The 109,915-nt window shown below is 40.5% G+C and overlaps 4 protein-coding genes and 1 long non-coding RNA gene across 10 annotated transcripts; 4 read left to right on the top strand and 1 right to left on the bottom strand.

The window, feature by feature from the left end:
* The first annotated feature begins 4,435 nt into the window (after window positions 1-4,435).
* Window positions 4,436-6,216, top strand: LOC121954926 (cystatin-like). The gene is made up of 3 exons (XM_042502671.2): window positions 4,436-4,892; window positions 5,834-5,941; window positions 6,091-6,216. Exons 1-3 carry the CDS (start codon window positions 4,683-4,685, stop codon window positions 6,178-6,180), a joined length of 408 nt encoding a protein of 135 aa, XP_042358605.1. The 5' UTR covers window positions 4,436-4,682; the 3' UTR covers window positions 6,181-6,216.
* An 18,415-nt stretch (window positions 6,217-24,631) lies between these two features.
* Window positions 24,632-48,690, top strand: efemp1 (EGF-like fibulin extracellular matrix protein 1). 3 transcript variants are annotated; one of them, XM_042502689.2, is made up of 11 exons: window positions 24,632-24,860; window positions 25,445-25,548; window positions 25,725-25,770; window positions 25,943-26,209; window positions 41,123-41,245; window positions 41,337-41,456; window positions 43,425-43,544; window positions 44,177-44,296; window positions 45,149-45,275; window positions 45,364-45,556; window positions 46,778-48,690. In XM_042502689.2, exons 2-11 carry the CDS (start codon window positions 25,468-25,470, stop codon window positions 46,937-46,939), a joined length of 1,359 nt encoding a protein of 452 aa, XP_042358623.1. In that variant the 5' UTR covers window positions 24,632-24,860; window positions 25,445-25,467; the 3' UTR covers window positions 46,940-48,690. The 3 variants fall into 3 exon arrangements, with proteins under 3 accessions (XP_042358623.1, XP_042358622.1, XP_087942779.1); XM_042502688.2 differs by having other exon boundaries at window positions 24,633-24,870; XM_088086653.1 differs by lacking the exon at window positions 24,632-24,860 and adding an exon at window positions 24,940-24,962.
* Window positions 48,691-51,803: 3,113 nt separating this feature from the next.
* Window positions 51,804-59,146, top strand: LOC148187686 (uncharacterized). The gene is made up of 3 exons (XR_015778407.1): window positions 51,804-51,933; window positions 53,081-53,150; window positions 55,207-59,146. It is a non-coding gene; the product is annotated as an uncharacterized LOC148187686 (long non-coding RNA).
* Window positions 59,147-60,481: 1,335 nt separating this feature from the next.
* Window positions 60,482-99,014, top strand: LOC121954220 (serine/threonine-protein kinase MARK1-like). 4 transcript variants are annotated; one of them, XM_088086124.1, is made up of 19 exons: window positions 60,482-60,666; window positions 63,748-63,948; window positions 70,571-70,624; window positions 83,760-83,808; window positions 85,118-85,183; window positions 86,147-86,217; window positions 88,060-88,116; window positions 88,262-88,498; window positions 91,028-91,147; window positions 91,852-91,951; window positions 92,291-92,403; window positions 93,316-93,469; window positions 94,258-94,439; window positions 94,781-94,872; window positions 94,999-95,139; window positions 95,341-95,592; window positions 96,194-96,220; window positions 96,847-96,891; window positions 97,304-99,014. In XM_088086124.1, exons 1-19 carry the CDS (start codon window positions 60,616-60,618, stop codon window positions 97,647-97,649), a joined length of 2,358 nt encoding a protein of 785 aa, XP_087942250.1. In that variant the 5' UTR covers window positions 60,482-60,615; the 3' UTR covers window positions 97,650-99,014. The 4 variants fall into 4 exon arrangements, with proteins under 4 accessions (XP_087942250.1, XP_087942249.1, XP_042357500.1 ...); XM_088086123.1 differs by having other exon boundaries at window positions 93,316-93,520; XM_042501566.2 differs by lacking the exon at window positions 96,194-96,220.
* A 165-nt stretch (window positions 99,015-99,179) lies between these two features.
* LOC121954221 (leucine-rich glioma-inactivated protein 1-like) lies at window positions 99,180-106,572 on the bottom strand. Its single transcript, XM_042501567.2, has 8 exons — window positions 105,831-106,572; window positions 105,561-105,632; window positions 104,949-105,020; window positions 104,794-104,865; window positions 103,203-103,274; window positions 102,613-102,782; window positions 102,341-102,505; window positions 99,180-100,894 (listed from the first exon to the last, which is right to left on the bottom strand). Exons 1-8 carry the CDS (start codon window positions 106,025-106,027, stop codon window positions 100,077-100,079), a joined length of 1,638 nt encoding a protein of 545 aa, XP_042357501.1. The 5' UTR covers window positions 106,028-106,572; the 3' UTR covers window positions 99,180-100,076.
* Between the last annotated feature and the right edge of the window lie 3,343 nt (window positions 106,573-109,915).

Genomic DNA, 109,915 nt, shown 5'->3' with positions numbered 1-109,915 from the left:
TACATATTTCAGACATGAGCCCAATACAGCCCTATTAAGGTAATAACTCCTTTTATCTTTCCATAATGTTACTTTATCATGCGTGCACAAAGAACATATTTCCATTATCTCATGTTCTCCTCATGATGTCATGTTACCACAAAATTTTTTAAAAACAACCACAGCAACCTACACATTTGGAAATTTGGATTTATTTCTGTACCAAATTCGGTCTGTTCTGTAAATGTTTGATACCTGCCACTGGTGGTGAAAAATGATGCTGATTCCTGTGTGTCCCAAACCTCAATGTAAACATTACTAGTGTGACTTTTAAGGGTATATATCATTCAAAAAATGCTGAATTAGTAGTGAGCAAGAGAGACTTTGGGGGCGCAGTTCAGACTGCTGGTCGGTTGGGGGCGGTATTGTACCATTTGCACTGTGCCAGCTGCCGTAAAGAAGCGCAATGAAGAAGAACCGTGTTTGCTCATGGCTGTTGAATGTTTACTGTCTGCAGCTGGTATGTATTTCGTTATTATAACATGAATTGGAAATTATTAAATGAATGCATATAAGTTTAATATTCATGAACAAAAGATTGCCCTTGTACAATCTCGCACAACAAACCTAAAAGTTTAAAGGTCGGTAAGAAAACACCGGAAACAGTAACGTTAGCTTTAGCAAAGCTTTTTTTTTTAGCTTAAAAACAAATTCGTTGAAGAGATAAATATTTTGTAATTTGTCGCAGTTATGTTACTCTTTGTGCTTATGTGCTGCTGTCGCTACTACAATATTTTAGTTACTTATTGTACTATTTTTGACCATTTTATTACGTTACTTCACTACATGTCAGAGTGAAATACTGTGGCGTTACTTTTTACATAGCTATATTTACAAGTTAATTATTTCAAAACTGAATAGTTTTGCATGCAAAATCAGATTGTAAATTTTGATTGATACATTTACTTTGTTTATAATGCTGTAGTATTTTTATTGAAGTAATATTGTAGTCTTTTACCTGTAATTGTGTGTGTGGTATTGTTACACATACCCGTGTAATAGGCTACTTTTCCCCCCAGCTGCTCTTATGCAGTGACCTGTCATTGTTGTTTACTGTCAACAATCCTGACAAAGTCCTTAAATTTAGTTAGCTACATGAGTTATTCGTCTGCCTGTTTCTGCAATTAATTGAAACCAAACCATGGTTATTAAAACAGTAAAATACAGAGTATTTTTAATGGTAGTACCTTCATATAATGAAGATTTTTTACCTCATGAACAGTACAGTGTCTATCAATGTGTGTTTGTCTGTGACACCATATTTTGTATTTCTGGAAACTGTACTTTCTACAAGATTTTTTTCAACAATCAGCTGCACTTTTTAAAAACTTAAGGGAATATTCATCAACATATACAGGTCAAACAGTGAGACGCTAGAGAGGACAAAGAGTTACATTACAAGTGAACAACAAAAGAAAACCGAAAAGGTTTTTGTAATTGCAGGTTCTGTAAAGAGGCTTATTCAAGGATGATGTTAGATATTTCTATCTTTAAACAATATTTGTATACCCGTATGTTAATATAAAGTGCTGTTAGCTGCTGTAATTTAGAACTGGTCCATTAACTGATTAGTTGTTTGACAGAAAATGATTCTGCGGCCATTTTAATAACCAATTAATCATTTAGTGTTTATCAAGCAAAATTAAAAATGCAAAACCTTCTTCGGTTTTAGCTTTTCAGATGTGAGGCTTTGTTGGCTAAATCTTTCCTATATCCTTAATTATTTTAACATTATAAACTATTCACATATTAATTAAGAAAATCATCCCTAGAGTTATGAGCATGATCATTAGTTTCAGCCATATTGTGATTATTCCTCCTGTCCATACTGGTCATGAAGAGATACCTTCCAAGCACACAAAAACAAACAGAAACTTGCACCCACCTTCAGTATTCTGTCTCCCACCCACGCTACACAATGCGTCAGGATTCTGGATAACAAATGCTTTCAAGTGCAACAAAGGAATATTTTGAATTTTTAACATGAAAAACATCCAAAGAATATACTCTGTAATTGCTTCCTTTCCAGTAATCCCCATTTCTTCCTGTGTCTTGCAGAGCCCACTGCCCATCCACCAGCACCATGCTTCTCCTGCTTTGCCCACCGCTGCTGCCTGGCTCTTCTCATCAGCGTGACTCTGCAAATTTGAGCTCAGGACGTTACTCGACATTTGAATGCAACTAACATAGAACCCACAGAATATTACGTGATACAATTTACAAAGACACAAGTCAAAAATCTAGCCAGAATAGATGAAAACAGACCCTTTTTTGTTGTATGTACAACAACTGTCAATTCATAATCCAAACAATCCTTCAGAAACTTGTTAAACTTGCTGTCGCTCAAATTTGAATTCAGTGATTAAAACTAGACAAGATGTAAATCTGAGTTGTTAATCTTATCTGATGCTTATTCCCATTCATTTCAGAGGCAGTGATATTTACACATTTCTTGTAACCTTGCTCAAGAGTGATGTGTGTTACTGGGAGGTACAGAAATTGGCAGCTCAGAAAGAAATCAAGATCCTAAATTACAAAATAAGAACTCTAAAAAAAAAAATTAAAAACGCTACCTAAAAATGTATTCACCATCCCTTGATTTTAGCATATTTGTTTTGAACATAACCAGTGGAAGAATTGTTTTTTAAAGATGTATTTTTCTTTTTCTTTTTTTTTTATTTTTTGCTTAATTAAAAGCCATTTATATCAGATATCTTTAAATTGTTACTGACTGGATAATGAATTCAATTTAATATTAGAGGTCCCTTTTGGCAGCAGTCACAGGCTTGATTGCATAGGGATGAATCTGCGGTTTTACCATGCGTCTGCTCAAGCACTATTAAAAGTTGCATTTGGGAGTAAATGGCCATTTTCAAGTCTTGACACAAATTTTTAAACATATTGACATCTAAACTGTCTTTTGGCTTAATGTTTGGGGTTGTTATCTTGTTAAAAAATAATGTATTACAGACTGAAGCAGGCCTCCATCCAGTATCTGCATTCCACTGCATTTATTTGACCCTCTACCTTCACGAGCCCTGAGGGCCTGCTGCAGAGAAGCATCCTCACAGCGTGACGCTGCAACCAGCAGGCTTCATAGCATGGATAGTTTTCTTCTGTTAATGTGCAGAGTTTAGCTTACTCCAAATATTACATTACATAAGTATGATGATTTTGTAGCCTGTTAAAACGTCAGTGTAGGCCTTGTGGTGGCCTGCCGCATAAGTGCCCTTTTCACACAGATTCAAATTTTTTTTGAGGACGGTCTGCTCAAGACAGATACAGCAGTGCTATTAAATATCCATATTTCAAGTGATATCAAATGTCCTGGGAATTTTGTTATATCATTCCCCCCACTGATACTTTCAGTAGCCTTGTTATGTAATGTTTTAGAATATTCCTCTGGCTTCATTTTATATTTTTCCATTAAATGCTCTTGCCTGCTGCTGGATTGTAAGCAGTGCTGGAAAGTAACTAAGTACATTTACTCAAGTTCTGTTTTTAAGTGCAAAATTGAGGTACTCATACTTAATACTACCATTTTCATTTTATGCGCATTTACACCTCTACTGCTTTAAATTTGGGGGGTAAATATTGTACTTTTTCCTCAGCTGCATTTATTTGAGATCTTAAGTTAACTGTGGATGTATGTTGTTAATGAAAAATATAAATCAACTAATAAATTATGATGTATTATTTTAAGATACCACATAAGATATAGATACCCAGAAGTTAATAAAATAAATAAATAAGTTCTGCCTTTACCAGCTGCAACACGAAAGTAATGAATGCATCAATAATCCTAATCCAGTAATATATTCATTTAAAATGGCCATTCCTTGTATAGAGAGTACTTAGTACTTACTACTTACTTTTGGTACTTTAAGTATATTTTGAAGCCAGTACTTTTGTACTTTCAACTAAGTAAAGTTTTGAATGCTAGACTCTAACTTGTAAGAGAGTATTTCTACATGTTGGTATTTATACTTAAGTAAAATCACTTGATCACACACAGGTGTCCTTCATTCATCTTAATTATTTGGCTTCAGAAAAACATTTGCCAACACCTCTTATGTAAATAAAAGAGAGTAGACACCTGTGATTTTTCTATCCGTATATTTATAACTATATTTTGATATTAAAGTGTGGAATTTTATTTTTGAAATGAGGTTTAAAAATATAGGGTTATGAAACAATGATATTATTGTTGCGAATGTAGTATTTTATTTTATTTCAGCCTTAAAATGATTATTCCCATTAAATTTAGGCTTGTATTGGGCTGACAAAAATGAACAATCATGCTGTCTTAATGATCAAATGAGGTCACACCTGCGTTTAATGATGTATTTTCATGTGATTATTGTTCATGTTGCCTGAAAAAAAGTTCACTGGTCGCCGAAACGTTGCTGTATTTCTCTTAATTACTAAATAAGACCTATTCCCATACTTTTAACTTTGTGTATTTTATTTTTTCACTCGTGCGAAACGGAAGTTCGGACATTCATATTTTAATCAGCAGATGGGAGGCAGGTGTGAGTTTCTAGCTGGTGTGTTTTAACCGGACTCTGAACGCGGACTCAGCCACCCAGAAACGATAACTTGGACTCTCTTTAGCGACCTCAAAACAACTTGTTGGATTCGGGATGTCCGCCTGGTTTTGTATTTTAGTTTTTGTTTCGGCCGGTCGCTTTGAAACCACCGGACAAGTAATGACCGGTCAGCCACTCGAGGTCCCGGTTAACAGCAGCAAGGTTTTAACTGCAGCACGGTTTGCTGTGGTTGAATTCAACAAAGCCAACGTAGAAGATCAGTTTGCTTACAAAATTGTCAACGTAACATCGGCTAAAATGCAGGTAAAACTTAATTCTGTAGTGGGGGCGTTTCTAGGATTTGAAGACATTGGGGGCTTAGCCCAGACCTCAGTAGGAGGGTCCAGGGGGATGCTTCTCTGTTTTTGTTTGTTTGTTTGTTTGTTTTTCACGATGAGGATACGTTTAATGTTCATGTTTTTCATGCATCCTGGCACTTAATTTACCCATAAAAACATGTTGTCCCATGGTCATGGAAAAATTACGTTTTCCAGGCCAGAAAAGTCATAGAACTAGTAAAAATCATGGAAATGTGTTGCGTGTAATACATTAGATCACATTAATGTAACATCAAAATTTTTGTATTTCTTTTTTTTTTTTTTTTTAATTTCTTTGTAATTTTTCTTTTTTTGGGGGGTGGGGTGTGAGGTGGGGTGGGGTTAATGAAAATTTCAAAAAATATTTATCAGATTTTTTTTCACGCAATCTACAGAAAACTTGAAATTTTAAGCATTTTTCTCTTTAACTATTGAAGGATGTGTTTGCTAAAGTGACACCATTTATAGTAGAAACTGTGATATCAGAAATTATGATTGGATTGAACAACATCAGGTAGGATTCTGAATTTGTTCCTTAAAACGTAATTTGATCCATAATGTATTGACTAGAGCTGTAAAATAGTTAAATGTAAGTATTTGTGGTTATAGAGGTGGAAAGGTAGTAAGTACATTTACTCAAATACAATTATGAATGGAATGACCAATTGGATCCAGGGCTGTTGTTTGTTTTTTTTTAAATTATTATTAGGCCAATTTTTATATTGAAAAATATATATAGCCAACGCTACATTTTCAGATCTGGAGCTATGGATCTACATTTGGTACTGAAGCCTCAGACACAGAGGCCTAACGAAACCACGGTACTGGAATCAACGTAAATTTTATACCATAAACATGACTTTTAATGAGCCCTGCTGTTTCGTGTAGGTGGTCGCAGGAATAAACTACATCCTGGATATGCAGCTGGGACGTACATCGTGCAACAGAAGCCACACTGTTGACAGCGAGCCATGTGTTTTCAGCTCTGAACCTAAGGCAAGTTTATATTTAAGGTGGTGCCTAACGCTCTCAGAATAAAGGGCACTTAATAGCCCCATACAAATGAAACTGTGCTCTTATTTTTAAGCTCCAGTGCATTTGTCCGCGTGGAAATTGTCTAACTAATAATTTGCTGTTTATTTCAGGAACTTCAGTGCCACTTCGTCGTTACAGAAATCCCTTGGAAAAATTTACGTGTGCTTACTCAAAAGAAGTGTCACCCACCTAATTACTGACTGATTCTTGTTGACAAGTAAACAGTTATCACTGAACAGTGTAGTGTGTTTCAGAAATGGAGCTTATTAATATCCTGTCCACACCCTGCATTTATGCTCATAAACCAATGGTTTCATTGGCTCCCAGAGATGCCACTTGTTCTAACACTGAGCTGAATAAGTTCAGTGACCTGCACTCACGCTGCATTGTATAGGGCGAAAAATGGCATAATTATTCCAGTGAGTGACCGGGGCAGCTTTACTGTGCCTCATCTCTCAGTGTGTGTCCTGGCAGCTGTAAGGCTCCGGTTGCGTGTCAAGCTTGGTCAGACACATGGCTGCTAAACGGAGACGAGGCTACACCTCTCCGCACTACAACCACGGTCTCCAGAAGGGCTCTGCATGGAGGATTACAGGCATTTTCAGATTACTGCTCAGCAAGACTGAACTGTCTGCTGCTCTGACCCCCTTTTTTTTTTTTTTACAGGGGGAAATAGCTCACTGATAATGTGCAGATAAACACACGGCATGGGGGGGAAATTGTGTCAAATACTGTATGAGGATGTGTGAGACAGGGTAGTTTGTTTGGGGCAGCAGTTGTGTGTTTGTGTACATAAATATTTGATCTTGTAGCATTTTGTTTTTTTTTCCCTTCTCTTATCCGCATTTTTGCATCACTCTCACAAAAGAAGGAAATGGAAAAAATAGGATTAGTGACTGATATAATGTTAAAATAGCAGATATTGCTAAGTGGTGTGGGGGCAAAAGGGTCTGCGTCTGTTTGGCTTTGATTACAGTAAACAGCCGCATGGATAAGCGGTTCACACACAGACACACACCCTCTCACCCAGCCCATAATGTCTCTAATCATGGATGTCTTAATCAAACTGAGCAAAACATAAAGAATTGGCTGGCACTGTGGATTAGGTAGCAGGGGTTAGGAATGTGGGGGAAGGGGGACACTCCTTAACGTAGGATGACTAACATCGAGGCTCTGGTGCCAAGAGTATGCCCTGTCCATCTGCCATTCCACTCACCCACCCACCCACTGACACACTAACAGGTGCGTGCACGCAGATACACGTGTGTTTTCCGTGCACGTGCTCACATACTCCACCCTGCACTCTGGCCCTACCCCTGTCCTCACTTAGCCTGGGCAGCAGATGGTGAGGGGCAAGGCTTGTAGCCCCCCCCTCCCAACTCCAAGCCACCAGCCCATCACCCCCTATTTTTTTCCCCCCGCGAACACCACCCCACCCCTCTTTGTGTTGTTGAAGAGCCTGAGTGTTGAAAGGCGAGCCCCAGCTTGTCTCCCCCCCCACAAATCCTTGGCTGGCTGCCATTGGCGGGACTCAGTCAGGTGTCCTAATGCTTCAGTTAGGGGAGGAAACGCTGGTTAATCTGCCCATCGCGTGCCACCGGCCATGGCCTGGCCTCTTTGTGTCTGGCACCCCTCTGATCATTCCCTCCACCCCTTCATCTGTCTTTCCCCCTTCTCTTCCAACCCAGTTTCCCTACCCCAAGACAGTGTCATCCTTTCTTTAAGATCATCCCCTCTTCCTCCCGGGATATGTTTTAACTGCACTCTCTGTTAGACAAATCCAGTAGTTTTGGCAGTTGTATCACATCGTTGATGGGTTGAACTGTTTAATCATCCTATTAGTCATTAAACCAGTCTCTATTTTGTGCCGACTTATCACAGCCATCCAGTATACCTGCAAATAGGTTTGCAATATACCAGTTTTAAGATATACCCTGGTATGAAAGATTGTCATATCACGTACATTCACTTATCTAGGATATTGAAAAAAATGCATCTGGACGGAGAATCTCATCTTCAGTATAGTTTTTTTTTTTTCCAAAAGAGACTTTTACTCATACTTTCATTAAAAATGGCTTCCAGTCTTAATTATAGTGATGCATTTCTTCAACTAAATCTAACCCTTCTGTTTTCATTCCTAGATGGGTCAGTCTAACTGAAAATAATCAGAATTCTGTAATACTGCAATGTTTTCTGAAATGCTATCCTACCATGAAACTCTTATACTGATGCAACCCTACCTGCAAAAGCACCTTAAAGGAAATTTGTTGCTATTGAATATTACACCATTTTTCTTTCTCTGTTGCTTCTCACCTACATTGTGTAGTCAGACCTTTCAGTGCATACCATGTGTATCATTACACCAACCATGACTACGACCCTCTTTGTCAATCCCAAGTTATATTACATCATTTTGGGTAAAAAAAAAAAGTATTCTTTTAGAGCTTCTTCCAAAGGAATACTTGACGTTAATGCAAAATTCTCCTAGTTACTATCCTAAAGTATCCTAAATCCTAGTTGAATCAAGGTATTAACCAGGGTTGGATATGAGCATTGTGGTCCACTTGCCACTGTGGCTTCAACAGAGTACCCCAAGAATTAGTCCTGAACCTGAAAATTAGTTTGCGTTTCAGCACTCACAGTTCCCTTGTCTCAAAGTCAATGGGTGTTTTGAATGGGTTGCTGGTTAGATGCCTGAAATAAGGCATAAGGTTAACAGTTTGTTCAGTCAGTACATACCGCACATTGAACTTTGAAGCTTTTATGTGTCTTAAAAAAGGCAGCTGCTAACAATTGGCTAAACGAGACAACAAAATGTCATCAAGATGAATCGCGCTGAATACGGCTTGTTGTGGTGGCAATGTTAAATCATGTTACTGTAGTGTAGCTTGTTCATAGCCTTACATTAGCCTTTTACTTCTGGTGAACCCATGTAGGTATCAAAAATCCTGAAAGTGGTATTCATATGTGGAGATTATCTTCCTGTGCAAAGTATCATAAACATTTGTTTACTGCAGAGCTTATTTTCTGCAATGATCCAAAACCCAATGGAAAAATCCCATAGGCTTTTTGACGAGGGAACAAGGGCAATGCTAACTTCCACACTGGCCTACAGAAGAAGGTCATCCCTGTGGCACTCTATAGATTACTGTCATTTTTTGGCCAGTGAGCGCATATTTTACCAGCATTTACCTTAAGCTAATTTCCAGTTATAAGAATGGACTGAAATCCTTCATCTCTTGCGTAGCTTTATCACCTGTTCTTATTTCAGTGTTTCATATTTTGCTATTTTGCTCTCCATTTTTCATGCATCATCACATTGACTTTCACCTATCTCATTATACAGGGGCAGCATCACCCCGTACCCCTGGAAGGTGCATGGCTCTGATTAGGATGAATGATGCTCGGATGCTACTCGGAGGAGGCTGATTCGGAGGCTGCGGTTGCATAACCAGAGAGGGGTCATTACCATTTGACCCCTGCTGACCTTCTTTTTGATTGACCCTTGGTTTGGTCACCGCTTCAGAGCACAGGCAGGAGTATAAGGTCAGAGTTCAGAGTATCCTCAGCTGTGCTGTCATGGAAACAGCAGTGTTTGCTCCTCTGATGGTCAGTTTTAATTTTAAGGACAGTGGTTCATTTAAAGGCATAGTTTACTTTGCTGTTATTTTGTTTCAGCAGTTTTGGTGTTGTTTAAAGTTCCAAAACTGCTCTTGTTTTCATGGTGCTATGGCTTAACATAATCTATTCTTGTTTGTGAACTGATATCAGATTTGGAAATACTGAACACATGTATTTAATGGTTCATGTAGTGCTGATGCTGGTGTGATGAGGTTGTTGTGGTGATAACATGGCTGCACGTTTTGCCCAGTTGAAGTGGCACTGTGATCTGCTTTTTACGTTGTACTGATTATTTCTTGCACTTTGCCTGCTATTACTGCATTTTACATGCCTTCTTGGTGTGCCATGTGCCACAAAGCATAGATGTCCTGTCTTCAGTGTTGTGACCAAAGCTTCGGGATCCGCCATTGTGGTCAATCGAAACACACCCGTGGTTTGTTTTTCCACTTCCTGTTTGTGACCGTTGTGAAGGGTTTCCTTGCAATCAGTGCTGCGGCAGGGGGGGGGAGAGAAAAATCAATACTTTCAATGTAACGTGCGGCCAATGGAATAAGGGAATGATTTATGTAGGGATGGCTACTCCCCGAATCAGATGGGATTTGTGTTTGGTGGCCGGATGAGTGGAGGGGAGGAGGGGTGGTGGCACCAGAGACCCGGAGCAAGAAGAACTAAAAAAGGTTAAAAAAAAAAAAAGTGTGCTTCACTGCTGTTGATCGTGGCACCGCCGCTCTCCTTTTCCCTGCTGTCCCTCTCCTCTCTTTTCATCTCTCAAACACACCATGCTCTCTGACTGTCCCGCTTAATCTCAGCGCTGTAGTATTATGAAGCTAAAGACCGACGGGACACACACACATACACACACCAGGAGTTTAGCAGGTTGTGGACCACCAGCCAGAAACAGCATATGCCCCTCTCCTCTCTAGATTAATGGGAGCATGTTAATAAAACCGTACAGTCAGAGAGGAAGGGATGGGGGCAAGGGGTAGGGAGGGGTAGGAGATGAAAGGTAGAGGGAGAGAGTAAGAGCCTTGCAGACAGACTGAGATTCAGAGGGAAGCGCGAGGCAAAAGGAATGAGAGCAAGTCTGCAAGGGAAGGAGGTTGAGAGCAAGTCTTGGAAAGAGACAGAAAGATGGAAGTGTGGAGGCGGGAAAGAGCGAGAGAGGCGAGGACATAACAACCATAGAAAAATGTGTGTATGTGTGTGTGTGTTTGCTTTATTGCAGTGGCCCCACCTACCCCTCCATCCTGTTAAGGAGGCACAGTCCTAAGGAGGAGGGGTAGGATCCCCTCCCTCAGCCACCGACACACACACACATACTCTCTCCCTCTCTCTCTGGCTCATACACACACTCTGCTCCGTGAGGGAGCAGTCGCTGAAGAGCTCTGGATAGACCATGCGAGGTTCTGCAGGTGTCCCACCCTTCTCTCATCACATGGATGCTTTAGAAGGTACTATTTCCATTTGTTTGTTTCTCCTCTCTGCCTTTTAACCCAATTCTTCTTCAGTTTTCTTTGGTTTGCTGTTCCTTCCTCGCTCGAATATTTCCTCTTTTTATTGTTGAGAGTAATGTGTGAGCCTCTGCTGCTTATGTGTTTGTGTTAGATGTGCGTTTGTGTGAGACTGAATGCATGCGTGGTTGTTTACAAGCTCTACTGTAGCCGCAGGTCTGACAACTTTAGGACAGTGGATTCTATTAGCTGCATGTGTTTCAGCTTTTATTTTATCATAACGTTAAGCTTCTTTTAAAACTAATTGTATGGGGGTCGTGGCTTTGGCTCCGTGTTGGATTATTTAATCTCACATTTTATTATTTTTATTGGCGCTCAACTCTTAAGGGTGGAGGGAGACAAAGCGCATTATGAATGCTCTGTGTACACCCGCCATATGCGTATTCATGATGTTTGGGTCGAGGCTTTCAGTCAAGTTAAGTCTAGTAGAGATACATGGCAGCATTTTTACAATATCAGCAAAGTATTGCGGTTTTTGGGTGTGATAGTGATGATGGTGCGTGTGAAAGAGTTGGAGATGAACAGTGAGAATTTTAGTTTTTCTGGGTGGTTAACGGTTGTCACATTGCCCAGAATTTGTTACAGTAACAGCAACACAATTAAAAGACTATAAGTCGGTTGAGTTGTAGCCTTGCCGCATATTGTTTGTCTTTTTTTTTTTTAAAGTAGATTTGTGTATCTTATAAAAACGTAATAAATCAAAGGTCGAGCCAGAATATATGCTTTGTTAGAAAGAAATAAGGGAGATGGCAGCGAAAATGGCTAATAATGCTTTAACATGGTGTGTGAGTGAGGGAGTGAGTCAGTGAGTGAGTGAGTGAGTGAGCACATGTCTTTCATGTAACGTGCTGTACTGGCAAACACCCAAAACACCCCTTTTCTGCTCAACGAAAGGTAGAGGAGCAACATTTCTCTAATATATTGATAAAAATATTTATTCTAGACATTTTATTTCTATATGCAGCATAATCTTACGATCAAATTTGTTCTACTTCTGCATGTATCATATCTTTCACTTTATGTGACATATTTACAGAGATGACTAGGCTAAAATGCTTGCATATTATTTAGATTACACCCCTGAGAACTTCTTAAATTATCTAGACACTTGCCTCACTTTTGTAGCTTTTGTTCAGGACACAATAATGACCACACATTCTGTAAATGACCTTTTTTTTTTTTTTTTTTTTTTTTTAGCGATGTTGAAGTTTTCAGGACAGCTGCACTCTCCGTGTCTTTCAGTGGTGTTCAGAATTTGTCCAGGTTGATTGCATCCCTGTTTGGAAATCAAATTGGCGACCATTTGTTCAAACAGACCTGACAAATAACCCCAAATCCATCCTGCAAATCTGTTCCTTCCACGATATCTCCCCCTCATCCCTTTCTTCTGCTCATCCTTTTTGGTTAAAGCAGTGTTCTCTCCCCCCACCTGCTTTTTTTTGGGTTTGTATTGACCTGTTAATAGTATTATCCACAGAGCGTGTGGCAGGGCCAGGGTCACATCCCTGTAGGGTTTGGATGGTCAGCCCTCTGGCCAATGTTTGGTCCGAGAGTGGCCAATAGGACCTAAGCTGTGGTCATCCTTCAATCTAGCTCCTTTCACAGCAGAGGTCACACGAGTCAGAGGGTAATAAGTTTAACCCCTTGAGGGGTAAGGAGTCAGAGGTCACAAACAAGGCTATAGGGAGAAGGTTTGCATCATCAATCAGTGGCACTCCTGGTTATATCTGTGCATATTGATGACACATGCTCGTTCCTGCCAATCTCATTTGCATGGCTTGCTAAACACAAAGGGCAGCCATTATGGTCCTATAAACGTGAACAAAATTAACATGGGTGTTGTGAAGAGGCTGACTAGTGTCAGTTTTTGTTTTAGCTTATACAGTGTTTTTTTAACCTTTCTTTGTGTAGTTTTAACACACTTTATCAAGCAGACATTTTAATAAGGTGCTGATTAATGATTATAAATGCTATCCACCTTTATAAATGGTGACGCCGCTCAGTCGATTTCCCCTAAAAATGCCTATAAAAAAGAAAATAGCAATAAGGTTTCTGTTGTCATTTACACCTGCCTTGAATATTTGTTTACGCTAAGAAAAACACATTACATTTTTTAATATAACTAATCTGAACCACTAATGTACCAATCTATCCAATACTTAGACTGGTTATCTGTGTCGTGTGTGTGTAGCTTTTGCATGCTACACCCTTAATGCTGCATTGAATGTAAACCGCTGAAAACGAGGACTATATCAATATCTTGATCCGTTTTTCTTGTTGGGGAACAGTAGTGATCATTGTTTTATGATGGCTTTATGTGAACGATCATAGGTTTATTTGTAGGGGTGTGGCCTTTTTAGTGCATTTCCACTGTCAATACATAATGTCTCCGCCTCACGTGTGTCTTTAAATACACGTAATTATACACCCCTTAAAGGTGATGTTATTAAAATAATGTCCCCCATAATAGTGTGACATTTTCTTAAATTCTACCGCAGATGAGCAAGTGTATCCCTCCCTGTAAATCTGAAATGGTGCTGTGCTGATGTTTCAGCATCTCCCAGAGGTCTCCTCTCCCTGGCTGATGTTAGCGATGTGTCAGCATTAAGCTAGGCCTGCCTGCTAGGCTGCTGGGGCCGTGGTGGCGACCAGCCCAGCCTGGCCAAAAGCCAGACCAGACATGTCTTGGCACCAGACAACAGAGACGTGACAGGATCAAGGATCGCAGGGAAAATATGCTCATACAGCATGCAGTATTGTTGATCCATATTTCTAACAAAGTCCATTAATGTGAATATTATGCACATTCCTGGAGGATTTTAAAGATTTTTTTTTCTTTTTGATTCAACAGTGTATCGTGAAAGGGGGAGAAAGAAACGATGAGAGGGATGAAAGAAGACATGCAACAAAGATCCCAGGTCGGACTCCGCACGAGGTAGCTACATGGTACGTTCCTTCCACCAAATGAGCTACCATGACGTTCCTGATGTGTATTACTTTAAGAGGGGGCTCCGCATGCACATTATATATATGGTTTGTGGGGCATACATGTTAGACGGAGCACACTATAGGTTGTGTGCATGCCATTAAGTGTGTGAATAAGAGAGATGTACATGTTGCTCAGTCAGCTATTGCACAGACAGAGACCATCAATCACCAATGCATGGTGAGCCGCATTGCTCTTTTCCTGGTCCCTCAAGTCCTTTCTCTGGGCTGGAATTACACAGCACTTTACCTGCAACACTGCATTTTCCTGGACTTTGTCTTAACCCCGCACCGTAACTCAAGCAACACATTTGTGCGGCGCCATGTCTTTTTAAACTATGACGACAGGTAAAATTTTATGGCGTAACTTATAAATCTGTCCCGTATACACTGTTTCTATCAGGTTTTGATTCTCTAGTTGCAGTAAAATGTGTACAAGGAGAAAGCCTGTAATGTCCGTGGCTTCCACACTGTCTTAAAATAACGGTATTAGTACAGCATGTCTTATTAAAGGCCCTTTTCTTGCTGCCACTACTGTACGCCTTTATTAGCCTCACAGCAATGCCGCTCCATGCTTGCTTGACATCTTGTTTCCCTGCATGTACCTGATGTCAGTTGTTAAAGAGCTCTGCGTGCGCCTCACCCCCATATGAACTGCCCGTTTCTTTTGTCCTCATGTTTGACCAATAACATCTACAGGCACATTCTTGCTATGCCTTGTGTTTTCCCTCTTACCACTTAATTTGTTACTTTGTACTGTCTAACAAAACTCATTTTGCTGTTTTGATTCATGTAGAAAACTTTAACAACACGTTTTATTAAACCCAGCAAGTGCACCAAAAAATTAGGTGTAGCTCCATGGTATGGGCAAACACCAGCTGTGTTTGATAGATGAGCATAAGGACCTTGGGTTTTGGATAAGAAATGAGGGTGAGTAAGCTGAGGGCTCTGTGCATTTTGCAATACTGGCGACAGTTTTTGGAGAGCGCGTGTGATAATCAGCAGGTGGACTGGTTAATGTGATAAGAGCAGGTGATTGATCGTGCGGTCAAGGTCTTGTCTTGCACACATAGTTTGATCAGCTGAAAGGTTCACATCATATTTATCCTCTGAACTAAAACGTGAACAACTTTCTATGTGCGGGGGAAAAAAAATCCTTATACTTACATATGGTAAAAACCTTCTTGCATTTCTAAAACTACTCCTATAAATTTAGTATATTCTGTCTCCAAGTGGGGAAACTTTATTCTGTTTCACCACTTGAAATGTATAGAGTTGTGAAAAATAAATAGAGAAAAGTTTATGAAGGAATTAAATCTTTCGCTTCACTGTGGATGGGGTAGTGGTGTCTATTAAGACACCTGCAGAAGTTTTTTTTTTTTTTTTTTCAGGAAGATTATAGAAAGGAACTTGCCCTCTGATGGGGCCTTACTGAAGTGATGCGGTGCCTGCGTTGTCAAGAAATGCTCTTTGCAAAGGTCACATATTACTGCTTGCTTGTTGTGATGCGGCCAATAAAACAGCCAATAACTGACTCGGTGAAACATGCACTAATTAGAGTGTTTTGTCAAGGGTTTTATCCTCACAATTGAAAATATGCCATTTAAAGAAATATAAAATAATCCTACAGAGCCTCATTTATGAAACTGTGAAACTGCGTACATAGATAATGACTTAACAGGGAACTCATAACTGTGTGGTTAAAAAGCATTATTTAGATTAGATATGAATTAAGTTCATTTTGTTTGTTTTGGTCTACAAGTTTGAAAATGTACATCCCTGTAGCCTGAGGGGAGCCACGTGCTAACATTGTGCACCCCTTCATGGGCATACAGTAGATAACAGAGTAGGTTACCACACTTTAAAAACTACAGTATTTTTCCTTCAGCTCACAGAGGAGCAGAGAAGACTCATCATTAGAGAAACTTTTTTATGGTCCATTTTAAACATGACTCAGCATTTTAAAAAGCAATATCTTTTACATACGCTGCGATCTCCAAGTGTTCAAGTTTATGAGGCAAGATGATTTTATATATATATATATATATATATATATATATTTATATAGCTGGAATTTAATATTGCATGATCATTTTGTTTGGTCTGTGTATTTTTCTGAGACAAAAATAGTCATACCACAGAACCAATTACATTTAAGTTGCATTCAGAGAACTATTTTACATATATGGCCCTTCTTTAAGAGCATACATGAAAGTTTCTTTAGCGAGATGCTTTGAGTTAACGGCACTCTGTTGTTCCCCAAAAAGTTTTTTTTTTTAATGAGTTGCTACTTAATTTAAATTTGGTAATATTGTATTTAGGTAAGGCAAGAAGTTGATAAAACGGAGAGGCCTCATTCAGTGCCGTATGATAAATCAAGGTGATGAACGGGAACCTTGAAATGACCAGAGGCCGATAACAGAATGCTCCCTGGGAAAAGGCCAGTCCTCCACTGGGCCTAAATCGACTCTCCACTCATTTACATGAGACATAAATTCACATTTAAATGGCAGAAAATTGCTCGGGTGGCTGATACACTGGGGCATATGAAATTATAATTGTAGTCAGTGTGTGTGTGCGTGCATGTGTGTGTGTGGGGGGGGTGATAAAAGATTGAGGAGATGTGTGGAGGAATTAAATGTCCAATAACGGAGATGGGATGTAAATATGGTCAGGACAGTCAGGAGTCTGATGTGCTATCGGCCCATTTCATCTGAGACTGCAGTGCAGGGGCTAAATGGCAGCCAGTCCCACAGCGAACGAATGGCAAATCAAAACCCCTCTCTACAGAACTATAGAGAAGTGTTTGATATGAAATTAAGAGTCCAGTCTAAATAGAGTGGTTGGCTGATTATAGATTGTTTTTGTAGGGCTGCAACCAACAATTATTTTATTAATGATTAATCTGCCAGTTATTTTTTGTGATTACTCATTTGATCTGTAAAATGTAAGAAATATTTGAAAATATTTATGCTCAACAATGTCCACCAGTCTCTTAAAGTTCAAAATGACATCTTGTTTCATTAACAAACAGTCCAAAAACCAAAGATAACCACTTTACTATAGAGCTGTAACTAACGATTATTTTTATTGATGATAATCTGTTGATGATTTTCTCGATTCAGTGATTAGTTGTTCAGTCTGCAACATGTAAGTGATTGGTGAAAAATGTTAATTGGTGTGTCCCAAAGCGCAAGTGGACATCCTCAAATGTCTTGTTATGTCTGCAACCTTAAGATAATCAGTTCACTGTCATAGAGGATTAAAGAAACCATAAAATGATCAGTTTAGGTGATGGAATCAGAAAATTTTGACTTTATTTTCTTTAAATTTACTCAAATAGATGAATCAATAGTTGACAACTAATCAATTAATCATTGCTGCTCCACTTTACAGTGATAAAAGAGAAATGCAGCACATGTGAGAGGCTTGAACCAGAGAATGTTTGCCGTTTTTGCTTAAAAAGTGGTGTAAATGATGAATTTCATGTTGACCAACTAATCGAACAATCAACCAGTCGTTGCAGCTGGTGTATAATAAACGCACATGGCCACTGACAAAAAACATTTAATGCAAGACTAATTCCTGGAACAATGATAACATGTTCACTTAAGTTTAATATAAAACATATCCTGCCTCCTTATATTTGACATGGCCTAAATGGCTGTGTGTTAATATGAGAGTACTCTCTGTTCAGCTTGTACTGTTGCAATGTGAAGCCTTTTACTCTGCCAAAGACCTCGTTGTGCCCCCTCCTCATCCTACTATCCCTCTCTCTCCCCCCTTTTTCAGTGCAGTTTTTTTCCTTTCACCTCTACAGTAGGGCTCCTCTAACGGAAAGCCTGGAACAAATACACATGTCACATCAGTTCATGGAGATCCCAATTGTTTTTAGTCAGTGTGCACCTCTGAGAGGTCTACGGGTTGCGTGTGTTTCTCAGCATGGTCTCGTATACACAACCCCACATTAATTTCACACAACTCATGCACACCAGGCTACATATGCACTCCAATTTACAGACTCATACATTGTACATCTGCATTTCTCTGCATTCACTCTCACACACCGTTTTCTATCTGAATCCCACCACATGTCATTCAGTCCAAACTGGACCATCAACAAACAGTACAATATAGCTCACCAGGAGGCCCCTTACAGACCTGGTTCATAATTTGGGCTGCTCTGTCAATTGTATCGGCTGCCTTTGATAAATTTACCTCCAACTGATACAATGCGTCAGTCTTTTTGTTAGAGGAAGACAATTGCTTGTACAGCGAAGGTCCAGGGCCTTAATGAAGTGCTAAAGCTAGTGGGCACAAAGGTCGTTTTTTGCTCCTAATATTAGATGACAGCTAACGGAGCAGACAACACTGTGAAAGGATGGAGACTAAAGTTCATATGGTGATATCATTATTTTATTGTTCGGTGCTGTATGTGGAAGTCAGTAAAGCGTAAAACGAATTTGCTCAAAAACGAATTTGAAATAGCCATTGATGAGTCACAGTGAGAGACTAACTGAAGAAAACAATGAGTGGTGGTTTGAATAGGTCGTCAGTGTCAGGTCAGTAATGTGCAGTGGGATCTTGACCTTCCCAACATGATGCTGAAACCTTACGCCATCTTCTTACTTAAAAAAGACATAAATGGTAAAATATAGGGTTTGAGTTGCATTATTTGCAAAATCATAACCTAAGTGTAGATAGATAATTTAGGTTTTTACGTTTTCTTTGTTTTTTTTAATAGGTCATTAGACTTGTAAACTTAAAAATGTATTTACAGCAACTTTTATTAAAGTCTTCAAAGAAAGCTGTTTTGCACCTTGTCTTTTGAGAACCAAATTATGTGGATTATAAGCACAGCTATTGTTTGTAAAACATTCAACCTGGACATGCCCTAAAATGTTTGGCTGAAAGGTGAGCCTCCACTGAAAATGATATCAGATGAGTAGAACAATCTTATATTCTTCCTTAATAGCAGCGTTGCATGATTTTTATGCTAAACTGTTGGGGGACAGGTTGGGGGGGCCTCATGATGTTGGGACAGATGGCATTTAGCTCTAGCTGTGCCGAGCTCAGTGGGACCCGAAGCTTAAGAGGTTAGGCCTGTCAAAACCACTCTGTTCATTCACTGCCTAACAAAGTGTGGACTGTCAGCCTGTTCCGTTTAATAAACTTAAGATTTTTCTTTTGTCAACGCCCGAGCAACACTTTGCAACTCGATGACCTGAATATCCCAACATGCATCGAGGCTCAATGGAAAAGATAGCACCTCTGGGTAAAGACTTTACAAAATGTGTAGACATATGTCTAATTTGGTCAGTTAAACTGCAGTAGCTGATAGTGTTTTGTTAATTAAACACAATAAGGTTGGGTCAAGGGGCTTTTTCAGCAAGATCTATGCATGACCATGATGAATATGTGGACATAATACGTTTACAATTACATGTTTTGTTAGAATCCAGCATGAAATGACCTTAAGGATAACAGGCCGTTCACTATAATGTGTATCTTATATTTTTTACGCAACAGTGCATCAAGTCTCAGCATAAATACGACGTAAAATGCATTTAGCCCCTACTTTGCAGTGCAGATGCTGACAAGAAACATTGAGAAAGAAAAGTGCACGTAATGAATTAAAGGTGTTTGAATAGAATAAAACCACGTCATCGTAGTTATATGATATTAGTCTTAACCCTGACGCCACTGGGACACCCCATATTCTACATTTTTGTGCCACTCTTCCACATAAACTGTGAATGTTGAAAGCATCTTACTTCACCACAAGAGGGCAACATACTGTAACATGCGGAGTGATTCTCCATCATACTGTACATTGCCCACAGAGGCCTACACTGCTAATCTGCATCCAAAACGCCTAAAGCACAGCAGTTACACAAGTTTGTCAGAATGTTTTTAGCAGTTATGTGATTGTGCAGAATTATTGAGAAAATATGTTTGATTTCACCTTCTCATCCTCCCCAATCTCCCCCATCTCTCAATTTGTTTCAGTGTTTGTTGGGGTCAAAGGCTGAAAGCTGGTGAGTGGTGACCTGAGTGAGAGGCCTGGGTGACATCTGACCTCTAACTGGGTGTGCGGCTGACCCTGGAGGATACGGCTCAACAATGGGAGGCACGTGCCGTGGCCTTATCACTATGGTAACACGGGACCTTTTGGACCGGTAGGGGGGTAGGGTCAAAGCTTGGTCTTTATCCCGATCGGTGTTAACCGTCTGCTGCCAATTTACTCTTATGGATATAATACGTACTACTGAACAGCGTTTGTATGTGTGTTTGAGACGGGTGAAGAATCTGAAGGCTGACTGGGTAATCTCTGCAGGCAACTGTGATGGTGCTTTATATTCTCACAATCACCTGGAGAGATTCTGCAGTTTGTTTAATATGCCTTATAAAAAAATCCCTAAATCACAAAGTCTTAAGCTGTCATTTTCATCTCCATTCTCTGGCTCACAACCACAGAAAGTTTTTGCCATTACCCAAGCAACACATTTTTAGTTTTCATCTTAGTGTTTTCTGCGGCTTGTTATGAGGAGACCAAACTGTTTACCAAAGGTTGGCTCAAAAACTGTCTGCCTATGTGAAACGGTGATCAAAGAGGATTTCACGCTCTAGCTTAAGGTAATGATCATTGCACAATAGCAGAGATGTTACCGGGGCACTTCTGTTTAATCTTTTTATGCCTCACTATTACAAGTCAAAACAGTTAGTGGTTGTTTAAAAGAAGAAAAGGGGGCATATTATTGAATTACAGTCCTGAATAAGGGCCAACAGGTGCAGTCCACCTGGAAGAAAACGTGTTTCACACTCTGCTTCTTTGATGCTGTGCAAGCTGCACGCTCACCACAGATCTCCACCCTGATCCTACAACCATCTAGTCACACCCAACACAGTAGCATTGTATCAAAAATATTACTCTGCAGATAAAATGTAATATTTGACACATCTGCATGTTTTTTCTTCACTGCTACTACCAATCCTCCTGTCTCTGGCCTGAGTCCTTTTCCCCACTCGTACCCCTCCTCCAGCTCTGCTTTTCCTGTCTCATCCCCTTCTACTTGTGTTCTGCTGTGTTTTGGTGAAATCTCAGCTGGCAACTGTGAGTCGTTCACTAGCTGCTCTCACAATGGCCTCTGGGATTATGCTAAACACAGCGCCTCGGCTGCTCTCCCCATCGACCGGCGTCAGCGACGCCCTTTGGAGCACACAGGAAAGAGATGGAGGGCTCTCAATGAAGATGTCACTGCAATTACACAAGCGCGTTTCACAGACACCCTCTCTGTCTGCTCTTCCTTCTCTCGCATCCCCCTTCCCCACTTTTTAAAAATTTCTTTTCGACAGTCTTTTGAAGTGCAGCCTCATCTCTTGCAGCTCTTTCATAATGCATGCCCATTTTGAATTTGCATGAATTCACTTTCCAGATGCTTCTGCTGCCATCTTGACTTACAATGATGTGTACTGTACAGTATTGGCTATTGAATTATTGTAGCATGAAAAGAATAATAATGGCTTGTTTTTATGAGTTTGGGTTATTTTTGTATCACCCCTCTCACCATTAAGAGATATTGCAAAAGGATCAAAATGTGTTTAAACTATTCAGCATTTGTGGCCCCTGCAGTGATGTTGGGGTGAAGGAAGAGCTTTCTGATGTGGATGATACTGCATCAGGAACTGATTGGCTGATGCTCAATAGCCAACAGTACCTGATGCATTGCCTTCAGCATCGAAAGAAACATCACAGCGTACTGGCTCCTTTTTAATGCTCTGAAAAAATGCACTTCACCAGTGTATTAGCTCTTTGTGTATGAGTTTTGCTCTGTTAGCAGCCGTAATGAACAGATTCTCCACATTAAACTGTGAGTGCATGAGTGCATTTAAGTCACTAATGTAGGCTGGGGGATTAGGTAATAGTGATCATGGAGATGTGAAACTCAAAACTATATTTATGGTAAGCCGAGGTCCAATCTATCACTCTTATATTTAAATGTATCTTCATGCATACTGGTGTATTATATTCCCATCTTGGAAATGGGATGCCTTGTCTTTTGAGGTGAAATGTTAGTGTGTTTTTCTTGCAGGCTAATTTTTTATGTGCACACAAAATGCATTTTTGCACATTTGTTTAAATGTACTGTATTAGTTTGACCAGGTCTTTTGCAACATCACTGTGAAAAGGATCATCTGCTTTGACTTCAGTAACATTTCTGCAGAGACTTTCTCACACCTAGAGGTGCACCCGTGGGGGACACACCCACCTCAGCCACTCCTCTGTGATTTGCAAGCATGACTGTCTCATTTTGGTTCCAGTGAGGAATAGGACCGAGGGGAATGTTTTCTCATCCTCTCTTTCATCAGTCTTGGATAAAATTGTGTATTAATCTCTTTAAACGGTTTCAAAATGGCTTTGATTAATCAAGTGCTTTATCTCAGTGTCTCTGCCTTTTTTGTGCATCTGTTAAAAAGCTTGCCAAGTTAAATAAACTCTTAGTGAAGAGTCAAGTCTTTGCATGTTTTTTTTTTTTTCTTTTGGGTCCTCCATGTTTGTACGGTATGGTACTGTACGGTTTATTTGCATATTCTGTAGTATATTCCTGTGCCATATTCTATATTAGTTTATTCAGTGATCATATAAACAGACCTAAATAATCCTGACAGTGCAGGACCAGAATTCTGCTCTAAAATTCCCAGTTTTAATGTGTTAAACCTGGTTAAACTCTCATTGATTACAAGTTTAATACTCACATTGAAGATTAAACACTGGACTTGTGTATTGGAAGAGACAAATCCGATTTTTGCCAGGAAAAGTTTGAGTTTGAATTTGCACCTGAAGGGTATCACAGCATGCAGAATCTATCTGCAATCCTCTTGTCATCCACACCCTGTGAGGAAAGGTCAGAAGGTCAGCATTGAAGAAGGTGGTGCCAAGTCCATTTCTATCCACTCATATCAGCAAGCTGTTGGCACACACACATGCGTACGTACACACAATCGCTTGCTGTCTCTTCACCCATGGGAAATCCAGGAAGCCATGCCAATTCCAGCAGATGTTCCTGAAGCGCAGGCATCTTGTAAACACCATGAAATGTATTAGAGGCTAATGTAGTGGTTGCTGACAGAGGTCTTCAACACATGATTTGATTTTAACACCTGCTGCACACATACTGTGCATATACAGTAGATATAATACACACAGCATGACAGTGTCTGCATGTTGTAACCCCCAACATTATGAAGGCCCATTCTGAAAATAATGTACATGAATGGTGTTGGCCAGGGGTCTTCAATGTTTTTTAGGCCAAGAACCCCTTAAGTGAAAGCAAGATGGCAACTCTCTACTACATATGTAAAACTGAGATTACCAAACAATGATTGGCGGACCCCCTGCAGTCACTCTTAGGACCCCCTGTTGGAGACTCATGATGTAGGCCTAAAAATTAAATGGGGTATGGCTTTATATTTTCTCTTAGAAAAGTTTTGAAATCACACAAAAGTAAGGACAATATCACTGCAAACTTACAACAGGGGCTCTAAAGAACAGGTGGGGATTCCAGGGGGTATGCAAAGGACACGCCCCCTCAATATTTAGTAATTTAGTAAAACATAAAATGAGCAAAAGTTTATTTTAACAAAATTAAACATAATGATGCCATACACGGATTTGTGTTTTTGTATTTAAGTGAGGTTGACGTTGGGACGCAAAACAAATTTCTGAATTATTTATAATAATAAAGTGAAATAAAAAAGAAAAGGCACAAACTGGTGTATACAAATTCACCAAAGCGGACCAGAGGACCCAGCAGAGGACCCCAAAAATCCCATTTAACACATGTTTACTTTATATCCACACATTTTAAGTGTTAAGCTGTAGTATTGTGAAGTTGTTACAACTTAAAAATGACAACTTGTTCAGTGTTAGCAACCTAAGTAAACCAAGTTTGTCTGAATGCACTTGTTCATGACAAAGAGGCTTTTGCCAAAGATGAAGTTAGGGGATTTGCGAGTTCTGTTTTCTTACCATGTTTAAGAAAATACAGATATGACTGTCTTGTGTGCATCGGCATTATACAGATATAGCAAAGTATACTTGGTTTACTTATGTTGCTAACACTTAGAAAGATTGATTTAATTACACCTGTTACACCTGTATTGTTACAACTTAACAATTAGATATAAAGTACAAATATAGATTGTTATATTAACTTATATTTTTCATGGCAGCTGGTTTCCTTTTTTTTTCTGTAAAATCAATTTGTGAGATTTTATTGTGTATAATGTGTTACATTATAGCAATAAATTATAGCTTCAGTTTACTGCAAAAGTCAAAGTCAAAGCAATTTGTTTAGGACTGATGGGAGTGTTTTTCTGTGCAGAAAAATAACGAGTAAGGCGTAATAATGGCTTGTTTATGAGTTTAGTTTTTTTCCATTGATAGCCGATGATGATTACACTGCCTTTTTTTATGACTTGTTATCAGTCTATAGAGGGAGCCACTGCAGCCTGCTGATCCTTTACTGCTCCGGTGAGAGAGAAACCCGGAGCTCAACCTGCCCGGTACACCGCCCCCAGCATGTCATACTATACGAGCCGCATGTTCATCACAAGTGCTGCTGAGTCTCCGACAACCATCTAACATCCACTGCACCGTCTGCAGAATAACTTACGGCCAGCCTGCTCCGCGCGCACACTCGGATCTGCAGCAAAACATATAAACCGGGGACGTTTTCCTCAGCACACCAGGAGATCCGCAGGTAATTGCAGGTACGTCTCCACGGCGCCACTGGACGAAAAAGCTGCTGCATGCAGCACAGCTCTCAGATCAGATAACAACGACAGTGTGAATGTTGAAACAAGTAAGAATCGGCAGTAGCACTTGTTTCTGATCGTTTGTTTCCGGGAATTGTCCAGTAACAAGTGTCAGTATCTTGAACCAAGGCTGCAGAGTAACATCTGACCGGGCAGCTTGTTAAGTTGGACATGTTTTGAGCAAATGCGGAATTTTAATCAACATGCATGGCTGATTAACTCGTTCATTTTCCCTGACACTGACTGACACAGGAGGGCATGTTTACGCACGATCTTTACGCGTATTACGCACTAATCCTTTTGGAGAAAAACAGCCGAAAAAAAAAACCCACTTCACTTAGTCGAAGTCGCAGATTTAGCTGGAGCGGTGCCAACATAAACATCACGCCAGCAGCGGGAGAAGTTGGGACTCGTTAAGCAATGCCATCAATGATGTAATAACTGGTATTAAACTTGTAGGCTTGTCAAGCGAAAAATGATCTTGCACGCTCTATCCATTTGGTTCCTCTGCTCCTGCGTCTCGTTACAGTGCTGCTCCGACGTTTGGTCGACATGCTGGGTATCTGCGTGTGTCTTTGTGCGGTTTTCACACATGTCCTCTCTCAGGAGGCTGAGGAGCCTGTCCTCTACACAGTAAGTGAGACATCTCTGCCAGCTTTTGTCTGTGTGGGATTAACATTTTGGCATGTTTGAGATGCTGTGTACTTTTGTTTGCTGATGGAGAATTCATGGATGTTTTTATTTATCTGATGATGTTATAAAAGCACATTAAAATATGTATCATGGAAATCAATATCTGTCTTTCACAGTGCACAGAAGGGTATGAGTATGACAGAGTTAGAGAGCAGTGCAGAGGTGAGAAATGACAAATTGCTTTTAAGAGTTCATCATTACAGATGTACAGATTTTCATGCTAATTAGTTTAATTATATATCCATTGTCCATACAAGTTGGTCTTTTTAACCAATTTAAAATAATTAGAGTACAGAAAATGCTACATTAAATGCTCTTTCTCTCCCTGTGTCAGATATTGATGAGTGTGCCTTGCTAGATGATGCCTGCAAAGGAGGGATGCAGTGTATCAACCACTTTGGTGGGTACCTCTGCCTCCCCAAGAGCGCCGTCATCTACATCAGCAAGGAGGGTGAGCAGGTGCCACTGCCAGACCCTGTCCCTGCTGTCCCGGTTGCACCATCAAATCCACGGACTTCAGGCAACCAGGGGGGCTCTCAGCCCACTCGAACCATCCGCTGTGCACCCGGGTACACTGCAGATGAGCAGAACCTCTGCAGAGGTAAGATCAGCTGCCCATGCAGGCACTCCTCCTCTCTCTCCCCTCTTTCTGTTCAGCTATAAAACGAGACAGAGTGCCTTCAAAGTAAGTTGAAAAACTAGCCTTTCATTTTTTACGGCTTTGAACCAACACATGGCGACGGATCTTCTTATCTCGGCGAGTGGTGTTGACAAGCTCCTCAGGAGAGAAATTGGACTCTGTCAGCAGGAGAGGAGGAGGTGTAACCACAAAATATGACCTAGAAGTGCAAAACGGATGGCTGACACACTCTCTCAATAAAAAAGTTGGCTTTTGTGAGACAGATTGCACCTTAAAAATGTGGGTACAGATAAAAAACTTACTGTACTGACCACTTTTTACTGCAGTATGCTGCTATGGAGAAGTTTTTTTGTTTCCTGAAAATCAGTAGTATGCTTTTGTTGCACTTAGCCAGATGCTGCTGCTTGGAAGAATGTGTCTGAATGTGTCTCTAGCAGGGCTACGTAGGTATTTGATAATTGCTTGCTAATGACTTCAGAGTCTCTAAAGCAGCACTCCAAAGGTGAACCATTCATCCATCTGCCTGACAGTCATCAACAGCTAAACCATGCATATAGCTGCCAGATGTGTTGCAAGCTTCTTTCTTTTTTTCTTTCTCATCGTGATGTCATGCTTTCTAAACTCTTCGGTCGCTCGCAGCATGATGTTTTTGGCCTGAGTTCAGCTTTGCCTTAAAATGTAAGAAATTGTTCTTGTTTCGGGTGTTGAGGTCCCCCGCTTAGAGGGTAAATCAAAGAGATTTTATAATAATATGGCAAGCTCTGCGCTCACTCACAGCCTCTTACAGGAGATATTCCCTGGGCTGTGACCAGCCTGAGATTTTGGTTGCTGCGCAAGATTGTGTGGGTGTGATCCTGTGTTTGGGCAAGACTCTTTGATCTTTACGAATGGGGAGTGGTTTAAATATTCATTTTTTTCATATTTTCTGTGCCAGATGTTCACAGCTGCACCTGAGAGAGAGAATCTCTGATATGACTTCTTATAGCTTTCACGTCTCTCCTGGTCTGTGAGAGATCAGGAAGGTGATAGTGAACATGTAGAGTGAGCTGTATAAATGTAATGTAAGGCAAAGTGCATTACTGTAAATTACATGTGTTCAGTGGTTAGGGGCTTGCCAATAGGCAGAGGCCTGTGGTGAGTGGCTGTGTGGTGAGGCCTGCGGTCACAGAGCTCCAGTGAAAGTAACAGATTTGATTTTACACCTGGGGCAAAGATATGTGTGAGGTGCTTTATGTGTTTCTCTGAATTGGAACCCAATTAGGTTTTATTAGAGTGTAAAACATGGCAGCATATCAGCTAAAGTAACCACATAAGCGAGCTGGCATGGGTAAAATACTTATTCATTCGCTGGCGTGCCGTTTCAGTGCATGGGCTAAACAAAGATAGGCTGTTACTGTCACAGCTATTGCTTTGAAATGACTGGAGTTTTAACTGGAAGGCGTCTCGTGCCGTGTCATGGGCGTATATTTCTGCTGGTGGAGTGATATAATCTTTGTTTACATCAGTCTCTGGTTTCTCTGTCATTACCTTTAACTCGCTACAATGAGCCAATTGTTCTTGGACACAGAATTGTCTTTTCTTTTTTGTGTGTGTGTTCCACAGTGGCTGTTTCGCACAGCTACGTATCTTGCTAGCGAAGGAATTCCCATTAACTTTCATTGGGGGGAAACCTCAATGTATCAAATAGCGCTTGCATCAGGCTCCTTCGCTGCTAACTCACCACTCTGCGGAGGAAACCTAGAGTGCCGAGTCAGGTAGGGCAAAGGGGAAGATGAAAGGCTGACACTGACTAAAAAACCACAAAAGTGCCAGAGCTCTGACCAAGCCAGGTTGTACCAACGTCATGGGTTGTGCCACTGCTGCTGCTGCCGAGTTGTTTTGGTGACTTACTGCTGAGTGTGTGGCGAATAGAGGAGAGATCAGCTAAATGCCCTGGAAAAAAAGGAAGCCAATTTTCCAAAGCACAACAAAAAACAGTTTCTAAAACAATATAGCTTCTATTCTATCATAATTCTTTATGCTGATTTAAAGTGAAACAAACCACAAATTATATAATACACTTTGCCCTGATGTTTTTCCTTTTAAATGTGGTTTTGCAGGTCCAGTGTGTAGGATTTAGGGGGATATATGGGCAGAAATGGAATATAATATAATAAGTATGTTTTCTTTAGTGTATGATCAAGTGAAAAGCAGAAAATTCATGTTTTGTTACATTAGAAAGAGACATTTATATCTAAATAGGGAGCGGGGCCCTACATAGATAACTCAAACACTGACTTTAGATAGGGCCATTCCCTTTTTTTGCGTCAGTCAGCCCTACAATGAGCAGCATCAGAAAAACTTAGATTTTTAATATGAAACTGCTTCATTCAGCATTTTTACTGTGGTCAGCAAACTTCTCATTTTTTAACTTTTTTTCATTTTTACATGTTTGTGTCAATTTTTTTATCATTCTGTTTCCCCTTTCTAAGTTCAGACATTTATTTTCATCTGTGAACACAGCGCCAGCTGAGGTCTTTTTTTCCCTCAGCAGCACTTTTTAGAGTTGGAGTCAAAAGGTGGATAATTGTTCTGTTGATCTGGTCAGAGCTAATCAATTACAGCAATGGATGAGAGGAGCAGCTGCTGCAGAGGTGGTGAATGCAGACTTTTAGAGAAAGCACATTAACAGCTAATCTTCACTTTCACTGTGCCTGGCATTTGTGGTGCAATGTAAAACCAAACAGTAATTTATTCCAATAGTGCTCCCACTGAACACTCTTGTTGTTATTGTAGTGGCCTGCCGCAGATAAATGAATGTGTAGAAAACCCTGTCTGTTGTTTTGGCAAGAAACGGACCTCTGCGGCTAATTTGGCTCCTGGTTAAAACCACCTGAAAACTGAAGGAATTCTAACCAGGAGTTCACATTGGCGAAATCTCAGCTGTTTGCGATCTGCAGTCCTCACCACTATGCCACTGAATCCTGCACACTGCTCCTTTAATATTCTTTTCCATATTGCAAATTGGCAAGAGAGCCCTTTTGCCTTGAGTGTGAACTCGAACTTAAGTGTGTGTTGTTCCAGTGACACATACAGGAAGTTGGCGACGTACTCCAGTCCCGGCCACACAGAGACACTATGAACCCTCACTGTATGTGTGACAGCTTAATGATGCCTCACATTTCCATGACCTCCCCCACCCTCCAAACATACACATACTTACTCTGTTTACTGCCGGGAGATGCCTACAAATGGCCTGCTGTAGTCTTGTGTATGCATATTAACTCTTAGTTTCAGCAGAGGTGAGATCACTTCCTCTGAGAAATGAAGGTTGTCCATCAAAAGTAGTCAAATCAGTTGTTAAATCTGATGAAAAGTGGAAAGCAGAGATTTTATGATCCTCATTTACAATGAGTACTCATGCTAATTTACTTGTAGATGTGCTTTCAGTGGCTTCAGGCATGAATTACTGGCCAAACATGCTTTACATTTTCTGATATTCTGCTCACAAGCCTTGAGTTTATATATTTATTTTTCATGTCTAAATTAGATACTTATGTGCTGCAGTATAGGACATGAAAGCACATGCCACTCCTGTTTACCTGTCTGGTTTCCTGAGGTCATGCAGGCCACATTACCACCTACATGCCTGACTGATTTCAGCTTCGTCTGGACGCTCCTCACCTGCAGTGGCTGGAAATCTTTCCTAAATATGTTCTATTAAGGCCGTTAATCCCTGTGTGACAGAGAACTTGTGTACTTTTCCGAACAAGGCCGAGCGCATGCAATAACATTTTTCCACACAGATGCAATGCACTTGGGAGGAATATCTCTGGAATGTCAGCGGTGGTTGTTTTTTCCGTTTGCTCCCATCTTTTGTGATGGTAGGAATTACTCACCACCTTTGACAGATAAGCATCGGATCGATCTGCGAGCGAGCAGGAATGCAGAGAGCAGAACAAGCAGAGAGAGAGCATAACATGACGCTGCTGCTGCACCATTTGACCTCTACGGTTTATACTTTGCAGCTCTGCTTGTAGTCATCTCATCCTGACATTTGCACTTGAAGAAACAAGCTCCGGTCTTTGCTCATTCACAGACAATGTAAAAAGATGTTAGGATGCACAGAGAGTGATTATAGTCTCACAGGAAATTCCGTTCAGATGTTATCCTGTTGGTGTTTGCTTTTGCAAATATCCATCAGAGATAAGCGACACGATTTGGAAAATGTTGTTAGAGAAGGAAGACTTGAACACTGAGGTGATACAGGATATACAGGATGTTAAATTAAAACATTCTACAACGATTTTGTGGAGGAAGTGGGATCAAACACATGAGGACCAACTTTGTTTAGGGTTACTCAAACAAAAAGACACCACCTTTGTGCCTGTTGAACCCTCCTATTACCAGCTAAGCTCTTGTCTTCCACCTGTCCGTAGACTGATGATTTGCACTGTCCTGCATCAGTACATCACTATGCAACTGTCCTAGTGCCCTTTGATTTTACTGTCCAGCTCACTGAACCTGTCTCACTCCAGTTTCAGCTGTACTAGCACTGCATCTTCGAGCCTTCTTTAGGGATGACAATGTTAGTATCTTAACAGTTTATGACTCAATACTTGTGTTTATGTTAAATATAGAAAAAGGAATGTCAGCTGTTAAATCACCATTACAAGATGTTTAAAGTACTTACTGGTGTCAGTATCAGCCTCAAACATCCAGTAATTGTCATGTTCTAAAGTCAATACCAGCGAATCAACATCTCTGAGGTTTCTGGCGTTCAAAACTCACTTTCCATTTGCCAGAACACCTGTCGATGTTGCAACTCTTCAGCTGCTGATAAAGAGGTCTCCAATTCTTTAATGCTCCTTTAATTACTGGATGTATTTTGACATCACTGTCTCTGTGGCAACAAACAGTTTTTAAGCTCTTTATTTTAGAAACCAAAAAATCAAGATTGAAGATATGATTCAAATAACTTTGGCAATAACTTCCTAAAAAAAAAAATCTAACACATTATGTGAAGGATCTTAAAATCAGTCTCAGAGAATGACATTTGCCCCCTTGGAACCTAGATAGAAATCAGTTTTTTCAGAAATCAGTCCTTTCACAAGCGTGTAAATCTGAAAGAATTGGTTTGATTTCTTTGGAAAACACAGGGAAAAGGCAATGAGTAACATGACAAGAAATACCCTGCAAAATGCAAACAAAAAAACAGTAAAAGGTGACAATAAATTGACTTTAAAAAATGGCTTCAGTGAGATTGTTAGATTTCATCAAAAAAAGAAATAAATAAAAAATAGGGACAAATGTCTTAAGACCTATATTCATAAATATTTTAATTATATATTTAAAATACTAAATTAAGATGCTACAGAAAATATTTAATTTTATTTTTAGCACTTTCTTACAGTAATTTTCTTCTTTCTTTTTTTCCATTTTTTCTTTGTGGCTTATTATGACATTTTACTAATTTCCTGGTACATTTGCAGCCATTTCTTTTTGGTCATTACTTAGGGTTAAAATAGCTGTATACAATATTGAGAGCAATACTGTAGCAGCAAACATCTATTTGCTATGTAAAGATATAGTGGAGTAATGGTGTCCTGAGCAGAGAAAGTTACGTTCTTTGTGTGTGTGTGTGTGTGTGTGTGTGTGTGTGTGTGTGTGTGTGTGTGTGTGTGTTGTAGTCTGAGCTTCTCTGTGCATTCTGAAGACGTTCTGGCCGCACGTGCATTTTAGTCAGGCTGTTCTCATGCACCATTTGTACAAAAAGTAGGCTAATGTACCACAATTTTTATGTCACTCACATAATCATAAGCCACTAATTTGTATATAACTTGTGTTATTGGGAAGGCTGCAATTAAGTGACCAATGCACTGACGTGAGTGAAGAAGGAAGTAGAATAAAAATCGAAAGTCCACATAGGGAGGCAGGTTGGGGTTGTGGATGGGACAAACAAACACAGGACTTTCCTCCAGGAGGCTTGTCTTCGGGACTGTGAGAAACCAAGTGAACTTATTTTACGGTGCGTTGTCACCATGTTTCTTTTCCTAAACCTAATCTGCGTAGCTTTACGTCAAGTATGTAATGTCACTCCTGACGCACTAATTTGTTAGAAATCATACAAACAGCTGTATGAGGATACATTGATGTTTGTGCAGGTGAGTCCCTGTGTGTGCCTCTGACTTGCTAGTTAATCCACTGACACCTTGATTCTTCACTTAAACCTCTGAAAATGGAATGAGAAAACTGATTTGATTTTTTACAAAAACTCGGGGGAAAAAATTAAATTAACAGCTTGAGAAGAAATGTCCCTTATACTGCCAAAAATGAGTTGAGAGGGATTACCATCATATCATATAATTTCATATCATATCATATCATTGTTTGATGATTTTAAAAAAGTGGAGGAAATGTCCAGAAAATTATATTAAAAATGTTCTTATTTATATATTTTCAAAATTATGTTACAGAAAAAAATTATTATTTTTTGAGCACTTTTCCTGAGGTTATTTTCTTTTTTATTTATTTTTTCTTGTTGATTATTTCCAGGTAATTTTCTCATAATTTCTTGCAAATTTTTCTGCCATTTCTTTCAAAGCTGCTCATCGCGCTCCCATGTTTTTGAAAGAAATCAAGCCAAGTTGCTCAGGTATTAAAAGGGTTAATTGCCACTGCTCTGCTCGGCATTGTGCTCATACGGTGGTTATTACCGCTGATAATGTCATCCCTATTCATGGTGGTGAAACGGTCACAGAAGCTTAACGCCCACCCTTTGGTTCCCCCAGATGTTAACGCTGTTAGCTCTGTCAGAAGTGTTGACATTATTAACACTTTGCTGTTATCACTGTTACCTGCAAGCTGCCAGCTCAACTACCTCCATGTTGAGAGCCATGTGGATCCAATACCGTCTCAGACTCTGAATCATAGATATGCTCTGAATGTTGCATGCTACTTCTACAGTTATAACATGGTGACAGTATTTCATCAGCTTCGTAATGCTGCCAGAGAAGACTGGAGTATCTTTCAGACTCCATGAATCCGACCATCGTGCAGGCAGTCCCTCCTCTGGCCTGTGCGTTGTTGCAGTACGCTGTTATTGCTTGTGTTTTTTCTGCTGGCTCCTCACTGCCATCACATCAACGATGGCAGAGAGGAGCAAAGGGGGAAGCAGCTTTGCCGTGCCTCCTCGGTGTAAGTGCTTAATGTTGTTGTTATTATTCTCCCTGAGGCCGGTGGCTGTCCAAACGGCCAGCTGCTTCCTCCTCTGATGTGCTTACATGTGTTGCTCTTTCCGTTTACCTCATGATGGAAAGGGACACAGGGCTGCTATAAATCACTTTTGCGCTCAGCTGGGTGACACTCGCATGCAATCGCAGGGTGCGTGTTTCTCACACTATTTCTCCTTTGATTTTATATTATCACACTTTTATTTTGACCATGATTTCAGGTTCCTTGCACGATACAGATTTGCTTTTGCAGGTTGTACATGGCTACAGTGTGACTACAGGCACGTCAGGTGGGCAGAGTGAATAGCAGGAGAGTTGCTCAGCACTTCTTTTTTTCCAGACATTTTCAGGGTAACAGGAAGGATTATTATCAGCCGGGAATGTAGCTGGCACACTGGACGGATTTTCAAGAATGTCAAGACTCTGCCCGACCTTTAGAAGAGTGTGGAACAAACTCACAAATCAGTTAGTAAGTGTCAGCATGACTAAAACTCCTGTTCCTCCTGAACAATGAGAGCGATGAGAGGGGGAATCTTGGGAGTGGTGCGAATAGCAAGAGCATGGAAATATTTCATGCCCTAATACGGACGGGAATACACGGAATATACAGTTAAGAGTGTCTTGAATTCTTTGATTTCTTATCTGCTTTGTGTTTGGACTTGCTTTGAAAGGGAAACACCACCACTCCCATTTGTCCTGAGGTCGTGTTCAAGCCAGTGATAGCTGCATTTCACACTGCATTGCAGAGGGAATTATATACAAATGAAACAACATGCAGTGCAGTGTTTGCCAGGAGGGGTGATATTAAGGTGTTTGAGGTTAAGCAAAACCAAACGCTCAGGGGCTGGTGTATGACATGCTAATAAATTTGACATTGTGAAATTTTATGGGCTATTAACATCGCACATCTTGCCCCCTGCTTTCCCAAAGATTGAATTATCCAATAATCAGAGGGAAACAGAGACGCTGTCCAACAGCAGGATGGCTCCAACTGTTCTTTGGAACAGCTCCTGCTTTCCATTGCAGCGGTTCAGTGAAAACAAGACTAAATGCTCTCAAGTGATAATTACAACAAGCCCTATCATGTCAGTTTAAATCTGGAGCAAATAACACATTGTTCTGAATTGTGGCCAAAAGATTTTTAGTCCCCGTTTTGGACACATATGCTGCTTTTTTCTTACCCGTATTGCACGCACTAACACATGGGCAAACACTCTTTATAGTGGATCACCCTGTTCTGTAAAAGGCCATTTAATGTTCGAGCACCTCAAACAGGACCTCTGATGCACACACACCCACTCGTTCATTACACACACACTCACATTCTTTGAGCTGCCGCCATTCCCGTTACTCCCCCAACTCCCACAAGGCATTTAGAATTAATCTCCCTGAAAAGCAAGGAGTTTTAAACTCTGACATCACATATGCACACACGGCCGTAAATCTAACTTCAAATCTTAAAAAGCCCTTTTTTGTTTAAAAAAAAAAAAAGCCCCCACCCTTTCTCCTCATTCTTTCCTTCCACATCTTCTACTCTGCTGCTGGACAGCCTTATCTTTCCCTGTGATGTTCAGGCTCACTCTTTAGAGGAAACTTGTAAGCTGTTTTAAATAAATTTTCAAGAAAATAAAAATCTGACCTCAGAAAACAGAGTCACTTCTCCCCACACGCAACACATCATCACATTTGATGGTAAAATCTGTTTTTCTGTGTAAACTCTATGGACTGAACTGCATGTGGTAAGTTGTGGAGTCTTTATGGGACCTGAGAGCCAGCCAGTGTGGGATGCCCTCCCACTCCACCTACACACACACACACATACACACACACACACACACACACTTGTACGCACGTCACACGCAAACTTCTGTGGAACTTTGTATTGGCAGCGTCTTAAAGGTTTAGTGACAAAGTAGCAGTTACCACAAGATATTCCCGTGAATGAACTTTTGGACTGCGTTCAGCACATGTGCTTTTATTTAGAGCTCTCCGAGCTTTCTTAAAGGGAATGAGGATGACTCCGAGAGTTTTCCGTACACAGTCCTCCTTAGGAAGCATTGCTGCATTGTTCACATTTAAACAATTTACAGTTAGCCATGTGCAGTTATTTCAAACTAACAGTTGGGTCCTACACTTAATGTAGGAGAGTGTTGGAACATGATCAAGCTGCAGATTTCTCCCCACACCACCGACACTTTGCTTGACACTTCCTGTAGTCTCCCAGGTAGCTACTGTTGCCAGATAATTCACCTGATGTCATTGCAGCAACAATGGTCCAAAAATACAGCAAATTCTGCCACAGCTGCTGATTCTCAGCCCAAGTCTTGAAACCATATGTGGACCAGCTCTGGCTCTGATTTGTCCTGAATTTCATCTGAACAAAGTCACATGTTGGTCAAACTTTGCTGCTTATCTGATCTGGCACGAATCCTGTCCAAGAACATAATTGCTTACACCAATGGATTGCTCACTTTTCAACCAGTCACAGCAGCAAGGAAATGAAAACAAACTAAAGATTGAACAAAGATAACATTACCTATTAAGAAACCTTTTTGACTACTGTTGCTAGGCCACACTGGTTGCATAGCTCTTGGAACAGCAATGCTGGTCTGTCAGAAATGCCTCTTGTTTCCTGTGAAATCTTGACTCAAGAGGCTGATCGTAGTATTAACTGTTTTATTGCCACCGTCTGTTTACATTTTGTTACATTTTGCTCTTGTTTATAACCAATATACCTGCGAAAACAATGACATTCCCATAAACTTGTGTTGACTTGTGTGAAGCAAATGCTCTAAAATAAACTGGTAAACATTACAAACAGAAGCCTACTTTTGCTACATACTACCATGCTGAAATTATTGGATGGATGGATGGTTTATTTCATTCATTCTTGAAGGGAAAATTAAGTCGTCGTAGCAGCCCAATACACTAAAATACAACAAAACATTAAAATACAATGGCAATAATTAAGATATTACAACACAGTGTATAATTGAGAGCTCTGTGTCAATGGATCGCAGAGGCAGATGAGTTTTAGAGCCTGAAAGCACCAGGCGGGAATGATCTCCTGTGTCGTTCCTTTGAACACCGGGGTTGGATTAGTCTGCGGTTTAAGGAACTTTACAGCCTGCTCAACATGGTGTGTAGTGCGTGGGAGACATTAACAAGAATCGTCACCAGTTTTACCAGCATTCTTCCTTCCGCCATCTCCTCCAGTGCGGCCAGCTTTGATCCAACAACAGACCCAGCCTTTCTTATCAGTTTATCCCGTAAACATTGCTCAGTGGCACATTAAGCCAAAAAAAATTGACTTCCCACATGTAAAATTACCTGGATCTTCTTGTATCATTTGACCCATTGAGCAAGTGCACTAGAGACTTCCACTACTTCCAGTTTGACTCTCCACTAACTTGAATGATTCAGTTGTGTGGCTCTTCTAGACTTTCAAAATGTTATCCGGCCAAATAAATCAAGTAAAAAAAGTGATAGTGAAATCATTTTGCAGGGGTTGTGACACTCAAAAATGTCAGATGTATCTTTCCCATAGTAAGTCTGTGAGAAAATGTCTTTTTGGGCTCCAAGGCATCACGTGATGGATGTTGTAGTTACACAGTTTGGCCTCTATGTCATTTGTCATATTGGTTTGAATGCCTGAAGCACAGTCAGACCAGCTAACGTGGCTGTAGACTCTAAAGTCTGTACCAGTGCAAAGTTGCCAAATTTCAGTTTCTGTCACTAAAACATCATCACAATTGCACCACGGTTTTGTTAATTGGTTTTTGGCATCGCGACAGAATCAACACACAGGACTTTATTTTATCAGGAATTAGGAGTCTCAGACTTGTGTTGTCTGAATCTATTGCCAGAAGGCAGGGCATTTCCAGTCTCGATGAATCACCAAATACCTCCAGTAAGTGGGCGTGGTTGTGATTCACAGGGGCTCGATCCCTGCTTCAACTTTTTGTTGACATTCACTCAGATTTTTCATTGGTACAGTACATTATTTAACTGTTTGTTTCTCTAACAATCACATCACCCCGTTATTCTTTAAAGGGTTAACTTGTGCTTTATCTTGCTAGCTTGTAGGGTAGCTGCTACAGTACTGTTGCTTCTGAATTGTTTTCTATTGCCTCTAGGTGTTGTTTTTAAAGTTGCTTCGCCTCACTGTGTTTAGAATAAAAATGTCCATGCTCTGCTTGGTAATATTAAACCTTCGAAACCAGGAGTGACATCACTTTTCTTGGGCTGCTTTCAGATGCCTTTCACGAGTATTTAACCCCTTGAGCCCTGAGCAAAATCATGGGGAAAAAGGCATTGAGCAACTTGGTAAGAAATGTTCCGCAAATTTCAAAACATTAATAGTTTTAAAAAATTATTTTTACAAAGCTAGACAAACGGGGCACCCAGTAGCTCAACTGGTAGAGCAGGCGCACCATGCACAGAGGCAGTGTCCTTGCCACAGCAGCCATGGGTTGATTCCAACCTCAGCTATTCGCTTTTTCTTGTTTGTTTAGGTTTTTTGGGGAAAACATTTCAGGTAATTTTCCTGTAACTTTTTACTATTTTTTTGCAAATTTTTGCAAAATTATGTTTTTGAAAGAACTCAAGCCAGTTTGCTGAGGTTTCAAAGGGTTAACCTAAGTACACTGTATCATTAACTGAAGGAATGAGGTTAGACTATCACCCAGATCAATACAACCTGACTCTACAAATCATGCGAAAACAAATACGGCTGAGTGAGGATGCACTTGGGTATCAGAGGCCATACATACCACATAAGGAAATCTATCATCCACATCCAGACTGAGTCGATCTCTTGACCTTAGGAGCTGAATCTCGATGCTGCAGGTCTACCACCCAGCAGTGACAGAGACTGTGTATACACCATGGCTTTTATAAGCCATGTGATGAAGCATTTGGGCTGTTACAGCTGGGTCAGTTCGGTTTCTAATTGACACTTGGTGCAGGTTGCAGATACACTTTCCCAGATGCCTTTCAAGACACATCAGAGCGTTGGATTTTCCCAAACAACACTGCTTTTATCTTTGTCCTTTACTAAGCGGGTCAGTGAGCAACAAGCCTTGACTGTGCATTCCTCTCTGAATGCAGTTCGCACCTGTTGTCTCTCAGGTGCACCTTTTAGATAAGCCCTGCTTTTGTGCCTAATGTACTGAGTACATCTTATCACCGTGCCCCCATAGAGTTTTGCACAATTTAGCCCTCTTCCCTTTTCTTCCTTTAAGGAGCGAAGACAACCTACCTTCTGTGCACCTTTTTGTTTCATGGGATCTTCTGCAGCAAATTAAGCCAATTTCTCACCGGCGTTGGTCTCACTGGATGATGGAGGCTGTGGGACTTGCAGACATTTAAGGCACTCAGGGAGGGGTGAGATCCTTTCCAACTTAGACCTCATCTCAAAAAAATCCTAACAGTTGAAGATATCTGTACACTTGCAAGTTGGTCTTTCCTGCACTCATTTAAACCCTTTGAAACCTGAGGGAATTGGCTTGATTCCTTTTAAACTTAAGAGGCAGCTCAAAAATTTGCAAGATATTAGTATAATGTATAATGTAATGTATGTATAGTATAATTTTTTAAAAAGTAAGATTTCTGGTAATTTTCTTGTCACCTTTTTCCCCCATGTTTTCTAAAGAAATCGAATCCATCAGGTTTAAAAGGTGTCTGAACACAGCACAAAAAAGTGATGTCGATCCAGGTTTTGAAGGGTTAAAGGCTTGATTTATCAGTTTTAGGCTACATGTTTGCTCCATGCTTCACGAGTATGCATGTCCTTGTCTCAGGTGCATCTAAACCTTGCAGGATGGATAATAATTATGTCTGTCAAGACTTCAGCTCAGACTTAAACTATAGGTTTTCCAGTCACTTTCCAGTCAAGTTCTTCTGACCATTGTTAGGCTGCACGTGTCAGATTACAATGCAGTAATAGTGACCCCCCCTCCTTTCCTGTGTGTGCATGTGGTATTGAGGATAACTGTCTGTCACGCTGTTACACTGATGCCCACTGGCTGTCTGCATATGATGGGTTGTGTCAGACCACCCAAGAGGACTGCTGGTGGGCCCACAGGGATGAGAGTATACAGTATGGGCCTATTTGTAGTGTGTGTCTGTGGGGCGGGAGAGATGGAAGATGAAGTTCAGAAAAAAAGCAGGGGACGAGGGGAGTTAAAGTGAGAAAATCCATTTTAAAAAAGGCTCTGAATCCAAACAAACCAAAATTGAGAATGTGTTTGTAGGATCAAGATAAAAAGGAGAATCTTTCCACTGCTATGTCATGTGTTTTATTCCAAGCTGGAAAATTCACATTTCTGCTGAAAACTTAAAGGAACAGTGAATAATATTTAGGGGGGTTTCAGTGGCACCTGTCGGCGATGATTGCAGATTGCAACCAGCTGAAACTTCACTCAGTTAAAGTTCCTTCAGCGCTCATTGTTCAGGAGGTTTTGAACTGGGAGCCAAATTATCTGCAGAGGCCTCTTCCTCTCCAAAGGAAACAGACCAGATATTTTAAAAGTCCAGTGTGTAGTATTTATGGGGAAATATTGGCAGTAATTGAATATAATAAGTATGTTATAACCTGAAAATAAGAACCATTATAGTTTTTTTTGCCTTAAGCTTCCATCAACATATGGAGGAGATCCTTGTCTGTGGAATTCACCATGTTGCACTGCCATGTTTCTGAGTAGCCCAGAATAGACAAACCAAGCACTGAGTCTAGATAGAAATACTGATTTTATTTTATTTTATTGTATCTTTATTTTTATTCATGACACTACTTTATGTTTTTACTGGTTTTAATCGCTGGGTCTGTTCGTTTTACATAGAAAGAGACCTCTGCTGATAATTTAGCTCCTGGTAAAAACCTTCAGAACAATTAACACCAAAGGAAATCTCACCAACAGAAGTCTCAGCTGGTTGAAATCTGCAATTCTCACCGCTTGACGCCACGAAATCTCCCTAAATCTTACACACTACTACTTTAAAATTTAAGTCTGCAGCTGTTGAGTTTGCACTTTGAAATCATGTCTATCATTAAGACAACCAGTGATGCAGTACAGATATTTTTCACTGCTGTAAAAACAGGCTGACTTGATTTGGAAAAGTAGCATCTTTTTGGCAGCAGCTTTATATTTTTAAGCTTCTTTTACCAACATCAAACTCCGTGTTATATAACTTGTTAATGATGGGGCAAGGGATAGAAAGTGGATCTGTGTGCTTTTGGGTTGACGGATGAACATTGCGAGGAGGCATTATGGTAAAAAGCACATGACTTATCAGTTGAGCTCTCTCTCTTTCACTTACACACACAAGCACACAAACCTCCCCCTTCAATGAGCTGTCCTGGTAGCAGAAGATATGATCTGTGTTTTCCCCTTCACCCGGAGCTGCTGAATAAAAGCTTTCTTTATTTAATCGTCGACTCTCTGTGTGAACATGTGTGTTTATGCCGATATGTGTGTGATGCGATGGTGTTAGTGATCACAGATTTTTACTGTCTGTGGAAAGCAGTTCACACATCACAGATCACAGAGTACATGTAGTCCAGACATGTTGCTTTGCTTTGTCTGCCACGTGTTCCTGCGTACAGTAGGCATTAACTTTGTGCAGCTTCCTCTCAGTGTCTGTGCTTGTGTGTTTACTGCAGACATAGATGAGTGTGCGACAGGTAGACACACTTGTGGTCCTGAACAGACGTGCTACAACACCAGAGGCTCCTACACCTGCCAGTGTCCCCCAGGCTACCAGAAGAACGGAGACCACTGTGTAGGTGAGTCGATGCAAAACACACTCCTCTTAACTGATTTTGCATTTTGCAATGCACTTTCACAGCTCTCCTGTATGTGTGTGTGTTTCTGCAGACAGAGACGAGTGTGCCCTGACCCACTATTGCATGCACAGGTGTGTTAACACACCGGGCTCATACTACTGTGAGTGCAACGCAGGTCACAAGTTGGCCAGCAACAACCACAGCTGTGTTGGTAAGTTGCTGACAAGCCACATGTACTCTATAAGCTATGTGTCAGTGTGTATGACATCAAATTATAAAAGTATTACGCTTTAATGCATTGTTAATCAGAGGCAGCTCAAGTCAAGGGGGCCTCCCCCAGCCTTGACTTTCAAAATGTCAGTGTCAAATAAAACAGTTTCTGACCAGAGAGAGACTTAAAACAACCATAAAGAGACACAAAAAGACCACAAAGAGATGCAAAGGAACTACAAAGAGCCACAAACAACTGTAAAAATGGGCCAACAAACTACAAAGAGACATAAAACAGCCACAGGGAGACACAAAATGACTACAAAGTGACACAAAAGGGCCAAAGAAATACACAAAATTACCTAAAAGAAACAAAATTGCCTCAGCAAGACCCCAAATTACCCCAGTGTGACACAAATAAGACCCAAATTACTACAAAAGACATGAAATGACCACAAGTAGACAAAACAGCCCACAAAGAAATGCAAAGTTACTGCAAGAGACACAAAATCAATACAAAAAATGGCAAACTAACCACAAAGACACACAAAACAACCACAGACACAAAATGACTATAGGTAAGGAAGCTTTATTTGTACAGCACATTTCATACAATAGGGCAATTTAAAGTGCTAGACTAAAAAGCAACACAAAACAACCAAAGAAATATGCAAAATTACCTCAACCAGACAAAAAATTACCTCAATAAGACAAAAAATTACCTCAATAAGACACAAACAAATACAACAAAACACAAAATGACGACAAGCAGACACAAACAGTCCACAAAAAGATGCAAGACGCAGGAACTGCAAGAAAACACAACATAACTACAGAAATTAGCTAAACAAGCAGAGAAAGACACAAAATAACCACAAAGAGACACAAAATGACTACAAAAGTCCAAATAATACATAAAATTACCCCGAAATGACACATATTTACCTTAATTAGACACAAAAGGACCACAAGAGGACAAAAAAACACCACAGAGACACACCACACAAAAAAATGCATAACGATCACCTAGAGATGCAACGCCACCATAAAGTCCGTGTTCCTGCTCCTGTGTATGAGAGATGCTGGGGCCCCTCGGTATATCTGTTTCCAGTGGCCCACGGTCCCATAATCCTCCCGTGCTCATCAGACATTTTGTATTGGTGTTGCCAGGCTCACTCTTAAAAGATTTGGGCATCTGTTGTGACTTGTTGTGAGTTAATTATAATAATCAGAATTACTGCTTTAGTGTGCATTTACAAGTTGAGGAAAACCACACAGCAGAGCATAACAACATTAAATGTACACATGATAACAAAGGGTAAAGAAAGGAACAAGTGCAAGTAATAAAAATGCATCAATAAATCTATTAAATCAAAGTAGATGTACTATCAAGAGCAAAGTATGTCAGCTCAGTGTGCGCTCACCAAACACGAGTGTTAACCCACACTGTGTTTACTCTCATTCCTCAGTTTTCTCAGGATGTAGATATTTTAAGGTCAGGAGCAGCTTTATAAAAACAAATGGTGCACGAGGTGTTGTGTTTTATGCCTGAAAGCTCAGAGCTATCATGAGATGGATCATGCAACCTGAACCCACACAGAAAACCTCCTGCGAAAGTCAGATAAAGTTGAAAATGTTTTTGTGTTGTGATAGAGAGCCATTTATCTCTGAAACAAGGTTTAAAATCAATCAAAACCCATGATTGGCTCCCAGCAAGGTGGAAAAGTGTTTTTGTGTGTCTAGTTCATTCCTTAAGCATAATTTCAGGTTTATAATAGTGTTACCCATTATTGCTATTTGCTATAACATTACTCACAACAGTTAATGCTGAGATCTGAGTTACTCTTGTGAGTACAGTGCTATGAATAACAGATTGATGGCCAATACTACAATTAGAAATTCCAGTTTGTAATGAACCAGAATTATCTGCATTATATTCATGCATGTACAACATCTGCCTTTGTTCCAGATGTGAACGAATGTGATGTTGAGAATCCCTGTCAGCAACACTGCTACAACCTGATTGGCTCCTTCCTCTGCCAGTGTGAACAGGGCTACGAACTGGCACAAGACACAGTCTCTTGCCAAGGTGGACACACACAGGAACTCAAACACACACAGATATACAACGATCAGCCACAACATTAAAACCACTGACAGGTTAAGTGAGTAACATTGATCATCACGTTACAAACTTACAAACTTTGGCTCCTGGCATTTCTGACACGCACCATCCACCCAAACACTGTTGCAGACCAAGTTCACTCCCCACCCTCCACGGTACAACATGGAAATGTGTGGAAAAAGTCTTCAATTTAGTTTACCTTAAGCTGTAGGAATCCTGGTCAAGGCATGGACACATGACCTCTAGGGGTGTCCTCTGGTGTCTTGTGCCAGGGCATTGGCCGCGGATCCTTTAATTCCTGTCAGTTGTGAGGTGGGGCATCCTCACATCCCACAGATTTTTGATTAGATTTGGATTTGGGGAATTTAGAGGCCATGTCGATGCCATGAGCTCTAGGTCATGCTTCTGTCAGGACCTAAGCTTTCCCTGCAGAATGTTTCATTGTAATGAGATAATATTCACTTTAATTTGTACATGGTGGTTTTAATGTTGTGGCTGATCGGTAGAAATACAGACACATAAATACAGATGCAGTTTCCAACGTGCATTACCTTTTTCTCATTATCTCTGTTTGTGTGTGCCTATTTTCTGCACAGACATTGATGAATGCAGTTTCTCCAGCTACATGTGTCAGTTCCAGTGTATTAACAGCCCAGGAAGTTACTCCTGTGAGTGTCCAGATGGATATCAGCTCCAGGGAAACAGGTTGTGTCAAGGTACTGCAGTCTTTTTTCCCCTATTTCCTCAAATCATTTTTTTTTATCCCTTCTTAGTCTGTTTATTTATCTATCTTATCCTCCTCTTTGTTTTCACACAACATCCCCCCTTCCGTTTCTTCCTCAACTCTTTGAAGATATCTGTTAAGAGGAACTCGATCATTCGTGCTATCATCCACTATTCTACCTCTCAAGCGGGAATGAAAGCCACTCTCACCCAGTACTGTCACGGAAAGAATGCAGAGGTTAGGCAACACAAACACACCAACTTTGTGTTGCCCCGCAAAGCCACCTCTGTGAATTTATATGCATGATGTTGGTTTCTTGAAGTGGATTTATTTGAAGCTCCGGCGCTCGCTCAAAGGGTGAGCTGTTATTTTTTCCTCTCCCCCTCAGTCAGGTGCAGGCTTTATAGGGGGAGCCATGAATCCGGCTGGTTGTGTCAGAGGGACCGTACGGTGATGAATCCAGGTTGCTGTGCCAGAAATAGCCCCTGTGGTCTGGGGCATGTTTGATGGGGTTATTTTCATGGTGCTGCAGGGGAAGGGCTGCAGTAGGGCCTGTGTGAGGTTGCATCGGGGGCTTCCCTCGACTACAGATCTGCAGGCTTCCCTCTTGTGTTTCTTTTCACCTCCACAGCTGCTGGAGACGCAGCTGCAGCCCTGAAACACTGTTCCCAAACTGTGCACGTCCTGAACTTTGTGTTTTCACAGCTCTGTTTCATGAAGCGTGTAGAGTTTGTGTGTGTGTTTTGGAAGAGGGGGATCCTAGAGTTGTCATCCAGCTATTTTTGACTGCTCAATACTCTCCCTCTCTCTCTCTCTTTCTCTCTGTCGCTCTGCCAATCACAAGATATAAATGAGTGTGAGACAGGGACCCATAACTGCCAAGACGATGAAATGTGCTGGAACTATTACGGAGGCTTCCGCTGCTATCCCAGAAACCCCTGCGAGGCGCCTTACGCCAAAACCTCTGAAAAGTCAGTAAACATCATCCAGTAATTTCGTGTCATTATTATCAGTGAATCCAGTTTCTCAGATTATTTTAATTGTTGTGTTTGCTTACAGTCGCTGTGTCTGCCGGTCCCAGGCTGAGTGCCAGGGTCTACCGCCGTCAATTGTCTACAAATACATGAGCATCCAGGCGGACCGGACTGTGCCAGCGGACATCTTCCAGATTCAGGCCACCAACATGTACGCCAACACACACAACACCTTCAGGATCAAAGCTGGGAATGAGGGAGGAGAATTTTTTCTGCGGGTAAGTCAATAGGAATTTGTTGTTCTCTTTGTTGTGTTCTTGGAGGGTGATACAAGGATGCTGTCAAAATCTTCAGTTTTACTCACATTTTCACACTATAATCATCCTAACTCTACTCGTACAATTACCCAACTTGATATTTTACCAGCATATGGTGCCTTTAACACAGTTGCTATATGCTTATTTCAAACCGTGAGACTTAAAATCTACAGTCGTGCTAGTGGCTTTGTGAGGCTGCACCAGTGACTGTTTATAAAGATGGACGAAATCTCTCCACTTCCTCCAACTGTACAAAAAAGAAGCAAAACTATTCTGGATAAGGCTACTGTTAACTTGCGCTGTTGACATCATTTGGAGTCTGCGCACTATTAATCTCTGCAGTTATTGAGTTTCCGCTGTCTGACCAATTGCAAGCATGACATCAAATTCCCTTTTCATAGCATCAAATATGATAAAAATGACCTAAAATGACAAAATAACATTTTTTGGACAAATAATCCGATGTTAGTAGTTTGGCCCATGTCCCATCCGCTAACATGAAGACTTCATAGAGTTACATTGGAAAACCCCAGGGAAATGATTCATTTTACTATGAGGATTTGACCCATTCAGTCTGACAGCAACCCCGAAACTCTTAAAGAGCCACATGATTAAGACATTTTTAACCTTCCCTACAATATTCTTTCAAATCTTGACCATGCATAACTACAGTTAATCTCCCTACTTTGATTTTACCTGTGTAATTAACTTGTACCCACCCCTACCCCCTGTCTGTATGTCATCCCTGTGCCTTTGTTATTGCAAATTTGAAAAAAGGTCCTCAGTGCTCTACGGGCCTCACAATGTGGAAGATGCGGGTAATTAAATACTGCAGAAATTGTTTTCTTTTGGCTTCATGCACCAGTGAACAACTTTCGTAGGAAATAATGGGCTTAGCTCCAGTGATTTATCTGGCTCTCTTTGTACATCCATTGAACTGTCATGTCATCCATTTTTGTTACACAGTCTATGAGTTTCACATTTGAGCTAAATGCTAACATGATGTCAAGCAGATATAATGTTTATCATTTTCACTATCTCATCTTGTTTGCCTACCAACATTTGCTAACAGGAAGTAAACACAAAGTACAACTGAAGCTGGCGGGACGTTAGTATCACGCCAGTGTTCCAACTGTATTAAAATCTGTATTTACATGCTCATACGATCATATTTTCCTGCAGCGTTCCAGCAATGTGAGCGCCATGCTGGTGCTAACCAAGCCTCTGACAGGCCCCAGGGAGTACGTTGTGGACCTGGAGATGGTCACTCACCATCTGACCATGAACTATCGCTCCAGCTCACTGCTGCGGCTCACCATCATAGTTGGGCCATATGCCTTCTGAGCACCGCAACTCCCAGCAGTCCCACATATGTCTGGTTCAGCAAACATTAGCAGTGTAACACAGCAGATGCCTGTATCAGCGTTAACATACTGTACATTTTCATACAATACAACTTATAACATAGGCTGTCCCAGATTCACACAGCAGCACAACAGTTCCAATAGGCTTTCTCATGACAGACACTGTAACGTGACCACTGGGCATCTTTTTCTCTCGAGGTGCTGGGAAACATTGGAGTGAGGGGTTTAAGTGTCCAGAGAAATCAAGTTTTAACAACAGCCCTTAACAATAAAATAGTTTTGATATGTTTTGACTGTAAGTGCCTGAGGTGGACTTAAGAAAGACAAAAAAAAGCATTTCCACTTGTAGTATTTGTTTGCTGCTTCCATATTAGAAAACAATTGGACACAGAGCAGTGGCACTCAGGAAAAGAGGCCTAGTGGACACACATCCTAACTGTGAGGATCTATCACTTTGTTTCAGACCAGATCTGCTTACACTAACCTGTGTGTGCATCAGTGTAAGAACGAGAGAACAATCCTATTTTCTATATATAGATGTACACTAAAAAAATAATCCAATATGAGCAGCTTTGATACAAAAATAATTGACCAAGCTTGTAAATCACAGCTTTTGTTGATAAATGCTGTAGGGGTTAGTGCTGCTGCGCCACGCTGTTTGTGCAAGTTTCTGTATAGTTTTACTCATGAGTAATAATTTCCAGAAAAGTCCAGAACAGTTCAGAAGTGTAAAGGGAGGGAATTTGCCTGTTAGTTGAGAGAGTGCTAAACTTTGCATGACAACAGGCTTGATGCTCGAAGACTTTCCTCACAGGAGTTAAGTCATGTACATACCAAGGTAACAAATCTGTGTGTGTGTGTGTGTGTGTGTATGTTTGAGTGAGAGTGTGTGTGTGTGTGTGTGTGTGTGTGTGTGTGTGTGTGCGTGCGCGCCTGGCTTTGTTTATGCATGCAAGCAAGTGAAAGTGTGAAACATTAGAGAAAGGGAAAGAGTGAGAAGGAGCTTGTTCTCTGCCCCCAGATTCGGTGGATGTGGTTGAGCTGTTTATGCGTTTCTGTGATGCCATCCTCGCAGCCCTCGGTCACAGAAGCAATAACAGAGATTTTTTTTTCTAACTCGAGAACACGCACAGGAAATGACAGCTTTGCTAACACACCTCGGCCAGTCGACGGCTCACTGGTGCCACGGCGATTCTCCGAGGGAACAGCTGGGCTTTCTAATGTTGGTCCCAGTCAAGAAGTCACACTGGCACCAGGCTGGCTTGCGTGATAAACATAATTACAGTGCTTTGCCCTTAGCTGGTTCATGTACGACACAGGGGATTATTAAAGTGTTAATACAATGCCACCACACTTTTTTGACAGAAATCTTTCACTACCTGCTTTGCCTTTCGTGACTCCACGTGTCTGCTCTGGCTTATTGCTAAAACACTGTATACTGTAGACACACAGCACTGAAACCACATTAAAAATGTTGTCACCACTCTATAAGGGGAGAAAGTTATCCATCTTTTATGTGGTTTCAGCAGCAATCATGCCATAGTGCCTTAGAGGTATAAACACACAAAAAAATGTAACATTCATCTTATCATTCATGCTGTCAGGACCTTCCTTCACTGAAATGCCTTAATGTTTTTCTCTTCTATTTAAAATATATTTTGTCATATGTATCTTATATTGATTGTACTCTGAAGAGCTATATTGTTGAATAAAATATGATAGATAAATGGGGCTAAGTTGTTCTGTTTCTTTCTCTCTGTTTTTCAATGCCTCCATGCTGGTGATAGCCGTGGCCAGAAGCAACATGTGTTTGGGGTGTCTGTCCATTTCATTCTCATGAATGAGATATTTCAAGAATACCTTGGGCGAATTTCTTCAAATTTGGTGCAAATGTCCACTTGGATTTAAGATTAGATTTTGGAGGTCGAAGGTCAAGGTAATTATGATCTTGCAACTGTCTCATTCTAGTGAACATGGTATCTCATGCCATTAGGGAATTGCTTCAGATTTGGCACAAATGTCCTCTTGGATGCAAGGATGAAATGATTATAATTTTGTGGTCAGAGGTCAAGGTCACTGTGACCTTGTGTCTGTTTAATTCCTGTGAACCTAATATCTCAAGAACACCTAGAGTGAATTTTATCAAATTTGGCACAAGCATCCACTTGGACTCAAGAATGAACTAATTAGGTGTTTTTTAAAATGTTTTTTTTTTAACTCAGTTGCTGATTATGTGAACAATTCACACAAATGTCTAATGGGATAAAAAGATGTAAGAAAATGGTATATCCAAAAGCCAAAAGGTCAAAGGTCAACTTTACTGTAACATCATAAAGTTCTGCAAAAACACTTTTCCGGCCATTACTTAACATTATAACTCAAGAACAGAAGGTTAGAAACTTAGTCAGATGCTGAATTGATGACACTTATCTTGGGTTATTCAACATGTTGCATGAAAAAGTGTGAAATGTGTGAAAAAGATTCTGCTCAGCAACAAAATGAAAAAGATCTGACTTCATATACTGTATAATGGAAAATGCAGTGGTTATGTGAAATGCTCCGTTGCTCTTCCAATGCTTTTGGGGAAAAACGTAAGGATGATTTCATCTGAATATAACAATGATAAATGCAGTGAACATGATGCCCAGGCCATCATATCTATCTTATTTAAAGAGATCCAGAGGGGTTATAGTTGTAATATAGTATGTTGAGTCAATGTGTGCTGAGGGACAAATGTGAAGCCTGCACACACACACACACACACACGCACACAACATATTACATGTGAAATTGGTTGGGAGGGGTTTTATGGTAAGTTGTTACTCAATCATTCTGCTGTCTAGGGCTTTAGTCAGAGCAGCGTTGGGACATGTAAGATGATACACGATGTGTCATTGTTCCCCTAACCCCATCTTCAGCTCGCTGCTCATTGGAGCTCTGTGTTTTTGCTGTCCATGCATGATTCAACCCCCGCGAGAAAACATTGCTCACCCACTTTTTCTGTGACTCAACCATGTGCTGAACTCCCAAAAAGGAGCAACATTTTCAGGTTATGTTCTTGATTAATATTCCACTCAGGGTAATGGTGGAGATAATTTACTTAATCTCCCTGCACGTAGCTCAACATTTCATTAATCATTGTTAGATTTATTAAACAGATCAAAGCCAAAGTTACTGGATGAAGATCACAGAGAAGGAAAAGAGTCTTAAAAGTTCAGTAAGTTGAATGTTTGTTACCCTCTGTCCTCTCCTCACTACAGTATCTCGGTGATGCAATAACTGCCCTCAGTTTCTTACTGTTTTTTTTTTTTTTTTTTTACACTAAACTTGTTTGGGATCAAATCTTCGAGAGCTGTTCATATTGAACAGTCACGTCTTTACACAGTCAAATTTTCCAGAAAGCAAGCAGACATTTCAGAATCAAGGAATTTAATATAAGACGATCAGTAAAAATGAGAAGTTGGTGGAGGTTAGCTGATCCTTAAATTCAGTACTTAAGTAGGGGCTTTTTTCTAATTAGGAAAGAAATACACCAGCATTACAATTCATACAGTATACAGATAGTTTTTCACCAACAGGGCCAGATTAACCCATTAAAGGGCCCTGGTGTAAAAATGAGGTGTGAGCCACACGCTGAGTCCCCCATTTCTTAGTCATTATTGTGGTAAGTTGATCTGAAAACAAATTGTTTTACAATATTTTACAGAACAATGAAGGCCTCAAGATCAAATATTTAAGCACATACTATTTTACAGGCAAACTTCTGTATTTTTCAACATGGACCATATTTTGTTTTGGTGTTTAAGTGGTTAAAGAGAATAATAATTTTTGAAAAACCACTCAGGATATGCACTGTCACTAAAAGTGCTTGTTTTTGCAACAGTCAGAATCTGATTTTTATTGTAAGTTGTTGTTGTTGTTTTTTTAACAACATTATGGAAAAAAAATCTTTACCTTCTTGTCGCTGACTGAAAATTAGACTTCTCCTTGAGCCAGACTTTGTAAGACACAATAAAAAAAATGACAGAATCAAGTGAAGGGCAAAGAAAATTGCTTAATTTCTTAATAAAGATATTTATTTGTACTTTCAGAAATCCATTATGTGTTGTCAGACAAATGAAAAGACAACTATGATAACAACACACCAAAAAACAAAAACCTCAACAAAAGGGTACCTCTTATAGGCCACAATATTATTTTTGTGGGACACTTCCAATTCTAATCTGAGTCTGTCAGTGGCAAAAACAAATACTTTAAGTGAACATATTGAGAGTGTGCTATTGCTCTGAAGATTTCACTGCAGCCTGTTTCATAGCTGTCAACTGCAGCAATCTCTCTTAGTAAAAGAACCACTTTCCTTTTTTAAAAAATGTTGTTCCCATTGTGTCCCACTTAGACACAAAAATGCTGGAAAATATGGTCCAGGTTGAAAATACCAAAATTTCCCTCTGAGGTAACCTATAATTTCAGTTTATATCATGATTTTGTGGTTTCTTTGGTGCATTCAGTGAAAACAAACAAATTTGCAATTGATTTAGTCACCACAAAATAATTGCCAATGAGTCTTTGGGACCCCTGAGGGCACCAGAGCAGTTTGGCTGCTTCTCCTGTTTGGTTACTCGGTTTGATTACACACATTTGCAGTATCAAGAAGATGGAACCTCTCACATCTTACTGTGTTTTGTGATGTCTATTAAAAAGGTAAAAACACAAAACTGACACGGTCAGCTATGTCAGACAGGTCTTGTTCATTTGTCTGTTTATTTTGTCATTTCCTGTTTTATTTTGTAGTACTTTACCTTGTCTCTGTCTTCCAGATCCTGCTCTTTGTGTCTCAGCCCGCCCTAATTGGCCTCACCTGCATCTTGTTAACCCTGTTTGTCTGTTTGTATAATCCCTCTATCCCTCTTCTCCCTCATGTTGCCAGCTGTAGTGCGTTCCCTAGTGTCGCCTCGTCTTTGCATTCCTTGTCTAGTAAGTCTCCTCATGTATGACCTTTTTGATCTCAGTCTTAAGCTTGCTCCTTGTTTGGATTTGTTTGCCTGAACTTTTTGATTACCTGTGCACCGACTTGGACTAATGTCAAATTCGGCCTAATCGTATCTGCCCCTGTGTGAGCTGTGCCTTTTTGAGTCCACCATTCTGTACCTGACTGGTTGTGTCAAAATGCCTTTTTTCAGAAGTCACCCAAGAGGCTCTATTAGGCACAGTGGTGCCTAGGGCTAAATGTTAACATCAGCATGCTTACAGGCAGTGACAAACATGTTGATGTTTAGTAGGTATAAAGAAATTTACCCTGCTGATTATATTAAAATAACATATTAGCTTGCTAATATTTGGAGACATTTCACTGAAAACCACAAAGTTCAACCCAAGGGCATTGGGGCATTTTTTTGCATAAATGTGTTCCTTTTCTGCATGAATTTATGATGTAGATGTCTTTAGTTTTGTCAAAATGAAAATCCTCTGTTAGGTCCATGTTTCAGGGATGGAGATAATGGTACATGTTCTAAGTACCAAGATGTATCTTTACCTATCATGGTGGCACTAGAAGAAAAGTCATAGGATAACCAAATTATTAATATAAATATATTTTCTTGGATCAACAAACGCTGATACAAAATTTAATGGTAATCCATCCAGTAGATATTAAAGTATTTGAAGTTGTGAAAACTGTGACCTGATGGTGGTGCCACTGGAAAAATCAGTGGATCACCCAGGTCAGTATGATTCATCCTCTGAGGATCATGACTGATGTCTGTACAAAACTGCATCCTAATCCATGTTATAGTTGCTAAGATGTTTACATATTTTGATCAGGACCAAAGTGGTAGACCAGCTGAGTGACATCACCATCCTTACAGCCATGCATCTCTGTGTGACTACAAACACACAGAAAACAATTAAAGCAAAAACTGGCGAGTGAGATGGTGAAACTGTTTAAGGTTCAGCAGAACTCAGATATTTACTGGTCTCTAAATTCTCGAGTTTTAACCCCAGGGCTTACATCACAAAAATGCTGTTGAAACTCAAGTAATTAATCACTTCTCACCGGGAAATCACTCACGATCACTTCATAGCGTGCCTTGACTTTATGTTCTCCTGTCTTGAACTCTTTCAGAGTGGGTGTCAGTGAGAGAGGTAAGAGGTGTTTTAATGGCGCAAGAGAGCGGGAGAGAGTGCATGAAGAGGTGAGAAATGAGTAGTTTATTGGATGGCATTTGAGATCGGAAAGACATGATGGGATGAGGTCACTTGTTAACACTGGCAAAAAGTGCCACACGAGGGTGGCATAACCACACAAGGGTATTCACAAGGAGACACACTCACACATGCGTGCCACTCAAGAAATCACTCTCAAGGCAATAAGAATATACACCCGTCAAACAAATTAGCAGAACTAGCCATCCATATGTGCATGTTTGTGTATGTAAATTGTGAACTTTGCTGGTATGGTATGCTGCCCGGTGCCACTGCATGTGGCAGTTGAACATGTGCCAGGTCGTAAACACTCCCCGCCTGGTGCCCAACCACAGATGTCATTTCAATCAGCCTTCAGTCAGGCTGAAAAAATAAATCCTGGAGGTCCATACCTGTGTGATTACATTCCCTAATTATAGTTTGGAGCAGTAACTCTGAGATGACTAAACGAGACGGGCCCTCGGGGTGTTATGAATGTAATTATATACTGACAATTAATAGGCCCGCTCCTCAGAGAAGAGTTTGTTACATGATGACGTACCCAACCGTTTTAAGCTCGCCAGGGAAGCCTTTGAATTATGACATAATTACAAGGGAAAACATGATATACAAGGATGATAATTATCCCCAAGTACAGTAACAGTAAGTGGCTTTGCCTTTTATGATTCAAGTTCATATAAAGGAAAAAGCTGATATTTCTCCTCTGAGAGTCCCTCTACATAGTGGAGTGTTTATCATAAGCTGCTTGGTCAAAAGAGGAAATACCTTGGAGCTGGAGTGCATCATGTTAAGCCACAGCTAGTTCCATGGAAGTGTTGCTTAATTCAGCGGACGTTTGATGTGTTGCAGTACTGAAGAGTATGCACACACTGGCAAAGCAAACATAATAGTTGCTGAAACAAAAGAAGAAGTTGAATGCCGACGGGCCATGCATACAAATAGTGACACATAAGTCACACATAAGCATGTTTGAAAAGGCCAGAGTGCCAGAAAATGTATTGAATTTTTCTTGTACACTGTTGTACTTTTTACCAAAATCTTCTCTGGAAACCAAAATCTTCTCTTTATCAACCATCTAGTCAATCCATTGGCAAAAACAACAACAAAAAACTGCTGGCATTGTATGTTTCCGCAAACCATGGATATTTTAAATGTTAGTTAGTATGTGGTGGAAATGTTGAAACTTTACATGTCAAAAACCCTGTGGTTGCCATGTGGTTATGTTTTGGCTTCAAATACCCAGCTTTGGGGGCACAATCCCAGCACAACTTGTTTGCTGCTTGTTGGTCTCAAACAGTGGTCTGCAGCTGTGCAGTATCTCACCTATAGGTGACACACCATATGCTATCCCTTCAAAGTCCCTATGACAAAGTCAGCTCATATATTACTTAACGTCACTTGTGAAATGTTAATATGATATGTATGACAGATGTAAATGTGACGTATTTGCAAAAGCGTATAATGTCAAGATTTTCTCCTGGTGACTGGGCTGATCTAAAAATTACTGCAATTCATTCAGTTCTTATCAATAAAGCCCTTATTTATAACTATTATAAGAAATGGCTAAAGTGTTACTGATTCTGTAATGATGGAGGTTGAGTCTGCCAGCTGGGCTTTGATTGGTCCAAAGTCAAGCTGAAGCAGGAAACACAAAGTTCAAGGGGGATAATCCTAAAAGGAAGGTCACTGCCAGAGTGGGGGCCCCACACACATACATGCTACCCTCTCCCTCACACCTGCATTAAAAAATAAGTTCACAGTATTTTAAGTCCGTCTTAAAGGGACGGTTCACCCCAAAATCATGATATTCTTCCTCTTACCAGAAGTGCTGTTTATTAGATTACTTTGGTGTGAGTTGCAGAGTGTTGGAGATATCAGCTATAGAGATGTCTGCCTTCTCTCAAATATAATGGAACTAGATTGAACTCAACTTGTCTGAAACACAACAAAGTCACTTTCCATAAATCATGACCCTGTTACTCAAGATAATCCACAGACCTTGTTGTACGCAGTTTTTAATATTATTTTTTTGGCTTTATTTGACAGGACAGAGCAAGCGTGGAAGAGGGGGTGAGAAGGGACGACATGCAACAAAGGGCCATGGGCTTGAGGTGAACCCACAGCCGCTGCAGCAAGGACATTGTCCCTAACCAGCACCCATGTTCACTAACCTACTGGGCGCCCCGTTGTGAGCAGTTTCATGTACTACAAGTACGAGGAAAAGTATTTATGACTTTGGGATTAACTTAAAATATTATGCTGTAAACATTCCTTTTGTTAAGAGATACATTTCTAATGGGCTTTTAAGGTACAAGTAAGTGATGGGGGACAAAATCCTGTTTTTTTTAAGCATAGAAATGTATTCAAAAGTTTATCTAAAGCTTTTGTGGCTTCAGCAGTCTGAATTAGACAAATCAAATGTCTTTCTTACAAAATTAACCCTGAAACCTGGACTGATATCGGCTATCGGCTAAGCTATTTGACCATTTGAAAGCTGAGCAAATTGGTTTGATTTCTTTCAAACACAGGGAGAAAAAAGCAATGACCAGACAAAAAATGTCCCGCAAACTGCAAGAAATTAGTCTAAGGTGACAAGAAAATTACCTTAAAATGTGTTCTAAAGAGGAGGAAAGGATTTTTAGAAAATTAACAAAAAAGGAGGAAAAATAACCCAAAAACAATATTCATAAATATAACAATTCAATTGGTAAAATTAATTAATTTAATTAATTTTAATTAATTAATTCATTCATTTCTTTAATTAAGTTCTTTTTTCATTGTCATTCTTTTTTTCTCTTATTTTCACATGAATTTCTTTTTTACAAAATTTTTTGCTTCTTTTTGGGTAATTTCTTGTTAAGTTTCTCATTACCTTCTTCTCATGTTTTTGAAAGAAATCAAACCAAGAGTTAAAGTCTTTTTAGTATGAAATTTCCAGCCTCGCTCCCAGAGAGTGTCAGAAAACAATCTAACAAAACATGCAGAGAAGACAAAGTTTTGCAGCTAAATCTTGAGATTCTCACTTACACCCGTTGCTCCCAGTCAACTTCCATCTCTCCCGCCCTGTCAGCTCACATCTGCCCTGGATTTTCAAGCCTTTTCATAGTTTCCACTTCCCTGCCATCCCTCCCAATACAACTTGGGAGAAATCGAGACAGTACATGATGTGTATGCAGCGTGTGTGAGCACATGCATGTGTGACAGCGATGAAGACAGGCAGGTGGAGGGGAGGCCAAGGGTGGGCGCGGGCTGTTGACGTGCCAGTCAGTAATACTTTTCCTCAGGTTGAGGTGTGCTCACCGGGAGGGTGTGTTGCTGCTGGAAAGCTCTGTAATGAACAGGAGGCTGGCTCTCTGCCTGATCAAATTCCACCACAGCCTCATATCTATCTTGCCTTCCAAAAATGTTCAGCATACCAGTGGGTTTTATTGACTTGTCAGAGCAGACAGCGGAGTGCAAGCTCTGCCTTGTAAGGTGTGCACTTAACACATTTCTAAAGCAGGAATTTCTGCTGATGACTTTGTGTCTGTAATACCTTCATGTTTTTAGCTCAAATTGATGAGAAGTGATTAGAGCCACAACATGTGTAAGAATAGTAATATATAGTAGTAATCAGGAAAAGAGACTTTGACCGCATTTATCCAAACCGGACCTAATCCTGTTGGCACATGTTCCTTTAAAATGAATAAGACCATGAATCCAATGTGAGCTAACCCCAGTTTGTGTCTCACATGTCACCATTACATTTCATTACCAGAGTAAAGCTATCAGTTTTCAGATAAAGAAAGGCAAAAAATATCATTTAACAACACTTACAGCGTATTTCCAGAATCCCCAAAGACTTTAAGCCATCTAGATGAAAAATATTCTGTCAGTTGCATAATGAAAAAGATTTTAAACCTGTTTCCCAAGGTGTGCATACAGTTAAATATATATATATATATCTCAGGTCCAGCTGCATCGATTTTGATATTTTGAGTACTCTTTTAATTTAAAGTTAGTGTGTAGGATTTGGGGGGCTATATTAGGAGAAATTAAATACCTCCAACAAGCCGTACAGCCTCAGAAAATCACTGGTGTTTTTTTAAACTGTGAAACTGCCTTATTCAGTGTTTTCACCAGTTTAAATCACCAGGTCCATGTGTTTAGCAGAGTAAAACACCTCTGTGGATAATTTGGCTTCAGGTGAAAACCTCCTGAATGTCTGAATCTTAAATTATCAGAGACAAAAAGGTGAGCACACATAATATCCGACATGCCAAACAGTGTTGGAGAAACTGCATGAAGCTCCCGATACAAACCTGCTGAACGAGGAACACTGAAAGGATTCTAACTGGGAGTTCAGGCTTAGCACATGGGAGAAGTTTCAGCTGGTTGCAATCTGCAATCCTCACTGCTGCCACTAAATGCTACACACGGCTCCTTGAATATGAACCAACAAAAACAATATTTTTTTTCATGCAGTATCTAGAATATTGTTTCATTGAGATGGTTTTAAAAGTCTTTTCAGAACAGTAGGAAGGCTTAAACAACCTTTTCAAACATCACTCTGTATTTATTTTTAAGATGATTGGGTTTGCATGAGAAGCACAAACTGGGACTGAATGTAAGAATGCAAAACTCCACAAAACATCTTCCTTCCTGAAGAGGCTCTTCGTGATATTTCCCACACTTCTGCAGGATGTGTGCAAACATTGTTACTGACTGGAAAGCGTGGCTTGACTTTCACTGGTGAAACTGAGTCAGGCGAAAAGAGCTGTGGTAAAGTGCCAATGCTGACAGATGCTACTCCACTATCTGTCTCATAATGAGTTTAGTTTCTCCCCCTCTTTCTCTCTCGCCTTTCTACTCTTTCCCCTCACCCCCTGTCCTGCAAATACAGTTAACTGCATGACCATCCGCGATGAATGGTGGTTAACAGCTGCCTACTTTTTTGATGGTTGCCTGTGAGAGCATGTAATTGCATTTGGCCCTGGGTGTACATGCACTCATTAAACCAGTGTCAGTGCCCATTACATTCCACAGCAGTGCAACTCAGGTACAGAATGCAAATCTCAGGCACGAACACACTGCTCTGTGAATACCTCAGGTCGGGAGCACTAAGGGCCTCCGCTCAATACAAGGCCACAAAAAAAAAAAAAAAAAAAATTGCATTTGTTGGTTTAAGGATAAATTCACCTTTCTAAGTGTTTAACTCTTCATCATCTGGATCAACTGTTTTCTTGTGCTATATTCAGATGCCTTTTCCTAGCATTTAAACCTCTAAAACCTGAGAAAGTTAGATTTACGTCAAAATCACAAGAAAAAACACATTGAGCAACTTGGCGAGAAATATCTCGCAAACTGCAAACTGAAAAAAACACAGAAAAGACAGACAAAAAAACGTAAAAGGTGACAAGGATATAATCTTCAATAATAAATAGCACTTTATTGAGGTTTTCTTGAGGTCATTTTTCTTTTTTTAATTTTCTTTTTTATTATTTTAGATATTTGTCTTCTTTTGAAAAAAAATGTTTCTTGCATGTTTTTCTCATTAAGTTGCTAGTTGCCCTCTTACCATGTTTTGTAGGAAATTAAGCCAATTTGCTCAGTTTTCAAATGGTTTAGATACATTAAGTCAGATGAATACAAAGAAAAAATGCATAAATGTTATCAAATCTAAAAAAGATATGAGAAAAACACAACCAACTGTCACACTATTAGTAGTAAGAGGATGCGTCTTACTAGAATAATTTAGCTGGTCCCAGTTGTTAGGGCTCAGTGAGGATAAGATCTGCTATGTTGGGACCTGATCCATACTGGGATCAGATGCAGAATTCCAAAAATGCCCATCTACATGCCAAGATTCAATGTTGGACCCCTTTTGTTTGGTTGAATCCATCTTATCTCTTTGCATATTGTTCTGGTATCTCCACCGAAAAACATTATGAAGACAAAACATTTTTCAATGAATGTGAGCACTCTGACCTGATGTGAAGGAGGTCTCCCTGAGAGGATGTTGTGGAGCTGAGATTGTCAAAAATAAACCAGATTCCTCCAAACCACAAAAACAGACCTAATGTTCTCAGTGGCTTTCAGCTCCTATATCCATCAGTTATTGTGATACGTTATGTCATGCTGTGTCCATTGTTATGGTTGGGGCCTCTCTGCTGTGTTAGACAAACCATCAGTCATGTAACACCCAGGAAGGTGCAACTGTCTGCCTGAAACTCCACTATAATACTGCAGGGACAAAGAAGATGTGACATCCCATACAAGTGATTCAGTAATGCACATTAACTCTTGTTACACTGCTTGTTCCTGATCACAATATGACATGTCAGTGCTTCCATGACTTATGAGAGAGAGGATAAAAGCTGAAGTTAATTCATGCACAAAAAAAAAGATAAATGATGGCATTATTTGCTTGGGCCCCACATGTCAAAACATGCAGATGTGCAATATATTGAAGGTGCAGTGTGCCACCTAGTGGACAAACTTTGCATGCACAACTGCATGCATGCATGCATGCATATGTCACATTATCATAACTACACCCAGAAAAGAAAAAAAACAGGTAATGATTTCATGCATGACAAACACAAAATCTGTCTCTCAGTAGCATATTATCACTCAGAAGAAAAAAAAAAAATCATAATTCATGACTGGAGGGAACAATGAGGGGTGTAATGCTGTAATTGTCCAACAGATGGCAAAGTATGTCCAGTTTGCAGAGTGACACAGGCCTCACCCTTGAACTAGGCCTCTCTGTGGACACTGTGTTTACCACATTGTCATATTCAAACACTACATGAAATCACTGTTAAACCATATTTCCGCTCTCAATGAGTTGACACATCCAAAGAGTATTTATTTGATTTCTATTATTCCAGCCAAAATTTGCAGCTGTATTCAGTCACACTGTAAAACCACCTTGTCATGCTGCATGATGATCTTCGGGTTTTGCAGGCTGTTGCAACACGCCCGAGCTGGTCTAAATGTGCCGGACACTGCTTTAATTGTGTGCTTTAACTGTTTTGTGGTGACTTGAATAATGAGCTATAAAGAGGAGACAAAGGGAGAGTGTGTGTAGCCTAGAGGCAGAGAGAGAGAGAGAGCGAGAGAGAGATCCCTCCATCCTTCCTGGTGGGAGGTTTGAGATGCGCTGCGCAGACCCGTCCGCTACCGACGCATCTTCCTGGCCTGCCCCCCTCTCTCTCTCTCCCTCTCTCTCAGTCTCTCTTTCCTCCTTTTCTGTCTGCCACTAGCCTACCTGAGGGGAAGTGCACAAAGCCAAAAAGAAAATCTGGCGTGTCTGGTGGGCCCTGCGCGCGCTATGCTGCGGTAAAAAGGGCCGCTGTTTGCGGTGTTTACAGGGGATGTAGAGAGAGGGACGGAGGCACCGACGGACCGCGCCGTGTCTGCTCTGCTCTGCCCAGCCCGCTGCATCGCTTAGCGGCCTGCGAAGCACACAAGATGTCGACCAGAACGCCATTGCCCACGGTGAACGAGCGTGACACCGAAAATGTAAGTGCTTGTTATCCAGAGACACCGGGTGTTATAACAAACTGGACGCGGAACAAAAAAGCGACCTAGCTATGAGGCTATTTTGCGCACTACTCGGTGCAGGTTTATGGTTTTGGGGCTAGTGTTGCAGAGCGACCAATGAGCACTCCGGCTTTTTTTCTCTCTCTTCTCTTCCCCTCCGACGGGTATAAAAAAGCCCTGAATAACCTAGAATAAAGGTGCAGTTTGGTTATGTGTGCTCAGTTTCTCTACACAATACGGCTAGCCTAAACAACGCACTGCGTCAGTATGCTGGCTTTAATGATACACGCGGAGCTTGAATGTTAATGTTGAGAATGAAAATGTGGCCCTGTGAGAAAATGGTGTTGCTCCACTCGTGCTACTGGGGGTATTTTCTAGTCCACAACGTCAATATTTAGGGAGGGTGGGGGAGGATGTTGCCCTACTTTTCAATAGCAACGCTTGGTAGCATCGCAATGTGACATCCATCACCTATTGGGCCCTGTTGTAACTGCACGCTCAGTGCTGGAGAGGAGGAGGTGGAGGAGGAGGGAACGTGTTATTATTCTCCATTCTGCTGCCACGACACTGATACAGACATGTTTTTATATATATATATTTATAACAGGCTAAGGAAACGGAGATTTCTCATTCACTGTGTGACGGAATGTTTATGAACGAGCTGCTCGCGCGCGCACACTCACGCGCTCACAAAGCACAGCATAATAATACAAATCTTTTGAGATGAGTCCAGATGAGAGCTGCTGTATGTATGCTGACAGGCTCTGACATATCTAGGTTCGTCAGATTTTTTTCCTGGAAACAAGACGAGGCACAGACTCGTATTATATTGTGTTACAGGCTGTGGAAACAGCTGGAAGCAGTCTCTTAAAGGTTATTCCCACTTTTACAAAAATAGAGCTTTAATTTGGGCTCTCTGGATTATTCATCTTCAGGTGATAAAATTTAAATTGAAAAATGCATTTCCAAAGTTATATAACTAATGATATCAGCCCTCTGATTGTTCTCTCAGAAATGCATCAGCACTAATGTAACTGTCTAATGCTGCTTTAGGTCTCATAGACATAAAGCACTGCCTCAGCAGCACTGGCAGTAGCCAGCCAGCCTCGCCTGCCTCTGTTAGACTCCATCATGCAGCCCCAGGGCCCACTAGCAGCTGAACTGCATTGCATAACAGCTTATTACTCAGAGAGACGAGTGGCTTTAAGTGCAGCAAAATAGAAGAAGCTCTCTCCTGGCTTTCTTATTTTTATGTGTGTGTGTCTGCGCAGGTGTGTGTTATTTTTTTATGTCTGGCCTCCCCAAAGGACATAACGTCAGTGGAAGGGAGTTAATGGATGGACAAGTGAGACAAACTTTGTGTATTTAATTACCTGCCTGTCCAGATGCTCCTTGGTTAATTTGCAGAAATTGGAGGCAGGCCAAGTGTGTGTTTGTGTGCACATGCATGTCTCTGAAGGATGAACTGGTTTTTATGACAGATCTGATTTAAAGTTGGGTGAGCAGGGTTCCCATGGGTCCTTAAAAAGTCTTAAAAGCCATTTAATTCAATAATCCAAAAGTAAGGCCTTGATTGGCTTTAAAATGCCTTAAATGCATCTGTCAAAAGACTTAAAATGCTAAGATGCCTGGAAACAGGATTTCTTTTAATCATTTTTTTATGATGTTGCATTTTAAAGACTTGAGAAATGAGTGGTAACTACTTTTTTTATGTTTAATTCTCTGAAGGCCTCTTGCGTCAGCGTCACACAGGTCAGGACAGTTGAACCAACAACACTCATTATTTTGTTTATAAGGCAGTGAAATGACATGTGGGAAAAACACAATCACCAAGTCATGTTATATCTTACAATGCACATTTGGGTAAAAAATTGTCCTTAATTCTGAATAACGTATTTTGATTCATGTTTAAAAAAAAAAGTTTTTGTCATTGTAAAATTGGTCTTAAATTTTGTGCAAAGAGGCATTTAAAAAAGTTTTTAAATGTCTTAAATCTAACTTGCTTTAAGCTGTGGGAACCATGGGAGAGTCACTTTTCTGTGGACATTTACAGACAACGCACATATTGCTCTGTCATGGAGATTCAAAATAGAGTTGTGGTGCATTAGAAACAACGATGCTGACTTTGACTGGTATCTAATCAAAAATTCCTCCTGTCCCTCCACACACACAAACCCACACTGTGACACTGTTTGAGTCCTGCAGTGTAGCTCTCTCCCCGTCAGGGTGTATGCTAGCTGAGGTGATGCGCACCCTGCAGGGTGTAGCGTTTCCCCGGTGAAACGGGAGCAGGGGAGCCTGGGTAACCAGACCAAGGCTTTATTCTCTGGCTGGGTGTGGTGCTCAGGAGCAGAGGATCATGGGATCTCTGACCTGGACTGACATCAGCAGCTGTCGTGGAGGAGACGAAACAGACCAGCAGAGACTGTGCGTAGCCTGTGCCAGCGCTGTACTTATAGCAAGCTGCTCCTAATTCACCTTCACATGCCATATCACAGGGACACTTGTTGTTATTGGGTTTGGCTTTGGAGCCAGTAATATTGCTGTCACTCTTGATCTGCACTGCACATTTTATAGGTATTTCTCAAAGGCAGACATTCAGAGTTTGCTTTCTTTTGTTATGAAGTCTTGTCTTGTTGCTGATTAGGTCTTTTTGAGGTTAAGGTGTCACAGAGCGAGAGGAGGGAACCTGATTCTCTCCCACACAGTTCCTCTTTGAGCTTGCATGCAGTGTACTACTATGTGTGTGTCTGTAAGTGTCGTTACAGTATATGCACATGAAGAACATCGGATCCCTTGCTTGTATCTGGGTTAATAGGTTCATCTCTGTTTGCACAGCGAATATCCCACCTTTGGCACACACACAAACCTCCACTGCAGCACTTTGCTGCATTGTTTGTGCGTGTGCTGCCAGTGTGTCGAGAGAAAGGGTCCTTTTGGGATCACTGAGTGTGTCATAAAGTGAGAAAGGTTTAAGGACTTGTATTGGTGTCTGTGTAAATCAGAGTTGCAGTCAGGGAATGAGGATGTTGCTGATCTCAACGTGTGACTTTCCTGCAGCACTCGTCAGTGGACGGCTTTGTTGAACCCCCAGTCCCCCCGACAAAGTCCGCGAGTCGCCACAGCTTGCCACGATGCCGCAACTCTTTCACCTCCACAGAGGAGCACCCCCATATTGGCAATTACCGCCTCCTCAAGACCATTGGGAAGGGGAATTTCGCAAAGGTGAAGCTGGCACGACATGTCCTGACTGGACGAGAGGTGAGACAAGTTTGTTTTATATTTTATAAATCATCTTTATATGACTGTTTTGTCCATTTACAATCCATTCTTCATCCCAAAACCTGCTTTATCAGCATCAGTCTTGTATTGCTCCATTTCAACAATAAGGGCTGCAACTACTTACTTACTTATTATCATATGAGTTACAATTTTATGCATCCTCCAGGGAAACAAAAGTGCAACAAGAACATGGTATAACATATTTATTTGCATCTTTAACCGTTTCACAGACAGATTTTGCTTTTATGGATGAGACACTGATTCTGCTCTGACTCTCAGGAAAATGATTGATCTCCCATCATGAATATAGTGTACTTGACCATGTTAGTTCCCCCCGCTCAGTCAGGTTAAGCCCTCTCTTTTTCCGCCTCTCTCCCACACTCACACAAACACACACAGTCACACACTCCTGACCTGTCAGAGTGATAGACATCCTGCTTTGGTTTGCCAGTAATTAAAGCTCCTGTTTCCCTGAGGAGAAAACGATGACCTGCGATCTGTTTGCTTTCTTTCACTCAGCAGGACCCACAGCAATCAGTGACAGCCCTGATCCACCTCAGATATCCTCTCATCTCTGTTTCTTTTAGGCACTGGCATCTTTTTATCCTCTAAGTTTCATTGTGTGAGTATGGAGGGCATCCATATTGTCCCAGGTCAAACCAGTAACAGTGTGAGCCACTCTGCGTCCTTTAATGCTAATGTTAAACAGGCATATTGGGTATGCTGCCCACTGTTTGCAGAGAAGGTCAGGTGCTGCTCGCTGTGCCTGAGTGCCCTTGCTGGCTCATCAGAATGCAAAGACATGGATCAGAGTGAGAGAGAGAACAGGTGGAAAGAACATAACCCACTAAAAACTGACGCTATCTGAGTTTGAGTCCAGCAAGACTCATACCGGCAAACATTTTTCTCACAGCTGAAGAAAAAAAAAAAAGGTTTACCTCTGTAGAAACACATAAGTGAGAGCTTTGCAAAGGAAAATCAGCAGTCACTTCTAGGTAACAGAGTGTCCTCTATGAGCTTGAGAGGGTGGCTACAGGATGTAGACACATATCATATACACACACACACACACACACACACACACACACACACGCTCAGCTGCACTGATGGAAACATTTGCCTCTACCATATGCCCTCATCTCCTGCCCACTGGGGCAGCGATAATGCATTATTATCTATCAATTTAATTTGTCAGTTTTAAGTGAAATTCTATTGTAATGATAACACCTCATCATGGTATTGTTTAACTGAATTTTGTTGTCTAAAATAATTATTCCAAGATGCAAAAAAGTTCTTATTTGAGAGTGTAATGCGCAACAGTGGGACAGAGTTAAATACTGTGACAATCAATTTGATGATTTTATGGTTGATTTTGGGCTCAGCAGTCATATTTTGATAAAGAGCAGTGTCAGATTAAAAAAACTAATGATTATGTTTGGTTTTTAAAGAAGTATTTCAGAGGTGGAGGGATGGTCTTTTCATAAAACTAGGTCGTCTATGCAGTAGACAGTTTGGAAATTGGTGCCACAGAGAAAATAATTAAAAAAATGCTGTGGCATTCATTTTTGCTCAAGAGGTAGAAAACCTGTAACGACCAGAATGCACTGCACCGCACCAGTCCAGTAAATGCTCACATTGGTGGACGAAGCAATGCAAGTTGCCTGTCTGAAAAGTATATGGTGAGCGGTCGGTAACAAATAATAGTTAAACAGTAAAATTATTTAAAACATTTAAAATGAGAAATAGGCAATACAGTAAAAGAATCTTCATATTTGACACTACTTAGTTTTACAATGTGAGTTTGTTCTGAGTTTGAGAGAGAGAGAGAGGTGGCTTTTCTCTCGATCTGCCTCAACACTCTTTGAGTCTGTGGTGGTGGTGAGCATACAAAAGTAAGGAAGTTGAAGCTGTAGTTTGAGCAACAGCCCTAGCACTAGCAAACATGTGTCATGGGGTGGGGAGCAGGGAGTTCTGGATGCTGGTTAGATGCAGGGAAGTTTACCACAGTTCATTTACACAAATCTGGTTGAAAAATATCCTTGTAATCATTAGTATATAAAGCATAAGAAAATTCATGGCTGTCACCGTTTCCTCGAGCTCAAGATGATTTCATCAAATAGCTTGTTTTTTCAGACCAACATGCCAAAACACAAAGATTTTCATTTTATTATCATCAACAACATAGAAAAGCACCACATTCTCACAGTTTAGAAGTTAGACTGGGAGGATTTTTGGTATTTTTGCTGACAAATTATGATCAATACATTGCCAGAGTAATAATACTCCTTTTTTTCATAATCGATTACTCAACCCATTCATCTCTAATGCTGACACATAAAATGAACTTGACTCTAGTTTTCAGTAGCTCTTTGTGAACTCACAGCGTAGGGAACAAATGCACTGAAAGAACCAACTACAGACATACTGTACTACTAAAGGAGGACACCAGCGCTAAACAAAGACAAGCAAACATGAACATACAGTTGTTATGTGGCGAGCAGGTATAAAAAAAACAGGTGGATATAGCTAATCAAGTCGGTTTTATTTTTACAGAATTTAAAGTTGCTTTTTAGAATTTAAAAATCTAAAGGACACACTCTACCTTTAGACCCTTAACCTGAATAAGACACTGAACCGCCAATAGATTTTGTACAAACAGAATAGACAGGAAACAAATATAAAACTTCTATTGTATGAACAGGTGAAACTGTTACTGTATATTGTATGTGCAGATTGTGTATAACCTGTATGGTTGTTTAAAGAATGATGGAGTATGTTTTTCTTGGGTTAATTTGATATTACTCTATGCAGAGAGAGAACACTTGCTAAGAAGTAGGGTTGACAATAAAAGATTATTATCTACAGTCTTATACATGTTATGTACATTTCGATATAGTGGCAACAGTAATCCTTTCTCCTCTGTGTGAAATACAAGCTTACACTCTGCTACACTAGTTCCCTTCAGCGCTCAGAGATCATGACCCTGTGATTGTGTAAAAAGAGCTCAAGGGGAAATAAAAGTGTAGAGGAACATGTAAAGCTCTTCAGCACACAAGAGATGCTGTAACTATGTTTCCCCTCTGTGTCCTCTAGCTGAAAACTCACGTGTACGTGTTTGAAATGCGCGCGCGATCACAAGACCCACACGGCGAAGAGCATATGGGCCGTGTGTTACGAACGCGCTGAATAATTAACAGTTGATGCGCGTTGCCCTTCTGTCACTGTGGAACTGAATTATTCACCCTCAAATCCATTAGACAGCGAACACACACACCCACGTGCACACAGACGCTGGCATATGATGTGATGCCATCTTCATCAAATCTCTCAATCTGAGAGCAAGAAGAAAATATTGGTACAGTGTAGAGGAAATGTAATGAATATCTCTGACTCACGCAAAGTCGGAACAATAGGAAGACACGCAAGGACAAATCCGACACCTGCAGGCAAACATCGACACACATGCATACCTCCGCCTGAGTTTTGTCCATGACAGGAGGAAGCAGAAAGGAGGGGAGCGAGGTCTGTCTGTGCACCTGCCCACCTAAGACAGGCTGCAAATAGACACCACCTGCATACTGCGTGTCTACACACTTTGCAGTCTTTCACGCCGCTCTCTCTTCTCCCTGCTAGACTCTTTTCCTCTCACAGCCACCACATTGCTGTCATTATGGAGTCTAGTGTACAAGTTTGGTTGAAATTAAATGCCGCTTGTTTTGTAAGTCTTAGGGAAGCCCTGCAAGGGCTGAATAACCTGCATTCTCTCCACCGTGACTCAGCATTTGCTTTCTGGTTTTCCCCTTAACAGGCTGCTTGGGATTACAGCCAGAGTCTGCATCCACTGAAGCATGCTCATTAAGCTCTCACAAGGCAGGAGTCACAGCAATGCCGCTATCATAAATTGTAATTAATGCTTTCATGGTATCATTAATCTCCAAAGGCAATTTCTCCCCCTCCTCCCTTCTGAAGAGAGGTCAGGGTTTCAATCTCAGTGTTAGAATCTTAATGAACAGTTGGACATACAAGAGGACAAAAGACAAAATTAGAAATGTTTACTCCAGTCTGAAGTGCGTTCTCGATTGTTTCACAGTGCAACACATTTTAGAGATGGAGGACAGTGTTGGGAAAGAGAGAAAAAGCAGCAATCAGTGGTGCAGTGGCTCCTGATTCAGCTGAAAAACAACAGCCAATACCTTGAAAGAACATTTCACTAGGTATTTGTCGAGTTTACAGTTTTTAAGCAACTGTAAGTCAGATTTTTTTGAATATTTGTGGGGGGGGGGGGCACTAGCTCACCTGCTGGAGTATGCGGCCCATATGCCAAGGCCTTTGCAGCGGCCCGGGTTCAATTCCAGCCTTTCTCTTTAAAAAATGTGTATATATATATATATATATATATATATATATATATATATATATATATATATATGTATATTTGCTGTTAGTATAAAAGGTATTTTACGTTTTATACTGACAGCAAATATAAATTTCAGTAATTTCCTGTGTTTTTTTTTAGTTGCCAACTTGATGATTAGTACTAAGTTTTTCTTAATGTCAGATTTGTATGAAATGGAAATCTCTTAACACTTTGCTGAAGAGCGCTTCATCGCAGCCTTCCATTGTATAGAGTCAGAGGTTTGTAAGAAAGAAAGAGGGAGGAGATGACGTATAACAAAGGTCCCCAGCCAGATTTGAAATGTGGACGTTTTTATTTTAGCTATACTGATACTCTGTCCCATTCCAGATTTTTACTTAGTGTATAAAAAGACATACTCCATGCTAATTGATTACATAGTTAATATAAATTAGTGATGGAATATTTGGGCATGTGTAAGGTTCCCTGTGGTGTTTCAGCGCTATGGAGCTATTTTTCCTCTGAGTGACTCCCACAATGATGCACAGTCCTTCTGATAGCTTCACACTATTCTGCAGGTGAAAAGGAGGCGTTAACATGCCAAGATATGCTGGAATGCACGGGGAAAGGCCGGGAAGCATGAGGGTCCGAGCTAGTAAAGATGGATGTTTAAGAAAACTCTGGATTTAAATGTTGTTTTGTGTGAGTGGACACATTCGTTTGAGCTAAAAAGTGCAGTCTGTGATTCTAGTCCACCACATTTTTTGTCAAATTCATTGAAAATCTCTTCACAGTATGCTAGCTGTCCGTTCTGTGCACGCTGTAAATAAATAAACACACAGTCCTAGCTCTGTGAATGGGTAAAAAACAAAGTGACCACACAGTACTATAGCAGCTACTCTTCCTCTTTCACGTCCAGATAGACCATGATTGTAATGAAATGTAAATAGCATCTGAGATATTGCTGGAGCATCTTAAGCAGCGCTTACTGAGGGGCGCATTTGTTTGGGTTTTCAAATTTCAACAATCCTTTAGAATCAAGCTTTAAAAATTGCTGACTCAGCCTTTAAGGATAAACGTATTCATTATGCAAACATTCAATTCTGAGCAATACAATGCAAAATAATATAACTGAAAGCACGAGATTAAAATTACAATTAATTGTGATCAGCTATTGAAATTCTGTGTTTAATCACGATTAAAAAAAAACTATTCATTTGACAGCCCTCTTCAAAACACATTAAAAATCTTCATGCAAACACTTCTATTGGAGCTGCATTGATATAAAACAGCCTGGAGTTTATTTCTTATCAGCCACTTCCATTAACATACATTACAAGAGAGAATAAACACATTTAAAATGTGTAATACTGTGAAATGGTCTGTAGGGCCCCGGTGGCTAATCTCCCCTTGAGGCCCATACAGGCCACGCGGCTCCTTCTCGGGCCGTCCTCACAGCCCTGCGCTCTCTTTAGCAAGGCTGAAAAACGTCCTGTGGTTAGACTACAGACTGGTGACATTCATATTTATTCAGCCAATCTTAAGTCTGTGTAATAAAGCTATAATTATTGTTGAACCACTTCGTGCAACAACAAAAGGTCGTGTGTTTTATTTCAGTGTAATTACATTATATTGTAAAACTGCTCCGTCAGTCACTTATCAGCATAATGTGCGGACTTATTGGTGGTGAGTCTGCAGTGCGGCTCAGCTAGTTGTTTTGCGAAAGCTGCTGAGCTCTCAGAAAGTGAGGGGAGCAGGTCTGTTTCAGTGTGCACTTTGGGGTGATTATTGAGATGGATGGTTCAGACTGCTGCCTAGCAAGATCTGCCGAGCCAACAGTCGATCACTGACCCGCAGAGTCAAACACGGGGACAGTTGGACAGACTGTCTGTGTATGCACTTACATGTATAGTGTGTTATGGGTCTTATTTTACATTCAACGTCATCAACGATTACATCTTTTTATCTTATCTTTGCCAATCATAGTTTCATCTCCAAACAAATGACTGAATAGTAGAGCTTTAAGGTGTGTTCACATTAAACTGATTCAGCTGTGACATGTTTTGACAGAGCCGCCTCACAGCAGAATAGTGAAATAATGAGGATACGAGTTCATTTCAACGCAAGCTTTCACTGTACAACCACAACCCAAATACAAAACTAGAATTAGTTTTGACATCTTGTTTATCTTTTATCTTTACGTCCCACTCTCTCCCTTTCTTCCTCCTGTCTTCTCTCTCTCTCTAGGTGGCGGTGAAGATTATAGACAAAACCCAGCTGAATCCCACCAGTCTACAGAAGGTGAGTGTGTGTTTTTATGGCCACATGGTAACATTAATGTCTTGGTTACAGCGCTCATGGCTTTTCCATTAGTCATTCCTGAGTTGTAACCGCTCTGCTTGTTTGCTCTTTGAACCCAGGATGTGCTGTTTTACATAATGTAATCAGATGTAGTCAGGAGAGACCACAAGGCTTGTTTAATCCAGCCCCCCTCCCTCTTTTGACTTTCTGTTGGTATGTGGTTAGGAGCAGCTAAAAATACCCCTGCCTGCCTGTTTGTTTGTCACTTACCCTTGTCTAGCAGTCATAACCAATTACAAGGAAGGGTTTGGGACCGTTTCCTGATTACTAAGTCCAAATCCAGCTCTTTCTGCTGATTAAACGCACTCACACACACATTCATACAATCCTCATGGTAGATTAAATCATGTGGAGGGAAAGCGGACGCTGCTACAGTCGCATCACCTACTGTGAGTCTCAAAATAATGCAGGTGTCCAGCTGAACAACAGGATTGTGTTTCGGTGTTTATCATGACAGTATTGTAACAAAACGTAATCATGTCTTTGAAGTGGTGGCTCTGACGCTGAGAACTCTTCACAATACTGTCATTGGCTGGTCACAGTTAGGGGGTGTTGTGAGGAAGTTGTCTAGGTTGAAGCAGTCCTTTCCTTTAGCCTATAAATGCTGGGAACTTGCCTTTTTTAAACTCTCATAAGAGGCACTATTACATTTACTCATGGATTATTGAACAGGCCAACCAGATAAAGGCCCAGGGGTCCAAAGACTCAGCAGCCCCGCCAGCCTTCACCTGCAAAATGTCACTCAAATTAACATGTACCAACCATGTACTCAAAATGACTGCAAAGGACCTGCAAAGAAACACAAAATAACTACAAACTGGGCAAACCAATACATATATCTTTTGTTATTATGTCCTTTTTATACCTATTTTACGTTGCCCTGATTTTTTATGATGTTATATTGATGACAGATATTGGTTGATATATGTCTGCAAGTTGTGTGGAAAATAAATAAAAACAATTGGTTAAAAAAAAAAAAATCTCACAATTATAAACTAAATGGAAAATAAGTTCCCCCAAAACTCAAAATTATTTTAAAAAATTGAATGTTTGTCAATATAGTTGGCAATTAATTTTTTCTGTAAACTGACCAATGGATTGATCAACTAATTGTTGCAGTTGTACTATTATTAACTGTTTGGTAATTCAGTTTATAACAAACACCATATTTTATGTCATTTTAGTTGTTTTTAGTTGTAGCTGTTTTTAATTGTAAAGTAACTGAGCAGTCAGATAAATGTGGTGAAGTCAAAAGTCCAATATTTCCCTCTTAAGTGTAAATGTAAAAATGTAAAATAAAAAACTCAAGATTTAAAAAAACAAGAGCAAAACAAACCCCAGGAGTCACAACATGGCAGAGCACCAAACATTATGTGTGTCCCCTTGTATCATTCTGAGTCTCCTCTCTAAAGTTGGAGGAATTATTGGGTCCGTGAGCACAGTCAAAACTCTTTCTGAGTTCTTTATGAGATTGAGTCACTGGGTGGATAATTGATTAGTTGATCAGATCAGAGCTGATCAGATCACACTGAGCAGCTGCTGCAGAGGCAGGTGAAAGCAAACTTTACACCCACTGCAATGAACGGTTGAGTTTTGATTTCACTGTTTCACTGTGTCCGGCTTTCTGCTGCTTAGTCATTGCACAGAATATGCTACAAGACTGTCGTGCAATTAATAACTGAACAGTATATATATTCCCACAGTGCGCCTAATGAATGATCTAGCTCCAAAACTAAAAAATCAGTACGTGCCGGCACATGTTGTCATTGTGGTAAGCCGCTGCCAATAAATTAAACTGTGGGAAACTGTGTACAAAATGACTTTAAAGAGATATGAAAGTACAACAAAGAGACACAGAACCACAGGAAATGCATAAAGACTATGAGGATAAACATGCAAAAGAGGCAAAACCACCAAAAAGTTTGTGTCTTGCTCCGATAGTGGAGGGATGGTACCGAGGGACCCACTGTCTCATGATCCGCCCATGTATTTACCTTAGATATTATTATTTAAACTTATCATAATATCAGTTCTCTACAGCCATTAACAATATGATGTGACAGACCAGCATGTTTTAGTGATGCCATGCACATTTAGAGACTTTTGTTAATCTTGTTTTGACAATGTGCAGAGGTGCACCATCTGGAGAGGCAAAACAGGTTAATGTTTGGGGCCCACAAATACTTTTTGGAAAAGGGGCCCCTGATGGCAACTCATATTAGTAAATTTTGGATACTCACTGGATACTGTCAGTTCAGACAGCTAGCTGTCTGTTGCTGTCATACATATGCTGAGTGTAATCATCAGCACAATAAAACAGGCATATCTTTCTGGAAACAAAAGAAAAAACAAGAAGAGGAGTATGAAGACAGCAGTAGCTGTCGGGGTCCCTGAAAGGCTTCTTTTCCTGGGGCCCAACTAGAGTCTCAGATCGCCGCTGATGATGTGCTGTAACATTATCACGCAGGGATTTGCAACCTCAAGAGCCACAGAGCCTTTGAGACTCACAACTTTTTTTACCAGTTGCTAAACAACCTCCCAGTGTTTGGATAAAGTGTTAGATCATTTTAGTTTAACTAGAAACAGATCCAAAATTGTCATCACCAAACTCTTTAAATCAACAGTCATTTAAGTATGTAAAGAGAAAGAAAATGTCACATGCAAGTGGGTGAATCGAGGGTTAATGTAAACCAAACCAGATATGGTTGTTGTTAAACTGTGAAAAAATGAACTAAGATGGTCTGTGAGTTTTATTTTGTTTCTGTCAACTCTGAATGAAGTGTGTTTTAAGATGATATAATGTTTTGTTTGTTTTTTTTTTTTAAATGGAGTCTGGTGGGTTTGACAATAAAGATTTTGATGCTGTTCCTTGTTGGACAAAAAGGATCTTTCTCTCCAACAAAATTGTCTCTCTCTGTAGGGATCATTTCCCTAATGTTGCAAGACACTTATAATAACAATCTGAGCCTGTCAGTGCAAAAACCAACACTTTAGTGGATGTTCACTGATGGTGCAAACATGTCCTGAGTGTTTATATTGCAGCCTGGCCACTGCTCTCACTGGAGCAATTTAAAAAAATGTTGTTCCCGTTAGTCACTTGGAAACAAAAACATGGGAAAATAGGGTCCAGACTGAAAAATATCCTTTAACTCTGGATGTTTACATTTATTGAATGCGCAAAAAGCCACACAGCAAATCATCGGCATAGTAGCAAATGCTTTGTTTTCCCTCTCTGCAACAAAGGATGTGATGTTTTGTTAGCGTTCCATACGTATGGAGTGTAACTATAGATTCTGCGGTCCCTGTTGACGTCTTTTAAAGCATCTGAAGACTCTCTTACTCAAACTCACATCATGCTGTCCCATGATATATATAATAATTATATATAATTTGTATGTGTTTTTAAGGTCTGATGTTGCTTATGTTTTACAGTTAGTTACTTTTTACTGTTTCTATGGCCTTTTTTTCACTATTTGATTTCCGTGAAGCACTTTGTGACCTTATTGTGTGAAAAGTCATATACTAATTAGTCCTAAACTTTACTCACTCATTTATTTACATTTCTCACCATAGCTCCTCTTTGGTGTCTTGGTGTTTTTTTTTTTGATAGTATGACCAAATTGCTAAGCAACCGTTGCGTTGACTCATTAGCCTGTAATAAAGGACCATTATACCTACCAGACCTCCATAAGCAGCAGCTGATGTCTTGAAGTACCTCTTGTGCTCTGTTGCTCTGTAAGCCACTTGGGTGAGAAAATATTGCTGCAGCACACAGTCTTAATGACAAAATAATAACGACAATTAGCTTCCCAAAATGTCTGCTATCCCACATTGTTATTAGTGGAGTGAATGTAATGAGTGTTACTAGAGGAAATGAAGTCTGGGCTGCTCAAACTGAGTGTAATTGTAAAAGGGCTGATGTGAGAGACAAATGACAAATTTAGTTCAGGTCTTGAATCCTGCTTGTAAATCTGTAAAACAAGACTATTGGGGCATTTCTGGAGTTATTCTGCTCTCGACATTGTTCTCCACGAGCAAATCTGTAATTGTCTTAGATCTTAATGGGATCCGACTGCAGTTCTTCAGCCAATCAGCACGAAGACGCTGTGAGAATTTCAAGCCTCAAGTTCTGTATTCAAATAATCTGACTGAGATAAATTTCATTGTGCTGGCTCTTTTGTTAAGAAGCCTATTGTGTGGTTTCTAATCTGCACACGCACAGTCTGATAATGAACATTTAGAGATGTCGTGTGTGTGTGTGTGTGTGTGTGTGTGTGTGTGTGTGTGTGTGTGTGTGTGTGTGTGTGTGTGTGTGTGTGGCGTTTAAAGTACTGACTGACTTCACCGACTTGGGTCTTGTCTAGGTCATGAGTGGTTACATACCCGATGGGTCGGGTTGTCCGCTGCCTGGTGATGGGCAGGGCAGACATATCATGTGAGACTGCAGACCAATCAGGAACCCTCTGATCAATTATTCAGTGAGCCTTTCAGATGTCAGCTGCAGTAGACCTGAGAGGGTCAATATGGAGAAGTCTTATGGCTTTCCATGGCATGAGCACGGCAGGGCATGAGCTAGTATTGGTGTAATATCATGTATGTAAGCTGATGTTTGCGTTTGCATGTTTATGTGCATCCATGTGTTAAATCTGGCGTGTCCTTGTGTATCTGTAGCTGAGTGTATAGACATGTTTCTCTGTCTGTGGTGCTTATTGGTATATTTATAAGTCCTCTGCTCTGTTCTATAGATTGCCATAGAGTAGAGTGCCATCTGCAATGCAGAAGCTGGTCTTATAATGCAGCAGTCGTCTCCTGGATTTGAATCGATTGTCTCATTGACTCAGAGCGTCCTGTGCTACCCTTGTGAAAGCTCTGCTATGGATGCATTAAAGGGAACATCCACCTTAATGCAGTTTTTGCTTGGTTAGTCCCATGACATTGAATCTACCTGGGAAGAATAAAGTCAATCACTGGTACTCATTCCTGGCATTTGGGAATCATAGTGCTGCTGGTTGGCCAAATATTTGCAATTAATGGCAATGATTTTCATATTTCATGGCTAGAGTAATAAGCCTAAACAAGATACAAGTCCAGCAGACGAGAGTTTTAAACCACCAGAGGCCCACACTTACATCATGATACATTATTGGATATGAAACATGTTGAGGTATGCTAAGTTTTGTGATAACATATGTATATGACAATCACAACGATATGTTGTGATTTATTAGAAAGTAGGTCCCTAAACACAAATTGGTCAACATCTGTTTTACTTTTTTTTTTTTTTTTTTTTTTAAAGATTATGTTTTTGATTTTTTGCCTTTATTTGATAGGACAGGTTAAGCATGAAAGAGAGGGAGAGAGGGGATGACATGCAGTAAAGGGCCGAGGTTAGAATCGAAGCCGCGGCCGCTGTGGCAAGGACGTTACCTCTGTACATGGGGCGCCTGGGCACCCCTAAACATCTGTTTTATCTAATGAGAGAAAAATTTTAGTTTGTTCATCTCATTTGAGTCATTTTTATTGCACCATAATGTATCCAGTGAACTGAAAAAACAATTGATTTTTTTATCCTAGTAGGGTACTAAAAGGTGTATATGTATTTTTAATGTGAATAATTTGTGTCTTTGCATCCATGTATGGATACAATATTGCCATGCAAAAATATCGCAATGCTATACTGTATCAACCCCCCCATCCCCACCCCTAGTGTATGACATTCAGAGCAGTAATATATCACAGAAAACAACTGTTTGCTATATAAAGATGTAGTAGAGTAATGGTGTCCTGACCAGAGAATGAAGTCATGCTCCCTGTTAGAGCCTGTGAGTCCCCGTGTGTGAATCCTACTGGCTTGCTACTTGCCCCCACTCTGCACTACGCTCATACTGGAATTACCGCTGCTTTCGTGATTTAAGCAATTGTCGAGAAGGTTTATCGCCCACTGTTAGGTTCCCTCAGGTTAACACCATTATCTCTAACTGTTGCCATTGTTAGCACTGTTTGCTGCTAGCCGCCAGCTCAGCCACCTCCATGTTGACAGCCGTGTGCAGACAACCTGAATCAGACTCTGATGTCGTATGGAGCTCCTGTTACAAACAGACTTTGGGGATCTACAGAAGCACTGTGGATCATTTTACCCACCAACAAACTGCAAAGTATTTAAAATCTTAAAAATATAAGTATAATAAATATCCTCCCTTTAACTGTAGTATTTGTACTTGGTACAAATTTGTTGCTCAGTGATGTCAGCGTCTCTGGCCGATGTCAGTACTTTTGTTTTGGCTGCTTGTTTTGTTCATGTTAAGAAGTCTAGACTGAGATACACTACGTTCCCTGAGGGTTTCATGGGCCGCTCTGCTTGCTCTGTTTCCATTGTGACATTCGGTCACCCTGTGTAAGAAGCAAGACAATTTAATATTGAACAAATTCATCCAACACAAATTCTGTCTTAGGAGGGATATTTTCCCCCCTCGCACCCATGACAAAGTTTTCATAGTAAAAGAGTTGTTATTCTTTTGTATTTTCCTTTGTTTTTATTTTTATTTTGTTTTCAATTCAGGTTAGTTTCAGGCAGTTTCCAGAGTGGGTTTGTTCGCATCAATTTAGTTTTTTATTATTTAAAAATGTTAAATTTGGTTTTTATTAGTCTCAGTGGTTTATTAGTTTTAGGTGTTTTTTTAATCATAAGATGAGGATAAGATCTGTGACTCAGACTTTTTACATGTATGAGGAGCAAAGGTTGAAGGATCCTTTGGTGCATCTGAAAATCTATTGTCTCCTCTGACCTTGTCTCTTTCTCTTCAGAGCTGATTAAACATTTTGGACAAAATGCAAACTTGGGGAAGGATTAAACCATGCACACAAGTCACTGTAAACTGTTAATAGGTCTGTTTTTTATTTGTGACTGTTTGTTTGTCAGTGTGGATGAGTGAGGATTCAGAGGTCTGATCTGGCCACATCAATCCTCCACTCACTGTTAGCGGCGACTCTTTCATGTTAGCCCGTCAAAATGCCACTGATCTCTCTCTTTTTATGGTCTCAGAGGAGCCAGGCTGTGGGCTCACCATCTGGCACTGTAGGCAGGCACAGCCAGTGCTCTGGCAGATCCCATACACACACACACACACACACACACACACACACTCACAGAAGCCTGCATGACACATGCAGACATACGCCGGCGATCCTTTGGTTTATGCAGAAAGCTCTAGCTGGCAGAACCTCTGTTTTTTGTGTTTCAGTCACATTTGGACACATTTCACACATGCATGCACTCCTGTACCTGTGAGCAGCCATTAATTAATTCACTCATACGTGCAAACAGCTTCTGATTTATCTCTGTGTAAGATTTAGAGCAGGGTTCAAATTGTGGAGACAAAGAGATAAAATCGATCTTAAAATTTCCATTTTTATCACTAACTTTCTTGAGTTTGTCTTTGTCCGTCTGGTGTTTCCCTCCCATTATTTGATTCTAAAAAGAGGCTTGTAGAGCCCAAAGTGAGTCATGAGGCTAGAATGAAGCTCTGGTCTGTTCCTTTATGGCCCATTGGCGCTCTCTGCCCTGGTGTGACTTTGTGGTGGTTTCAGTGTAACAGGAAATGAGGTCAGCTGAGCTTCCAAAGCACCTCCTTAGATCCGCCACAGGAAATGCATCACATGTCATCTGTGGTCAGGGATGTTGACGTTGTCAGGGTTTTTAGGCATTTTAGCCCTAAAATAGGCCTCTCCGTTAATCCCGTCTTTCACTGAGCAAACACTGCTCTCATCCCACCGTCCCATCGCTCTCTGTCTCTTTCTAATCTGTGAATAAGAGTTTTCATCGCTGCAACAATGACAACATCTACGAAATATTGAAGGTTATATAATCGACAAGTCAGACATGATAGATGTGCCGTTTCAGACTAAATTAAAGCTTGTGCTGTTAAAATGCAATTTGGAAAAGGTAGAGCCGTTTGGTTTGTGACGTGAAACAGGCCGCAGAGAGTGAAGAGAGTAAATGAAGCGACAGAAACATTGGCAGCTTCTCTGAAAATTAAAATGTCTTTTTTTTCCTTCAATGTGGCTGAGAGCCACAGTGCTAACCCTCAGTCTCACTATCTCATATCTGAGTGTGATGCTGTGATGTTTTCTGTGTTTCAAGGCAATCAGAACAACATATTCTGACTCTGTTTATGTGGTTTCTGTCAGTTGCAAAAAGCCCACCATGGGGTCAAGCTCTCTTAATGGCTGCTGTTTATGTCTTTCTTGCGCCTGCCACTCTGCATTAGCCAATGAAATGCTGTGGAGCCCATGGCTACAGGAGCTATGGTCTTGTTCAGATGGGTGGAATATGATCAGACAGACAGCACTGTTGTCTGAGGTGAATCATGGATCAAATCAAATATTGAGGCTGTTAAGATATGCATAGATTTACATGTTCAGGGATGTATGTTTTCAGGGCTTTGATACAGAGTTTAAATAGGTAAAAAATGAAGTTGTGGATAATGAATATGAGGTGGCACATTTTTGTAGAAGCAGAGAGAGAGAGACAGGAGGGTTATTTTCAGCAGGAGTTGAGGGCAGGACAGGAGAGTTTGTTCGAATGTCCGTGACACTTTTGATCCTCCTGTGTATGTCTTTGTCTTTAACTGTCTTCCTTTTTCAAACAGCGGTTATTTACTGATGCGTGGTATTCAAGTACTGTTTGTGCATAGGAAAGCATGCACATACACACACTCATTAGAGGGATGAGGGCTTCCAGGCTACACGTCCAATCAATAATCTCCATGTTGAATGAGCAGCTGTGCTGTTGTGACTGAAATAGTCCAGCCAGTTCCTGTAAGTGTTCCCAGTCTGATATCTGCTGTTCTGCTCCTTCTGCATGGAGACGCTGCTGTAATTAAGGCTAGTTTGGGAGTCTGGGTGCCCCTGGGTGGCTGGAAGTAGGTCACTGGCACAGACATCTGAGATTCAGGCGCATTAGAAACGGTGTGTTTTTATGTTTGTGATACACATTTTGCTTTTGCAGCTTATTCTTGTAATCATTTTCTTCAATCACTGCCTAAAAGCATCCCCTTAATCGACCATTTTTGTTCATTTCAGTTTGAAAGAAAGTCATTTTGCCTCAAAATATATTTGCCCAAATATTCAGTACTTGCTAATCTTCTCCAGAACCACCTTTAAAAACTGCTTCATGCCATACTGTGACTCCCCTGTGTGCCTGTAGATATTATTGATATTAATACCAGACTGGATCAAATATCCCAAACTCATTACCTCCTGTCAGCCTCTATGGTGCCTACATCTCTATCGAGCTTTTATTGACAGGGGCTGTGTTTGTTGCCGTCGTTTTCCGACCGCTTTTCTCAGATTTGTTCTAATTTTTGTTTCCAAGTGGCTGCACGCGTGCTTCCCATGTGAAGGGCTTTAGGGCAATGACGCAAACAAGAGAGAGAGAGAAAGAGGCAGAGAGAGGAGGAGATGAGATAAAACACCGAGTCCTCCGTCCCTCATTCAGAATAATAAAGTCTCATCTTGACAGATGCGTCATATGTTAAAGCACGTGAGGGGATGGATGCATATCTGAGGCTGTGACTTATGTGTTTATTCTTGTGTACTGCGGGACATTTTCTGGTTATTGTGTCAGTGTGTTTCCACTCTAATTGACTTTGTTACCATGAGGGAACCTCTCAGGCCGACGCAGCAGCTGATGAATATGGAGCAGGGTTTGCTACACAGGAGACGCTCGTTATTCGGAGCCGCTCAGGAATGGAGGACTTATGTTGACGAAAAAATTGTCCCACAGCAAATTATATCTGTGAAATCTGCATGCGCGCACAGTCCTTAAAAATGTCAAATTACTTTATTAATCCCAAATGAATGTTTCAGCTATTGAGCTGACAAATAGGGCTCTACCAGATAGTTTGAAGCATTATTCATAATGTTAACATTTATAATCTAAATCAACATTTGAATGTTGTGCAGCATTTTTCTGCCTGTCTGTTCATTCTGTTTGAACTTATTATTTCTGCAGAGTCTAAAAGTCTAAAATTATTGAAAGATAGATGTAATCAAAAAATTCACAACATGTTTTTTTTTTTTATCTAAAAAGAAACATTTTCGTCTCCAGTCCATATAGTTGGTGTTTAGCCTTTCAAAAACATTTTCACTGTGGTCAAAAAATTGTTGGTGCTCCGTCTTAAAGAAGCTATCAATACATATTTTTACCTCTTATCTGGACTACTGTTTATCAGTCTAGATTGTTTTGGTGCGAGTTGCCGAGTGTGGGAATATAAAGAAACTAGATTGTAACTATACAGCATTCGGCTTGTGGTGCTCAAAGCACCAAAAACATAGCAATGTCTCTTTCCAGAAGTCATACCCTGGTTATTAAAGATAATCCACAGACGTTGTTGTGAGCAGTTTCCGGAACATGCATCTACTTATGGACATGAACCTCATAACAGCGTGAGATGTAAATATTAATGGTGTCCTCCTCGGCTGAGGTGTAACATTCCCACATAATTCCCACATATTGGAGAGAGGTCAGACATCTCTATGCCCGATATCTCAAGCCAAAACTATTTCAGCTGCTAATTAATACACATTTGGTGCTGTAGTGAGTACTTTCAGCTGTGTATGTTGTGAAAAATTCAAAATAAACTACAATGCCCAGTTTCACTGTAAGCCAGTGCAACAATGTGGCTCATGGATGTGTTTTAAATTGTGTTTGGAAAACAATGCAGCTCTATGGCACAGAGGAAAAAGCTAAATCAGACTTTGGCTACACAGACAACACTTGTTAGAAGGGAAAAAAATCTTTGTTGCTTTTCTTACTCTTGTCTTTTTCCAGGGATGTTTTGACAATAGGCTGTACGCTGTGTGTGTGTGTGTGTGTGTGTGTGTGTGTGTGTGTGTGTGTGTGTGTGTGTGTGTGTGTGTGTGTGTGTGTGTGTGTGTGTGTGTGTGTGTGTGTGTGTGTGTGTGTGTGTGTGTGTGTGTGTGTGCTGGGTCTAATGAGATGAAAGGTGTCAGAAAGAAAGAAAAAGAGAGGCAGGAGAGCAAGTAGAGACAGAGGAAAGAATTAGAGTGAGAGGGAGTACCTGCATGTTGCTGAACCAGACTGTAGCTGAGAGGTCCCACAGAGCCGGGCCAGCTCACACTGGTATAATAGCTGTGTTTGATGACCTAGAAACATAGACTATCCCAGCACTTATGTAAGACCTAAAAGGCCATTAGAAAAGCTGCACGCACACTGGTATACACACATGCATAAATACCACCACAGAATCCATTCTCATTTTTTAATTTGACATGTCCGATAACGACATATAGAGTCCATTTTTAAAAGCGACCAGAGATGAAAGCAGCATCCCTCAGGAGGATCTTTTTGCTTTATAATCAAGGCGGTCAGCGGTCGGCAAAATCTGTGTTCAGTCTCAGGTAGCAGTAGATGCTGAATCCCAGTCGAGCGTGCGTTGAAATTTAACACTCAAACACAGCCTGAGCACGACTGAGAATCAGCAGAATGTAAATGATTCAACAGCACCTCTAAGTGGCTGCATGAGCTCGTCTGACATAAACAGCCAAGCAGAGAGTGAGGAGACAGTTTTAAATGATAATAACTCTGCATTCTGACTCTGCACTCAGCTGTTTTACATGATGCTTGAGAAAATAGACTGGAAGATGTGATTTTCCTTTCAGGGGTTTCTTGTCTGACTGGATAGGAACTTTTTCCCAACTGCAGGAAGGACTGCTTATCATAATAAATCTTGTAAAAGGAGCTCAAATTCTGCTTTGTTCTCAAGAACTGCAGCACTAAAGCATCAACATGCTGCTTTTTTTGCATGTTCATGCAAAGATGATTACATCAGGTAGCAGATGCCTAACTCCCCTAAGCCTGTGTACTGCTGCTCTGTGATAGAGCTGAATGATTTTGGAGAAAAAAAAAATCAAATTACGATTATTATTTTGTCTCAATCGTTTATTTGTCACATGGAATTACAACTCAAGTGGCATGTGATCTCAGCAGCTCCTTTAGTTTGCACACTTTAAAATAATCCTCTTTTGCATCTTCTGACAGTGTTGGCTTCTGCTTTATAATTGTCCGCGTCTCTGGATGGTTTTGGTAATCCATGATTGCTCTGTCATTTTTCATTGAAAAATAGATTAAAATGATCATGGTGTAAAATGCTTTCTTAAGTCTGTCTGGGAAAACAACAAAACCAGAAAATGTCATGGACTTAGTCAAACTCTGAAAATTTTGGAAAAGTCATGGAATTTTCTTGCGTATAATGATATTCTGTGAATAAACATCCATGACGTGTAACATAATGGCATTTTTTGCCCCTTTAGCTGTCAATGCAACATAGCTTGTTTTTGTTTACCATTACCTTTGTTTTGTCATTTTCTCCCTGGTTTTGTCTCCGTCTTCCTATAATAATATTATAATATAAAAAAAAAACGATGATTTAAAATTGCGGTGGCCATCTCCCATTTTTAATACAATGTTGATTAATGGTTCAGTCCTTCTCTATGCATGTAAGCATTACTTTACAAGTATGTGTGTATATGTTTCTAGTTATTATTATTATTATTTATTTTTATTATGCTTAGCCATAACTACTTGTTTTTTTAATTTTAGATGATGTTTGTCTAAATTCTTCCTTTTACTCAAAAACATTTGTTATGTTGGATCGGAGGGATGGGGTTTGTGAATGTTTGTTCTGTTTTTAAAAAATAAGTTCAGCCCTGCTCTGCAGTGGCTGTGTGGGTGTTTAGATGGCCGACTGGCCAGCTGACTGGACTGCAGTGTGTCAGTAGATTTGTAATTCTGGTCCCTATCTGTGTAGGGCAGGGTTTAGTGCAAGGTTGCCGCTGCATCAGTCATATCGCTTTACACAGTAGAGAAGTCCCATGATCCTCAGGTCCTCTCATCCTGTCACACTTTGATGCTTTGGAGTTTATTGTAGCTCAGTTCCCTTCGCTCGGCTCCCTAATCGGTGCTTGATAAAATTTTCTGACAGTGTCTTCCTGGCAGAGACACAGCAGACACTCAGGGTCACTGCATGTAATGTCCCTTTCTGTGTCTCAACAGCTCTTCAGGGAAGTCCGAATAATGAAGATACTGAATCATCCGAACATAGGTGAGTTCAAAAAGGAGCCTGCAGCAGCTTGATTACGGCTTAGCAGCAATATTCCCACATAATTTGGACTAGGATTACCAATTAAAGCAACACTCAACAGCAAGCTAAACCAGTATAACTTGCGTCATATAATATTATTCTTCTATCTGAGCTCACAGTAGTAGTTTCCCTGCTGCTGCATTTTTAAAGTGAATGAATTCATGTATTTATATAATGTTTGAGTGGGATCCACTGATATGTATTTTTAAAACAGCAAAATTTCCACCAATGCAATATTGAAATCGATGTTTGACCCAATGGTTTGAAGATTTTTTGAAGTAGGGCTGTGTGAGGTACAAAATCCAAGTCTCACCTACAGTAGATGGTGGTTGCCACTACCCAGTTTGGAGAAGTAGGCTGGAGTCCGACTCAGAAGCCAAGCAACGCACTACTGTGGATGGGGTCAGAACTTAAACCTTTTTCAGCCACGTAAAAAAACATAAATAATATCAGTTTAAGTGGATGCTATATTGAGAGTATTTTTACCACTTTATCTTTCCATCAGACAGCCTGTTTCAACTGGGAATCTGCTGACAGCTTCAGTTCCACATCTATGATCTCATGAAAACCATCAGACTTCATTGACAAGAGCAGTAATTTGAACACAGAAGCTGCGGGTCTACCACTGCTCCGCTCAGTCCACAGGGACTTGACCTGGGAACCGGAGGGTTGCCAGTTCAAGTCCCCGTCTGGACCAAGTAAGGTGTGTGGACCGGTAGTTGAAGAGGTGTCAGTTCACTTCCTGGGTACTGCTGTGGTGCTCTTGAGCAAGGCACCAAACCCCCAATTGCTCAATTGCCCCAATTCTCTCAATAAAAAACACTTTAACTGATACTGATTTTTTTTTAGGAGGGACTTTTTTAGGTGGCTAAAGTATGTTTTAGTGCTGACCCCATCCAAAGCACTTCATTACTTGGCGTCTATGGCTGTGCTCCTGCCTGCTTCTCCAAACTGGGGGCGTCCCGACTGACATCTGTTTGTAATACACTGACCATGACCAAGTACCTGATATAACCCCACTTACAAAATCCAAACTATCCCTTTAACGGCAGCTTTAGCTACATTAAAATGTTTCTCTTCTCTTTATATTTTTTTACACATTGGCTTCAGACTGAGATATTGGTTTTAATGCAGTGGCAGAATTATAACCAGACTAGTTATCTCTGTTAGCAGTAATGTAGAAACTCTATTGGAAAATGATCTTTTCTTAACTGCTAATTTATAATTTATTCCGCCTCCTTTTCTTTCCTTTCCCCAATTTCTCCTGCAGTGAAATTGTTTGAGGTGATTGAGACGGAGAAGACACTTTATCTGGTGATGGAGTACGCCAGTGGGGGTGAGAAAAGCAATAATGCACATGCACTAAATGTGTGGCATTTGGTTGATTTTATCAACGTATTTGTGTTTGTTATTTCCGCAATATCCTCCTTAGAGCAATTTAATAAACACACATACAGACAGAACTTGTAAAACACAAGATCATATAAGTTAAAGCTAATGTAATATCCATGCACAAATCTTTAAACTACTCAAGTATAAAACACACCATTTAGATGCTTTTATGTAAATGACCTCACAGTGTGAGTGACTACATGATCACAGTAGATCACTGTATGTGATATAAAGGCAATATTAACTTAAACTGAACTGAAAATTGTTTCCAACATGTAAAAAAGGAAAGAATGAACATGTAAATATACACAAACATACAGACATGTCCGAAAAAGAGTGGGGAAAAGTGCAAACCCTTTTCTCCATCAGTTATTGAAAAATAGTCGATTTGCTTCCATTTTTAAGTTAAATAAGTTGAATTTTCTAAAACTATATATAAATATATGTGATTTATACAGAACATATATTACTATATGTAAACTTATATACATTGTTATTTACAGAAAAGGAGATAGAAAAAGGAAATAATATGAAATAGTACAAAAAAGTAATTTTTCAGTAATTAACACCTATTGAAACCTCCTCTTCGCCCCTGTACTGAACATCATGAAAAGAATATCCTCGTACATCTTAAATTGATTTATGTTTGAACATTGCTTCAACTTAACCTTTAAAATATTCCATGATTTTACACCACAGATTGAAAAACAAGAACATTTCATAGTTGCCCGCACCCTGTGAATTTAACCCTTAAATTATTACCTCCATCTCGATCACAGAAAGCTCTCCTAACATTAGTCTGCAGTGAATCTATTTTTAGCTTTAACATAATTAGTGCAGTTAGCAATTCCATAAGATCCATGAGAATATACTGATTGATAAATGTTTTTTTTTCTCTTTACTCCAGGAGAAGTATTTGACTATCTAGTGGCTCACGGCAGAATGAAGGAGAAGGAGGCCAGGGCCAAGTTCAGACAGGTGAGTCATCAGTATCGCAGCGCTCACACCTCTGTCGTCATTCCATGTACTGTTTTCAGAGGGGAGACTGCATGCGCCAAGATCAAGCTTCGTCATTGACTGCAGAGGAAAGATGAAGCGCAGATAGCTTGGCCTGAGAGAGCAGGGGGGGTTGAGAACAACTTCCTTACAGATGCTGCTCTGACATCTAGTGGTGCTACAAGAGCAATGAGGCATCTATCCACCTGCTGCAGGCGTTTTCATCCTTACTGCTCCCCTGAAAATGAGCAGAATTAGACCAGCTCCTTCCCGTCCACGCTGTTCATGTTTCAAATTCTTCATGATGGTCTTAGATGACTCAGAGGAACTGTGTGTGACACAGTGTGGGCAGCTTGTGTGTTTGTGTTTGAGATCAACATCCAGGAAGGTGTGTGTGTTAGTGTGGCTGAGAGCAGGCAGGTGGGCGGCATCTGTCAAAGAACAGTGTGTTTTCAGTTTGATTGACGCTATATATGGCATATGTTGGCGAATTTCAACTGTCAACTGTCATAGCAACTGTTTACTGTGTGTCACACGATTACAGTGACTTTGGCGTGAGACATTTGGAATGAAAAGTTTACTTGCATGAGAAGTGCATTTCATAAATCTCAGATAAAGATTACGAGACCAAAGTTATGCACACAGATTTTCTGCCATGGAAGCAGAAAAGCCACTAAGACATTAACAATTATGAGGATGTTAGCAAAAGTTAGACAAATTAAATGGCATTTCCTTGCTGGCATGAAAGCACTCTTTTGTTTGTTTATTGCCCTACAGTTTGAGATAAACTATATATGGTTGTAAACAAATATCACAGTAATACTATTTTTTCTTATTTTGTGGTTTGTGCTGTAGAGCTGCAAGAAATAGGCAAGTGGCAGAAAACTAATTGACAATTATTTTGCTAAAAGATTAGTGTGGTTGTTTTAAAAGGAAAAACGCCAAATATTCTCTGCTTTCTGCTTCTCAAATGAGACTGTTTCCTGCTTTTCTTTGTCATGAACGTAAATTGAATTGGGATTTTGGAGGGAATGTTAGACAAACTTGTAGGTTTTCACCTACTAGTACTTTGCTCTGCTGTTTTGGTGCAGAGATGAAGACATCACATGGCCTCTGAAAAAGTGTCAAAAGCCCTTTTTGTGGACTAAGAAATGAATCAAGGAAATGACCTTCAGTTAATGAAAATAATAGTTTCAGCTCCCAGTAGGCAATGTTTTTGTTTATCTGTAACACATTTTCCATATATCTCGACACCTATAACTTTAATTATCTTGGTGTTAATGACTTTCTTTCTTAATTTTTATTTTCTTAATTTGAATAGAAACTAATTTTGTCTGTTCATTTTGTTTTGTTTGCTTTTATTGTTGATGGCTTGGTCATTTGGTTTTGTTTGTGTTTTGTTGTTGTTGTTTATTTGTTTTTCTTCATCTGATGCGAGGCAAATTTAATTATATGGCACATTCCATATGCAAAGGCGTCTCAAAGTGCTTTACAGTTTAGTGAGGTCAAGTCAAAGTTCATTATAGCCCGACCACAAAGCATGCCTCAAAGGGCTGTAATAATATTAATTCTATTTTGATATTAATTTTCTCTCAAAAGCCCAGTATCACAAATTACAATTTGCCTCAAAATGGCTTTACAGCATTCGACATCCCTCAGTCTTTGTACCCTCAGCAAGCCAGCAGCAGTCTATCGCTTTTGCTTGCTTGCTGGTTCATTTGCAGGCTCTTTGGAATTGCTTGATTGTTTGGCTGTCGTTTGTATCTTTAGAAATTAATTTTAAAAAATTGTAATATTCGATACGTGTGTGTGTTTATGTTTCAGATTGTGTCTGCAGTTCAGTATTGTCACCAGAGGAGGATAGTACACAGGGATCTAAAGGTGAGGATCTAAACTCTTACTCTTTCTGATATCTGATTTCTCCGGAGTCGTATCCGTATCTGGCATGTATCTTGGGAGAACCCTCTATAATCAATCATGTTCTGTCAGTGCTGATGTTTATTTGCCTCGTCTCTCTTCACCTCAGGCAGAGAACCTGTTGTTAGACGCAGATATGAACATCAAGATAGCTGACTTTGGCTTCAGTAATGAGTTCACCGTGGGCAGCAAGCTGGACACGTTCTGTGGCTCCCCGCCGTACGCTGCTCCAGAACTCTTCCAGGGAAAGAAGTACGATGGACCAGAAGTGGATGTCTGGAGCCTCGGGGTCATCCTCTACACACTGGTCAGCGGATCACTGCCCTTCGATGGACAGAATCTAAAGGTGTGCACTTACTCTGGCACTGCTACAGAAGAATCTAATGCTTTAGGTCTTACAGAGTGGTCTGCATTTAATCGTCTACCTTCAGATTAGCCATATTTGTTGCCATGAGTAAAGCACTTAACTGGCATCGTTTTCACTTCTGACAAACACTAATTGATAAAGGGCTTCAATGAAGTGGTTGTAGAGTCTAAAACTTGTCTTACATCTCCGACTTGCAAATATTTTCTTCATCTCTCATTCATTTCCATTGAAGTCTGTTTGATGGACAAATTCAGGAATTTTTTTTTGTCATCATAATCGTGACTTCATGTCCTTTTTTGGGGGCTTATTGCAGTTTTTTTTAAGCATTTATTTTTTCATTATTATTTATTTTGTGACAGAAGACCAATGTAATTGTGGCATAACATCATCTAAAAACATGTCAGTCATTTTACACAGCCACTGGCCAGATGCGAGAGCAAGCTGGGTTTGAATTTTAACTGCATGTGTAGAACAACCCAGCTGGCACCGCACGTCAATATGATGTCAGAAAGACATCAGAATTTGTTTGGAATTAATATTAAGTTCACAATATTTTAAATGTCTAACGTCGTTTGTTTGTGCAGGTTATATTTATGACATTTTGCAGCTGTGGGTTTTATTCTCCGTACCTCTCGACTAAATATTAATATTCTTCGTAAAGATGACTTTAGCATGAGACGTTTGGAAGATGTTATATTTAACTTACTTAACAACACAACTTAAAACCCACAAAACATCATCTGTCTGTATTCCTGTCAAGCACTCCTTGTCAAATTGACGTTGTTGGCATTAGACTTTTCCTGGCATTGAGTTTTGACCAGATGCCACAACCTCAGTTCAATAAGATATTAACGTTCAACAACGTTTATGGCCAGCTGGGAAGGTTTAATACCACAAATTCCTTTGAGGGGAGACTGTCTGACAGTGTGCAGCCTGTCCACCCCTGTCTACCATGGCAGGCTCTTTTGCTCCACCTGCAAATGAGGTTGTTTACAAGGAAGATTTTTGACGTTAGACATATTCAGATGACACGTTGTACAGCCTAGCTCATCTGAAAAATGCTGACACCTTTAATATGTCCTCCAAAACAAAATATAAATGGACACAGCTGCCCCTGTAACAAGGGAGAAGAAATGAAAGTCCCAATCGTGAAGGTAATAATAAATGCTTCTCTGAGACATTTTTTATTAATCAATATATTAATAATTCTGTTTGAGTCTACTCCACATAGACAGCAAAGGCCACAGCAAATATAAGGTGCTAAATGAATTGTTACAGTTAGGATGTTTACATGTGTCACCCCAAAACTGGGTTACTTGAATAACCAAATTATGAGTGGAGTTTCCTCTTTGGTTTTGAGTGTGACTGCTTTAATTATGCAGCAGTGTTGGAATACATTTTTTAGCTGCAGTAAATCCAGCAGGTCAAAAAGGTGGAAATGTGCATCTAATTTTTAATGCATCTTCATAGCTGTGCTGAGTCATCTATAACCATTTATAAAGCTGCACTAGTTAATATTCTTATATTAACAATTAATTATTTGACTGTGTTTAATGCAAAAGCAGTAGCTCAAGGTGGTGAACTGACAGACAGGCTTTTTACATGCTTTTTAGTATTGCTTCAGTTTTACGACCCACAACCTTTTGTTTTTAGCTACAGCAGACAGCTGCTTTTAGTTAAAACATCTCTTATAAAATAAACCCACTGTACACTGTAAGCACTAAACAGCAGTCAGAGAAAGTTCGTGTCTAGCTTGTGAATATTATGAATCATTTAGCAGCTAAAGAAAGAGATATAACTGTCAGGAGTTAATGGAGACCATACAAAGAGCTAAAAGGAGAGTGAGTATCAGACTTTTCACTGGTCATTGTTTGGGAGGTTTTTACCAGGAGCCGAATTATCTGCAGAGGTTTATTTCTCTCAAAAAACAAACAGACCAGGTGATTTAAACAGGTCAAAATGTGGGATATAACACCTTCATGTGACAAATCAGTGTTTCTTTGACACTGTTTGGCAGGTTGGAGAAGGCCAGCAAAGTGCCTGCTAATGTGTGAGCACCTTTTTAGTCTGATAAGTTAAGATCCAGGCGTTCAGGAGGTTTACTCTGTTAGCTGAATTGTCCACAGAGATAATTTAAACCTGTAAAAACACTGAATAAAGAAATTTCACGTTAAAAAGTTTTTTTCCGACACTGCTAGTCACAGAGGGGCTTCTAACTACATTTGTTCGTTCTGGGTTACCGACAGCATGGCAGTCTCTGCAGACAAGCATGTGCTCCTTATGTAGATGCAAACAGCTCAGTCTAAGTTAATAAAAACACAGTGATCCTTATTTTCAGCTGATAATACACTAAAGAGGACCTACTTATTATGTTATATTCCAATTCTGCCAATATATCCCCCCAAATCCTACACACTGGGTCTTTTAAATCGATGCAGCTCTTTTGTTGCTTTTCTCATTTCATATCTGTCTCATTTCATATCTGTCTCTCTGTGTTTTGGTGTGTAGGAGCTGAGGGAGAGGGTCCTGCGGGGAAAGTACCGTATTCCCTTCTACATGTCCACAGACTGTGAAAACCTGCTGAAGAAACTACTCGTGCTCAACCCTGTCAAACGGGGCAGTTTGGAGGTATTGCCACTGTTTGCATTGCTGCATCTTCACAATTATTTGCTCCCCATACAAAAGTGTTTTTTCACAGCAGCCGAACAGACAATCCTAATGATTTGCAGCACGATTGTTGTGCGTCATCTGAAAGCACATAATTGCTGCTGCTGTTAATTATCAACCAACAGAACACTTCACTTTACAGTCTGTCAGATGGGAATTTGGAAACATTACTCATCTGAGATCAAAGAGTGGTCTTACATAATTCTTTGATTAGAGCATTTAGAAATAATAAAGAAAAATGGAATTTGTTGAAGCATTGTAAGAAATCAAACTTGATTAATTCAACAGAATCCTAATGCGCTCCACTTTCACTGCATCCTCCTAATCAGCGACGCTTGTTTCTCCTTTGCAAACAATATATAGTTGTCAATTCCATTCACACTCAGTCTGTCCAGAGTCAATACAACCCCTGCACTGAGAACCAGGCTCAGTTCAATAATAAAGATTTCTCCACCAATAATAACAATTGATCACGCTGTTGTTTGGCCCTATCTGTTTTCATAAAGGAGTCATTCATTTCTCATCTGTCTGTTGTGCCGTTTGCCTTCAACCTAACCGTTGTATTGTATAATTTACGGACATGAGTCATGATTAATTATCTGAAATCACAGTTGAATAATTGTACCGGATATACATGAGCGCTGATTATCTTGTTTCTTTGTTAGCAAATCATGAAAGACCATTGGATGAATGTGTGTCACGAAGAGGAGGAGCTAAAACCGTACATCGAGCCAGAGGCGGACTTCAGTGATTCATCCAGAATAGGTGTGTGCGAGTGTGTGTGAGTGTGTGTGTGTGTGTGTGTATGGGTATGATTTAAGTTACCTTCAGGGACGCACACCATTCTCAAGGCGAGTTTATCAGGGATGGCTTGTCCAATTGGAGACAAAAGACATGTCCCCAGTTTGCAAAAAGCGGATTTTTGGGTCCGTGGTTACGGTTTTGTTTAGATTATGTCTCCAGGAAATGCATGTCTGTGGAATTTCCCCAAAAGTGACTGAAGTAAATGTGTGTCTGAGTTTATGTGTGTGTGTTGATGTCAATTTTTAAGTCATGTTTAGTTTACTGATTGTGTGATTCACGTTGACTTCTGTCCGCCGTCAGAGCTCATGGTGACGATGGGCTTTCCTAAAGATGAGATCACAGAGTCTCTACAGGGCCAGAAGTATGATGATGTCATGGCCACCTACCTGCTGCTGGGCAGAAAAGCTCCGGAGGTCAGTTTGTGTGACTTGCATCATCTTGACATCATTGCCAGCAGTTAATGCATTAAAGGAATACCTCATCCTTGAATACCTCAACCTGACCAATTGTATATCAGTTACTCACCCCGTGCTTGATGAATTTGTATAAGATTCTTTTTTTCTCCCTTTCCTCCTGAACGAAAAACCAAAAATAGAGAAAATTAGTGATGAAAGGAGTTCACATATAACACCAGCAAAACAGTATTAAAACCTCTGTTTAAAAACTCATTCAGTCTCATTTATCCAGTCGGAGGCTCAGCACTAACAGACAGCCCCTTTCCAACTCTCTTCAAAGTCAGACTCCATAGACGAAAATAGTGATTTTACTTTGTTAAACAGGGGAGCTTCTGGGCTGCAACTGCCTTTATAAATGAGTTTGTTAGTGTTTATGTGTGACTTTGATGTTTGAAAGGGTTTGTTTGCATTCACCATAGTCACAGAATAACACAAAGTACCTGTTCGAGGACGCCAGCAGCTCCAGTATTCAGCAAGGTAAAATTTGGGGGGTTTTCAGTGGAGTCTGGCTTTTTACAGAGCACAGAGTTTCGCTTTCAGTTCAGTTCCTCTGCGAAAAGGACTGTCTGTTTGGGAGGTACTGACCATATGACTGGATAGATGAGCCCTTGAATACACTGCATGAGTTGTGCGATAGTTTGTAATGTTTGAATGTTTTAATATAGTTTTGCCGATGTTAAACACAGACCCCGATGACTTATAGTTTTCTCAGTTTTTGTGGTTCTTCATTCACCATGGAGGCTTGCAAGAAAGTTTTCTACACATATTCACAGTGTAAGAAGTTGTTACACAAATGGTCATTTCGGGGGGGTGAAGTATCCCTTTAAGTCATGTGACCATGTCCTCTCATCCTGTGTCTCTGTGTTTCAGTTCGAGGGGAGTGAACCTCTGACCAACAGCATCCTGGGCCAGCGACAACGACCAACCAGTGACATCAACAACAGCTCCAGCATTTCTCCTGCCCATCCCAAGGTCACACGCAGCATCTCGGCTAATCAGAAGCAGCGCCGCTACAGTGATCATGGTGGGGATGATGATGGTGGTGGTGGTGGTGGTGGTGTCGTAGAGAAGCCAAGTAAAGTAACCTCATCCTTCCCAGCTCTGATAGTGCTGCTGGCTGCGTGCTGTGTGGGGGGAAGTTGCGCTCAGTCACTGAGGATTGTTGATGAGATACTTGTATCAACCCGGATGATGTGCCTCTGAGCAAGGCTTTACCAGCTACATTAGCACCCTCAAATAGCTGAATAAATCTAATTAAGCTTTAGAAACGCATTATTTCCTCGTGGAGTGATAAATAAAGCACATTTTTATGGTGAAAGAAAAAGGTTTACATGAAACTTACACTACCTCATTTGTTCACTTTAAGTTTTTTCTTAATGTAATGAATCTATTCAAATGTACAAATCAGTGACTCAACCTCAACACTGCACTGGTTGTGTAGCAGCTTCCTCCTATGTCATGTGGGGCCGATGTGTCCGGCGCCATCTGCTGGCTGGCTGCCATCCTGCAGCTCCCTGTGGAACAGCGCCTCGAAGCATGAGGAGGGAACAGCTTTGCATTGTACCCGCTCACCTTGGCTTCTATAAATGTTTGACTTATGAAACAATGTGTCAGTGCAGAGTGTTGTTTTTGATTGGGTGGTGTCTAAATCTTGGCTGTGAGTGGCTTTGCTTGATGCTGTCGTAACGAAGGCCCTGTCCTTGTCTGTTCTTTATCGTCTGAAAATTCCTGTTACAGGAGCACTAGGAATGTGATATGTTCTGTGGTGAGTTTGCAAATATGTTCCCATATGTTTGTGTCTGTCTCTACCAGTTGGTCCTTCTGTGCCCCCGGCGGTATCGTACACGAAGCGTGGCCAGGCCCTGAGTGTGGAAAGTGACCATAGGGAGGAGTGGGATGGAGCACGCCGGCTGGAGCTCAACACTTCGAAAGGAGACGTACCTGCTTCACCACTGGGAGTGCAGGAGAGGAAGAAAACTACAAGTGCTGTGGGGGTGAGGAAGTGGAGGACACAATTGCTTAACCCTTTAACACCTGGATCACCATTTATTGTGCAGCATTCAGATGCCTTTCATAAGAATTTAAACCACTTAAAACCTGAGAAAATTGGTTTGATTTGTTTCAAAAATGCAGGAAAAAAGCCACATAATGAGCAACTTGGCAAGAAATATTTTGCAAACTGTAAAAAAATATTAAACAGTGGTATGTAATGATCTGAAATTGACTAGGGAAGAGTATTAGATATTACAAAAACAAAATGTCCAGAAAATTATATTTTACTGGGCTTCAGTAATACTGACATGCTTTAACTTTTTTTCTCACTTTCCACAAACAGACCAATGGATCAATGACTCGCAGGAACACATATGTGTGTGAACGATCCTCTACTGACCGCTATTCAGCTATTCCCAATGGCAAAGACAGCAGGTAAACAGACACAATGTCTTTCAGTCTGTCTGAGTCATCTTTTTGTCTAATTTCTAGTGCATAATTCAAACCTCTTTTGTACAAATGACCAAGTTTTGGTGAAATATCTTCATCCTTGATCCCCAGTTTAACTGAGGTGTCAGGAAGCACCCCATCGACTGCAATGAGCTCCACTCGACCTCGTCACACCAAGTCCATGTCATCGTCAGGGCATCCTTCAAAGAGCACACTGCCCCCCATCGATGACAACACAGAGCTGAAAGCCAGGTGAGCAGCCTGATCGTCACCTGCCCACGTGCAATAATTGTGCAATCACAACTGTGTGTATTTTTTATGTAACAGCCTGTTTGTGGCAAAGATAGTAATACCGATAATGTGATTTATACTACAGTTATACACAGCGGGCCTGCTGACTAACAGAATCTTTTGACATGTGTAGTGATTTGTCCTGTAATGTTTATGCTGCAGCTCCTCTCCGCGGGGTCCCTCCACCTCTCCATCTGCACACAGTATTAGCACCCCAGAGAAGAACCGTTTCCCCCGTGGTACCACCAGTCGCAGTACCTTTCACGGAGCTCAGCTCAGAGACCGGCGTAGTGCCACCTACAACGGCCCCCCGGCTTCACCCACATTGTCCCATGATACAGGGGCTCTCGCTCAGCAGCGCAGGGGCACCTCCACTGGGATCATCAGCAAGATCACCTCCAAGTTTGTCCGCAGGTTAGTGGAGACAAGCGGCTGCACAAATGAGACACTGTAGTTTTTAATACTTCTTGTACCCCACGTTTAATCCCCCTCCCCAATTTTGGATATAGTGAAATCAGTCTTAAATTTCATTTAGAGTGACACTGAAAAAGTCTTAAATTCCACTTGCTGTAAGCTGTAGGAACCCTGTGTATGTAACTCTAGAGAAAAATAGTTCATATTTGATTCTAATCCCCAGTTTGTTAGATGCTTTGGGTCGGTAGTCAGTCCGAACTAGCAACCCAAAGCGTTGGTATTTGACAACGTGGGAATGACTGCCTTTCTTCAGAGTTACAATCAGCACATTCAAGGGTACTTGTGTTCGGATGTTTGGATGTGAAGTTTTTCAGCAGTGAAAACAAAGAAAGCTTCTCACGCTGTCCCTGCCTCTTTACCGCAGACACACTCTCTGATCTCCTCCTCCTTAGTGCTCATTATACATCCTCACTGTTCCCCTTTGCTGTCATCATGACAAGCAAAGGACGGGACCACATCATGCAGTTAGCTCCTTGTGTCACCTTCACGCTGGCCCATCTGCTCGAGGCTCACAGCTTTCTCTCCTTCTCTCCCCGCATAGAGCTCTGTCTTTCAGGTCGACCCGGAGGTAGGAGAACACAACGCTTGCTGCACCTGTCCCCCCTTTCCAAAAAAAAGTGCCCACTATGACCTTGGCCCGTGTTTCCTTAACCCCCTACGTATCTGCCCACTACACCACATCCTTGCCTACTGACACCCTTGTTATGCCGTGTACTTCCTCCCCTTGTGTTCACCGCCTCGAGAACAAACCTCACGGCTCACCAGCTTTCCCTGTACTAAGCTAAGCCACGATATCTGCTTCTCAAGTCGCTGGCTTTCCTCTCCTTACTCTCCCCCGTCTTCATGCTGAGCTTCAGAGAAAAGATCAGGCATATTATGCAGGCCGAATCAAAGATTTAGAACCACTTTTCCACTCCTTACAGATCAGTGGGGATTAAGGAAAGGTAGCGTTCAGTAGACAGGATGATGCATTCGGTTGTTGTGAAGGGGCTACAGTCATATGTGCATCGAGAAGTCACAGTCACCTCATTGTGTGCTGAACCCTGATACCCAGGAGTGTGGACTCTTTCCTGGCATGATGCCTGACACCCCCGCTGTGTGTCCAGTGATGATGGGGGTGGTGTTTGTAACACATGGGGGACTCATGTTGACATCAGCTCGTGGGAGTAACTGTGTATTCCTGGTTTATTTCAGGGTGCCTAGTGAGGGAGAGGCCAGTGCCAGGACAGAAACACCAAGGTGAGAATTTGATTGCAATGTAGATGTTAGGCTTGCCCCTACATGGCCTGTTTATAAATCCCATCTTAAAATGCATTTTTATTCTCTGCCTTTTAACTCACTATGAGTTTAACTTTGATATATTATTGTCTGTTTTTTTCTTTTAAGCTGTTCTTTGTGTTACTGCTGCATTATTTATATTGCGTAGTTTGCTTGTGTTTTTATTGTTAGTTATTGTATTTTTCTATTGTCTTTGACAGCATTGTCTATTGTTTTTGTAGTTTTTGCTTTTTGTTGGTTTGTACAGCACATTGGTCAACTATTGTTGTTTTCAAACATGTTTATGAATACATTTGGATTTGGTTTGATTTCATAGAAAAGCTGTAACCTCCTTCAATGCCTCACTCCATTCTGTCTTCTTCTGTTGTTGTAGAAGTGCTTCAGGAGATACTAAGGAGGACGGCGGTCGGGACTCCAAGCCTCGCTCGCTTCGCTTCACCTGGAGCATGAAGACCACCTCCTCCATGGAGCCCGCCGAGATGATGAGGGAGATCCGAAAGGTTCTGGACGCCAACAGCTGCGATTATGAGCAGCGTGAACGCTTCCTGCTTTTCTGCGTCCACGGCGACGCACGCCAGGACAACCTGGTCCAATGGGAGATGGAGGTGTGCAAGCTGCCCCGCCTTTCACTCAACGGCGTGCGCTTCAAGAGAATATCAGGCACGTCCATCGCCTTTAAGAATATCGCCTGCAAAATTGCCAATGAGCTCAAACTGTGACGGCAGATGGAGTCCCAGTCGGTCTTCAATGAGCTCTGGTTATGGTCTCATCTCATCACTGGATTAGTGTTGACTTACAGGACAAAAATTCAGCACTGAAGGTCCTCACCTCGCAGAATCAGGGTGGACTCGGCTGGTAACGTGCAATACTGGCCACGAATGTACTGTACAGGGTAGTGGATCAGAGAGATATCACAAGGTTTAACCTCTGTGACAGAGAGATAGCAAAAACAGCTAAACCCCCCCCCTTTTTTTTCTCTTCCGTCCGGTCCTCTGTCTCTCTCATCAGCCCGCTGCTCCTCGTCATAGCACACATTCATGTAACACATGCAGTATGCAACTGAAGATGACCATCCTGCAATAATGTTTTCAATCTCTTTTTCTAAACGCCTACTACAAGATCTACTCCTCGCTGAATAACCATTAAAATTACTGAAAGCTAAAATAGCCGCTTTTCCACCTGTGTTAAGTCAGTATATAGATCAGGCTGGAGCCCATACTAAAACTATGTAAAAAGAGAATTGTACTGTATGCATAACATCTGCAGGTACTGTATTGTATATTAATTTTGCGTTCTGTACAGAATTTTATTGTCAATACTGTCTTTTTTCATGGGATTTCAGTTCTTTCCTAATATAATTGATGTCTCTTAAAGCATTATCCTTTCAGTCTGTGAGTTTTTCTTTTTTTTAATTCTTTTTTTAAGAGCCACCATATGAAAATAGTGTTTTTAATTTTATTTAAAGAGCACTAAATTATTTTGTGGAGTATTAAGGGATGTGTTCCCTTGCCTTTTATGTTATATTTTATTTGCCTATGGAAAAAAACACTAAGTTGCACCACATAGACTTGAGTAGTGACTTCGGTTCAAACTGAAAATGTGTTCACTTTATTTTCTCTCAGCAGTAGGTAGGTGATTTGGAGATCCTGCTGCAATTGCACAAGTTTTCCAGGGTGATGTGTATGAACATGAGAGTATGCACCTGTGTTTCTTTCATGTTAGTTTGGTAGTCCTCAATTACAAAAAAAAAACGCAGGGGTTTAAATCGGTTTTCTTTAGAAAGCTGAGGACGGGAGGTCTTCATCCAAAGGATTGAAGATGCACGAAAAGTCAAACAATCACCACAAAAGAAGCAGTTTGTCTCACTGAGCCTTTCTAAAGAGCCCGATTTAGTCCTGCCACCAGTGTGATTGTGCAGGTACTTGTGTATCTCCTTGCTTGTGTTTTTCTTTTTCTTTTTTTTCTTTTTTTTTTTAATTCAGCGGATTTTATTGTATTTATTCCATTACATTGTAATGTGCTGCTTTGTAGAATTGAGGCGTGCACTTTGTTGGAGAAAATAAAAAGGATTTTATTTGTTTGTATTTATTTTTATTTTATTTCCAAGATCTGAATCCATAGTTACACAACTAATAAGATTCCCTCAAGCAATTAAGTAGATGTGTTAATGTTGTTTTGCTTTGAAGACCAGGTGTCGGCATTTTACATTGAACCATTGTCACGCTACACAGTGCCAGCAGGAAGCTCGATGACAGTTAATAATGTAAACCTTTATTGACTCTAAATAGCATGATATTAGTCAATAACTTAATCCTAACCATGACACAGTTGATGTATTTGGCATACATGTTAGTCAAAGCATTATGAACAATATCCTCTTTCAGCTTCTTTAAGTGTGTGAAAATAGTTCCTGTGTGTGCCCAAAATGTTTCCATACTTCTTATGAAAAACTGTAATTTCAATACTTTAAACATTATACAAACCATTAAAGATAAAAATGTGAGTTGCAAGGATTTACAGGTAGATTCTCACACATTTCTGTTGATATTATTTCCAAATTACAAATCATTTTCCTTAACAAATATGTATCGAACTGGCATGGTCCCTCTTAAACTTACAAAAACTTCATTTACAAATTCTTTTTAGCGTACAAGTGGAAAGACAGAAAAATGTAAACATTTCATTTTGGCAGATTTGTTCAGTTAAACATGTTAATAGGTTAAAAAGTACCATTACTTTCTGTAGATAAATATATGAGATTACAAATGTATAAACATTGCTGAGTCACATGAAAAGCTTAAAACACAAAAAAGAACCTACTGGCGAGATTTAATGGATTAATGAGCGTGGGTGTTGCATTCGTCAGGATGGGACGGCCCGTGTGCGGCCCTGGTCATGCATTAATGTCTTGACAACATGTCGGGTCCAATCCTAACTTGAGGTGCATGCATTGAACTCAACATGCATCTCAGCCAAATATATTTGGTTGAGACACATGTATTAATCTTTTCATGTATCATGCGCTGATTTCAATGGAAGATTTAAAAAAAGAGTAATGCCTGCCTTTGTCAAGTTAGGATCACCTGACTGTAGTTGCAGTTTGGTCAGGATCTGCTGCAACAGAAAACAACCAGTCACAAAAACAATCAGTTGCTCAGATCAATGACCAGGTGCTCATAAATCTGAGTTTTCCCTTTGAAACTTGAGGCCAACAAGAACTGCCGGTTGTCTATGGAGACTGGAGAGAAGGCCCTCGGTGCCTGGATGTTCAGCTCCTGGAAATGCACAAACTCGCCCTTCTTTGCATCCCAGCGGTACACCTGGGTGAAAGAGTAATCGCTGCCCAGGATTGCGTACTGCCAGCTGCCCACAGAGAAGGGCTGGAACACCATGGAGCCACGGGAGGGCATGGTCTGCAACTCTCTAAAGAGGGCCCCATCCCACCGCATCACCTTGGAGTCGCCAATGAAGCGCGTCAGACAGATGAAGAGGTCTGATTTGACCTGAAAATGCTTCACAGCGTAGACGTCCTCCATCTCTGGGATGTCGGTGCGTCTGTCAAACAGCTTGGTGCTTTTGTTCCACTGGTAGATGACCGGCCTCTGGGAGCTGCTGGACAGGATCAGGTGAGGTTTGGAGGAGATCTCCATGTACTCCACGTCTGTGTCCCGGTACCATGGATGGAGCGACTGGTGAGAGTAGAAGCCATTGCCGTTCCACTTGTAGATGGTGGTGGATCCAGCTTTGGAGCTGTCTGCTATGACAAAGAAGGACTCTCCATCGATGCGGAACGTCTCAACATCATTTGGTTTGCGGATTTTGAGGATGTCAATGCCTTGGAGTTTGATGAATTTGTTGGCGGAGGTGTCACGCTTATAAATGTGCGAGCCACCAAACAGCTGAGCCACGATGACAAAGAGCTGGTTGTCAATGACCAGAGGTTTACAAATCACTGTGGATGTGCCTGGTGAACAGAGAGAAAGCAGAAAAAAACAAATTTGTCTCGGATGCATGTCTCCATCTAGTGGCTCCTCCTTCAATCTCACCCTTTTCTCAAAAAAAAAAAACCCTGCTCTTTAACAATCACGACAGCATATTTAGAGGCAGAACCATTATTATTTTGCAAGTCTCAAGTTTTTGCAATCAAGTCCCAAGTCCTTAATTTAACTCTCGAGTCTTAAAAAAAGTCATATTACCCTCTTCACCAGTTTAACAGCAGATTAATAATATATACACCATTTTGTCAAACAAGTTTGTCAAAAAGTTGTTAAACTGTTCAGATAATCTCAACTCACTGTGTTGATATTAACATCCACTAACCACTCTTTGTGCAACCCCAAATGTCAAACAAAGTTTAAAGATGTAGCCATGATATTATTAGTGATGTAACATTAGTCCTGCATGGTTTTTTCTTGCCACTTGACTGGATGCTGTCAGATTGGTTTAAAGTGGATCATCTGAGGAATCAAGAGTTGATTTGCTGGCAAGGATGGATTATTGAACAGGCCTACAGGGCACAGGCCCAGGGGCCCAAAGTATCAGGGGGACCCCCCACCTTCACTTGCAAAATGTCCCTCAAATGAAGAACCCATCTGGTGTTATCTTAAAAATACCACAAATAGACACAAAAAGAAAGAGATGCACAACAACTACAATGCAACACAAAACAACCCCAAATTGCCCCAAAGAGACCCCCCAAAAAAAAAAATCACACAGAGACTGTCATGGTTTAGAATTAATATATCATTCTTTCACTTGGACTGTTTATCCAACGGGTCTATTATTCTTACTGCTGTCATTTCAGACCCTGCCGCTCCCCCTGCCTGCCCTCATCAGTAGATTCACTTCACCTGCTGATCATCATTCACCTGCTCCTCGTTCCCCCATTAGCTCCTGACTATATATAGCAGTCTAGTTTAACTAGCTGTCTGCCAGACTATCTTTGTGCCCCATCCCTTAGGTTTCTGACATTTCTTATCTGCATTGTGACTTTCTGATCTAGGTTCTGCTTCAGCCTGATCCCTTAATTTGTGAATTGCCTTGGCATCCTTGCACTGTTTTTTCCTCAGTAGACTCTCTGCTTTCTGAGTCATGCGTTTGAGTTTTCAAGTAGGAGCTGTGACAGATGACAAAGAAACACAAAACTTGCTCCTCTGTCTTATGCATCTCTGTGCCCATTGTCTCATAATTCACCCATGCTTGCTGGGAATTTAGGAAATTAAGGGAAATTAATTGATTCTTGGCACATCTTTTAAAAAACATACTTGTTAGTCTTTGTTTTTGGGAGAAGGTATCAAGTATTTTCAAGTCAAAAGGCCTAATGTTCATGTGAAGTCACGAGTTATTGGTGTTAAAGTCCAAGTCTGTTTTGATTTCTCACATTGAGTATAGACCCTTGACTTTTACTTACTGTCAATATCGTCATAGTTTCTGAACACCATCTCCACATGATCCCACTCCAGAAAGCTGCATTTCCCTATGAAGGGCTGGGCAAACACCACATACTGATCATTCCCAAAGGAAAACGCCTCCACAGATATGGATTCAAATTTCAGGGACTGATAAGATGCAAACTCTGTGAGAAAAACAAAAACATACTTTAAATAACACTGAAAAAGTCAAGAAGGCCTTGATGATTTCAAGAAAAATAAAGTGAAATTATCTGTATTTTCTGTGCTCCACCTGTGGTGATGCAGTCGAAGGATTGTGGCACCAGATCATTGATCTTCTTGTCCAGCTGCGAGGCCGGGCCTTTACAGTAAATCTGATCTACTGTGGCGTTGGTGCTGTATATCCACTCCACCAACCACTTCAGCTTACAGTCACAGGTGAACTGGTTCCCTCGCAAGTCTCTGAAGGGATAAAAAACACCAAACTGACATCAAACAGGAATGCTCTGGGCGTTTTGAATGGATTTTTATTTTCAAACAGTCACTGGAGTATAACCACTGCCGTTGCTCTCTGGCCCTCACGCCTTCACTTTGTGCTCATTAATATTAAGAGGGACTATAAAGGAGAACTGAACATCTTCAGCGGGTGATCGATTGCAAACTATCTCTCTTCCTCACTGCCGCATGTAATTTTAATGGCGTTAATAGCACCACCCACACATTTTTCAAGCCTTGACTGAAGTGGAATAATGATACAGAGGTCTATATATAGAAGAACGCATCGCCCTCGATAGCATACATTACACTTGTAGTTATGTAACATTATGTAATTTATCTCTTTGTTTCCAGATAAAGCAGGATTGACATTTATACTGTACTCACACTTTTGTCAATGCCTCAAGACCCTTGAACAAATCTTTGGGCAGAGTTTCCAGATTATTGTAGGCCAGACTCCTGGAAAAAGAGAGAAAAATGATCAAATACACCACTTATTGTAAGAGGAATTTGTAAGAGGAATTCCCAGTAAATGTGGATGTTGTTATGCAGCATTTTTTTGCAGAGTAATGTATCTATTAAAGAGCTTGGGAACATATAGCCACTCTGGAGACTGAAGGCAAGAACATTGCTTATTGTGAGTTTGAGGAAACATTAAGCTATTTTTAGAGCTGCCTCCTCAGCACATTTTAAGGCTCTGACTGCTACAAAAAAGACGGGAATTACTTCTCTTTGTTGAGACGATTGTTGTGCTTTATTTTATTTTTCTCTGAGCTTTGTCTCAAATATGACATCATCTTGTCTTTGTTTTCAACAGACATCTTAGTTGGCTTACTCAACTTTTAAATGGGGAATTCGTTCTGCTGACGATGAAGAACTGAAGAGATTTTGCTTAATTTACTATACCTGTAACTTTCGTCATTATGAGGTAAATGTTGATTGCAAATTGTAATTGCTATAGAATAATGACACCATCAGCATTTATATTGTTTACCTGTAAACCTAATTTTGACAACGCAATTCTGTCAGGAAAGGCTCAATTTACACCACAAAAGCTTTGCATCAACCATTGCATAACCAAAACAGGAAGAGGACAGTGCTTTTGTGTCCCCGCTCTCAGTAATTATCCCCATTTACCACAGAGTATCTATGTGACGGGTCCTGACACAAAAAGCTTATAGTCGCCTGTAGGTCAATGTTGGGTCGGTAGTGAGCATTTGTCACTCTGGTCTTTGCGGTGTGTCCTGTACCGTTGGCACTGGTCGGTCCTTGTCGCCTTTTTCAGCCAACTCAGCACAGAATGTATGTGTAATTTGCCATTGGCTGTAGTTTCTGAGATGTATTTAGGTGCAACTTTTTGGCTGACAGAGGCGACATGAGGCAACAATACAGTCATCCTTTGTTGCTACTCGTTCTTTTATTTTGATTTGGTGCGTCTGGGCCTTAAGTTCTTTTCAGATACAATCCCCAGGAGCACAAATGGCAGACAGTATAATAGCCAAGGTAAAAAAAGAAACTGGTTGCTCAGCTCTGAGAAAAACAGGAAGTAATTTGGTTGTCTTCACAACAGTGGCGGCAACAATAACACAACTTGGGAACTCTAGGTGGGAGAAAGTTGTCTGTTTCCACATTAAGTTGAATGTGAAAGTGACAAGATTGGATTCATAATCATGTCAACACCTGCACAGCGTCACAAAAATGTTGGTGTGGCAATACATATTATGTAATAAACTTTGTCAGCATTTCACGGCAACAATTCTTGCCTGCACCTGCAGACAGATTACATTTTCTACTGATGCAAACAGAAAGCTTCTTTACATTCTTGCTTACAAATAACTAATCTGTGATAAGACTGTATGTCAAAACAGAACAGAAATTGCATCATCACTTCAGTATTAGTGCTATTTTTCGAGAAGAATAGCTCCATTTTTTGCACAGGGTAAGAAAAAAAAACAGTATTACAGATTACAGTACTTACAGATGTACTAAGGTTTTCAGTCCACGAAAAGCATGTGGGGAAATAGACTTGATTTGGTTGTTTTCGATGAACCTGAAAGAGGTGTTGAAATGCATGAGAAAAGGAGCACATCTCTTGCAAACAGCTTCCAGAATAAATTTGTATCATTTACTCACAAATATTCCAGATGAGGAAGACCAAGGAAAGCATCCTCGTTAATAGACTCCAGGTTGTTGGCTGTGAAGAGGCTGTGCAGAGACATCCATAACATTTTTATTATTCCTGCTCACAACAAGCTGATGTCCCTCATTAGCAGCAGATAGAAAACCATCACCTTCTTTCTTTAAAACAGTGACCCAAATACATCAAAGACTAGGATCAATGCTCCATCAGGATTCCTGCAGCCTTACATGTTTGTTTTGAAGGACATGGTGACTCAGTCAATAACCCACCCTATAAGACAGGAGCATTGGGGGATTCCCTCTTCAAAAGGGGGGATTCCCCATTAATAAATCAGCTCTTGAAACCAGGTCTTATTTACAATATGCACTTATACATGTTAAGACAAGACTGCCCTGCATAGAGACTACTCTACCATATGAACACCAAATTCAAAAAGGAAAATTCTCCATTGTGATGATTGTTTAAGCTCCCTATTCTGATCAATAACCATTCTAATATAGCATCAGTGGGGAGATGTCTTTAAACATGGCGTTGGTCACCTCACTGGGGGACTGACAGCATGCAACAAAGACTGAAGAACAAAAAGCTTCAGAGAGATTTCTCACAGGAGATGCAGGGCAGGCGTGTGGATGAAGCTCTCTTTCGGGATTTCAGTGAATTCAGACTTTACGAATGATCTGTTGGAGGGAGGACACACGACAGACAGCAAAGACACACTGGTTAGCCTTTGAAGCAAAGACTGTCTTCAATCTGCTCCTTGGATTTCTGTGCATCAGCAGAAAATCAACATACAACTAGCAGAGATGAGTTTTGTAAATCTGTGAAAGCACTGCGGATGATTTCTTTATAAAATAATAAAAAAAAATAAGACTTACAGTGATATGACATCGGGGGGGAAGCTGCGAGGGATCAGTCCTGCGCTTTCGCACAACGCGTTATCTTTGGTACATGTACATGATGAGGGACAGCGCGGCTGCCTGGCTCTCTTGCTGTCCACCACAAGCAAAACAGACGCCACTACAAGTACGCAAAGCCAAGTCGATCGTTTGGACATCTTGCGTGTTTTTTCCATCTTTGACCTGCGCGTCGATCAGCCCTGCACATGAACCAGGGTCTCCGCTGTGGTTCCTGCTGCTGCTGGAGGCCAAGCGACGCGCTGTCCGCTCCTGTTTATCTCCGCCAAGTGCCGTGCGCCGCCGCCGCCGCCTCTCGCTCTGGAGGTGATTAAACCGGGCGCCCCGTACGTCCACAGAGCTGTTATTACAATGCACCCACCCTAAACGAAAAAATCAATATTCCCCCAAAATGTAATCAAATTCGCGCTCTAGTGGCTCAAGCTCAGGAAAACACCAGCTGGCGTGGTGACAAACGCGGTGTGAAGGCAGGTGGGGATCCCAGCGGGAGCAGACGGAGCATCTCCATCCAAAACCACGCCTATGATTTCAGCTAACGCTCTCCGTGTCGAGCTCCCGGAGGAGTCCGCCCAATACGCAGCGGAATTGTGAAATTTTTCGTGAATCAGCGAGATAAAATGAAGCTCTGACATGAGCCAGCGGATTGCTGCCTGGTGGCGCAGACGCACACGGGCTTTCTATGCGGGAAGCGGGTGGGAAACCCGACGAAAATCAAATGTCATCATGAAAATATAGCTGGAGTATTGGCTCAGGGTGCCCCACCATCCATGATATGTATTGTGTTATTATTGTCATTATAATCGTGTGTTTTTTTTCCAAATGTTCTCCTTTTTTTTGTTGCACATTTTGGGTTGATTTCCTGGTTTGCACGCGGTTTCCATGGCGACTGGTGGATGCAAAATGCGGCTGTGATGAAGGGGTGTGGGGAAGCCCTCCTGTCATCCTGACATCTGCTCGGTCAATTAAACCCCATCCCCCTCACACACAAAGGACAGGTCTTTGCTCACATCCTGTTTTTCTGCATGACATTCTCTTGATTTCATTTCACACATAAGTATTTTTAAAATTACATTATGAAATGATATTAAATATACTATATATTAACATATTGATTAAATATACAAGCTTGAAAAATACATAAAGTTGAAAACACAACACAAAACATCTATAAGAATATAACTAATAATAATCATCATCATTATCATCAGTTACTGGTGCATATATGCAAGTTCATTTGAAGAAATGTAACTAGGCCTACTTTGATATTTGATGTGACATATATTTGTGTAAAACACACAAAAAACACACAAAACAGAACAAGAGACAAGTAAACAAAATGTCAATGAAAGAAATGAATGATAGACTCAATGGATAGATTCTAATAAGCGACAAGAAATTAAACCTTATGTAATTGAAAAGGAGTAGGAGGAAGTATAAACTAAATTCATAACCCATAATTTACAAACAACTACTAAATTTCAGCCAGAGGATCCATTTGGCCAGCATAGGACATTGCAACGGGTACCATAAACACACGCACACACACTCATAAGCACACATCAACACGTGGTTGTGTATCCACATGTACATATACAAAGACATTGTTTTTCAGTTTTATTCCACTGCTCTCTGATGCTTTGTCAGACATGACATTGAAGCCCTGTAAGGTCTTCTTATTTGCCATTTAATTTTGTAGATCCCTCTAGAGTTGTAAGATTAATATGTTTACTCACTGTGCCTGGCAGGGCCGCATGCGTCAGAGCCTTCTGGGAAGAAACATGTGCAGGGAGTTTGAAAAGGTCTCTGAATAAATACATGGTGCTCTGGAGCTGATTTGATTACACCATTTGATATCCAGTGTCTGCTTAAACTGATAATACAATTTAGCTTGGAAAATGAAAGCAGGGGGGTAGGATTGTGCTCTGGGAGGCTTCCTGCTTTCCTCTTTTAGTGGGAAGAGTGGAAGAATAAAACTATTACTACCAGTGAGAAAGAGACTTGTTGAGAAAAGAGGGGAAATTTGTACATGGAGGAGCTGGAAGAGACGTCTTTTCTCATAAGCAGCTTTTGAACTAAGAGGAGAACAGAGGATATTATTGTTGTGCTGCAAGATGATGGGTAGTGTCTTTTCTTCATAAATGCCGTCATTCATGGCCAGAATAGAACACACACTGTCCAGCAACTATTTGAGTGCAGCGATGTCTGTAGCTATTGATACGCCTGAGCCTGGTGTTTCTGACTGATTATTGACTTTTGGGATCTATATTATAGGTTTTCTGCATAGCAGTTTACCTTTTTCTTGTTGCAGGTGTAAAAGCTGTTTTCCCTGATGGCCTTATCTCCCCACTAGAGGGAAATATAGAGCCTGTCAGAGCTGGATTGATATATAAGCCCTCAGCTCTTTAAAGGTATTCTGTTTGGATTTTCTAAATAAAAATTATCATGCATCCCCTATCTGTCTTTTTTTATTTTCTCTTTCTGATTTAGTTTTTCATTTAAAGCTATTTTAATCTTAAATTAGTTATTATCAATATCAGTGAGGTTTTAAATCACAGTACATTAGAAATAAATATTCATACTATTCATACATAACAATCATAATTTGACAGATTTATTCATGTCATGGTGCTGAATTGAAGAAGTGCCCCTCCAGCTCCAGTCTCACTTTTGCTTTGCTGTTTGACCTATGAACCAACATGATGTCTTAAGGTGTCTGCTCAGTCCACAAAGCTGGATTACCTCCCATGACGTGACTGACTGGCTTTTGTAACTGAGATACTCTGTGGTTCCTGTATGAACTATGAAGTTTGCACGCCACCTGTCAGTCTCACACCAAGGAGATGATTACCTCTGAGTATTATGGCAGACACACAAGACAATATGCACATCATGTGCATGGTTTTGTATTGTTTCTCCTTTTTGTATATATTTTCGTATTAAATCTATATCTAAGCTTCAGCCTACACCTTTTTTTATCTATTTTTCCTGTTTTCCTTTTTATTTTCCAGTAAATCAAATGGCTTGGCTCTATGTTATTTGTTCAATTGCTTTTGGGAAAGGACCAAAATAAAATACCTCTACCACTACATGATTAGATAATAATTATCTGACACACAGTAACTTACCATCACTGCTGAGAATATTCAAAATATTTTTTTCTTAATATCAAAAGAGTAGAAAAAAGTTAAAATGAAATCTACACTTTAAACCTTAATAACTAAAAAAGTGGACCTTAAGTTACAATAAAGGAAGGCTGTATAAGTTAAAGATTATACATTTTGTACTGTTGAATAGATTTTTACAGTTACAGTAGGAAGCTGCAGGGAGGCAGCGATATGTTTTCCTGCAAGGGATCTTCTAGGGATTTTCAACTATGACGCACCACATTATCTGCTAACCATCCCAAGTGAGGTCAAACATCATGTCAAACAGTCAGAGGTCAAACGTCACCATGCATGACTTTGTTTACATACTTTTAACATAGCAATAAAAAGAAGAGGAAAGGTCTGCACACTGTAGGTCCCTTACGTACACACATTTATTAGCACACATGTCACTTGTGGATGTGTTAATAAATTGCACTGAAGGGAGCAACAGTGTGCAGACTTTTCTGCATCTTTTATTGCTGTCTTTTATTGGTCCAACACCTGCCTTAAATTGGATTTTTGGATGTATGCGAGACTGATATGCTTCTTCGCATATTTTAAAGATCCATTAAATCACATGTACACCTTTGTTAACTGCAGCCAACAAAGGAGTTTATATATTTTCGTGTTCATGCACTCTTTGTAAAGTGTGATATTAAAGTTAGTGTAGAGATCTGGGGTAGTTACAACACATGCATATTCCATTGCCATTTATATCTGATGAATGAATGTCAGATGTCTGAATCTAGTTCCAAGTCAGTAAGTAATACACGTCTCGTGTAGGCACGTTTTCAGTTGATTTAATGGTGATGTTTGGTCAGTCCTGCACTCCTAAATCCCTCCTTAGCTCAGGAGTGGATAGTGCACAGACAGGCATGTTACTCATCTAGTCACTGAGGC

Source organism: Plectropomus leopardus, chromosome 13, assembly GCF_026936395.1.
Source record: "Plectropomus leopardus strain MGB_pleo_1.0 chromosome 13, ASM2693639v1, whole genome shotgun sequence".
NCBI classification, from domain to species: Eukaryota; Metazoa; Chordata; class Actinopteri; order Perciformes; family Serranidae; genus Plectropomus; species Plectropomus leopardus.
The sequence above is the reverse complement of the archived record's forward strand: the minus strand, read 5'-3'. Positions and strand labels throughout refer to the sequence as shown.

Coding starts and splice junctions, on each gene's coding strand:
- LOC121954926 (XM_042502671.2), top strand. CDS start 4,683: ATGTCCGCCTGGTTTTGTATTTTAGTTTTTGTTTCGGCCGGTCGCTTT. Junction 4,893..5,833: donor TAACATCGGCTAAAATGCAG/GTAAAACTTAAT, acceptor TGTTTCGTGTAG/GTGGTCGCAGGAATAAACTA. Junction 5,942..6,090: donor TTTTCAGCTCTGAACCTAAG/GCAAGTTTATAT, acceptor TGTTTATTTCAG/GAACTTCAGTGCCACTTCGT.
- efemp1 (XM_088086653.1), top strand. Junction 41,457..43,424: donor CAACAACCACAGCTGTGTTG/GTAAGTTGCTGA, acceptor CCTTTGTTCCAG/ATGTGAACGAATGTGATGTT. Junction 45,276..45,363: donor TACGCCAAAACCTCTGAAAA/GTCAGTAAACAT, acceptor GTTTGCTTACAG/TCGCTGTGTCTGCCGGTCCC.
- LOC121954220 (XM_088086123.1), top strand. CDS start 60,616: ATGTCGACCAGAACGCCATTGCCCACGGTGAACGAGCGTGACACCGAA. Junction 86,218..88,059: donor CCAGGGCCAAGTTCAGACAG/GTGAGTCATCAG, acceptor TTTATGTTTCAG/ATTGTGTCTGCAGTTCAGTA. Junction 91,952..92,290: donor CAGTGATTCATCCAGAATAG/GTGTGTGCGAGT, acceptor GTCCGCCGTCAG/AGCTCATGGTGACGATGGGC.
- LOC121954221 (XM_042501567.2), bottom strand. CDS start 106,027: ATGGAAAAAACACGCAAGATGTCCAAACGATCGACTTGGCTTTGCGTA. Junction 105,021..105,560: donor ACGCCTGCCCTGCATCTCCT/GTGAGAAATCTC, acceptor GTCTCTGCACAG/CCTCTTCACAGCCAACAACC. Junction 102,506..102,612: donor CTTCGACTGCATCACCACAG/GTGGAGCACAGA, acceptor TTTTTCTCACAG/AGTTTGCATCTTATCAGTCC.